Raw genomic sequence first — 144179 nt, 5'->3', positions numbered from 1 at the left:
TGATAATTAAAGAGTACGAAAATTAAAAATGCAATTAAATACAATGAAAATAAATAAAAGTGCAATTAAATACAATAACAATAAATAAAAGTGCAATAATTAAAAGTGCAATTGAATATGAAAATAAAGGAATTATGCTTATTTAAACTTCCGTAATCATGATGTTTGACGTGTTGATTTTAGTTTATTCCCATGGGTTAATTGTCCTTTGTCCTGGATTATTTAATATGTCCGTCTGGTTTTTGTCCATAACAGTCCATCAGTCATAAATATAAAGTGCGAGTGTCCTCGTCGAATTATCCTTATACCCGAAGTCAAATATTCCAACTAATTGGGGACTTAAATTGTAACAAGGTCTTAATACTTTTTTTAATAATTACACCAGGATATCGACTGCGTGTAACCCAAGGTTTTAATACTTTGTTAACAATTACACCAAGTGTCCTTGTATATAATTTCACCCCTGTTTTAATAATTCTAGTGACTATTAATCCATTCCCGTGTCCGGTTAAATGAACGATTATTCGTACATATAAATATCTCACCCATCGTGTCCGATTGAGTGTATATGGTTATTTATAGGGACGTCCAATTGTAAATATTTATATTAAAATTAACAAACTATCATTTAGTTAAACAAATATAAAGCCCATTAATAGCCCATAGTCTAATTTCCACAAGTGTCATTCTTTTGTCCAAACCCCAATTATGGTACAAAGCCCAATTACCCAATTTTAGTAATTAGCCCAACATCATGATTACTTCGGTTTAAATAAGCATAATAATAACTTAGCTACGAGACATTAATGTAAAAAGGTTGAACATAACTTACAATGATTAAAAATAGCGTAGCGTGACACGGACAGAATTTCGACTTACACCCTTACAACATTCGCTAACATACCCTTATTATTGGAAATTAAAATTAAAATTATAATATAAATATATATATATATATATATATATATATATATATATATATATATATATATACACACACACACACACACACACACGTTGATAGAGAGTTGGATGGATGGATATATTTTACGTTCACCAAACTGCGAATTTATAGGCCTGTGAACTGAAAAAGGAGCTCATGCGATCGCATGAGCTTTGCTCTTCAAGGCCATGCGATCGCATGGCCAGCTGGGGAGGCTCACATATTGTTGTTTTCTTCTGCCGACGGTTTTAATTAAATATATATAATATATAAATAATTTTAAGAATTATTTATATATTATATTATATTTATGTGCATAGTTGACTTGTAATTTTTAGTCCGTTGCGTCGAGCGTTGAGAGTTGACTCTGGTCCCAGTTCCGGATTTTTGAACGTCTTTGCGTACAATTTAATATCTTGTACTTTGTGTTTCGCGTCTTGTACTCTTGTAATTTTGAGACGTTTCTTATCAATAATTGGAACCTCTTTGATTGTATTTTGTACTTTTGAACTTTTTGGTCGTTTGCGTCTTCAATTCGTCGAATCTGTCTTTTGTCTTCACCTTTTATTATTTAAACGAATATCACTTGTAAATAGAACAATTGCAACTAAAAGCTTGTCTTTCTTGAGGGATAATGCTATGAAATATATGTTCGTTTTTAGCATTATCATGAAATAAGAAAAATAAAGATTTGCCTTAGCTTTTGATGTAGTCACGTTTTAATTCCGGAATTCAAGGGATTTAAAGAAATCTTAGAAATCTATAAGATCTGATTCTTCGGCGAATAAGGAAAATAGAATCTCTTTAATTAAATGCGATGATCTGCCTTGATCGCTTTGTCTGATAATTCCATTATAAGATGACTTCTTCCGTTCTATTATTTTCACCACTCCTATACTTTCTTCCATAATCTATACTTTCAAGAATTGTGAAAATGCTTAATCCAGTTCTGATCCTTGTTCTTATTCTGACTATCACAATGATCGTCCTTCTTTTCCAACTCCTATCAGAAGAATCTGTTAACTTCTACTATTACTTTGGGGTTATAGTGTTTTTCATTCTCCTGTGTATTTACATTGTTATCCGTATTGATATACATGGTTTGTAATTTCGGTGTTGTTGTTGGGCTTTATATTTTCCTTATATTTCGGAGATCCATGCTCTTGTTTTCTCTTCCCGATTTTAGATCAAGCGAATAATGGTCCAGAATTCGTAGGTATAAAGTTTCGAATGACTATAATATTCTAAGCAGAAAGGAACGTATTAGCACGATTTGATTTTTTTTTTTCAAATTACCAGAATATCCGGGAAAGATAAAACTATCAAGTAATTATGTTCTTGATATGTTTAGAGGTCAAATAGAATGAAAGAGTTATGTAACATGGTACATGATGACGGTACGGTCTGTGAATCATCACACCCATTAGAAATTTAGCATGACTTACTGTAATATAATCACGTTGGCCAAGCGTAATTATATTATACTAACCCATGCTTCAATTTCCTACACTTTTTCAGAATTCATTCATAATTTATACTTAGGTTTTACAGAAGTTTCCAATATAAATTAATACAGATAGCACAAAGAGGTATATAATTTTGGATGTGAATATTTATGAAAATATCTTCAGAAATATTGAAGATATTTATGATGATATTTTAGAATTTCTAAGTTCGAACATTGATGAAGAAAAATTTTCCGCAAGATTTTAACATGACTTCGGAGCAAGATAGTCTCTAAAGATTTCATCAGATTCAGAATTACCTGGATTCTTTGAATATAGGGTTTGGTCCTTGTATTTATCCTTAGTCTCCTTCATGGTTAGTGAAATGTCCCGTTCTTATTGATTAAAAACGTTCCATATTAATTGATTTCGTTGCGAGGTTTTGACTTCTATATGAGACGTTTTTCAAAGACTGCATTCATTTTTAAAACAAACCATAACCTTTATTTCATAAATAAAGGTTTAAAAAGCTTTACGTAGATTATCAATTAATGATAATCTAAAATATCCTGTTTACACACGACCATTACATAATGGTTTACAATACAAATATGTTACATCGAAATCAGTTTCTTGAATGCAGTTTTTACACAATATCATACAAACATGGACTCCAAATCTTGTCCTTATTTTAGTATGCAACAGCGGAAGCTCTTAGTATTCTCCTGAGAATAAACATGCTTTAAACGTCAACAAAAATGTTGGTGAGTTATAGGTTTAACCTATATATATCAAATCGTAACAATAGACCACAAGATTTCATATTTCAATACACATCCCATACATAGAGATAAAAATAATTCATATGGTGAACACCTGGTAACCGAAATTAACAAGATGCATATATAAGAATATCCCCATCATTCCGGGACACCCTTCGGATATGATATAAATTTCGAAGTACTAAAGCATCCGGTACTTTGGATGGGGTTTGTTAGGCCCAATAGATCTATCTTTAGGATTCGCGTCAATTAGGGTGTCTGTTCCCTAATTCTTAGATTACCAGACTTAATAAAAAGGGGCATATTCGATTTCGATAATTCAACCATAGAATGTAGTTTCACGTACTTGTGTCTATTTTGTAAATCATTTATAAAACCTGCATGTATTCTCATCCCAAAAATATTAGATTTTAAAAGTGGGACTATAACTCACTTTCACAGATTTTTACTTCGTCGGGAAGTAAGACTTGGCCACTGGTTGATTCAAGAACCTATAACAATATATACATATATATCAAAGTATGTTCAAAATATATTTACAACACTTTTAATATATTTTGATGTTTTAAGTTTATTAAGTCAGCTGTCCTCATTAGTAACCTACAACTAGTTATCCACAGTTAGATGTACAGAAATAAATCGATAAATATTATCTTGAATCAATCCACGACCCAGTGTATACGTATCTCAGTATTGATCACAACTCAAACTATATATATTTTGGAATCAACCTCAACCCTGTATAGCTAACTCCAACATTCACATATAGAGTGTCTATGGTTGTTCCGAAATATATATAGATGTGTCGACATGATAGGTCGAAACATTGTATACGTGTCTATGGTATCTCAAGATTACATAATATACAATACAAGTTGATTAAGTTATGGTTGGAATAGATTTGTTACCAATTTTCACGTAGCTAAAATGAGAAAAATTATCCAATCTTGTTTTACCCATAACTTCTTCATTTTAAATCCGTTTTGAGTGAATCAAATTGCTATGGTTTCATATTGAACTCTATTTTATGAATCTAAACAGAAAAAGTATATGTTTATAGTCGGAAAAATAAGTTACAAGTCATTTTTGTAAAGGTAGTCATTTCAGTCGAAAGAACGACGTCTAGATGACCATTTTAGAAAACATACTTCCACTTTGAGTTTAACCATAACTTTTGGATATAGTTTCATGTTCATAATAAAAATCATTTTCTCAGAATAACAACTTTTAAATCAAAGTTTATCATAGTTTTTAATTAACTAACCCAAAACAGCCCGCGGTGTTACTACGACGGCGTAAATCCGATTTTACGGTGTTTTTCGTGTTTCCAGGTTTTAAATCATTAAGTTAGCATATCATATAGATATATAACATGTGTTTAGTTGATTTTAAAAGTCAAGTTAGAAGGATTAACTTTTGTTTGCGAACAAGTTTAGAATTAACTAAACTATGTTCTAGTGATTACAAGTTTAAACCTTCGAATAAGATAGCTTTATATGTATGAATCGAATGATGTTATGAACATCATTACTACCTTAAGTTCCTTGGATAAACCTACTGGAAAAGATAAAAATGGATCTAGCTTCAACGGATCCTTGGATGGCTCGAAGTTCTTGAAGCAGAATCATGACACGAAAACAAGTTCAAGTAAGATCATCACTTGAAATAAGATTGTTATAGTTATAGAAATTGAACCAAAGTTTAAATATGATTATTACCTTGTATTAAAATGATAACCTACTGTAAGAAACAAAGATTTCTTGAGGTTAGATGATCACCTTACAAGATTGGAAGTGAGCTAGCAAACTTGAAAGTATTCTTGATTTTATGTAACTAGAACTTGTAGAATTTATGAAGAACACTTACAACTTGAAGATAGAACTTGAGAGAGATCAATTAGATGAATAAAATTGAAGAATGAAAGTGTTTGTAGGTGTTTTTGGTCGTTGGTGTATGGATTAGATATAAAGGATATGTAATTTTGTTTTCATGTAAATAAGTCATGAATGATTACTCATATTTTTGTAATTTTATGAGATATTTCATGCTAGTTGCCAAATGATGGTTCCTACATGTGTTAAGTGACTCACATGGGCTGCTAAGAGCTGATCATTGGAGTGTATATACCAATAGTACATACATCTAAAAGCTGTGTATTGTACGAGTACGAATACGGGTGCATACGAGTAGAATTGTTGATGAAACTGAACGAGGATGTAATTGTAAGCATTTTTGTTAAGTAGAAGTATTTTGATAAGTGTATTGAAGTCTTTCAAAAGTGTATAAATACATATTAAAACACTACATGTATATACATTTTAACTGAGTCGTTAAGTCATCGTTAGTCGTTACATGTAAGTGTTGTTTTGAAACCTTTAGGTTAACGATCTTGTTAAATGTTTTTAACCCAATGTTTATAATATCAAATGAGATTTTAAATTATTATATTATCATGATATTATCATGTATGAATATCTCTTAATATGATATATATACATTAAATGTCTTTACAACGATAATCGTTACATATATGTCTCGTTTAAAAATCATTAAGTTAGTAGTCTTGTTTTTACATATGTAGTTCATTGTTAATATACTTAATGATATGTTTACTTATCATAATATCATGTTAACTATATATATATATATATCCATATATATGTCATTATATAGTTTTTACAAGTTTTAACGTTCGTGAATCACCGGTCAACTTGGGTGGTCAATTGTCTATATGAAACATATTTCAATTAATCAAGTCTTAACAAGTTTGATTGCTTAACATGTTGGAAACATTTAATCATGTAAATATAAATCTCAATTAATATATATAAACATGGAAAAGTTCGGGTCACTACAGTACCTACCCGTTAAATAAATTTCGTCCCGAAATTTTAAGCTGTTGAAGGTGTTGACGAATCTTCTGGAAATAGATGCGGGTATTTCTTCTTCATCTGATCTTCACGCTCCCAGGTGAACTCGGGTCCTCTACGAGCATTCCATCGAACCTTAACAATTGGTATCTTGTTTTGCTTAAGTCTTTTAACCTCACGATCCATTATTTCGACGGGTTCTTCGATGAATTGGAGTTTTTCGTTGATTTGGATTTCATCTAACGGAATAGTGAGATCTTCTTTAGCAAAACATTTCTTCAAATTCGAGACGTGGAAAGTGTTATGTACAGCCGCGAGTTGTTGAGGTAACTCAAGTTGGTAAGCTACTGGTCCGACACGATCAATAATCTTGAATGGTCCAATATACCTTGGATTTAATTTCCCTCGTTTACCAAATCGAACAACGCCTTTCCAAGGTGCAACTTTAAGCATGATCATCTCTCCAATTTCAAATTCTATATCTTTTCTTTTAATGTCAGCGTAGCTCTTTTGTCGACTTTGGGCGGTTTTCAACCGTTGTTGAATTTAGATGATCTTCTCGGTAGTTTCTTGTATAATCTCTGGACCCGTAATCTGTCTATCCCCCACTTCACTCCAACAAATCGGAGATCTGCACTTTCTACCATAAAGTGCTTCAAACGGCGCCATCTCAATGCTTGAATAGTAGCTGTTGTTGTAGGAAAATTCTGCTAACGGTAGATGTCGATCCCAACTGTTTTCGAAATCAATAACACATGCTCGTAGCATGTCTTCAAGCGTTTGTATCGTCCTTTCGCTCTGCCCATCAGTTTGTGGATGATAGGCAGTACTCATGTCTAGACGAGTTCCTAATGCTTGCTGTAATGTCTGCCAGAATCTTGAAATAAATCTGCCATCCCTATCAGAGATAATAGAGATTGGTATTCCATGTCTGGAGACGACTTCCTTCAAATACAGTCGTGCTAACTTCTCCATCTTGTCATCTTCTCTTATTGGCAGGAAGTGTGCTGATTTGGTGAGACGATCAACTATTACCCAAATAGTATCAAAACCACTTGCAGTCCTTGGTAATTTAGTGATGAAATCCATGGTAATGTTTTCCCATTTCCATTCCGGGATTTCGGGTTGTTGAAGTAGACCTGATGGTTTCTGATACTCAGCTTTGACCTTAGAACACGTCAAACATTCTCCTACGTATTTAGCAACATCGGCTTTCATACCCGGCCACCAAAAATGTTTCTTGAGATCCTTGTACATCTTCCCCGTTCCAGGATGTATTGAGTATCTGGTTTTATGAGCTTCTCTAAGTACCATTTCTCTCATATCTCCAAATTTTGGTACCCAAATCCTTTCAGCCCTATACCGGGTTCCGTCTTCCCGAATATTAAGATGCTTCTCCGATCCTTTGGGTATTTCATCCTTTAAATTTTCCTCTTTTAAAACTCCTTGTTGCGCCTCCTTTATTTGAGTAGTAAGGTTATTATGAATCATTATATTCATAGATTTTACTCGAATGAGTTCTCTTTCCTTCCTGCTCAAGGCATCGGCTACCACATTTGCCTTCCCCGGGTGGTAACGAATCTCAAAGTCGTAATCATTCAACAATTCAATCCACCTACGCTGCCTCATATTCAGTTGTTTCTGATTAAATATGTGTTGAAGACTTTTGTGGTCGGTATATATAATACTTTTGACCCCATATAAGTAGTGCCTCCAAGTCTTTAATGCAAAAACAACCGCGCCTAATTCCAAATCATGCGTCGTATAATTTTGTTCGTGAATCTTCAATTGTCTAGACGCATAAGCAATCACCTTCGTTCGTTGCATTAATACACAACCGAGACCTTGCTTTGATGCGTCATAATAAATCACAAAATCATCATTCCCTTCAGGCAATGACAATATAGGTGCCGTAGTTAGCTTTTTCTTCAATAACTGAAACGCTTTCTCTTGTTCATCATTCCATTCAAATTTCTTCCCTTTATGCGTTAATGCAGTCAAGGGTTTTGCTATTCTGGAAAAGTCTTGGATGAACCTTCTGTAGTAACCAGCTAGTCCTAAAAACTGGCGTATGTGTTTCGGAGTTTTTGGGGTTTCCCACTTTTCAACAGTTTCTATCTTTGCCGGATCCACCTTAATACCTTCTTTGTTCACTATGTGACCGAGGAATTGAACTTCTTCCAACCAAAATGCACACTTTGAAAACTAAGCGTACAATTCTTCCTTCCTCAATACTTCTAACACCTTTCTCAAATGTTCACCGTGTTCTTGGTCATTCTTTGAGTAAATAAGTATATCATCAATGAAAACAATGACAAACTTTTCAAGGTATGGTCCACACACTCGGTTCATAAGGTCCATGAACACAGCTGGTGCATTTGCTAAACCAAACGGCATGACCATAAACTCGTAATGACCGTAACGTGTTCTGAAAGCAGTCTTTGGAATATCATCTTCTTTCACCCGCATTTGATGATACCCGGAACGTAAGTCAATCTTTGAATAAACAGACGAGCCTTGTAGTTGATCAAATAAGTCGTCGATTCTCGGTAGTGGGTAGCGGTTCTTGATGGTAAGTTTGTTCAACTCTCGGTAGTCGATACACAACCTGAATGTACCATCTTTCTTCTTGACAAACAAAACAGGAGCTCCCCACGGTGATGTGCTTGGTCGAATGAAACCACGCTCTAAAAGTTCTTGTAATTGGCTTTGCAGTTCTTTCATCTCGCTGGGTGCGAGTCTGTAAGGAGCATGAGCTATTGGTGCAGCTCCTGGTACAAGATCTATTTGAAATTCAACGGATCGATGTGGGGGTAATCCCGGTAATTCTTTCGGAAATACATCGGGAAATTATTTTGCAATGGGAACATCATTGATGCTCTTTTCTTCAGTTTGTACTTTCTCGACGTGTGCTAGAACAGCATAGCAACCTTTTCTTATTAGTTTTTGTGCCTTCAAATTACTAATAAGATGTAGCTTCGTGTTGCCCTTTTCTCCGTACACCATTAAGGGTTTTCCTTTTTCTCGTATAATGCGAATTGCATTTTTATAACAAACGATCTCTGCTTTCACTTCTTTCAACCAGTCCATACCGATTATCACATCAAAACTCCCTAACTCTACTGGTATCAAATCAATCTTAAATGTTTCGCTAACCAGTTTAATTTCTCGATTCCGACATATATTATCTGCTGAAATTAATTTACCATTTGCTAATTCGAGTAAAAATTTACTATCCAAAGGCGTCAATGGACAACTTAATTTAGCACAAAAATCTCTACTCATATAGCTTCTATCCGCACCCGAATCAAATAAAACGCAAGCAGATTTATTGTCAATAAGAAACGTACCCGTAACAAGCTCCGGGTCTTCCTGTGCCTCTGCCGCATTAATATTGAAAACTCTTCCGCGGCCTTGTCCATTCGTGTTCTCCTGGTTCGGGCAATTTCTAATAATGTGGCCCAGTTTTCCACATTTATAACAAACTACATTGGCATAACTTGCTCCGACACTACTTGCTCCGCCATTACTCATTCTGACACCATTTGTTCCTTTCGTTCTGTTAACCCCTGGTCCGTAGACCTCACACTTCACCGCGCTATAACCATTTCTTTTACACTTGTTGCAAAATTTGGTGCAGAACCCCGAGTGATACTTTTCACACCTTTGGCATAGCTGCTTCTGATTGTTGTTGTTGTTGCGGTTGTTATTGTTGTTGGGATGATTGTTGTAGTTGCTGTTGTTGTTGTTGTTGTTGTTGTTGTTGTGGTTGTTGGGCCATTTGTTGTAGTTGCGATTGATGTTGCGATTGTTGGGATAATTGTTGCGATTATTGTTGTAATTGCTGTTGTTGTTGTATTGGTGATTCTTATCACCGTTTTCCTCCCACTTTCTTTTGACTTGCTTCACATTGGCCTCTTCAGCAGTCTGTTCTTTAATTCTTTCTTCAATCTGGTGCACTAGTTTGTGAGCCATTCTACATGCCTGTTGTATGGAGGCGGGCTCGTGTGAACTTATATCTTCTTGGATTCTTTCTGGTAATCCTTTCACAAACGCGTCGATCTTCACTTCCTCATCTTCGAACGCTCCCGGACACAATAGGCATAATTCTGTGAATCGTCTTTCGTACGTGGTAATATCAAATCCTTGGGTTCGTAACCCTCTAAGTTCTGTCTTGAGCTTATTGACCTCGGTTCTGGGACGGTACTTCTCGTTCATCAAGTGCTTGAATGCTGACCACGGTAGTGCGTAAGCATCATCTTGTCCCACTTGCTCTAGATAGGTATTCCACCAAGTTAACGCAGAACCTGTGAAGGTATGCGTAGCGTACTTCACTTTGTCCTCTTCAGTACACTTACTTATGGCAAACACCGATTCGACCTTCTCGGTCCACCGTTCCAATCCGATCGGTCCTTCGGTTCCATCAAATTCTAAAGGTTTGCAGGCAGTGAATTCTTTGTAGGTGCATCCTACACGATTTCCTGTACTGCTAGATCCAAGGTTATTGTTGGTATGTAGCGCAGCCTATACTGCGGCTATGTTTGAAGCTAGAAAAGTATGGAATTCCTCTTCATTCATATTCACGGTGTGTCGAGTAGTCGGTGCCATTTCCTTCAAAATAGTCAAATGGAACAAGTTAATCGTACAGAATATTAAGAGTAGTTAATAGTATTTCGTAGCATAATATGAACTCATTTATAAAAGCTTTTTCTTCATATTAGCGTTTTATAAGTTTAAATTCGGGTAGTACCTACCCGTTAAGTTCATACTTAGTAGCTAATATACAATTCAACTACTACAATTCTATATGAAAAACTGATTATAATAATATTTCGGGTTCAAACTTTTACACAATATTTTACAAACTTACAATACCGCTTATTTTACATATAGCATGAAATATAGCACACAATAAATTTGATACAAGATGGTTGCGAAGATAATTCTAGCTAGTACATAAGTCGTTCAGCAAAGGCAATAAAGACACGTAATTCATACGTCCAGAAACAAGTCATGCATTCTGGTTTTACTAGGATTACTTCCCATCCTTGGTCTTGTGGAAAAAAACCGTTATGGCCGTTGATAAGACAGCGTGTTGTAACGTCGTCAAAGGGACGAGGGTTACCAAATGTCCAACAGTCCCGTAACAATCTAAAAACCTCATTTCTTACCCCAATTACCGACTCCGTCACTTGTGGGAACGTTTTGTTTAATAGTTGTAGCCCGATGTTCTTGTTCTCACTTTGGTGAGAAGCGAACATTACTAATCCGTAAGCATAACATGCTTCTTTATGTTGCATGTTAGCCGCTTTTTCTAAATCACGAAGTCCAATATTCGGATATATTGATTCAAAATAATTTCTTAACCCCTTGCGTAAAATAGCATTTGGGTTCCCCGCAATATATGCGTCAAAGTAAACACATCGTAACTTATGGATTTCCCAATGTGATATCCCCCATCTTTCGAACGAAAGCCTTTTATACACCAAGGCATTCTTGGAACGTTCTTCGAATGTCTTACAAACTGATCTCGCCTTAAATAGTTGTGCTGAAGAATTCTGACCGACTCTAGACAAGATTTCATCAATCATGTCTCCGGGTAGGTCTCTTAAAATATTGGGTTGTCTATCCATTTTGTGTTTTTATACTGTAAAATAGACAAGAGTTAGATTCATAAAAAAAAATACTTATTAATACAAGCAATTTTTACATATATCATAAAGCATAAGCACACTATATTACATATATTACACCACACGAATACAACTATCTTATTCCGACTCGCTTGTTTCTTCTTCTTCGGTTTTGGTTCGTTTTGCCAAGTTTCTAGGGATATATGATGTTCCCCTAATACGAGCCGTCGTTTTCCACATTGGTTTAGAAAAACCTGGTGGTTTAGAGGTTCCCGGGTCATTGTTACAACTTAAGAACTTCGGGGGTTGACGATACATATAAAGTTTATCGGGTTGGAATTAGATTTCTCTATTTTTATGCCCTTTCCCTTATTATTTTCTTTTGTCTTTTTAAATTCAGTTGGGGTAATTTCTATAACATCATCGGAATTCTCATCGGAATCCGATTCATCGGAGAATTGGTAATCCTCCCAATATTTTGCTTCCTTGGCGGAAACACCATTGACCATAATTAACCTTGGTCGGTTGGTTGAGGATTTTCTTTTACTTAACCGTTTTATTATTTCCCCCACCGGTTCTATTTCTTCATCCGGTTCCGATTCTTCTTCCGGTTCCGATTCTTCTTCCGGTTCCGACTCTTCTTCCGGTTCCTCTTCGGGAACTTGTGAATCAGTCCACGAATCATTCCAATTTACATTTGACTCTTCATTATTATTAGGTGAGTCAATGGGACTTGTTCTAGAGGTAGACATCTATCACATAATATCAATCGCGTTAAGAGATTAATATATCACATAATATTCACATGTTAAAAATATATAGTTTCCAACAAAATTTGTTAAGCAATCATTTTTCAAGTAAACACGGTCGAAGTCCAGACTCACTAATGCATCCTAACAAACTCGATAAGACACACTAATGCAAAATTCTGGTTCTCTAAGACCAACGCTCGGATACCAACTGAAATGTCCCGTTCTTATTGATTAAAAACGTTCTATATTAATTGATTTCGTTGCGAGGTTTTGACCTCTATATGAGACGTTTTTCAAAGACTGCATTCATTTTAAAACAAACCATAACCTTTATTTCATAAATAAAGGTTTAAAAAGCTTTATGTAGATTATCAAATAATGATAATTTAAAATATCATGTTTACACACGACCATTACATAATGGTTTACAATACAAATATGTTACATCGAAATCAGTTTCTTGAATGCAGTTTTTACACAATATCATACAAACATGGACTCCAAATCTTGTCCTTATTTTAGTATGCAACAGCGGAAGCTCTTAGTATTCACCTGAGAATAAACATGCTTTAAACGTCAACAAAAATGTTGGTGAGTTATAGGTTTAACCTATATATATCATATCGTAACAATAGACCACAAGATTTCATAATTCAATACACATCCCATACATAGAGATAAAAATCATTCATATGGTGAACACCTGGTAACCGACATTAACAAGATGCATATATAAGAATATCCCCATCATTCCGGGACACCCTTCGGATATGATATAAATTTCGAAGTACTAAAGCATCCGGTACTTTGGATGGGGTTTGTTAGGCCCAATAGATCTATCTTTAGGATTCGCATCAATTAGGGTGTCTGTTCCCTAATTCTTAGATTACCAGACTTAATAAAAAGGGGCATATTCGATTTTGATAATTCAACCATAGAATGTAGTTTCACGTACTTGTGTCTATTTTGTAAATCATTTATAAAACCTGCATGTATTCTCATCCCAAAAATATTAGATTTTAAAAGTGGGACTATAACTCACTTTCACAGATTTTTACTTCTTCGGGAAGTAAGACTTGGCCACTGGTTGATTCACGAACCTATAACAATATATACATATATATCAAAGTATGTTCAAAATATATTTACAACACTTTTAATATATTTTGATGTTTTAAGTTTATTAAGTCAGCTGTCCTCGTTAGTAACCTACAACTAGTTGTCCACAGTTAGATGTACAGAAATAAATCGATAAATATTATCTTGAATCAATCCACGACCCAGTGTATACGTATCTCAGTATTGATCACAACTCAAACTATATATATTTTGGAATCAACCTCAACCCTGTATAGCTAACTCCAACATTCACATATAGAGTGTCTATGGTTGTTCCGAAATATATATAGATGTGTCGACATGATAGGTCGAAACATTGTATACGTGTCTATGGTATCTCAAGATTACATAATATACAATACAAGTTGATTAAGTTATGGTTGGAATAGATTTGTTACCAATTTTCACGTAGCTAAAATGAGAAAAATTATCCAATCTTGTTTTACCCATAACTTCTTCATTTTAAATCCGTTTTGAGTGAATCAAATTGCTATGGTTTCATATTAAACTCTATTTTATGAATCTAAACAGAAAAGTATAAGTTTATAGTCGGAAAAATAAGTTACAAGTCGTTTTTGTAAAGGTAGTCATTTCAGTCGAAAGAACGACGTCTAGATGACCATTTTAGAAAACATACTTCCACTTTGAGTTTAACCATAATTTTTGGATATAGTTTCATGTTCATAATAAAAATCATTTTCTCGGAATAACAACTTTTAAATCAAAGTTTATCATAGTTTTTATTTAACTAACCCAAAACAGCCCGCGGTGTTACTACGACGGCGTAAATCTGGTTTTATGGTGTTTTTCGTGTTTCCAGGTTTTAAATCATTAAGTTAGCATATCATATAGATATAGAACATGTGTTTAGTTGATTTTAAAAGTCAAGTTAGAAGGATTAACTTTTGTTTGCGAACAAGTTTAGAATTAACTAAACTATGTTCTAGTGATTACAAGTTTAAACCTTCAAATAAGATAGCTTTATATGTATGAATCGAATGATGTTATGAACATCATTACTACCTTAAGTTCCTTGGATAAACCTACTGGAAAATAGAAAAATGGATCTAGCTTCAACGGATCCTTGGATGGCTAGAAGTTCTTGAAGCAGAATCATGACACGAAAACAAGTTCAAGTAAGATCATCACTTGAAATAAGATTGTTATAGTTATAGAAATTGAACCAAAGTTTGAATATGATTATTACCTTGTATTAGAATAATAACCTACCGTAAGAAACAAAGATTTCTTGAGGTTGGATGATCACCTTACAAGATTGGAAGTGAGCTAGCAAACTTGAAAGTATTCTTGATTTTATGTAACTAGAACTTGTAGAATTTATGAAGAACACTTAGAACTTGAAGATAGAACTTGAGAGAGATCAATTAGATGAATAAAATTGAAGAACAAAAGTGTTTGTAGGTGTTTTTGGTCGTTGGTGTATGGATTAGATATAAAGGATATGTAATTTTGTTTTCATGTAAATAAGTCATGAATGATTACTCATATTTTTGTAATTTTATGAGATATTTCATGCTAGTTGCCAAATGATGGTTCCCACATGTATTAGGTGACTCACATGGGCTGCTAAGAGCTGATCATTGGAGTGTACATACCAATAGTACATACATCTAAAAGCTGTGTATTGTACGAGTATGAATACGGGTGCATACGAGTAGAATTGTTGATGAAACTGAACGAGGATGTAATTGTAAGCATTTTTGTTAAGTAGAAGTATTTTGATAAGTGTATTGAAGTCTTTCAAAAGTGTATAAATACATATTAAAACACTACATGTATATACATTTTAACTGAGTCGTTAAGTCATCGTTAGTCGTTACATGTAAGTGTTGTTTTGAAACCTTTAGGTTAACGATCTTGTTAAATGTTGTTAACCCAATGTTTATAATATCAAATGAGATTTTAAATTATTATATTATCATGATATTATCATTTATGAATATCTCTTAATATGATATATATACATTAAATGTCTTTACAACGATAATCGTTACATATATGTCTCGTTTAAAAATCATTAAGTTAGTAGTCTTGTTTTTACATATGTAGTTCATTGTTAATATACTTAATGATATGTTTACTTATCATAGTATCATGTTAACTATATATAAATCCATATATATGTCATCATATAGTTTTTACAAGTTTTAACGTTCGTGAATCACCGGTTAACTTGGGTGGTCAATTGTCTATATAAAACATATTTCAATTAATCAAGTCTTAACAAGTTTGATTGCTTAACATGTTGGAAACATTTAATCATGTAAATATCAATATCAATTAATATATATAAACATGGAAAAGTTCGGGTCAGTACATTTAGCTCAATCCATTTTTCAGTACCAAATTTTCTATCGAGCGTTCCCAACATTCCATTCTTTATTATCAACTTTTAGCCATTTAGACCATCTACAATTTTGATGTTTCCTCTGCATTTAATGCTATCATATCTGAATCATCGGTTATCAATCCGAGGTGGTTTCAAGATTTTCGAAGGATTTGAACGCAGATTGTAATCGTCAAGATACAAATGAGGTTTAAGATGAAATCAAGTGGCAAACTTGAAGAATTGTTTAGTTTCATATGTTATAATCAATATTTTAATTCATTTTAATTGTCCAATGTTGGCAGTCCACAGTTAGCAGTCCACAATTAGTAATCCAATAATTCATATATAGTTTAATATATAATATTCGAATTAATTAATACGTATCATGACCCATTGTATACATGTCTCAGACTCGATCACAACTCAAAGTATATATATTATTGTAGAATCAACCTCAACCCTGTATAGCTAACTAGAACATTACTGCATATAGATTGTCTATGGTTATTCTAAATAATATATATAGATGTGTAGATATGATATGTCAAAACCTTGTATATGTGTCCCGATATTTAAAGTGCGTAAAATAAATAATAGAAATTAAATGACAATAAATAAAATTGCGAGAATTTAAAATTGCGAGAATAAATCGCGATAAATAAATGTAATATGGAATCAACACTTAGCTAGGAACAGTTAGCTAGGATTTTGTTAGCGTGTATTCTTAACCAAATTTCTCATAGTTAATTTGTTTGTTTCTAATAAATTTTATTTTGTCCAATGTTTTCTTCATTATGCCACTTGTTGGATTCTGATAAGTCAAAATTCAAATATGAAATTGAATGAAAATGGTTATTCTGTGGTGAACGGATTAGTATATCTGTGAATGTAAATAGGATAGTAAATGACCGTTGAATCAGATTCGAAGAATGTATAATGTAACTTATTAATGCGAAATCTAAATATTCCTCGGGTATTACCTACCTGTTAAGTATTTTCACTATTAACTGTTTGTACAAAAGAAATTTTAATTACAATCTTTATGAAAACATATATACATATATATTTTCTTCAGATGTAATCAGGGATTTAATGAGTCAATATGATACTAAACTCATTTGATTTACCATTAGAACAAGAATATATAATCTCTAAAACATTATAGATTACATAATCGCCATGTCGAACAAAGATAAATGATGTAGAACGTCATGTAGAACGATAATTATGCTCGAGGTACAGATTTTGATGTTGAGGCGTGTGTTGTTGATGGTACGGGTACTGTTTCTGGTGGTTCTACTGGTGTCGGTGATGTTGTTGAAGCTGATAAATTTTTCACCATATTCTCCAAATTGATTACTCGAGCACGAAGTTCGTTGACTTCTATTATTCCGGGATGATTGTCGGTCGCAATGAACGGATGAATAGGATGTAGAATATGAGATAGTATATAATCGTGACGGGATACTCTGGAAATGAGAGAGAATATGGTATTACGAACAGGTTCGCCGGTAAGTGCTTCAGGTTCATTACCAAGTGGGCAATATGGTGGATGGAAGGGATCACCTTCTTCTTGTCTCCAATGATTAAGTAGGCTACGAACCCATCCCCAATTCATCCAGAATTGGTGATGACTGATTGGTTGATCCATTCCAGTTACACTGCTTTCGGAGCTCGAGTGAAAATCCATATCGGAATAGCTATCGAAATCTGAGGGACTCGAACTGGTTGAGGGATTCATCTCGTACGATCAGATGAAGGATTTTCGATAAGAAATAGATTATAGGATGTACTTTAGTACCCTGCAATACATAATTTACATATGCATATATAATACTAAAATCCCATAAGTTACGGAGGAATCTACGGAAGCTGTCAGGCAAAGGTAACAATAACAGATACGCTAAGATATGAATTTTGTCTATACACTATTCATGCAATCAATGCAGTAAGATGTGTCTAGGCTAGGAATGATAAGCAGGTAATTTCCTAAGGATAATAAGCAGATGATTTTCGACAAGATTGATAAGCAAAACTTTTGACATGCAGACATGGTCGAAGTCCAGACTCACTAATGCATCTAAACAACTATCAATTAGACACACTAATGCAAGACCTTGTTCGCTAAGACCACCGCTCTAATACCAACTGAAATAGTTGGGGACACCATACGTCCCACCCAGTGCCTTCCCAGCTAACCGCCTGGTGACTGCTGAGTGTACCTCATACACTGATTTTACGGCCATGCCTCTCGGCAAAGCCAACCATATTCGGACCGCGAGGAGTAAGAGCCAATGCTTCGTCACAGGTAACACTGTGAGAACCCCTTCTACGATTAATTCGACGACACAGCTTAAACCAGCTCTGATACCAACTGAAATGACCCGTCCTAATCAATCTAGACGAATACATTACATTTGGTTACATCGCGAGGTACTTGACCTCTATATGATACATTTTACAAACATTGCATTCGTTTTTAAAAGACAAACTTTCATTACATCGAAAGTTGACGGCATGCATACCATTTCATAATATATCCAACTATAATTGATTTAGTATTAATCTTGATGAACTCGATGACTCGAATGCAACATCTTTTGAAATATGTCATGAATGACTCCAAGTAATATCTCTAATATGAGCAAATGCACAGCGGAAGATTTCTTTCATACCTGAGAATAAACATGATTTCAAGTGTCAACCAAAAGGTTGGTGAGTTCATTGCATTAGTTTATCATAAACATTCATTTTCATCATTTTAATAGACCACAAGATTTCATATAATTAATTGTACACGTAACCCGAGTACAAAATAACACGCGTAACCCGTGAATTAAAAATTCATTCATATGGTGAACACCTGGTAACCGACCTTAACAAGATGCATTTAGAATATCCCCATCATTCCGGGACTCACATCGGATATGATAAATCGAAGCACTAAAGCATCTGTAACCCGGATGGGGCTCGTTGGGCTCGAAAGATCTATCTTTAGGATTCGCGTCAATTGGTGGTAATTATCATAAACACCAATTCTTAGGCTACCAAGCTAAAAAGGGGCATATTCGATTTCGATAATCCAACAACCATAGAACGTAGTTTCGATTACTTGTGTCTATTTCGTAAAACATTTATAAAAGCAGCGCATGTATTCTCAGTCCCAAAAATATATAGTGCAAAAGCATTTAAAAATGGAGCACATGAAACTCACAATACTGTATTTTGTAGTAAAAATACATATGACGACATTGAACAAGTGTAAGGTTGGCCTAAGATTCATGAACCTATATCAAGTATGTATATTAACACATATAATAATATTCAAATAAATACATATTTTGATATTAGTAATATACTTGTGATATTAAATTTAATATTAATAATTACTTAAATATAATTATTCTATATATATACTATTAAATTATCATAATAATCTATTATATACTTTATTAAAATATTTTGGATAAGTACTTAGTATTAATATTTTTAAATACTAGTAATTTTTAATATGATAACATTTTTAATAAATTCGAGTTATATTAAAATGTAAATGAACAAAAAGTATTTTATTAGTAAAGGTGGTATACTTGATAGTGCTCCAAATGAACATATATTTAGGCACAATATCCTTCCAATATGTAAAGCTTTTAGTTGCAATTGTTCTATTTTTATGTAATATTCGTTTAAATAAATAAGTGCGAAGACAAAAGAAGAAAACGACGATTTAAAGACGCAAATGACCAAAAAGCTCAAATGAACAAGATATAATTCAAGTGGTTCCATTTATTGATAAGAAACGTCTAAAAATGACAAGAGTACGAGCCGCGGAACGCAAAGTACACGATATCTACGCGTACAAAAGGACGTTCGAAAATCCAGAACTGAGACATGAACCGAGCATCAACGCGCGAGTCAACGGAGCTAAAATTACAAGTCAACTATGCACAAGAATACAATATAATATATATATATATAATTAATATATTAATATAAATTTTATATATATATATATATATATATATATATATATATATATATATATATATATAAAATGTCGGTAAACTAGAAAACAAAAGCGTATGAGCTGGATCAGAGGGCCATGCGATCGCTTGGCCAGAAGGCACAAAATCCATGCGATCGCATGGAGGTCAGAACCTGGCCAAGTGCTATAAAAGGCGACGTTTTTAGCGAATTATGTACACCTTTTCTTCTTTCTTTCTCTATGTAAACATAATATATATATTTATAATTTATAATTATAATATTAATTTTAATATTAAGTTAATCATAATTGGGTTACTGTAAGAAATGTTTTACGGGTTTTAAAGTCGGAACTCTGTCCGTGTAACGCTACGCGATAAATAATCACTATAAGCTATGTTCTTCCTTTTTAAATTAATGTATCGTAACTAAGTTATTATTATGCTTATTTAAGCCGAAGTAATTGTGATGTTAGACTAAATATTAAAGACGGGGTTATTGGATTTTGTACCATAATTAATGTTTGAACAAAAGACCAACACTTGCGGGCATTTGACTATGGACTATTAATAGATGGGAGGTATTGTCTAATTGAGTGACAACTCATTGGAGTATGTCGAACCTATCTTCAAATTAATTAACTTAATAATTAATAATGATTATGGTTGTCCTATTTAGTGACATTCATACGGAATCTATTATAATCATTTAATTAATTATTCGGGTTGGGTAATTGATTATTCAAACTGATCAAGTGGGTAAATTAATATTCATATCTAATCAAAACAGGGGTGGATTACATACAGTGATAATTGGTGTAATTATTGATAGAAGTGATAACTACGTCACAGTTTAAATCTTTTATTAGTTGGAATATTTAACTTCGGGTATAAAGGTAATTTGACGAGGACACTCGCACTTTATATTTATGACTGATGGACTGTTATGGACAAAAACCAGATGGACATATCAAATAATCCAGGACAAACAACAATTAATCCATGTTAATAAATTAAAATCAACACGTCGAACATCATGATTACGGAAGTTTAAATAAGCATAATTCCTTTATTTTATATCTCATCGCACTTTTATTTATCGTCATTTTAATTATCGCACTTTCAATTATCGCTCTTTTATTTATCGTCATTTACTTTACACTTTAAATTAAGTTGTATTTATATTTAATATTTTACATTAGGTTTTAATTGTGACTTAAGACATAAAATCGACAAACCGGTCACTAAACGGTAAAACCCCCTTTTATAATAATAATAATACTACTTATATATATATGTATATATATATATATGTATATATATATATATGTATATATATATGTATATATATATATGTATATATATGTATATATGTACATATATATATGTATATATATATATATATGTATATATGTATATATATATATATATGTATATATATGTATATATACATATATGTATATATACATATATATATATACATATATATATATACATATATATATATACATATATATATATACATATATATATATATACATATATATATATATATATATATATATATATATATATATATATATATATATATATATATATATATATATATATATATATATATATATATATATATATATATATATAATATAGTTTAAAATATATATAGCTTTAAACTTAGCCAGCTCCAACGAACCGGACTTACTAAAAACTACACTACTCTATAATTAGGTACGCTGCCTATAAGTGTTGTAGCAAGGTTTAAGTATATCTCATCTATATAAATAAAAATAACTTGTGTAAAATTGTATCATATTTGTATCGCATTTCGTAGTAAAATATAATCTATTTCGTACCCCTCCGCTTTAACATCAATACTTATTATATATACTTCTATATATTTAAAGTTTGTATCTAATTTATAATAACTATCTTTTTAGTTTAAGATCATAAAAATATAGTTATATTTTATATACGAAATATATTTAAAACTAAAGTTATAGTTAGTAATATTAATTATAATAATAATAATGATAAAAATAATACTAACTTTAATAAAAAGATAAGTTTAAAAATAGTGATACTTTTAGTAATAATGATTATAATAATAGTAATACTGATTAATAATTATAATAATAATTTTACTACTAATGATGATAATAATAATAATTTTTAAAATAATAATACTACTAATGATAATCATATTAATAATAAGGATAATACTAATAATGATATTGTTAGTAATAATAAATACTGATAATGTTTAATTATAATACTAATATTAATAATAATAATAATAATAATAATAATAATAATAATAATAATAATAATAATAATAATAAAAATAAAAATAATAATAATAGTAGTAATTTGAATAATAAGTATACTACCTTAAAGAATAGCTTCCTAAAAAGATGTCGCAGCCCGGGCTCGAACCCGAGACCTCTCGCTAACCCAAAACGCCCCTAATAATTATGTTGCTCGTTCATTTGGGCTTTATTACACAACTTAATTCTTTTTAACCATTTTATCATTATCTATATCTATATCTAGTCATCATCGATTTACACATACACCTGCTCATCATCATCAATATCGTTTCCATACTTCACCACCATCACGATCATAATATCATTTTAATATCATCATCATATATCATCATCGATAACATCATAATCATTATCATCATGAATCATCATTGCTACCATCATAATAATAATCCTAATCATAATTTAATTATTATCATAATCATAAACATCTCACCATCATCTCATCATCGTGAATCCTCATCATCAATACCGATCAATATCATTATCATCATTCCTATCATTATCATCCCGTCTTTATCAACTTAATCTATTATCATAACACTATCATTATCGACTAGTTTATCATTCTAACATCATCATCAATATTGTATATCACTATACCATATTCATTATCATGATCATTTTAATCATGAATAATAATCGTAATCATGATTATCCTATCACCATTCAATATCCGTTCCTCGTTAATCTTCATCATTTATTTTAAAAAGGTTTCGGCCCACTTGGAAACACCAACACATAACGGTCCAAAAGGAGTAGTCCATTATTGGGAGTTTATTTATAATATAATTGACACAAAAGTGTTATTAAAGCCCGATCCAAGAATAGCTAGTTGTTCCCCACCGAATTATTTAAAGGTATTGGTTATTTTTAAAATAATAGAAGGTGTAGTCTTGTAAGTGATTTAAGTACGCGTAAAGGGGATTATCTAAATTTGATTTTGTCAGCCACAATGAAAACTTCCAAGAAACTTCACTTCATCAACCTTAATAATTATTGAATGGGTATGTTTGGTTGGCGTCTGATTGTGGCTGACGAAGAGCTGTAACACCGCAGCAAAATAGCAGCAACCCGTGGCGGTTTTTCTCGAACAGAAAATAGAAATATGAAACAATTTAAATGGGTTGTTCGAAGGTGGTGATTTAATGGATTGCAAGTAGATTTAAAACAACAAAGGTGGTGAGGGCCTACTAATGATCAAGTAGTAAGGAAATTAGAAACGTTGATGTTCATATGTGGTCTCGTGTGGCAACAGTCACGAAGGAATTAGCAGAGCAGCAAGTACTAACCGTATAAGTATTCATCGTAATGTTGATTTTCATGTGTTAATTTGAACGGAGTATAGAGGTATACAACAACAGTGGCCAATGATGGTTGTTATGGTTCGATGGTGGTGAAGATCCGTTGAAGAGGGTGGTCGTGGATTTGAAGAAACATCCGAAATAAAACAAGAATGGTGATTATAGGATTGTGGCGGTTATTGTGGGTCAGTCGATGGTTATGGCTTCGATTTTTGGTGGTGTTTGAATTTGATACAAGGACGGTTACATGGTTTTAGTTAATGAAGCAATTTGTGAGGTAGTGATAGTTTAAATGGTGGAGATAGGTGATTGATTACATAATTGAATGATGATTTGATATTTACCTTGAATAGAAAACACAAAACTGAGGTGGTTTGTTCTTGTCGACAACAACATCACTTTAAGAGATCAACTAGTAGCAATAGTATTCCACATCCATGGTGAGTTGCAAGATTCGGTTGGGGTGGTGTATTATGGTTTCATGTGGTGTTTGAAAGACAAAAGTAAGAGAAAGAAATAGTAGTAGTGGTGGGTTTAGAGATAGATAGATGGTTGTTTATGGCGTTTAACAATCGTGGTTCTTGAATGTTAAAGGTGATGATCAGGAGGTTGATGATGGTACCGAGTGTTGTGTGGTATTTGGGTTCATGAATAAAGATGAGAGAGGGAGAGTGAGATGTTACAGGTAGATGTAGGATGTATAAGCATAACAATAATCTAACACATAATTAGTAGTAATTATACAATAATAATAATAATAAAGTAATGTTATCAAATGAATTCATAAAATAGTTCAAAAATTCTTGAGACTCAACTATACAGACTTTGCTTATCGTGTCGAAATCAAAGAAAGATCAAGTTTAAATTTAGTCGAAAATTTCTGGGTCGTCACAGTACCTACCCGTTAAAGAAATTTCGTTCCGAAATTTGAGTGGGATGGTCATGGCTAACAATAAATATGTTTTCATGACTCATATGAGTCGGAAAATAGAGTTTTATCCTTATTGATTAATATAGATAAAACGATTCGTTTATGTGAAGAGTACGAGTGAAGCTATCACAAAAGAATGAAATGTGAAAAGTAAAGTTTCATCATATCTCTTAACGTAGATACGGTTGATTTTCGGAATTTAAGGAATTTTGAGAAAATCTCCATAATAAGATTTGGTTCATCGATAAATAAGGAAATTAGAATCCTCTTTGGTTGAATGCGATGATCTGTCTCGATTGCTCTGTCTGATATTTCACTATAAATCCACTCTCTTCATTTCCTTTATATTTTGGAGTTCCATCCTTTTGTTTTCTCTTCCCGACTTTAAGTTAAATGAATAATGGTCCAGAATTCGTAAGTATGAAGTCTCGAATGAACATGACTAATGTTTTAAGAGAAAGATTGTAATCGCACGATCTTGATTGGTTAAATTACCAGAATTCAAGAGAAAAGATAGAACTATCATGATGATATGTTCTTAATATGTTTGAAGAGTGAGTAGAATGTAAGAGTCGTGTAATATGGCACATGATGACGTTATAATCTGTGAATCATCACGTTCCATTAGAAACTCAGCATGACTTACTGTAATATAATCACGTTGATCAAGTGTCATTATACTATACTAACTCATGCATCAATTTCCAACACTACTTCAAAATCATTCTTAATTCTAACTCAGTTTTCAGAGATTTAGAAACTAAAATAGTTTCTTTTATGATGTAATACAGATAATGCGGAGAGATAATTAATATCGGACGAGAATATTTATGAAGATATCTTCAGAATTATTGAGGATATTAATAAAGAAAGATACGATGATATCTTAGAATTTCTAATATTGATGGATGATGAAGAAAATTTGTCCGCAAGAGTTTAGAGTCAGAAGCAAGGTATTTGTTAATGACTTCAGCAGGTACTAAATCATTTGGATTCTTTGAGGGCAGGTTTAGTCTTTGTGATTTATCCACAGCCTCTTTCATGGTTTGCTTAATCCGTTTTCCAGTTCTAACTTTTCTGAGTTTTGCAAACACACTTATTCTTTATCTTTATACCTTCGACTGTTAAGGTCGTGTACAGTTTTTGCTACTGTATTCAGCTTTTTTAGAATTTGAAGTATTGATTTGTAAACTGGGTGCTTTTCAGAATTTCAGAATGGAAGATCATAATTCTAAGAGATAAGGATTATATGTACACTTATAACTGTTGATGTAGATATGCTGCGAGATTTCAAAATACTGATTACTAATTCTCGGTAATTAGTATGGCAATTCTCGTTATAAGATGTGGATGAGTATATGGTAGGGTTTCGATAAATATAATGATTATTCGGAAAGTCAAAGATCAACGAAGTTGCTGGTAAGTTTACTGCTAATGTGGTGGAATATAAACGGTTCCTCGGTAACGATGACGAAAGGCAACTTATATATCAAAGTTATAATAGAGTTTATTCGAATGAAGAGTCGAAATTGATTTGCTGAAGCTGTGACAAAATTGGCTACTTTGGAAAGGGATTGCAGAGTTAGTTTCAGTAATAACAATCGCCAAAGGAGCTAGCACAGATACGTGTTAAACGTTTACTCAGTTTTCGAGAGTTTTTCAGGTGCATAACTATATGTATCAATCTTTTCTTCCATAGATGAAGTGTGGTTGGTTCATCCTCTCGGTTGAGGTGTTTTCAAGAATCATGAAAGGTTTGAACGTAGTTTGTAATCGTCAAGATACAAATGAGGTTTAGGATGAAATTAAGTGGCAAACTTGAAGAATTGTTTAGTTTCATATGTTATAATTAATATTTTAATTCATTTTAATTGTCCAATATTGACAGTCCGCAGTTAGCAATCCACAATTGTGACACCGCTGATTTTTTTTTTAAATACGTGGCGGAAGCATAATATTAATTAAATACGATATCCACATTAACTATTGTTAATACAACCTGTGTCACGTGTCATTACAAAATACTTGTTTATACGGAGAAGACATATTTACAATAAGTTTACAAAAGATTATTGTTTTCATAAAGCAAGACAACATCAGAGTTGACTCCTGTCAAACATAATATCACCATGCCCGTCTTCTCCCCAAAATGCGATAATTACAAAAGCTAACAACCTGCAGGGAGAAGATGGAAGGGAATTAGCACGAAGCTAAGTGAGTATGTCTAACTACAGGCGATAGCATACAGAAGTGTTATACTACTCATGTCACATAGTCTAACACACAATCATCACCCAGAAATGCAGTCTATAGAGACTCCGGCGGTTCGGCCAAACCATTACCCACCAGTTGATCGGGCTGGGGTTTACCGAAAGTTCCTCCTACATACTGTGCTGCATAAATCATCCACACGTGACGAACACGTCATTCAAACATATTCCACATGGATGAAAATAGGCTACCACATGCGGAACCCAACCCGCAGGTTGATCTCTCCTATCGAATTAGGCTGCCACAAGGTAGGGACGCACTTGGTTCCAGCAGACAAGCATCAACCAACATGCAGTCATCACAAGGTACTAACTAATCACAACAATAAGTATATCTAACAAGCATGTCAATCATAATATAACATGCTACTATATATTATATTCTCCAGTTAGTCCCACTCACCGATTACCAGCAAACGAGAAGGTATTCAGCTATCTAATCACTGAACATTCTCTTTCTCCTTTTCTCCTGAGAAAAACATATACACAAGTTAGTTTCTGTCCGTTAACCCCAAATAAACCAAAACAGAAATTTTGTATCAAAAACTGTCCGCTAAATTTTTTTTGGTAGTTTCATTATTCCGTGTCTGATGGGAGATTCAGTAATGTACGATGCATTAGCTGATTTAGGCGCAAGTATCAATCTTATGCCACACTCCTTGTACTTAAAACTAAACCTAGGTGATCTAAAACCAATTAGGATGTGTATACGTCTAGCCGATAGAACTTTTAAATATCCTATTGGTATTGCCGAAAACCTACCTGTTAAAGTTAATCATTTAATCTTTCCTGCCGATTTAGTTATCCTTGAAATGGAAGAAGATAGTAAGGTTCCCCTAATTCTAGGGTGACCTTTTCTAAATACCGCTGATGAAATTGTGCGTGTTAAATATAAAAAACTTAGTCTAGGTGTAGGGGAAGATCGAGTTACCTTAAACATAGATAAAGCTATGAAACAACCTATCTCCTCCGATGACGAATGTTATAAGGTAGACATTGTTGATTGTTGTGTTGAAAAAGAATTGCAAGAATTACTAAATGTAGACACATCGAACTTCACCTCAATGAGTGAAAGTGATGAATTTGATGTAGAACTTGAACTTGACGAATTATTGAAAGTAGTCATCGATAAAGATTACTGTGAGGAAGAAATTCCCAAGGAAGATGAACCCTTTGAAGAAATTACCGATGGTAACAGGTTCTAAATAAAATCTTCCTTGGAAGAACCACCAACCTTGGAACTTAAAGAACTCCCGGAACATTTGGAGTATGCTTATCTCCAAGGTACGTCACAATTACCAGTTATAATCTCATCAAAACTCTCCGATAACGAAAAGAGTAGGTTAATGTCCGTTCTAAAAACTCACAAGAAAGCAATTGCTTGGAAAACAACCGATATTCCAGGGATTAACCCCGCTTATTGTACTCATAAAATTCTAATGGAAGAAGATTTTAAACCCGTAGTACAAAGACAACGAAGGTTAAAGCCTAACATGAAAGAAGTTGTCAAAAAGGAGGTTATCAAGTTACTTGATGCCGGGTTAATATACCCTATATTCGATAGCCCATGGGTTAGTCCTGTTCAAGTAGTACCCAAGAAAGGGGGTACAACTGTCGACCTTAATGATAAGAATGAACTCGTTCCTACAAGAACAATCACTGGCTGGAGAGTCTGTATAGACTACCGTCGTTTAAACGACGCCACAAGGAAAGATCATTTCCCACTTCCTTATATTGACCACATGCTAGAACGTTTAGCGGGAAAAAAGTACTATTGTTTCCTTGATGGATTCTCCGGTTATTTTCAAATTCTCATTGATCCAAAAGACCAAGACAAGACAACTTTTACTTGTCCATTTGGTACCTTCGCATACCGACGAATGCCGTTCGGATTATGCAACGCGCCAGGCACCTTTCAAAGGTGTATGATGGCAATATTTCACGACATGATAGAAGGAAGTATGGAAGTCTTTATGGACGATTTCTCTATTTTTGGAGACTCCTTCGATTCACATATTTTCCCGGAGAACCCGTAAATACTTCTGCTATGAAAAAAGGTTGTGATAAGAAACGCTCAATTTTTCGAGCTCTTGCTACAACCTCGAGCGAATGTTAATTCATTGTGAGGAATCAAATCTTGTTTTAAATTGGGAAAAATGCCACTTCATGGTGAAGGAAGGCATTGTTTTAGGACACGAGATTTCTCGAGATGGAATGGAAGTAGACAAAGCTAAGATCGATGTAATCTCAAAGCTTCCTCCTCCAACTAACGTTAAAGGAATTCGTAGTTTCTTAGGTCATGCGGGATTCTATCGATGATTCATAAAGGACTTTTCTAAAATCACTCGACCCATGACTAAACTTCTTGAGAAAGACAGTACATTCGACTTCAATGATGAATGCTTACAAGCTTTCTCCATTCTAAAAGATAAACTTACGAATGCACCTATCATAGTATCTCCCGATTGGTCCAAACCATTTGAACTAATGTGTGATGCTAGTGATTTCGCACTAGGAGCCGTTTTAGGACAACGCCAAGATAACAAATTTCAACCAATATATTATGCAAGTAAAACACTAACAGGAGCACAATTCAACTATACGACTACAGAAAAAGAACTCCTTGCAATTGTATTTACTTTTGATAAATTTAGATCATATCTTGTGTTATCTAAATCGATTGTTTTTACCGATCATTCAGCCCTAAGGTACTTGTTCAAGAAACAAGATGCAAAACCTAGATTGATACGTTGGATTCTTCTCTTACAAGAATTTGATATAGAAATCAAGGATAAAAAGGGTGCTGAAAATCTCGCTGCTGATCACTTGTCTCGTCTTGAGAATCCCTACCTAGAAAAACTAGATGAGTCAGTTATTCATGACACTTTTCCCGATGAGTTTCTAATGAGAATAGAAACCGAATTTGAAGTTCCATGGTTTGCAGATTTTGCAAACTACCTCGCTGCAGGAGTATTAATTAAAAACCAAACGTACCGGCAAAAGAAGAAATTCTTTACTGATTTAAAATTTTACTTCTGGGAAGACCCTAATCTTTTTCGAATAGGAGCGGATCAAGTTATCCGCCGATGCGTATATGGTAAAGAAGCTCAACAAATATTGGAGCACTGTCATCAAGGCCCAACAGGTGGTCATTTCGGACCTAGCTATACAGCTAAGAAGGTCTTTGACTCGTGTTTTTATTGGCCAACCATCTTCAAAGATGCACACCACATGGTTAAAACATGTGATGCATGTCAAAGATCCGGTAACATCTGCAAAAGGGACGAAATGCCACAAAAAGGCATTCTTGTGTGTGAAGTATTTGACATTTGGGGTATTGACTTTATGGGTCCATTTCCTGCATCGAATAAATGCAAATTGTGGCAGTTGACTACGTTTCTAAATGGGCCGAAGCAAAAGCTTTACCCACAAATGATGCCCGTGTTGTTGTCAGCTTTCTTAAAAATCTATTTTCACGTTTTGGGATTCCAAAGGCATTAATCAGTGATCGTGGAACCCATTTTACAAATCCATTACTCGAGAAAGTACTTAAAAAGTACGGAGTTAATTATCGTTTCTCAACTTCTTACCACCCTCAAACGAGTGGCCAAGTTGAAAACACAAATCGAGGTCTTAAACGAATTTTAGAAAGAACGGTTAAAAATAATCCAAAAATCTGGCATCGAAAGTTAGATGATGCGCTTTGGGTATTTAGAACTGCATTCAAAATGCCCATTGGTACTACACCTTTCCGATTAATTTATGGTAAGGCGTGTCATCTACCTGTTGAAGTTGAACACAAGGCATATTGGGATCTTAGAGAATGCAACACTGACCTTGTGGAAGCCGGAGAAAACCGATTCTTACAACTTAATGAATTAGATGAATTAAGACTACAAGCCTATGAAAACTCTAAAACATACAAAGAGAAAATTAAGAGATGGCACGATGCACGATTAAAAGAAAGAAAAGAATTCGAACAAGGGGATAAAGTATTAGTTTTCCAATCATGTTTTAAGTTTTCACCTGGAAAACTTTGATCCCGGTGGACTGGGCCATATATAATAAAACAGGTTTTTTCATCTGGATATGCAGAGTTATATAGCAACGAAGGTGGAACTTTCAAGGTGAACGGTCATCGACTCAAGTTATACTTTGACAGAATCAACACTACGGAAAGAGACGAAATCACCTTCTACCCTAAGGACAAGTAAATTCGGGGTAACTTTAAGGTTTTCAACTCCATTCTCGATCTTTAGTTTTATCTTTAAGAGTGGGGTTTGTTCGGTCTTTCTCAAGCAGACACTAAAGAACTAGTCTTCTCCCTCCATTCTACCTTTTTATTTTCTTTTCGTTTTTATTTATTGTTTATTTTCAAGATGCGCAATCAATATGTCTACAACCACTTCTTTTTGATGTGCGATAACATTTTACCGAGAGATGTGGTATTAGATATAAAGAGATGATGCGATCAGGCGAGTAAAGAAATAAGGCAAGAACTTAACGAGAAAAATTATGCCAAAGGTAAATCAAAATTAGCTAAGAAGCGTCGAGCGCGTCATTTGGGCAAGTGTGTAAAATGTGAAAAATCAGCTCATTACGGAAATTGCCCAAAGAACCAGACGGACTCTAATTACGAGTACGTAACCTTGTGCCGAGAAGGGCCTTTTAAATGTTCAAGGGAAAACCTCTTAAACCAACGAGGTTACGCCTACGAAGCCATGGGGGTGAAATGGTATGGCTTTACTATGAGGCGAGTCAACGCGGTTTCACAATCTAATTCTTTTTCTCACCAATTGTGTGTTTGTGCAGTTTTGTGTGTTTGTGCAATTGTGTTTTTGTGCATTTTTGTGTGTTATGAATTTTTTGTGTGTTTATGTTTTGGTGTGTTTTAGTTTGTATTTGTTTGTTTGTTTTTATTAAAAAGGTCTACCATTTAAAATTGATAAACCTTGAGTTTAACCTATTTTCATTGAAAACGATAATGTTAAGTGTAACAACTGAATTGTCGTTCTTCAAATTGCACGAAATTTATTGTTGGATTCATAATATATCTTTTAAATAGTAAACCACAAAAACAAAAGAAAAATTAAAACTACTAAAAATATACTTTTTTATCAATAACCGTAAAAATATATAATTTGTAAACTTTGTCGTGGGTAATGATAGGTGTAACAACCGAGATTATCTCTACCTAGTTGATAGGAAACAAAGTTTTAAGTTTGAAAATTAGTTGGTTTGAAAGTATATATATATAAAAAATAGAGTGTATTTTAAATTCATTTAATTTTTATTTTTTATGTACTTGTTTTAAAATTTTAAAATATTAGTTTTCTCTTAATTTAAAAAATTAAAAAGAAAAAAAAATAGAGTGTTTTGTTTTTAAGTTGTTTTTGAAAAAAAAAATTTGAAAACTTTAACTTTTAATGAATTAAATTTTATAAATTGACTTTAAAAATTTATAAACGGATAAAGACTAGGTATAACAACCGAAATTTCCGTTACAACAAATATAAATTTATAAAAAGATATTTTAAAAATTTAATTACTTATAAAGTTGGAAAAAAAGAAAAAAAGAGAATAACACTTACGCGGAACGTGTGGACATCCACGCGAAATGCGTAGAATCAAACGTTACGCGGACCGCGTAATTCTACGCGAAACGCGTAATTATTAAATACTGGATACATATCAGTCGACCAGCAACTTGTTCTTCACACATATTTTTATTTTTTTTTTCTCTGCGGTGAACGAAGGGTAACCCCAAAAACCCACAAAAATCACACCCAAAATTTAAATAAACACTCTCAATCTCCTCCAATTCTTCCACCTTTCAATATGCCGAGATTGGTAAGGGTCCTAAACCCGTTTTTACCACTTGTTTTTCAACTTTTTCATTTATTATTTTTATAGCTTTAATCCGAATTAATGCATGATATTGTTGAATTTTGCTTGATTAATGCTATATCTATGTTGTTAGTATGATGTTAAACCCGATTAGCGTAAGATTTTGATGTTTAATTGATTATTTCAAAGTTAGGGTTTATACAAATTGGGGAAAATTGAGGAATTGCTATTGAAGTGTGTTATTTTGGTTATAATTAGCTATTTTTAACTGTTGTGATAGTGGTTAGAACCTTTGAACCTGAGTTTGATTGTTTGATTTTGTGATTTTAATTTTTGCCTAAATTTGATAATTTTTGTTATTTACATGAATCAAGTATGATTTGTAATGATGTTAAGGATTATTTGGGAGTTGGAATGCACGCAATGTGATTAAATTGAATTATATATGCTTCGTTCATCGAATGTTTTCCACTTGGTTTATGAAACTTGATTGATTATATTGGATTTTTTTTTTGGTTTATTTTTGTTTGTTTTGATTTTTTGAAGTAAACCTTTAACTATTGTTGATAAATATTAGTTCCTATGGTGTTGAAAACAAGCTTGTATGATGATTATGAATTCCTTGCTAATATTAACATGCCCAATTAGGACGATTTCCTTGTTTTAAATTATTATGCAGGGATTATTTCAAATGAGGGCTGTAAACCAACAGCAAGATGAGGAACAAGTAACACCACAAATGGAACAACTCCTCCAAACCTTACACCCGAACCTGAGATTCCCTAATGATTTACCTCAACGGGTGCAAAAGGTTAAAGACTTACTTTCTCTGATCCATAGAAACACCTCTCCAATATATGTTTTGGACTAGGCTCCTTTAGGACACCCAGTCAACTTAGATACACAATTAAGGGAAATTTTAAACCAAAGTTTCACAAAATGAATTTGGGATGAATTTGGTTTTTAATGATTTTGAGAGGTTGTTTAGTTTAAATAGTCCTGTATATAGAGAATGGTGCTTGGAATTCTATTCTACTGTTAGAATGAGCATACACCCAGAAATTATCGATGATGATAATTTTCTACAATTTAGACTGGGTGGGGTAGATAGAAGGATGTCCCTAAGCAACGTGACTAACGCGTTGGGGATTTACACCGTCGAGGAGATGTTGACTCCCGATTTTAGGGAGTATATTTTTACTGGGGCTAGGTATACAGGTAATTATGATTCTGGGAGAGTTTGGCAATCTTTTACTAATAGAAATAGATATGAGGCCGGCCAAGAATCATACCTAAAGATCACTGATGTTCGGTTTAGAATAATTCATAAATTTATAGCGAACATAATAAACCAAAGGTCATTTGGTAATACAGATAAAATTAATTATATTGACCTTTGGTATTTAGATGTGATCAGAGATGGGGATACCTTTGTTAGTATACCCTATGGAGTTGCCTACTTCTTGGCTCATGTAGGTAAGGGTGCTAGAGGATCAAGTGACATGTCGGGGGGTCACTATATCACTTGTTTAGGAAACTGGTGAAATGTCCCGTTCATATTGATTATAAACGTTCCATATTAATTGATTTCGTTGCGAGGTTTTGAACTCTATATGAGACGTTTTTCAAAGACTGCATCCATTTTTAAAACAACCATAACCTTTATTTTATCAATAAAGGTTTCAAAAGCATTACGTAGATTATCAAATAATGATAATCTAAAATATAATGTTTACACACGACCATTACATAATGGTTTACAATAGAAATATATTACATCGACATATGTTTCTTGAATGCTATTTTTTAACATAATATCATACAAACATGGACTCCAAATCTTGTCCTTATTTTAGTATGCAACAGCGGAAGCTCTTAATATTCACCTGAGAATAAACATGCTTTAAACGTCAACAAAAATGTTGGTGAGTTATAGGTTTAACCTATATATATCAAATCGTAACAATAGATCACAAGATTTCATATTTCAATATGCATCCCATACATAGAGAAAAAAATCATTCATATGGTAAACACCTGGTAACCGACATTAACAAGATGCATATATAAGAATATCCCCATCATTCCTGGACACCCTTCGGATATGATATAAATTTCGAAGTACTAAAGCATCCGGTACTTTGGATGGGGTTTGTTAGGCCCAATAGATCTATCTTTAGGATTCGCGTCAATTAGGGTGTCTGTTCCCTAATTCTTAGATTACCAGACTTAATAAAAAGGGGCATATTCGATTTCGATAATTCAACCATAGAATGTAGTTTCACATACTTGTGTCTATTTTGTAAATCATTTATAAAACCTGCATGTATTCTCATCCCAAAAATATTAGACTTTAAAAGTGGGACTATAACTCACTTTCACAGATTTTTACTTCGTCGGGAAGTAAGACTTGGCCACAGGTCGATTCACGAACCTATAATAAATATGTACATATATATCAAAGTATATTCAAAATATATTTACAACGCTTTTAATACATTTTGATGTTTTAAGTTTATTAAGTCAGCTGTCCTCGTTAATAACCTACAACTAGTTGTCCAACGTTAGATGTACAGAAAAAAATTGATATATATTATCTTGAATCAATTCACGACCTAGTATATACACATCTCAGGCTAGATCACAACTCAAAGTATATATATTTTTGGAATCAACCTCAACCCTGTATAGCTAACTCCCACATTACTGCATATAGAGTGTCTATGATTGTTCCAAATAATATATACACATGGGTCGATATGATATGTCAAAACATTTGCATACGTGTCTATGGTATCCCAAGATTACATAATATATTAGAATACATGTATAATACAATATAAGTTAGCTCGGATATGATTAATATAGATTTGTTACCAATTTTCACGTTGCTACAACAAGAAAAATTATCCAATCTTGTTTTACCCATAACTTCTTCATTTTAAATCCGTTTTGAGTGAATCAAATTACTATGGTTTCATATTGAACTCTATTTTATGAATCTAAAAAGAAAAAGTATAGGTTTATAGTCGGAAATATAAGTTACAAGTCATTTTTGTAAAGGTAGTCATTGTAGTCGAAAGAACGACGTCAAGATGACCATTTTAGAAAATATACTTCCACTTTGAGTTTAACCATGATTTTTGGATATAGTTTCATGTTCATAAGAAAAATCATTTTCCCAGAAGAACAACTTTTAAATCAAAGTTTATCATAGTTTTTAATTAACTAACCCAAAACAGCCCGCGGTGTTACTACGACGGCGTATGTCCGGTTTTACAGTGTTCTTCGTGTTTCCAGGTTTTAAATCATTAAGTTAGCATATCATATAGATATAGAACATGTGTTTAGTTGATTTTAAAAGTCAAGTTAGAAGGATTAACTTTTGTTTGCGAACAAGTTTAGAATTAACTAAACTATGTTCTAGTGATTACAAGTTTAAACCTTCGAATAATATAGCTTTATATGTATGAATCGAATGATGTTATGAACATCATTACTACCTCAAGTTTTCTGGATAAAGCTACTGGAAATGAAAAAAATGGATCTAGCTTCAAAGGATCCTTGGATGGCTTGAAACTTCTTGAAGCAGAATCATGACACGAAAACAAGTTCAAGTAAGATTTCCACTCGAAATAAGATTGTTATAGTTATAGAAATTGAATCAAAGTTTGAATATGAGTATTACCTTTTATTAGAAAGATATCTTACTGTAAATAATAAAGATTTCTTGAGGTTGGATGATCACTCTACAAGATTGGAAGTAAGCTAGCAAACTTGGAAGTATTCTTGATTTTATGAAACTAGAACTTGTAGAATTTATGAAGAACACTTAGAACTTGAAGATAGAACTTGAGAGAGATTAATTAGATGAATAAAATTAAAGAATAAAAGTGTTTGTAGGTGTTTTTGGTCATTGGTATATGGATTAGATATAAAGGATGTGTAATTTTGTTTACATGTAAATAAGTCATGAATGATTACTCATATTTTTGTAATTTTATGAGATATTTCATGCTAGTTTCCAAATGATGGTTCCCACATGTGTTAGGTGACTCACATGGGCTGCTAAGAGCTGATCATTGGAGTGTATATCCCAATAGTACATACATCTAAAAGTTGTGTATTGTACGAGTACGAATACGGGTGCATACGAGTAGAATTATTGATGAAACTGAACGAGGATGTAATTGTAAGCATTTTTATTAAGTAGAAGTATTTTGATAAGTGTCTTGAAGTCTTTTAAAAGTGTATGAATACATATTAAAACACTACATGTATATACATTTTAACTGAGTCGTTAAGTCATCGTTAGCCGTTACATGTAAGTGTTGTTTTAAAACCTTTAGGTTAACGATCTTGTTAAATGTTGTTAACCCATTGTTTATTAAATCAAATGAGATGTTAAATTATTATATTATCATGATATCATGATGTATTAATATATCTTAATATGATATATATACATTAAATGTCGTTACAACGATAATCGTTACATATATGTCTCGTTTCAAAATCATTAAGTTAGTAGTCTTGTTTTTACATATGTAGTTCATTGTTAATATACTTAATGATATGTTTACTTATCATAATATCATGTTAACTATATATATATATATATATATATCCATATATATGTCATCATATAGTTTTTATAAGTTTTAACGTTCGTGAATCGCCGGTCAACTTGGGTTGTCAATTGTCTATATGAAACCTATTTCAATTAATCAAGTCTTAACAAGTTTGATTGCTTAACATGTTGGAAACATTTAATCATGTAAATATCAATTTCATTTAATATATAAAAACATAGAAAAGTTCGGGTCACTAAAGTACCTACCCGTTAAATAAATTTCGTCTCAAAATTTTAAGCTGTTGAAAGTGTTGACGAACCTTCTAGAAATAGATGCGGGTATTTCTTCTTCATCTGATCTTCACGCTCCCAGGTGAACTCGGGTCCTCTATGAGCATTCCATCGAACCTTAACAATCAGTATCTTGTTTTGTTTAAGTCTCTTAACCTCACGATCCATTATTTCGACGGGTTCTTCAATGAATTGAAGTTTTTCATTGATTTGGATTTCGTCCAACGGAATAGTGAGATCTTCTTTAGCAAAACATTTCTTCAAATTCGAGACGTGGAAAGTGTTATGTACATTCGCAAGTTGTTGAGGTAACTCAAGTCGGTAAGCTACTGGTCCGACACGATCAATAATCTTGAATGGTCCAATATACCTTGGATTTAATTTCCCCCGTTTACCAAATCGAACAACACCTTTCCAAGGTGCAACCTTAAGCATGACCATTTCTCCAATTTCAAATCTATGTCTTTTCTTTTAATGTCGGCGTTGCTCTTTTGTCGACTTTGGGCGGTTTTCAACCGTTGTTGAATTTGGATGATATTCTCGGTAGTTTCTTGTATTATCTCCGGACTTGTAATCTGTCTATCCCCCACTTCACTCCAACAAATCGGAGACCTGCACTTTCTACCATAAAGTGCTTCAAACGGCGCCATCTCAATGCTTGAATGATAGCTGTTGTTGTAGGAAAATTCTGCTAACAGTAGATGTCGATCCCAACTGTTTACGAAATCAATAACGCTTGCTCGTAGCATGTCTTCAAGCGTTTGTATCGTCCTTTCGCTCTGCCCATCAGTTTGTGGATGATAGGCAGTACTCATGTCTAGACGAGTTCCTAATGCTTGCTGTAATGTCTGCCAGAATCTTGAAATAAATCTGTCATCCCTATCAGAGATAATAGAGATTGGTATTCCATGTCTGGAGATGACTTCCTTCAAATACAGTCATGCTAACTTCTCCATCTCGTCATCTTCTCTTATTGACAGAAAGTGTGCTGACTTGGTGAGACGATCAACTATTACCCAAATAGTATCATAACCACTTGCAGTCCTTGGCAATTTAGTAATGAAATCCATGGTAATGTTTTCCCATTTCCATTCCGGGATTTCAGGTTGTTGTAGTAGACCTGATGGTTTCTGATGTTCAGCTTTGACCTTAGAACACGTCAAACATTCTCCTACATATTTAGCAATATCGGCTTTCATACCTGGCCACCAAAAATGTTTCTTAAGATCCTTGTACATCTTCCCCGTTCCAGGATGTATTGAGTATTTGGTTTTATGACCTTCTCTAAGTACCATTTCTCTCATATCTCCAAATGTTGGTACCCAAATTCTTTCAGCCCTATACCAGGTTCCGTCTTCCCGATTAAGATGCTTCTCCGATCCTTTGGGTATTTCATCCTTTAAATTTCCCTTTTTTAAAACTCCTTATTGCGCCTCCTTTATTTGAGTAGTAAGGTTAGTGTGAATCATTATATTCATAGATTTTACTAGAATGGGTTCTCTGTCCCTTCTGCTCAAGGCGTCGGCTACCACATTTGCCTTCCCCGGGTGGTAACGAATCTCAAAGTTGTAATCATTCAACAATTCAATCCACCTACGCTGCCTCATATTCAGTTGTTTCTGATTAAATATGTGTTGAAGACTTTTGTGGTCGGTATATATAATACTTTTAACCCCATATAAGTAGTGCCTCCAAGTCTTTAATGCAAAAACAACCGTGCCTAATTCCAAATCATGCGTCGTATAATTTTGCTCATGAATCTTCAATTGTCTAGACGCATAAGCAATCACCTGCATCCGTTGCATTAATACACAACCGAGACCTTGCTTTGATGCGTCACAATAAATCACAAAATCGTCATTCCCTTCAGGCAATGACAATATAGGTGCCGTAGTTAGCTTTTTCTTCAATAATTGAAACGCCTTATCTTGTTCATCCTTCCATTCAAATTTCTTCCCTTTATGCGTTAATGCAGTCAAGGGTTTTGCTATTTTGGAGAAATCTTGGATGAATCTTCTGTAGTAACCAGCCAATCCTAAAAATTGACGTATATGCTTCGGAGTTTTTGGGGTTTCCCACTTTTCAACGGTTTCGATCTTTGCCGGGTCCACCTGGATACCTTCTTTCTTCCAACCAAAATGCACACTTTGAAAACTTAGTGTACAGTTTTTCTTTCCTCAATCTCTCTAGCACTTTTCTCAAATGTTCTTCATGCTCTTGATCATTTTTTGAGTAAATAAGTATGTCATCGATGAAAACAATGACAAACTTATCAAGATATGGCCCACACACTCGGTTCATAAGGTCCATGAACACAACTGGTGCGTTAGTCAATCCAAACGGCATAACCATAAACTCGTAATGACCATAACGCGTCATAAAAGCAGTTTTTGGAATATCGTCCTCCTTTACTCGCATTTGATGATATCCAGAACGTAAATCGATCTTCGAATAAACCGATGAGCCTTGTAGTTGATCAAATAAGTCATCAATTCTCGACAGTGGATAACGTTTTTTGATGGTAAGTTTGTTCAACTCTCTGTAGTCAATACACAACCTAAATGTACCATCCTTCTTCTTGACAAACAAAACAGGAGCTCCCCATGGTGATGTGCTTAGTTGAATAAAACCACGTTCTAATAGTTCTTGCAGTTGGCTTTGCAGTTCTTTCATCTCGCTGGGTGCGAGTCTATAAGGAGCACGAGCTGTTGGTGCAGCTCCTGGTACAAGGTCTATTTGAAATTCAACAGATCGATGTGGAGGTAGTCCCGGTAATTCTTTAGAAAATACATTGGGAAATTTTTTTGCGACGGGAACATCATTGATGCTCTTTTCTTCAGTTTGTACTTTCTCGACGTGTGCTAGAACAGCATAGCAACCTTTTCTTATTAGTTTTTGTGCCTTCAAATTACTAATAAGATGTAGCTTCGTGTTGCCCTTTTCTCCGTACACTATTAAGGGTTCTCCTTCTTCTAGTACAATGCGAATTGCATTTTTATAACATACGATCTCTGCTTTCACCTTCTTCAGCCAGTCCATGCCAACTATTACATCAAAACTCCCTAACACTACAGGTATAAAGGATGTGTAATTTTGGTTACATGTAAATAAGTCATGAATGATTACTCATATTTTTGTAATTTTATAAGATATTTCATGCTAGTTGCCAAATGATGGTTCCCACATGTGTTAGGTGACTCACATGGGCTGCTAAGAGCTGATCATTGGAGTGTATATCCCAATAGTACATACATCTAAAAGCTGTGTATTGTACGAGTACGAATACGGGTGCATACGAGTAGAATTATTGATGAAACTGAACGAGGATGTAATTGTAAGCATTTTTGTTAAGTAGAAGTATTTTGATAAGTGTCTTGAAGTCTTTCAAAAGTGTATGAATACATATTAAAACACTACATGTATATACATTTTAACTGAGTCGTTAAGTCATCGTTAGTCGTTACATGTAAGTGTTGTTTTAAAACCTTTAGGTTAACGATCTTGTTAAATGTTGTTAACCCATTGTTTATTAAATCAAATGAGGTGTTAAATTATTATATTATCATGATATCATGATGTATTAATATATCTTAATATGATATATATACACATTAAATTTTGTTACAACGATAATCGTTACATATATGTCTCGTTTCAAAATCATTAAGTTAGTAGTCTTGTTTTTACATATGTAGTTCATTGTTAATATACTTAATGATATGTTTACTTATCATAATATCATGTTAACTATATATATATCCATATATATGTCATCATATAGTTTTTACAAGTTTTAACGTTCGTGAATCGCCGGTCAACTTGGGTGGTCAATTGTCTATATGAAACCTATTTCAATTAATCAAGTCTTAACAAGTTTGATTGCTTAACATGTTGGAAACATTTAATCATGTAAATATCAATTTCATTTAATATATAAAAACATGGAAAAGTTCGGGTCACTACAGTACCTACCCGTTAAATAAATTTCGTCTCGAAATTTTAAGCTGTTGAAAGTGTTGACGAATCTTCTGGAAATAGATGCGGGTATTTCTTCTTCATCTAATCTTCACGTTCCCAGGTGAACTCGGGTCCTCTACGAGCATTCCATCGAACCTTAACTATCGGTATCTTGTTTTGTTTAAGTCTCTTAACCTCACGATCCATTATTTCGACGGGTTCTTCAATGAATTGAAGTTTTTCATTGATTTGGATTTTTTCCAACGGAATAGTGAGATCTTCTTTAGCAAAACATTTCTTCAAATTCGAGACGTGGAAAGTGTTATGTACATTCACAAGTTGTTGAGGTAACTCAAGTCGGTAAGCTACTGGTCCGACACGATCAATAATCTTGAATGGTCCAATATACCTTGGATTTAATTTTCCCCGTTTACCAAGGTGCAACCTTAATCATGAGCATTTCTCTAATTTCAAATTCTATGTCTTTTCTTTTAATGTCGGCGTAGCTCTTTTATCGACTTTGGGCGGTTTTCAACCGTTGTTGAATTTGGATGATCTTCTCGGTAGTTTCTTGTATTATCTCCGGACCCGTAATCTGTCTATCCCCCACTTCACTCCAACAAATCGGAGACCTACACTTTCTACCATAAAGTGCTTTAAACGGCACCATCTCAATGCTTGAATAATAGCTGTTGTTGAAGGAATATTCTGCTAACGGTAGATGTCGATCCCAACTGTTTCCAAAATCAATAACACATGCTCGTAGCATGTCTTCAAGCATTTGTATCATCCTTTCGCTCTGCCCATCAGTTTGTGGATGATAGGCAGTACTCATGTCTAGACGAGTTCCTAATGCTTGCTGTAATGTCTGCCAGAATCTTGAAATAAATCTGCCATCCCTATCAGAGATAATAGAGATTGGTATTCCATGTCTGGAGACGACTTCCTTCAAATACAGTCGTGCTAACTTCTCCATCTTGTCATCTTCTCTTATTGGCAGAAAGTGTGCTGACTTGGTGAGACGATCAACTATTACCCAAATAGTATCATAACCACTTGCAGTCCTTGGCAATTTAGTAAATGAAATCCATGGTAATGTTTTTCCATTTCCATTCCGGGATTTCAGGTTGTTGTAGTAGACCTGATGGTTTCTGATGTTCAGCTTTGACCTTAGAACACGTCAAACATTCTCCTACATATTTAGCAATATCGGCTTTCATACCTGGCCACCAAAAATGTTTCTTAAGATCCTTGTACATCTTCCCCATTCCAGGATGTATTGAGTATCTGGTTTTATGACCTTCTCTAAGTACCATTTCTCTCATATCTCCAAATTTTGGTACCCAAATTCTTTCAGCCCTAAACCAGGTTCCGTCTTCCTGAATATTAAGATGCTTCTCCGATCCTTTGGGTATTTCATCCTTTAAATTTCCCTTTTTTAAAACTCCTTATTGCGCCTCCTTTATTTGAGTAGTAAGGTTAGTGTGAATCATTTTATTCATAGATTTTACTCGAATGGGTTCTCTGTCCTTTCTGCTCAAGGCATCGGCTATCACATTTGCCTTCCCCGGGTGGTAACGAATCTCAAAGTCATAATCATTCAACAATTCAATCCACCTACGCTGCCTCATATTCAGTTGTTTCTGATTAAATATGTGTTGAAGACTTTTGTGGTCGGTATATATAATACTTTTGACCCCATATAAGTAGTGCCTCCAAGTCTTTAATGCAAAAACAACTGCGCCTAATTCTAAATCATGCGTCGTATAATTTTGCTCGCGAATCTTCAATTGTCTAGACGCATAAGCAATCACCTGCGTCCGTTACATTAATACACAACCAAGACCTTGCTTTGATGCGTCACAATAAATCACAAAATCATCATTCCCTTCAGGCAATGACAATATAGGTGCCGTAGTTAGCTTTTTCTTCAATAATTGAAACGCCTTCTGTTGTTCATCCTTCCATTCAAATTTCTTCCCTTTATACGTTAATACAGTCAAGGGTTTTGCTATTTTGGAGAAATCTTGGATGAATCTTCTGTAGTAACCAGCCAATCCTAAAAATTGACGTATATGCTTCGGAGTTTTTGGGGTTTCCCACTTTTCAACGGTTTCGATCTTTGCCGGGTCCACCTGGATACCTTCTTTGTTCACTATGTGACCGAGGAATTGAACTTCTTCCAACCAAAATATTTGAAAACTTAGTGTACAGTTTTTCATTCCTCAATACTTCTAGCACTTTTCTCATATGTTCTTCGTGCTCTTGATCATTCTGTGAGTAAATAAGTATGTCATCAATGAAAACAATGACAAACTTGTCAAGATATGGCCCACACACTCGGTTCATAAGGTCCATGAACACAGCTGGTGCCTTAGTCAATCCAAACGGCATAACCATAAACTCGTAATGACCATAACGTGTCCTAAAAGCAGTTTTTGGAATATCATCCTCCTTTACTCGCATTTGATGATATCAAGAACGTAAATCGATCTTCGAATAAACCGACGAGCCTTGTAGTTAATCAAATAAGTCGTCAATTCTCGGCAGTGGATAACGGTTTTTGATGGTAAGTTTGTTCAACTCTCTGTAGTCAATACACAACCTAAATGTACCATCCTTCTTCTTGACAAACAAAACAGGAGCTCTCCATGGTGATGTGCTTAGTCGAATGAAACCACGTTCTAATAGTTCTTACAGTTGGCTTTGCAGTTCTTTCATCTCGCTGGGTGCGAGTCTATAAGGAGCATGAGCTATTGGTGCTGCTCCTGGTACAAGATCTATTTGAAATTCAATAGATCGATATGGAGGTAGTCCCGGTAATTCTTTCAAAAATACATTGGGAAATTTTTTTGCGACGGGAACATCATTGATGCTCTTTTCTTCAGTTTGTACTTTCTCGACGTGTGCTAGAACAACATAGCAACCTTTTCTTATTAGTTTTTGTGCCTTCAAATTACTAATAAGATGTAGCTTCGTGTTGCCCTTTTCTCCGTACACTATTAAGGGTTCTCCTTCTTCTCGAACAATGCGAATTGCATTTTTATAACATACGATCTCTGCTTTCACCTTCTTCAGCCAGTCCATGCCAACTATTACATCAAAACTCCCTAATACTTCGGGTATCAAATCAATCTTAAATATTTCGCTACCCAGTTTAATTTCTCGATTCCGACATATATAATCTACTGAAATTAATTTACCGTTTGCTAATTCGAGTAAAAATTTACTATCCAACGGCGTCAATGGACAACTTAATTTAGCACAAAAATATCTACTCATATAGCTTCTATCCGCACCCGAATCAAATAAAACGTAAGCAGATTTATTGTCAATAAGAAACGTACCCGTAACAAGCTCCGGGTCTTCCTGTGCCTCTGCCGCATTAATATTGAAAACTCTTCCACGGCCTTGTCCATTCGTGTTCTCCTGGTTCGGGCAATTTCTAATAATGTGGCCCGGTTTTCCACATTTATAACAAACTACATTGGCATAACTTGCTCTGACACTACTTGTTCTGCCATTACTCGTTCCGACACCATTTGTTCCTTTCGTTCTGTTAACCCCTCGTCCGTAGACCTCACACTTCACTGCGCTATGACCATTTCTTTTACACTTGTTGCAAAATTTGGTGCAGAACCCCGAGTGATACTTTTCACACCTTTGGCATAGCTGCTTCTGATTGTTGTTGTTGTTGCGGTTGTTATTGTTGTTGGGATGATTGTTGTAGTTGTTGTTGTTGTTGTTGTTGTTGTTGTTGTTGTTGTTGTTGCTGTTGATGTTGTTGTTGTTGTTGTTGTTGTTGTTGTTGTTGTTGTTGTTGTTGTTGTTATTGTTGTTGGGCCGTTTGTTGTAGTTGCGATTGATGTTGCCATTGTTGGGATAGTTGTTGCGATTATTGTTGTAATTGCTGTTGTTGTTGTATTGGTGATTCTTATCACCGTTTTCCTCCCACTTTCTTTTGACTTGCTTCACATTGGCCTCTTCAGCCGCCTGTTCTTTAATTCTTTCCTCAATCTGGTTCACTAGTTTGTGAGCCATTCTACATGCCTGTTGTATGGAGGCGGGCTCGTGTGAACTTATATCTTCTTGAATTCTTTCCGGTAATCCTTTCACAAACGCGTCGATCTTCTCTTCCTCATCTTCGAACGCTCTCGGATACAATAGGCACAATTCTGTGAATCGTCTTTCGTACGTGGTAATGCAACGGACGAAGGTGATTGCTTATGCGTCTAGACAATTGAAGATTCACGAGCAAAATTATACGACGCATGATTTGGAATTAGGCGCGGTTGTTTTTGCATTAAAGACTTGGAGGCACTACTTATATGGGGTCAAAAGTATTATATATACCGACCACAAAAGTCTTCAACACATATTTAATCAGAAACAACTGAATATGAGGCAGCGTAGGTGGATTGAATTGTTGAATGATTACGACTTTGAGATTCGTTACCATACGGGAAAGGCAAATGTGGTAGCCGACGCCTTGAGCAGAAAGGACAGAGAACCCATTCAAGTAAAATCTATGAATATAATGATTCACACTAACCTTACTACTCAAATAAAGGAGGCGCAACAAGGAGTTTTAAAAGAGGGAAATTTAAAGGATGAAATACCCAAAGGATCGGAGAAGCATCTTAATATTCTGGAAGATGGAACCCGGTAAAGGGCTGAAAGAATTTGGGTACCAAAATTTGGAGATATTAGAGAAATGGCACTTAGAGAAGCTCATAAAACCAGATACTCAATACATCCTGGAACGGGGAAGATGTACAAGGATCTTAAGAAACATTTTTGGTGGCCAGGTATGAAAGCCGATATTGCTAAATATGTAGGAGAATGTTTGACGTGTTCTAAGGTCAAAGCTGAACATCAGAAACCATCAGGTCTACTACAACAACCTGAAATCCCGGAATGGAAATGGGAAAACATTACCATGGATTTCATTACTAAATTGGCAAGGACTGCAAGTGGTTATGATACTATTTGGGTAATAGTTGATCGTCTCACCAAGTCAGCACACTTCCTGCCAATAAGAGAAGATGACAAGATGGAGAAGTTAGCATGACTGTATTTGAAGGAAGTCGTCTCCAGACATGGAATACCAATCTCTATTATCTCTGATAGGAATGGCAGATTTATTTCAAGATTCTGGCAGACATTACAGCAAGCATTGGGAACTCGTCTAGACATGAGTACTGCCTATCATCCACAAACTGATGGGCAGAGCGAAAGGACGATACAAACGCTTGAAGACATGCTACGAGCTTGTGTTATTGATTTCGGAAACAGTTGGGATCGACATCTACCGTTAGCAGAAATTTCCTACAACAACAGCTACCATTCAAGCATTGAGATGGCGCCGTTTGAAGCACTTTATGGTAGAAAGTGCAGGTCTCCAATTTGTTGGAGTGAAGTGGGGGATAGACAGATTACGGGTCCAGAGATAATACAAGAAACTACCGAGAAAATCATCCAAATTCAATAAAGATTGAAAACCGCCCAGAGTCGACAAAAGAGCTACGCGGACAGTAAAAGAAAAGATATAGAGTTTGAAATTGGAGAAATGGTCATGCTTAAGGTTTCACCTTGGAAAGGCGTTGTTCGATTTGGTAAACGGGGGAAACTAAGTCCAAGGTACATTGGACCATTCAAGATTATAGATCGTGTCGGACCAGTAGCTTACCAACTGGAGCTACCTCAACAACTCGCGGCTGTACATAACACTTTTCACGTCTCAAATTTGAAGAAATGTTTTGCTAAAGAAGATCTCACTATTCCGTTGAACGAAATCCAAATCAATGAAAAACTTCAATTCATTGAAGAACCCGTCGAAATAATGGATCGTGAGGTTAAGAGACTTAAACAAAACAAGATACCGATTGTTAAGGTTCGATGGAATGCTCGTAGAGGACCCGAGTTCACCTGGGAGTGTGAAGATCAGATAAAGAAGAAATACCCGCATTTATTTCCAGAAGATACGTCAACACCTCCAACTGCTTAAAATTTCGGGACGAAATTTATTTAACGGGTAGGTACTGTGGTGACCCGAACTTTTCCATGTTTATATATATATTAAATGAAATTGTTATTTACATGATTAAGTGTTTTCAACATGTTAAGCAATCAAACTTGTTAAGACTTGATTAATTGAAATAGGTTTCATATAAACCACCCAAGTTGACCGGTGATTCACGAAAGTTAAAACTTGTAAAAACTATACGATGACATATATATGGTTATATATATATATAGGTAACATGATTTTATTATAAGTATGTATCTCATTAGGTATTTTAACAATGAGTTATATACATAAAAAAATGAGACTATTAATTTAAGAAACTCGAAAACGATATATATAACGATTATCGTTATAACAACGTCTTCCTAGGTACATATGAATCATATTAAGATATTGATACACTTGGTTAATTATGTTAAATGATAAGTAAATATATTATTAAGTGTATTAACAATGAAATACATATGTAAAAATAAGACTACTAACTTAATAATTTCGAAACGAGACATATATGTAACGATTATCGTTGTAACGACATTTAACTTTATATATATCATACTAAGATATATTATATATCATAATATCATGATAATATAACAATTTAACATCTCATTTGTTATTATAAACAATGGGTTAACAACATTCAACAAGATCGTTAACCTAAAGGTTTCAAAACAACATTTACATGTAACGACTAACGATGACTTAACGACTCAGTTAAAATGTATATACATGTAGTGTTTGAATATGTATTTGTACACTTTTGAAAGACTTCAAGACACTTATCATAATACTTCTACTTAACAAAAATGCTTACAATTACATCCTCGTTCAGTTTCATCAACAATTCTACTTGTATGCACCCGTATTCGTACTCGTACAATACACAGCTTTTAGATATATGTACTATTGGTATATACACTCCAATGATCAGCTCTTAGCAGCCCATATGAGTCACCTAACACATGTGGGAACCATCATTTGGCAACTAGCATGAAATATCTCATAAAATTACAAAAATATGAGTAATCATTCATGACTTATTTACATGAAAACAAAATTACATATCCTTTATATCTAATCCATACACCAACGACCAAAAACACCTACAAACACTTTAATTCTTCAATTTTCTTCATCTAATTGATCTCTCTCAAGTTCTATCTTCAAGTTCTAAGTGTTCTTCATAAATTCCAAAAGTTCTAGTTTCATAAAATCAAGAATACTTCCAAGATTGCAAGTTTACTTCCAAGTTTTCTAAATCCATTCCAAGTAATCATCCAAGATCAAGAAACCTTTGTTACTTACAGTAGGTTATCTTTCTAATACAAGGTAATAATCATATTCAAACTTTAATTCAATTTCTATAACTATAACAATCTTATTTCGAGTGGAAATCTTACTTGAAATTGTTTTCGTGTCATGATTCTGCTTCAAGAACTTTCAAGCCATGCAAGGATCCTTTAAAGCTAGATCTATTTTTCTCATTTATAGTAGGTTTATCCAAGGAACTTGAGGTAGTAATGATGTTCATAACATCATTCGATTCATACATATAAAGCTATCTTATTCGAAGGTTTAAACTTGTAATCACTAGAACATAGTTTAGTTAATTCTAAACTTGTTCGCAAATAAAAGTTAATCCTTCTAACTTGACTTTTAAAATCAACTAAACACATGTTCTATATCTATATGATATGCTAACTTAATGATTTAAAACCTGGAAACACGAAAAACACCATAAAACCGGATTTACGCCGTCGTAGTAACACCGCGGGCTGTTTTGGGTTAGTTAATTAAAAACTATGATAAAATTTGATTTAAAAGTTGTTATTCTGAGAAAATGATTTTTATTATGAACATGAAACTATATCCAAAAATTATGGTTAAACTCAAAGTGGAAGTATGTTTTCTAAAATGGTCATCTAGACGTCGTTCTTTCGACTGAAATGACTACCTTTACAAAAACGACTTGTAACTTATTTTTCCGACTATAAACCTATAATTTTTCTATTTAGATTCATAAAATAGAGTTCAATATGAAACCATAGCAATATTATTCACTCAAAAAGGATTTAAAATGAAGAACTTATGGGTAAAACAAGATTGGATAATTTTTCTCATTTTAGCTACGTGAAAATTGGTAACAAATCTATTCCAACCATAACTTAATCAACTTGTATTGTATATTATGTAATCTTGAGATACCATAGACACGTATACAATGTTTCGACCTATCATGTCGACACATCTATATATATTTCGGAACAACCATAGACACTCTATATGTGAATGTTGGAGTTAGCTATACAGGGTTGAGGTTGATTCCAAAATATATATAGTTTGAGTTGTGATCAATACTGAGATACGTATACACTGGGTCATGGATTGATTCAAGATAATATTTATCGATTTATTTCTGTACATCTAACTGTGGACAACTAGTTGTAGGTTACTAACGAGGACAGCTGACTTAATAAACTTAAAACATCAAAATATATTAAAAGTGTTGTAAATATATTTTGAACATACTTTGATATATATGTATATATTGTTATAGGTTCGTGAATCAACCAGTGGCCAAGTCTTACTTCCCGACGAAGTAAAAATCTGTGAAAGTGAGTTATAGTCCCACTTTTAAAATCTAATATTTTTGGGATGAGAATACATGCAGGTTTTATAAATGATTTACAAAATAGACACATGTACGTGAAACTACATTCTATGGTTGAATTATCGAAATCGAATATGCCCCTTTTTTATTAAGTCTGGTAATCTAAGAATTAGGGAACAGACACCCTAATTGACACGAATCCTAAAGATAGATCTATTGGGCCTAACAAACCCCATCCAAAGTATCGGATGCTTTAGTACTTCGAAATTTATATCATATCCGAAGGGTGTCCCAGAATGATGGGGATATTCTTATATATGCATCTTGTTAATGTCGGTTACCAGGTGTTCACCATATGAATTATTTTTATCTCTATGTATGCGATGTGTATTGAAATATGAAATCTTGTGGTCTATTGTTACGATTTGATATATATAGGTTAAACCAATAACTCACCAACATTTTTGTTGACGTTTAAAGCATGTTTATTCTTAGGTGAATACTAAGAGCTTCCGCTGTTGCATACTAAAATAAGGACAAGATTTGGAGTCCATGTTTGTATGATATTGTGTAAAAACTGCATTCAAGAAACTGATTTCAATGTAACATATTTGTATTGTAAACCATTATGTAATGGTCATGTGTAAACAGGATATTTTAGATTATCATTATTTGATAATCTATGTAAAGCTTTTTAAACCTTTATTTATGAAATAAAGGTTATGGTTTGTTTTAAAAATGAATGCAGTCTTTGAAAAACGTCTCATATCGAGGTCAAAACCTCACAACGAAATCAATTAATATGGAACATTTTTAATCAATAAGAACGGGACATTTCAGTTGGTATTCGAGCGTTGGTCTTAGAGAACCAGAAAATTTGCATTAGTGTGTCTTATCGAGTTTGTTAGGATGCATTAGTTAGTCTGGACTTCGACCGTGTTTTCTTTAAAAATGATTGCTTAACATTTTTGTTGGAAACTATATATTATTAACATGTATATATTATGTGATATATTAATCTCTTAACATGTTTGATATTGTGTGATAGATATCTACCTCTAGCACAAATCCCATTGACTCACCTAATAATAACGAAGAGTCGAATATATATTGGACTGATTCACAAGTTCCCGAAGAAAAACCGGAAGAAGAATCAGAACCGGAAGAAGAATCAGAACCGGAAGAGGAGGAACCGGAGGAGGAAATAGAACCAGTGGGGGGAAATAATAAAACGATTAAGTAAAAGAAAATCCTCAACCAACCGACCAAGGTTAATTATGGTCAATGGTGTTTCCGCCAAGGAAGCAAAATATTGGGAGGATTACCAATTCTCCGATGAATCGGATTCCGACGAGAATTCCGATGATGTTATAGAAATTACCCCAACTGAATTTAAAACGGCAAAAGAAAATAATAAGGGAAAGGGCATAAAAATAGAGAAATCTAATTTCAACCCCGATGAACTTTATATGTATCGTCAACCCCCGAAGCCCTTAAGTTGTAACTGATGTTTTAGCAGAGTAGTATATAAAATAGCTTATATTTTTACAGGAAATACTATTAAATACGATACAATTTTACACAAGATATTTATTTATTTAGAGAATGGATATACTTAAACCTTGCTACAACACTTATAGGCAGTGTACCTAATCGTACAGTAGTGTAGTTTTTAGTAAGTCCGGTTCGTTCCACAGGAAATCTTTTTAAACAAACCTTAACGCTATATTAGTTTACTTTTATAAAAATACAAATATATATATAAGTAATATTATTATTATAAAGGGGGGTTTTTACCGTTTAATGACCGGTTTGTCGATTTTAAAACTTTAGTCGCAGTTAAAACCAAATGTAAAATAATAAATATAAATACAAGACTTAAATTAAAGCGTAAAGTAAATAACGATAATGAAATTGCGAATAATAAAAGTGCGATAAAATAAACTTGCGATAATTAAAAAGTACGATAATTAAAAGTGCAATTAAATAAAATAACAATAAAAATTCGATAATTAGAAGTGCAATTAAATATAAAATAAAGGAAATTAAATATGAAATAAAAGAATTATGCTTATTTAAACTTCCATAATCATGATGTTTGACGTGTTGATTTTAGTTTTATGCCCATGGGTTAATTGCACTTTTGTCCTGGATTATTTAATATGTCCATACGGATTTGTCCATAATAGTCCATCAGTCATAAATATAAAGAGCGAAAGCCTTCGTCAAATTATTCTTATTCCCGAAGTCAAATATTCCAACTAATTGGGGATTCGAATTGTAACAAGGTTTTAATACTTTGTTTAATGAATACACCAGGTTATCGACTGCGTGTAAACCAAGGTTTTACTACTTTGTTAACAATTACACCAATTACCCTTGAATGTAATTCACCCCTGTTTCAACAAGTCTATTAACTATTAATCCAGTTCCGTATCCGGTAAAATGAATAATTATTGGTATTTATAGATATCCCGCCCACCGTACCCAGTCAAGCGTATGTGGTTATATATAAATACGTCGAATTATAAGTTTGTATATTAAATTAACAAGGTATTGTTTAATTAATATAAAACCCATTAATAACCCATAGTCTAATTTCCACAAGTGTCGTTCTTTTATCCAAACCCCAATTATGGTACAAAGCCCAATTACCCAATTTTAGTAATTAGCCCAACATCATGATTACTTCGGATTAAATAAGCATAATAATAACTTAGCTACGAGACATTAATGTAAAAATGTTGAACATAACTTACAATGATTAAAAATAGCGTAGCGTTACACGGACAGAATTTCGACTTACACCCTTACAACATTTGCTAACATACCCTTATTATTAGGATTAAAATTAAAATTAAAATTAAAATATAAATTATAAATATAAATATTACGATATAGATAGAGAGATGGATGATATATGTTCTCAAAAATGATCAGAATTCGGTTGGCTTTATAGGGACTTTCAAAACTTGGGGCTCCGCGACTCGCGGCATTTTTTGCCTTCAAACTCCGCGAGTCGCGGAGTTTGTAAATACAGCTCACCAGCTTTTGACTCTTTGTTTGCCGACGATTTATTTTATAAATATAATATATATATATATAATTAATATAATTAATTATATATTATATTATATTTATATATATAATTAACTTGTAATTTTTAGTCCGTTGCGTCGAGCGTTGAGAGTTGACTCTGGTCCCGGTTCCGGATTTTCGAACGTCCTTGCGTACAATTTAGTATCTTGTACTTTGCGTTTTGAATCTTGTACTCTTGTAATTTCGAGACGTTTCTTATCAATAATTGGAACCTCTTTGATTGTCTTTTGTACTTTTGAGCTTTTTGGTCGTTTGCGTCTTCAATTCGTCGAATCTGTCTTTTGTCTTCACCTTTTATTATTTAAACGAATATCAGTAACAATGACCCGGGAACCTCTAAACCACCAGGTTTTTCTAAACCATTGTGGAAAACGACAGCTCGTATTAGGGGAACATCATATATCCCTAGAAACTTGGCAAAACGAACCAAAACAAAAGAAGAAGAAACGAGCGAGTCGGAATAAGATAGTTGTATTCGTGTGGTGTAATATATGTAAAATAGTTTGCTTATGCTTTATGATATATGTAAAAATTGCTTGTATTAATAAGTATTTTTTTTTTTATGAATCTAACTCTTGTCTATTTTACAGTATAAAAACACAAAATGGATAGACAACCCGATATTTTAAGAGACCTACCCGGAGACATGATTGATGAAATCTTGTCTAGAGTCGGTCAGAATTCTTCGGCACAACTATTTAAGGCGAGGTCAGTTTGTAAGACATTCGAAGAACGTTCCAAGAATGTCTTGGTTTATAAAAGGCTTTCGTTCGAAACATGGGGGATATCACATTGGGAAATCCATAAATTACGATGTGTTTACTTTGACGCATATATTGCGGGGAACCCAAATGCTATTTTATGCAATGGGTTAAGAAATTATTTTGACTCAATATATCCGAATATTGGACTTCGTGATTTAGAAAAAGCGGCTAACATGCAACATAAAGAAGCATGTTATGCTTACAGATTAGTAATGTTCGCTTCTCACCAAAGTGAGAACAAGAACATCGGGCTACAACTATTAAACAAAACGTTTCCACAAGTGACGAAGTCGGTAATTGGGGTAAGAAATGATGTTTTTAGATTGTTACGGGACTGTTGGACATTACGTAACCCTCGTCCCTTTGACGACGTTACAACACGCTGTCTTATCAACGGCCATAACGGTTATGTTCCACAAGACCAAGGATGGGAAGTAATCCTAGTAAAACCAGAATGCATGACTTGTTTCTGGACATATGAATTACGTGTCTTTATTGCCTTTGCTGAACGACTTGTGTACTAGCTAGAATTATCTTCACAACCATCTTGTATCAAATTTATTGTGTGCTATATTTCATGCTATATGTAAAATAAGCGGTATTGTAAGTTTGTAAAATATTGTGTAAAAGTTTGAACGCGAAATATTATTATAATCAGTTTTTCATATAGAATTGTAGTAGTTGAATTGTATATTAGCTACTAAGTATGAACTTAACGGGTAGGTACTACCCGAATTTAAACTTATAAAACGCTAATATGAAGAAAAAGCTTTTATAAATGAGTTCATATTATGCTACGAAATACTATTAACTACTCTTAATATTCTGTATGATTAACTTGTTCCATTTGACTATTTTGAAGGAAATGGCACCGACTACTCGACACACCGTGAATATGAATGAAGAGGAATTCCGTACTTTTCTAGCTTCAAACATAGCCGCAGTACAGGCTGCGCTACATACCAACAATAACCTTGGATCTAGCAGTACAGGAAATCGTGTAGGATGCACCTACAAAGAATTCACTGCCTGCAAACCTTTGGAATTTGATGGAACCGAAGGACCGATCGGATTGAAACGGTGGACCGAGAAGGTCGAATCGGTGTTTGCCATAAGTAAGTGTACTGAAGAGGATAAAGTGAAGTACGCTACGCATACCTTCACAGGTTCTGCGTTAACATGGTGGAATACCTATCTAGAGCAAGTGGGACAAGACGATGCGTACGCACTACCGTGGTCAGCATTCAAGCACTTGATGAACGAGAAGTACCGTCCCAGAACCGAGGTCAATAAGCTTAAGACCTAACTTAGAGGGTTACGAACCCAAGGATTTGATATTACCACGTACGAAAGACGATTCACAGAATTGTGCCTATTGTGTCCGGGAGCGTTCGAAGATGAGGAAGAGAAGATCGACGCATTTGTGAAAGGATTACCGGAAAGAATCCAAGAAGATATAAGTTCACACGAGCCCACCTCCATACAACATGCATGTAGAATGGCTCACAAACTACTGAACCAGATTGAGGAAAGAATTAAAGAACAGGCGGCTGAAGAGGCCAATGTGAAGCAAGTCAAAAGAAAGTGGGAGGAAAACGGTGATAAGAATCACCAATACAACAACAGCAGCAATTACAATAATAATCGCAACAATTATCCCAACAATCGCAACATCAATCGCAACTACAACAAACGGCCCAACAACAACAACAACAACAACAACAACAACAACAACAACAACAACAGCAACTACAACAATCATCCCAACAACAATAACAACCGCAACAACAACAAAAATCAGAAGCAGCTATGCCAAAGGTGTGAAAAGTATCACTCGGGGTTCTGCACCAAATTTTGCAACAAGTGTAAAAGAAATGGTCATAGCGCGGTGAAGTGTGAGGTCTACGGACCAGGGGTTAATAGAACGAAAGGAACAAATGGTGTCGGAACGAGTAATGGCGGAGCAAGTAGTGTCGGAGCAAGTTATGCCAATGTAGTTTGTTATAAATGTGGAAAACCGGGCCACATTATTAGAAATTGCCCGAACCAGGAGAACACGAATGGACAAGGCCGCGGAAGAGTTTTCAATATTAATGCGGCAGAGGCACAGGAAGACCCGGAGCTTGTTACGGGTACGTTTCTTATTGACAATAAATCTGCTTACGTTTTATTTGATTTGGGTGCGGATAGAAGCTATATGAGTAGAGATTTTTGTGCTAAATTAAGTTGTCCATTGACGCCGTTGGATAGTAAATTTTTACTCGAATTAGCAAACGGTAAATTAATTTCAGCAGATAATATATGCCGGAATCGAGAAATTAAACAGGGTAGCGAAATATTTAAGATTGATTTGATACCAGTAGAGTTAGGGAGTTTTGATGTGATAATCGGTATGGACTGGTTGAAAGAAGTGAAAGAAGAGATCGTTTGTAACAAAAATGCAATTCGCATTATACGAGAAAAAGAAAAACCCTTAATGGTGTACGGAGAAAAGGGCAACACGAAGCTACATCTTATTAGTAATTTGAAGGTACAAAAACTAATAAGAAAAGGTTGCTATGCTGTTCTAGCACACTTCGAGAAAGTACAAACTGAAGAAAAGAGCATCAATGATGTTCCCATTGCAAAAGAATTTCTCGATGTATTTCCGAAAGAATTACCGGGATTACCCCCACATCGATCCGTTGAATTTCAAATAGATCTTGTACCAGGATCTGCACCAATAGCTCGTGCTCCTTACAGACTCGCACCCAGCGAGATGAAAGAACTACAAAGCCAATTACAAGAACTTTTAGAGCGTGGTTTCATTCGACCAAACACATCACTGTGGGGAGCTCCTGTTTTGTTTGTCAAGAAGAAAGATGGTACATTCAGGTTGTGTATAGACTATCGAGAGTTGAACAAACTTACCATCAAGAACCGCTACCCACTACCGAGAATCGATGACTTATTTGATCAACTACAAGGCTAGACTGTTTATTCAAAGATTGACTTACGTTCCGGGTGTCATCAAATGCTGGTGAAAGAAGATGATATTCCAAAGACTGCTTTCAGAACACGTTACGGTCATTACGAGTTTATGGTCATGCCGTTTGGTTTAACTAATGCACCAGCTGTGTTCATGGACCTTATGAACCGAATGTGTGGACCATACCTTGACAAGTTTGTCATTGTTTTCATCGATGACATACTTATTTACTCAAAGAATGATCAAGAGCACGAAGAACATTTGAGAAAAGTGCTAGAAGTATTGAGGAAAGAAAAACTGTACGCTAAGTTTTCAAAGTGTACATTTTGGTTGGAAGAAGTTCAATTCCTCGGTCACATAGTGAACAAAGAAGGTATCCAGGTGGACCCGACAAAGATCAAAACCGTTGAAAAGTGGGAAACCCCAAAAACTCCGAAGCATATACGTCAATATTTAGGATTGGCTGGTTACTACAGAAGATTCATCCAAGATTTCTCCAAAATAGCAAAACCCTTGACTGCATTAACGCATAAAGGGAAGAAATTTGAATGGAAGGATGAACAAGAGAAGGCGTTTCAATTATTGAAGAAAAAGCTAACTACGGCACCTATATTGTCATTGCCTGAAGGGAATGATGATTTTGTGATTTATTGTGACGCATAAAAGCAAGGTCTCGGTTGTGTATTAATGCAACGGACGAAGGTGATTGCTTATGCGTCTAGACAATTGAAGATTCACGAGCAAAATTATACGACGCATGATTTGGAATTAGGCGCGGTTGTTTTTGCATTAAAGACTTGGAGGCACTACTTATATGGGGTCAAAAGTATTATATATACCGACCACAAAAGTCTTCAACACATATTTAATCAGAAACAACTGAATATGAGGCAGCGTAGGTGGATTGAATTGTTGAATGATTACGACTTTGAGATTCGTTACCACACGGGAAAGGCAAATGTGGTAGCTGACGCCTTGAGCAGAAAGGACAGAGAACCCATTCGAGTAAAATCTATGAATATAATGATTCACACTAACCTTACTACTCAAATAAAGGAGGCGCAACAAGGAGTTTTAAAAGAGGGAAATTTAAAGGATGAAATACCCAAAGGATCGGAGAAGCATCTTAATATTCTGGAAGACGGAACCCGGTATAGGGCTGAAAGAATTTGGGTACCAAAATTTGGAGATATGAGAGAAATGGTACTTAGAGAAGCTCATAAAACTAGATACTCAATACATCCTGGAACGGGGAAGATGTACAAGGATCTTAAGAAACATTTTTGGTGGCTAGGTATGAAAGCCGATATTGTTAAATATGTAGGAGAATGTTTGACGTGTTCTAAGGTCAAAGCTGAACATCAGAAACCATCAGGTCTACTACAACAACCTGAAATCCCGGAATGGAAATGGGAAAACATTACCATGGATTTCATTACTAAATTGCCAAGGACTGCAAGTGGTTATGATACTATTTGAGTAATAGTTGATCGTCTCACCAAGTCAGCACACTTCCTGCCAATAAGAGAAGATGACAAGATGGAGAAGTTAGCACGACTGTATTTGAAGGAAGTCGTCTCCAGACATGGAATACCAATCTCTATTATCTCTGATAGGAATGGCAGATTTATTTCAAGATTCTGGCAGACATTACAGCAAGCATTGGGAACTCGTCTAGACATGAGTACTGCCTATCATCCACAAACTGATGGGCAGAGTGAAAGGACGATACAAACGCTTGAAGACATGCTACGAGCTTGTGTTATTGATTTCGGAAACAGTTGGGATCGACATCTACCGTTAGCAGAATTTTCCTACAACAACATATACCATTCAAGTATTGAGATGGCGCCGTTTGAAGCACTTTATGGTAGAAAGTGCAGGTCTCCGATTTTTTGGAGTGAAGTGGGGGATAGACAGATTACGGGTCCGGAGATAATACAAGAAACTACCGAGAAAATCATCCAAATTCAACAAAGATTGAAAACCGCCCAGAGTTGACAAAAGAGCTACGCGGACAGTAAAAGAAAAGATATAGAGTTTGAAATTGGAGAAATGGTCATGCTTAAGGTTTCACCTTGGAAAGGCATTGTTCGATTTGGTAAACGGGGGAAACTAAATCCAAGGTACATTGGACCATTCAAGATTATAGATCGTGTCGGACCAGTAGCTTACCAACTGGAGCTACCTCAACAACTCGCGGCTGTACATAACACTTTTCACGTCTCAAATTTGAAGAAATGTTTTGCTAAAGAAGATCTCACTATTCCGTTGAACGAAATCCAAATCAATGAAAAACTTCAATTCATTGAAGAACCCTTCGAAATAATGGATCGTGAGGTTAAGAGATTAAAACAAAACAAGATACCGATTGTTAAGGTTCGATGGAATGCTCGTAGAGGACCCGAGTTCACCTGGGAGTGTGAAGATCAGATAAAGAAGAAATACCCGCATTTATTTCTAGAAGATACGTCAACACCTCCAACTGCTTAAAATTTCGGGACGAAATTTATTTAACGGGTAGGTACTGTAGTGACCCGAACTTTTCCATGTTTATATATATATTAAATGAAATTGTTATTTACATGATTAAGTGTTTCCAACATGTTAAGCAATCAAACTTGTTAAGACTTGATTAATTGAAATAGGTTTCATATAGACCACCCAAGTTGACCGGTGATTCACGAATGTTAAAACTTGTAAAAACTATACGATGACATATATATGGTTATATATATATAGTTAACATGATTTTATTATAAGTATGTATCTCATTAGGTATTTTAACAATGAGTTATATACATAAAAAAATGAGACTATTAATTTAAGAAACTCGAAAACGATATATATAACGATTATCGTTATAACAACGTCATACTAGGTACATATGAATCATATTAAGATATTGATACACTTGGTTAATTATGTTAAATAATAAGTAAATATATTATTAAGTGTATTAACAATGAAATACATATGTAAAAATAAGACTACTAACTTAATAATTTCGAAACGAGACATATATGTATCGATTATCGTTGTAACGACATTTAACTTTATATATATCATACTAAGATATATTATATATTATAAATCATAATATCATGATAATATAACAATTTAACATCTCATTTCTTATAATAAACAATGGGTTAACAACATTCAACAAGATCGTTAACCTAAAGGTTTCAAAACAACATTTACATGTAACGACTAACGATGACTTAACGACTCAGTTAAAATGTATATACATGTAGTGTTTTAATATGTATTCATACACTTTTGAAAGACCTCAAGACACTTATCATAATAATTCTACTTAACAAATGCTTACAATTACATCCTCGTTCAGTTTCATCAACAATTCTACTTGTATGCACCCGTAATCGTACTCGTACAATACACAGCTTTTAGATATATGTACTATTGGTATATACACTCCAATGATCAGCTCTTAGCAGCCCATGTGAGTCACCTAACACATGTGGGAACTATCATTTGGAAACTAGCATGAAATATCACATAAAATTACAAAAATATGAGTAATCATTCATGACTTATTTACATGAAAACAAAATTACATATCCTTTATATCTAATCCATACACCAACGACCAAAAACACCTACAAACACTTTCATTCTTCAATTTTCTTCATCTAATTGATCTCTCTCAAGTTCTATCTTCAAGTTCTAAGTGTTCTTCATAAATTCCAAAAGTTCTAGTTTCATAAAATCAAGAATACTTCCAAGATTGCAAGTTTACTTCCAAGTTTTCTAAATCCATTCCAAGTAATCATCTAAGATCAAGAAACCTTTATTACTTACAGTAGGTTATCTTTCTAATACAAGGTAATAATCATATTCAAACTTTAATTCAATTTCTATAACTATAACAATCTTATTTCGAGTGGAAATCTTACTTAAAATTGTTTTCGTGTCATGATTCTGCTTCAAGAACTTTCAAGCCATCCAAGGATCCTTTGAAGCTAGATCTATTTTTCTCATTTCTAGTAGGTTTATCCAAGGAACTTGAGGTAGTAATGATGTTCATAACATCATTCGATTCATACATATAAAGCTATCTTATTCGAAGGTTTAAACTTGTAATCACTAGAACATAGTTTAGTTAATTCTAAACTTGTTCGCAAATAAAAGTTAATCCTTCTAACTTGACTTTTAAAATCAACTAAACACATGTTCTATATCTATATGATATGCTAACTTAATGATTTAAAACCTGGAAACACGAAAAACACCGTAAAACCGGATTTACGCCGTCGTAGTAACACCGCGGGCTGTTTTAGGTTAGTTAATTAAAAACTATAATAAACTTTGATTTAAAAGTTGTTATTCTGAGAAAATGATTTTTATTATGAACATGAAACTATATCCAAAAATTATGGTTGAACTCAAAGTGGAAGTATGTTTTCTAAAATGGTCATCTAGACGTCGTTCTTTCGACTGAAATGACTACCTTTACAAAAACGACTTGTAACTTATTTTTCCGACTATAAACCTATACTTTTTCTATTTATATTCATAAAATAGAGTTCAATATGAAACCACAGCAATTTGATTCACTCAAAACGGATTTAAAATGAAGAAGTTATGGGTAAAACAAGATTGGATAATTTTTCTCATTTTAGCTACGTGAAAATTGTTAACAAATCTATTCCAACCATAACTTAATCAACTTGTATTGTATATTATGTAATCTTGAGATACCATAGACACGTATACAATGTTTCGACCTATCATGTCGACACATCTATATATATTTCGGAACAACCATAGACACTCTATATGTGAATGTTGGAGTTAGCTATACAGGGTTGAGGTTGATTCCAAAATATATATAGTTTGAGTTGTGATCAATACTGAGATACGTATACACTGGGTTGTGGATTGATTCAAGATAATATTTTTCGATTTATTTCTGTACATCTAACTGTGGACAACTAGTTGTAGGTTACTAATGAGGACAGCTGACTTAATAAACTTAAAACATCAAAATATATTAAAAGTGTTGTAAATATATTTTGAACATACTTTGATATATATGTATATATTGTTATAGGTTCGTGAATCAACCAGTGGCCAAGTCTTACTTCCCGACGAAGTAAAAATCTGTGAAAGTGAGTTATAGTCCCACTTTTAAAATCTAATATTTTTGGGATGAGAATACATGCAGGTTTTATAAATGATTTACAAAATAGACACAAGTACGTGAAACTACATTCTATGGTTGAATTATCGAAATCAAATATGCCCCTTTTTTATTAAGTCTGGTAATCTAAGAATTAGGAAACAGACACCCTAATTGACACGAATCCTAAAGATAGATCTATTGGGCCTAACAAACCCCATCCAAAGTACCGGATGCTTTAGTACTTCGAAATTTATATCATATCCGAAGGGTGTCCCGGAATGATGGGGATATTTTTATAAATGCATCTTGTTAATGTCGGTTACCAGGTGTTCACCATATGAATGATTTTTATCTCTATGTATGGGATGTGTATTGAAATATGAAATCTTGTGGTCTATTGTTACGATTTGATATATATAGGTTAAACCTATAACTCACCAACATTTTTGTTGACGTTTAAAGCATGTTTATTCTCAGGTGAATACTAAGAGCTTCCGCTGTTGCATACTAAAATAAGGATAAGATTTGGAGTCCATGTTTGTATGATATTGTGTAAAAACTGCATTCAAGAAACTGATTTCAATGTAACATATTTGTATTGTAAACCATTATGTAATGGTCGTGTGTAAACAGGATATTTTAGATTATCATTATTTGATAATCTACGTAAAGCTTTTTAAACCTTTATTTTTGAAATAAAGGTTATGGTTTGTTTTAAAAATGAATGCAGTCTTTGAAAAACGTCTCATATCGAGGTCAAAACCTCGCAACAAAATCAATTAATATGGAACGTTTTTAATCAATAAGAACGGGACATTTCACGTAGCGTTCTTCACTTTGTCCTCTTTAGTACACTTACTTATGGCAAACACCGATTCGACCTTCTCGGTCCACCATTTCAATCCGATCGGTCCTTCGGTTCCATCAAATTCCAAAGGTTTGGAGGCAGTGAATTCTTTGTAGGTGCATCCTACACGATTTCTTGCGCCGTTAGCTGCATTGCTAGATTCGGAGTTATTGTTGGTATGTAGCGCAGCCTGTACTGTGGCTATGTTTGAAACAAGAAAGGCACGAAATTCCTCTTCGCTCATATTCAAGGTGTGTCAAGTAGTCGGTGTCATTTCCTTTAAAATAGTGAAATGAAACGAGTTAATCATATAGAATATCAAGAGTAGTCAATAGTATTTCGTAGAGTAATATGAAATTATTTATAAAAGCTCTTTCTTCATATTAGCGTTTTATACTCTTTAATTCAGGTAGTACCTACCCGTTAAGTTCATACTTAGTAGCTAACATACCATTTCAACTACTACAATTCTATATGAAAAACTAATCACAAAAAAAAAAAAAAAAAAAAATCATATTCAAACCTTTATACAATAACTTGCAAACTTACAATACCGCATTTTTTACATATAGCATAAAATATAGCACATAAAACTTTGATACAAAGTAGTTGCGAAGATAATTCTAGTTAATAAATAAGGCGTTCTGCAAAGGCAATAAAGACACGTAATTCATACGTCCAGAAACAAGTCATGCACTCTGGTTTTACTAATACCACTTCCCATCCTTGGTTTTGTGGAACATAACCGTTGTGACCGATAGTAAGACAATGTGTTGTAACATCGTCAAAAGGATGAAGGTTACGTAATGACCAACAGTCTCGTAATAACCTAAAAACCTCATTTCTTACCTCAATTACCGACTGCGTCACTTGTGGGAACGTTTTGTTTAATAGTTGTAGCCCAATGTTCTTGTTCTCACTTTGGTGAGAAGCGAACATTACTAACCTGTAAGCATAACATGCTTCTTTATGTTGCATGTTAGCCGCTTTTTCTAAATCACGAAGTCCTATATTCGGATATATTGAGTCAAAATAATTTCTTAACCCGTTGCGTAAAATAGCATTTGGGTTCCCCGCAATATATGCGTCAAAGTAAACACATCGTAACTTATGGATTTCCCAATGTGATATCCCCCATCTTTCGAACGAAAGCCTTTTATAAATCAAGGCATTCTTGGAACGTTCTTCGAATGTCTTACAAACTGATCTCGCCTTAAATAGTTATGCCAAGGAATTCTGACCGACTCTAGACAAGATTTCATCAATCATGTCTCCGGGTAGGTCTCTTAAAATATTGGGTTGTCTATCCATTTTGTGTTTTTATACTGTAAAATAGACAAGAGTTAGATTCATAAAAAAATACTTATTAATACAAGCAATTTTTACATATATCATAAAGCATAAGCACACTATATTACATATATTACACCACACGAATACAACTATCTTATTCCAACTCGCTCATTTCTTCTTCTTCGGTTTTGGTTCGTTTTGCCAAGTTTCTAGGGATATATGATGTTCCCCTAATACAAGTCATCGTTTTCCACATTGGTTTAGAAAAACCTGGTGGTTTAGAGGTTCCCGGGTTATTGTCACAACTTAAGAAATACGGGTGTTGATGATACATATAAAGTTGATCGTGTTTGGAATCAAATTTCTCTATTTTTATGCCCTTTCCCTTATTGTTCTCTTTTACCTTATTAAATTGTGTTGGGGTAATTTCTATAACATCATCGGAATCCTTGTCGGGATCCGATTCATCGAAGAATTGGTAATCCTCCCAATACTTTGCTTCTTTGGCGGAAACACCATTGACCATAATTAACTTTGGTCGGTTGTTTGAGGATTTTATTCTACTTAACCGTTTTATTATTTCCCCCACTGGTTCTATTTCTTCTTCCGGTTCCGATTCTTCTTCCGGTTCCGACTCTTCTTCCGGTTCCTCTTCGGGAACTTGTGAATCTATCCACGAATCATTCCAATTTACATTTGACTCTTCATTATTATTAGGTGAGTCAATGGGACTTGTTCTAGAGGTAGACATCTATCACATAATATCAAACACGTTAAGAGATTAATATATCACATAATATTCACATGTTAAAAATATATAGTTTCCAACAAAAATGTTAAGCAATCATTTTTACAGAAAACACGGTCGAAGTCCAGACTCACTAATGCATCCTAACAAACTCGATAAGACACATTAATGCAAATTTTCTGGTTATCTAAGACCAACGCTCGGATACCAACTGAAATGTCCCATTCATATGGATTATAAACGTTCCATATTAATTGATTTCGTTGCGAGGTTTTTACCTCTATATGAGACGTTTTTCAAAGACTACATCCATTTTTAAAACAACCATAACCTTTATTTTATCAATAAAGGTTTTAAAAGCATTACGTAGATTATCAAATAATGATAATCTAAAATATACTGTTTACACACGACCATTACATAATGGTTTACAATAGAAATATATTACATCGACATATGTTTCTTGAATGCAGTTTTTTACATAATATCATACAAACATGGACTCCAAATCTTGTCCTTATTTTAGTATGCAACAGCGGATGCTCTTAATATTCACTTGAGAATAAACATGCTTTAAACGTCAACAAAAATGTTGGTGAGTTATAGGTTTAACCTATATATATCAAATCATAACAATAGACCACAAGATTTCATATTTCAATATACATCCCATACATAGAGATAAAAATCATTCATATGGTGAACACCTGGTAACTGACATTAACAAGATGCATATATAAGAATATCCCCATCATTCCGGGACACCCTTCGGATATGATATAAATTTCGAAGTACTAAAGCATCCGGTACTTTAGATGGGGTTTGTTAGGCCCAATATGTGACAACCCGGAAATTTCCAATCAAATTTAAACTTTATCTTTATATTATTCCGACACGATAAGCAAAGTTTGTTAAGTTAAATCTCAAGAATTTTAAATTGTGTTCATACATTCATTATAACCTCGACCAAATTCAGACGATTCACGAACCGTTATATATAAATAAATATGTATATATATGTATATATATATATATATATTATAACTTTAGAATATTAATAAAGTATTAAACGTATAATACTTTACATGATCGTATTTGTTTCAATATGTTTATCGATGGAATTAGAAGATAATATCAAATTGTTGATTTATCAGATACATTATGATATGATTACGGGTCTATGTTATGAGGTCCACTGTGATTTAAGAAATCTATTCTTTTTGACAACATTCGGAAAATGGTAAAGTGATTTATAAGTAAGAACGTGAAGTGTAAATAACTTAGATGTTGGATATCGACAAGTTAAGTAACTCGACATTTTTCATTAAGATGATTTCATACGTTTATTTGACCTTTGAACTTTATCCCATGCTTCACCAACAAACTGTAATTTAAAAACTTGAAACCTATTATGAATATATATGATTCTACTTTTTTAAAACATTTTATGATATAACGATTTCCATTATTTTAACCTTTAAACAAAATGATTCTTAAAAATATATTTGGTTTTGGAAAACAAAATTATTATATTTATTTGATTTAGTTTCAAACGTACAAAAACGTTTTCAGTTTAAAAAGAACTTTATTATTAAAACGTATATAACTTTTATAAATATCTAGAACCACTTTTGACAACTCATTACTTAACCAGTATGATAAAGATAACGATATTTATATTTTATTTTATTAAATATATATAACGATTTAAATTAATATTATATATATTTATACGCGTATTATACGTACATAGTTTTATACTTTTACTATACTTAAACTTTACCTTTACTTTATTTTTACTTTACTTTAACTTTAATAATTCACTTTAATAATTCATACTTTAATAATTCACTTTAATAATTCATACTTTAATAATTCACTTTAATAATTCATACTTTAATAATTCACTTTAATAATTCATACTTTAATAATTCACTTTAATAATTCATACTTTAATAATTCACTTTAATAATTCAAAAATCTATTATAAATAGAATTCAATAGGTTTCATTATTTCATAGAAACTTAAAAATATTTTTCTCTAAACTCTCTCAATCGATTTACATATATATATTTACTCCGTATTATTTTAAGATATTATTAGTATACATAAAATATTACGTCAGAGTGCTGTTCGAGTGATTTCAAAATTGTTTTTCGAGTGGGATTGGATTAAGGAAATTATGGGTTATAGCTATGGAGATGATTGGTATGGTTCATGGGTATGCTCGTGAGGTCAATATAGTGTTTATCATCTCCGTTGCGTTTACGTACCTTTCCTGCAATATTGAATCTCAATATTGATACGTGAGTACTCATAATTTAACTTTTACATACTAATAGTGTATCCCTGACTAGTGCTCGAGTATATAGGATTATGCATGTTTGTACTTTTGATATTGCCTTTAGTTAGGTTATGTTGAATCCTGAATTAGTTATATATGCGACTGAGATAAGGTATAAGATATGCATGTCGTTGGAAAGCTAGCGAAAAATTAAGAACTTTTCATTTAAATATCGAATGATTTCGATGAACGAATTTGAAGTTATAGTCCATCGAATTTTTGTATTATTATTAAAAATGATTATTATTATCGTCGTTATTATCGTCGTTCTAGTTTTTTTCTTATTATTATTATTATTATTATCTTTATTAATAAAAGGATTTATCATTAAAAATTGTTATTTTTTTATTATTACTATCGTTATTATCGTTAAAGTTATAATTAGTATTATTATTATTATCCAATTATTATTATTATTATTATTATTATTATTATTATTATTATTATTATTATTATTATTATTATTATTATTATTATTATTATTATTATTATTGGTATTATTATTATTATTATCATTATTAATATATATATCATTATTTAAAAATGGTTATTGTTATTGTTATTATTATTATTACTATATTATCATTAAGATAATTATTAGTATTATCGTTAATAATGTTATAGTAACTATCATTATTAATATTAGTGTAATTAAAACAAATATTTGTAACACCTAATTATTTTGATTACTATTATTATCATTATTACGAACACGATATAAAAGACGATTAAAAGCTATTAAACGAAACGATTAGGAAATAATGGGTAAGAGTATCATGATGAAATTAAAATATTATAAGATATTGATTTAGATAAAATTATCGTTCTTATTATTTTTATCATTACTATTATTATTAAAATTATCGTTAGTATTAAAACTATCATTTTAACAAAAATTATCATTTTAATAGAAATGTCATTGTTACTATAAAATATCATTATTATTATTATTTTAAATAGAATTATTATTTTAAAGATAATATTAAAAATTATCGTAAATATTAAAGTTATCATAATTAGAATTATCGTTTTATCATAATGTCATCTTAGTAATTATAAATATTGATATTTTTATAATAATTATTATTATTACAAAATAATACAACTTTTACTTACTATCATTACAGATATTATTTTATCAAATAAATATTTGATACAAACATATTTTACTACGTGTAATAACTTACTTTAATAATACGTATCATATTATCTTTATAATATTAAATGAACCCTATAAATTTTATTACTTAATATATATAAAAGTATATTTTATTATATAAATATAATATAAAATTTTATTTATTAATAAATAAATTATATTATTTACTCCAATAAATCTTTTAAAAATATTTAAAAATATAAAACGACGATATTTAAACTATATATTAATCATGTATAAATTTTTGGAAATTATTTTGAGTCAAATTTACTTTTGTTGACTTTTGCATATTAGTCTCGAGCATTAGGATTGTGGTACACTATGACTTGACCTAATTTGTTAGACAAATATTGACCAACACATAAATATATATAATTAATTTAGGTTCGTGAATCCGAGGCCAACCTTGCACTTGTTCAATGACGTTATATGTATTTTTACTACGAAATACAGTATGGTGAGTTTCATTTGCCTTTTTACCCTTTATATTTTTGGGCTGAGAATACATGCGCAATTTTTATAAATGTTTTTCGAAATAGACACAAGTAATCGAAACTACATTATATGGTTGAATTATCGAAATCGAATATGCCCCTTTTTATTAAGTCTGGTAATCTAAGAATTAGGGAACAGACACCCTAATTGACGCGAATCCTAAAGATAGATCTATTGGGCCTAACAAACCCCATCCAAAGTACCGGATGCTTTAGTACTTCGAAATTATATCATGTCCGAAGGAGGATCCCGGAATGATAGGGGATATTCTTATATGTATCTAGTTAATGTCGGTTACCAGGTGTTCACCATATGAATGATTATTTTTTTGTCTCTATGCATGAGACGTATATTTATGAGAACTGGAAATGAAATTCTTGTGGTCTATTAAAATGATGGAAATAAATGATTATGATAAACTAATGAACTCACCAACCTTTTGGTTGACACTTTAAAGCATGTTTATTCTCAGGTGTTAAAGAAATCTTCCGCTGTGCATTTGCTCATTTTAAAGATATTACTTGGAGTCTTTCATAGCATATTTCGAAGAACGTTGCATTCGAGTCATTGAGTTCATCAAAGATTATTATTAAATCAATTTATAGTTGGATAGTGGATATTATGAAATGGTATGCATGCCTATCAATTTTTGATGTAAAGAAAGATTGTCTTTTAAAAATGAATGCAATGTTTGTAAAATATATCATATATAGGTCAAATACCTCGCAATGTAATCAACTATTGTGAATCGTTTATAATGTATATGAACGGGTCCTTTCAGTTGGTATCGGAGCGGTGGTCTTAGCGAACCAGGTCTGCATTAGTGTGTCTAACTGATAAGTCGTTAGGATGCATTAGTGAGTCTGGACTTCGACCGTGTCTGCATGTCAAAAGTTTTGCTTATCATTTCTAGTCGGAAATCATCTGCTTATCATCCATAGGAAATTACCTGCTTATCATTATTAGTCTAGACATGTCTTGCTACATTAATTGCATGAGTAATGTATAGACAAACTTCATATCTTAGCGTATCTGCTAAATCATATCTTATCGTATCTGTTACTTTAAACTTTACCTGACATACCCCGCAAATTCCTCCGTAATCTATGAAATCTTTTGATCTCTATATATAGATATCCTATGTAAATAAAATACCACCCGATAGCCGAAAAATCATTTTTATATCGAAAATCCTTTATCCAATCGTACGAAATGGAATTTGTCATCAGTTCAAGTCACTCGGATTCCGAAATGGAATCTCACTCAAGCTCCGAAAGCAGTGTGACCGGAATGGATCAACCAATCAGTCATCACCTATTCTGGATGAATTGGGGATGGGTTCGTAGCCTCCTCAATCATTGGAAACAAGAAGAAGGCGATCCTTTCCATCCACCACATTGCCCTCTTGGCGAAGAACCTGAAGCACTTACCGCGAACCTGTTCGAGACACCATTTTCTCTCTCATTTCCAGGGTATCTCGTCACGATTATATACTACATCAAATTCTAGATTTTATTTATCCGCTCGTTCCGACCGACAATCATCCTGGAATAATAGAAGAAGTCAACGAACTTCGCGCTCGGGTAGTGGCTTTAGAGAATTTGGTGCAGAGATTACAAACACCAGCAGCAGCACCAGCAGCATAACCAGTACCACCATCATCAACGCCAACAGTACCATTACCACCTCCAACCACAACCGCGTTGTAAACCTCAACTTCACAATCTGTCCCACGAGCATCAACGTCATACGCACCATAGATACCAAGGAGTACCAACAACAATAACTGACGAAGTATTAATTCATAACTTCATTGGAGAAACATTCCGCGGTGATTATATAATCTCTAAAGTCTTAGAGATTATCTAATCTAGCCCTAACCATAAATCAGTTAAGCGAACCAAAATGATAGAAAGAAGAGTAGAAACCCTGAAAAAAATGGGGTGTGATTAACAAGTTAAACTTGTTTTACCAACAGCATCAACAGTACCGTCAACGTCACCAGCATCGTCAGTACAGTCAACATCAGAATCAACAACACCTATAACATCACAAACTCCGTCAGTTCAAGAATCACTGTGGACATCATTACGAATCAATAATGTGTATATTGTATCAACAAGTTATGAAGAATTAACTCATTCCCTCTGAAGAAATTATATATATATGTATTATATATATATATATATATATATATATATATATATATATATATATATATATATATATATATATATATATATATATTTTGAAATAAAAAACAAATCTTTCCGTGCTAAGCTATTGTGTGTGAATCTTAACTACTCAGTTAATTCATATTACAAATATGCAATAATGTACGTCCCTCACCCGCGACTTAACCATCGTTAACTACAATCTCTGTCTCAATTCAACAAATTCCAATTCCTAATAAATCAAGTATATATTTGATTTTACACTTCATCATTGATGTAACCGAAACTTTTCAGATAACATCATTCGTACTTTGCGAAGTTCACAAGAATTTAACGAAAACCAACATCACTTCTCAACAAATAACGAAGTATTGATTCATAATTTCAATATTATTGAAGAAATACTTATGTAACCTCTAAACCTTCAAGGAATTATTCAATTCTAGTTCCAACCGTAAATCGAATGAGTTTAATTTAGTATTAACTCATTAAAATCTATGTTACATCTGAGGAGAATATATACATATATATTTTCATAAAGACTGTAATAAAATTCTTATGTACAAAATATTAATTGTGAAAATTTTTTAACGGGTAGGTAATACCCGAGAGATATATATAAATTCACAATTAATATGTTACATTCTTCGAATCAGATTAAGCAAATTATCAATTATACTTCCTACTTTCACAATAATATACATTCTTTCATAGAAATCAAAACAACCATACTCATTCAAACCCAATTACGTATTCTGATTTTAAAATCTCAGAATTCAATTCGAGATATAACCGGTACCATTACTTTTAGATTCCTACATCTTTCAAAGCTATACTTTGACTTCAAAAGTGTGTTATAACATCAAATGTATACAAACGATTACAATCTATGTTCAAACCCTTCGAAAATCTCTGAAGACACTTCAAATAATGAGCAATCGAGATGATGATCCAACCACATATTACCCACAGTTATGTACTTAAAAAGCTCTCGAAACCAAAGTCATAATTCAACACATATCTGTGTCAGATCTTTTGGCATTTATTAGCAAAAATAACCTTGCAATTCCTTTGCAAAGTTACAAATTATATCACAGCTCCAGCAAGACAACTTGGATTTTTTCATTCGGAGTAGCCTTATCATAATTTTGATATATGTGATTACCCTTTTGTTACTGGAGAACCTTTCATATTCCACCACATTAGCAATAAACTTACCAACAACTTCACTGATCTTGGGCATTCCGAAGAATCTTTATATTTATCGAAACCTCATCATTTACTCATCTGCCTCTTGTAACGAGAATTGTCATACGAATCATTGGTAGTTAGCAATCAGTATTTTGAATCTCACAGCATGTTGACGCCAACAGTTATACATAACGTCTATTTCCAAGGCTTACATACTTCGAATGTGAAGTTTCTGAAAAACACTCTGAACCGCGAACTAGTTCTCGAAATGCTGATGAAGCAACAAAAACTGTAAACGACCTTAGCAGTAAAAAGTTTGATGATAAAGATTAGTGTATTAACAAAGCTCAGAAATAGAGAAGTTTTGGAACTGGAAAACGGATTGAGCAAAGTATGAAGGAGGCTGTGGACAAATCACAAAGACTGAACCTGCCTTCAAAGAATTCAAATGATTCAGTGTCTGCTGAAGTCATTAACGAATACCTTACTCCTGACACTAAACCCTTACAGACAATATTCTTCATCATCCTCTGATATTAGAAATTCTAAGATATCATCGTATCTTTCATTATAAATATCCTCCATATTTCTGAAGATATTTCCATAACTATTCTTATCTGGAATCATTTATCTCTTTGCGCTATCTGTATTACATCAAAAAGGAAACTTTTTAGTTCCTATACTCTGTAAACCTTTGAGTTTAAAATATGAATGTTTTTGAAGTAGTGTTGGAAACTGAAGCATGAGTTAGTATAATATAATGACACTTGATCAACGTGATTATATTACAGTAATTCATGCTGAGTTTCTAAATGGAACGTGATGATTCACAGATCATAACATCATCATGTGCCATGTTATACGACTCTTGTATTCTATTTAACCTCTAAAATATCAAGAAAATATTTCTTGATGATTCGGCCTTTTCCAAGGTATTCTAGTAATTTGACAAGTCAAGATCGTGCCATCACAATTTCCTTCCTAGAACATTAACAATGTTCACTCCGAAAATCATATTTGTGAATTCTGGACCATTACAAGCGGTGCTTAATCGCAAGAAGAAGAAACGAAAGGACAAAACTCCGAAATAGAAATTGGGGTATAAATTGCAGCAAATAAAAGAGAGCATTAACTGTGGATGACAATGATTATAGAAGATAGAAACAGAGACTTTAAAATCTAAGAGAAGATATAAAGCCCAACGACAAACCAAAAATTATAAACCATATATATCGATGCATATAGCAATATAAAGACACGGGAGAACTAGAAACACTATAAACCCAAGAGTATAGTAGAAGTAAATAGATTCTTCCGGCGGTAGATGAAAAAGAAGAATGACCGATATGAAAGTTATAAGTATATCGAGAATCAGAACTGGATGGAGCATATTGATGAATACTTTAAAATATGAGTTGAAGGGGAAAGAATAGATGGTGATGAAACATGACTATGAACTTAGAAATCAACAGATTTAACTCACACAATGACGGAATAAGTGAATCAAACCCTCTAGTGAATAGGTTAAGCTTTTTGTGATTAATTTAGTCATACCACAACTAAATCAAGTGTGATTAGATCAACACCTAGAGCTATTATTCACCACCTGGGTGATTTGGGTTGAGAGAGAATCGGAGGAGCTCACCAGATCTGAGTATGTGTAACAAATGAGAGGCTTAACCTAAAAATGAAGAACATAAGACTTTATATACCCCTGCTGTTGGCTCACCCGTACGATTCATCCATCACACATACGAGTTGGCTTCATCAGCCGTACGGGTGATCACTCACTCGTGTCTTCTCATTTAGATTGTAATTGTGACTTAGCTCAGCATCAACCGTGCGTATGAGCCTGTCAGCCGTACGAGTGAGGCTTCACTCGGACGTCTGACTAAGTCTAACATAGTTAAACATCCACATCTCGTTCCTGCAGTTGCTGTAACCACATACAAACACAAATAGGATAATAACGAACGATCATGGTGGCCTGTAAACTGTTGTACCTGCAATGGACGTGGGTAGATGTCTAGGGACTTGCATAAAATGCATCAACAGAAGGTGTGAGTTGTAAGAAAAGGAAGGAGGTGAATTTATAAGAAAATCTCCGACAGAACAATTAAAATGGACGATTGCATTTAAAGCGGATCCTAATTCCTTTTGTTACCGGAGAATCAAATCTTATTACAAAGATTTTCTTCAAATCCCTTGAAATCTGGAAATCAATCATATCTACGTCAAATGATAAGATGAATCTACACTTACTTATTTCACTCTTCTATGTTAGCTTCATTCGTACTCTTCATATAAATGGATTGTTTATCCAAATTATTCGCTGATGATAAAACTCTAATTTTCAGCCTGTATGCATCATGAAAACATACTTATTATCATTCACGACCTTTCCACTCAAATTTCGGGACGAAATTTCTTTAACGGGTAGGTACTGTGACAACCCGGAAATTTCCAATCAAATTTAAACTTTATCTTTATATTATTCCGACACGATAAGCAAAGTTTGTTAAGTTAAATCTCAAGAATTTTAAATTGTGTTCATACATTCATTATAACCTCGACCAAATTCAGACGATTCACGAACCGTTATATATAAATAAATATGTATATATATGTATATATATATATATATATTATAACTTTAGAATATTAATAAAGTATTAAACGTATAATACTTTACATGATCGTATTTGTTTCAATATGTTTATTGATGGAATTAGAAGATAATATCAAATTGTTGATTTATCAGATACATTATGATATGATTACGGGTCTATGTTATGAGGTCCACTGTGATTTAAGAAATCTATTCTTTTTGACAACATTCGGAAAATGGTAAAGTGATTTATAAGTAAGAACGTGAAGTGTAAATAACTTAGATGTTGGATATCGACAAGTTAAGTAACTCGACATTTTTCATTAAGATGATTTCATACGTTTATTTGACCTTTGAACTTTATCCCATGCTTCACCAACAAACTGTAATTTAAAAACTTGAAACCTATTATGAATATATATGATTCTACTTTTTTAAAACATTTTATGATATAACGATTTCCATTATTTTAACCTTTAAACAAAATGATTCTTAAAAATATATTTGGTTTTGGAAAATAAAATTATTATATTTATTTGATTTAGTTTCAAACGTACAAAAACGTTTTCCGTTTAAAAAGAACTTTATTATTAAAACGTATATAACTTTTATAAATATCTAGAACCACTTTTGACAACTCATTACTTAACCAGTATGATAAAGATAACGATATTTATATTTTATTTTATTAAATATATATAACGATTTAAATTAATATTATATATATTTATACGCGTATTATACGTACATAGTTTTATACTTTTACTATACTTAAACTTTACCTTTACTTTATTTTTACTTTACTTTAACTTTAATAATTCACTTTAATAATTCATACTTTAATAATTCACTTTAATAATTCATACTTTAATAATTCACTTTAATAATTCATACTTTAATAATTCACTTTAATAATTCATACTTTAATAATTCACTTTAATAATTCATACTTTAATAATTCACTTTAATAATTCAAAAATCTATTATAAATAGAATTCAATAGGTTTCATTATTTCATAGAAACTTGAAAATATTTTTCTCTAAACTCTCTCAATCGATTTACATATATATATTTACTCCGTATTATTTTAAGATATTATTAGTATACATAAAATATTACGTCAGAGTGCTGTCCGAGTGATTTCGAAATTGTTTTTCGAGTGGGATTGGATTAAGGAAATTATGGGTTATAGCTATGGAGGTGATTGGTATGGTTCATGGGTATGCTCGTGAGGTCAATATAGTGTTTATCATCTCCGCTGCGTCTACGTACCTTTCCTGCAATATTGAATCTCAATATTGATACGTGAGTACTCATAATTTAACTTTTACATACTAATAGTGTATCCCTGACTAGTGCTCGAGTATATAGGATTATGCATGTTTGTACTTTTGATATTGCCTTTAGTTAGGTTATGTTGAATCCTGAATTAGTTATATATGCGACTGAGATAAGGTATAAGATATGCATGTCGTTGGAAAGCTAGCGAAAAATTAAGAACTTTTCATTTAAATATCGAATGATTTCGATGAACGAATTTGAAGTTATAGTCCATCGAATTTTTGTATTATTATTAAAAATGATTATTATTATCGTCGTTATTATCGTCGTTCTAGTTTTTTTCTTATTATTATTATTATTATTATCTTTATTAATAAAAGGATTTATCATTAAAAATTGTTATTTTTTTATTATTACTATCGTTATTATCGTTAAAGTTATAATTAGTATTATTATTATTATCCAATTATTATTATTATTATTATTATTATTATTATTATTATTATTATTATTATTATTATTATTATTATTATTATTATTATTATTGGTATTATTATTATTATTATCATTATTAATATATATATCATTATTTAAAAATGGTTATTGTTATTGTTATTATTATTATTACTATATTATCATTAAGATAATTATTAGTATTATCGTTAATAATGTTATAGTAACTATCATTATTAATATTAGTGTAATTAAAACAAATATTTGTAACACCTAATTATTTTGATTACTATTATTATCATTATTACGAACACGATATAAAAGACGATTAAAAGCTATTAAACGAAACGATTAGGAAATAATGGGTAAGAGTATCATGATGAAATTAAAATATTATAAGATATTGATTTAGATAAAATTATCGTTCTTATTATTTTTATCATTACTATTATTATTAAAATTATCGTTAGTATTAAAACTATCATTTTAACAAAAATTATCATTTTAATAGAAATGTCATTGTTACTATAAAATATCATTATTATTATTATTTTAAATAGAATTATTATTTTAAAGATAATATTAAAAATTATCGTAAATATTAAAGTTATCATAATTAGAATTATCGTTTTATCATAATGTCATCTTAGTAATTATAAATATTGATATTTTTATAATAATTATTATTATTACAAAATAATACAACTTTTACTTACTATCATTATAGATATTATTTTATCAAATAAATATTTGATACAAACATATTTTACTACGTGTAATAACTTACTTTAATAATACGTATCATATTATCTTTATAATATTAAATGAACCCTATAAATTTTATTACTTAATATATATAAAAGTATATTTTATTATATAAATATAATATAAAATTTTATTTATTAATAAATAAATTATATTATTTACTCCAATAAATCTTTTAAAAATATTTAAAAATATAAAACGACGATATTTAAACTATATATTAATCATGTATAAATTTTTGGAAATTATTTTGAGTCAAATTTACTTTTGTTGACTTTTGCATATTAGTCTCGAGCATTAGGATTGTGGTACACTATGACTTGACCTAATTTGTTAGACAAATATTGACCAACACATAAATATATATAATTAATTTAGGTTCGTGAATCCGAGGCCAACCTTGCACTTGTTCAATGACGTTATATGTATTTTTACTACGAAATACAGTATGGTGAGTTTCATTTGCCTTTTTACCCTTTATATTTTTGGGCTGAGAATACATGCGCAATTTTTATAAATGTTTTTCGAAATAGACACAAGTAATCGAAACTACATTATATGGTTGAATTATCGAAATCGAATATGCCCCTTTTTATTAAGTCTGGTAATCTAAGAATTAGGGAACAGACACCCTAATTGACGCGAATCCTAAAGATAGATCTATTGGGCCTAACAAACCCCATCCAAAGTACCGGATGCTTTAGTACTTCGAAATTATATCATGTCCGAAGGAGGATCCCGGAATGATAGGGGATATTCTTATATGTATCTAGTTAATGTCGGTTACCGGGTGTTCACCATATGAATGATTATTTTTTTGTCTCTATGCATGAGACGTATATTTATGAGAACTGGAAATGAAATTCTTGTGGTCTATTAAAATGATGGAAATAAATGATTATGATAAACTAATGAACTCACCAACCTTTTGGTTGACACTTTAAAGCATGTTTATTCTCAGGTGTTAAAGAAATCTTCCGCTGTGCATTTGCTCATTTTAAAGATATTACTTGGAGTCTTTCATAGCATATTTCGAAGAACGTTGCATTCGAGTCATTGAGTTCATCAAAGATTATTATTAAATCAATTTATAGTTGGATAGTGGATATTATGAAATGGTATGCATGCCTGTCAATTTTTGATGTAAAGAAAGATTGTCTTTTAAAAATGAATGCAATGTTTGTAAAATATATCATATATAGGTCAAATACCTCGCAATGTAATCAACTATTGTGAATCGTTTATAATGTATATGAACGGGTCCTTTCACAATAGATCTATCTTTAGGATTCGCGTCAATTAGGGTGTCTGTTCCCTAATTTTTAGATTACCAGACTTAATAAAAAGGGGCATATTCGATTTCGATAATTCAACCATAGAATGTAGTTTCACGTACTTGTATCTATTTTGTAAATCATTTATAAAACCTGCATGTATTCTCATCCCAAAAATATTAGATTTTAAAAGTGAGACTATAACTCACTTTCACAGATTTTTACTTCTTCGGGAAATAAGACTTGGCCACTGGTCGATTCACGAACCTATAACAAATATGTACATATATATCAAAGTATATTCAAAATATATTTACAACAATTTTAACACATTTTGATGTTTTAAGTTTATTAAGTCAGCTGTTCTCGTTAGTAACCTACAACTAGTTGTCCAACGTTAGATGTACAGAAAAAAATTGATATATATTATCTTGAATCAATCCATGACCCAGTTTATACACGTCTCAGGCTAGATCACAACTCAAAGTATATATATTTTTGGAATCAACCTCAACCCTGTATAGCTAACTCCCACATTACTGCATATAGAGTGTCTATGGTTGTTCCAAATAATATATACACATGGGTCGATATGATATGTCAAAACATTTGCATACGTGTCTATGGTATCCCAAGATTACATAATATATTAGAATACATGTATAATACAATATAAGTTAGCTAGGATATGATTAATATAGATTTGTTACCAATTTTCACGTTGCTACAACAAGAAAAATTATCCAATCTTGTTTTGCCCATAACTTCTTCATTTTAAATTCGTTTTGAGTGAATCAAATCGCTATGGTTTCATATTGAACTCTATTTTATGAATCTAAATATAAAAAGTATAGGTTTATAGTCGAAAATATAAGTTACAAGTCATTTTTATAAAGGTAGTCATTTCAGTCGAAAGAACGACGTCTAGATGACCATTTTAGAAAACATACTTCCACTTTGAGTTTAATCATGATTTTTGGATATAGTTTATGTTCATAAGAAAAATCATTTTTCCAGAAGAACAACTTTTAAATCAAAGTTTATCATTGTTTTTAATTAACTAACCCAAAACAGCCCGCGGTGTTACTATGACGGCGTATGTTCGGCTTTACGGTGTTCTTCGTGTTTTCAGGTTTTAAATCATTAAGTTAGCATATCATATAGATATAGAACATGTGTTTAGTTGATTTTAAAAGTAAAGTTAGAAGGATTAACTTTTGTTTGCGAACAAGTTTAGAATTAACTAAACTATGTTCTAGTGATTACAAGTTTAAACCTTCGAATAAGATAGCTTTATATGTATGAATCGAATGATCTTATGAACATCATTACTACCTCAATTTTTCTGGATAAAGCTACTGGAAATAAGAAAAATGGATCTAGCTTCAAAGGATCATTGGATGGCTTGAAAGTTCTTGAAGCAGAATCATGACACGAAAACAAGTTCAAGTAAGATTTCCACTCGAAATAAGATTGTTATAGTTATAGAAATTGAATAAAAGTTTGAATATGAGTATTACCTTGTATTAGAAAGCTATCTTACTGTAAATAATAAAGATTTCTTGAGGTTGGATGATCAATCTACAAGATTGGAAGTAAGCTAGCAAACTTGGAAGTATTCTTGATTTTATGAAACTAGAACTTGTAGAATTTATGAAGAACACTTAGAACTTGAAGATAGAGCTTGAGAGAGATTAATTAGATGAAGAAAATTGAAGAATGAAAGTGTTTGTAGGTGTTTTTGGTCGTTGGTATATGGATTAGATATAAAGGATGTGTAATTTTGTTTACATGTAAATAAGTCATGAATGATTACTCATATTTTTGTAATTTTATGAGATATTTCATGCTAGTTGCTAAATAATGGTTCCCACATGTGTTAGGTGACTCACATGGGCTGCTAAGAGCTAATCATTGGAGTGTATATCCCAATAGTACATACATCTAAAAGCTGTGTATTGTATGAGTACGAATACGGGTGCATACGAGTAGAATTGTTGATGAAACTGAACGAGGATGTAATTGTAAGCATTTTTGTTAAGTAGAAGTATTTTGATAAGTGTCTTGAAGTCTTTCAAAAGTGTATGAATACATATTAAAACACTACATGTATATACATTTTAACTGAGTCGTTAAGTCATCGTTAGTCGTTACATGTAAGTGTTGTTTTAAAACCTTTAGGTTAATGATCTTGTTAAATGTTGTTAACCCATTGTTTATTAAATCAAATGAGATGTTAAATTATTATATTATCATGATATCATGATGTATTAATATATCTTAATATGATATATATACATTAAATGTCGTTACAACGATAATCGTTACATATATGTCTCGTTTCAAAATCATTAAGTTAGTAGTCTTGTTTTTACATATGAAGTTCATTGTTAATATACTTAATGATATGTTTACTTATCATAATATCATGTTAACTATATATATATCCATATATATGTCATCATATAGTTTTTACAAGTTTTAACGTTCGTGAATCGCCGGTCAACTTGGGTGGTCAATTGTCTATATGAAACCTATTTCAATTAATCAAGTCTTAACAAATTTGATTGCTTAACATGTTGAAAACATTTAATCATGTAAATATCAATTTCATTTAATATATAAAAACATGGAAAAGTTCGGGTCACTACAACTGGTTCGGACACGACCCGAGTGAATCAGAACCTCCAATCATACCGGTAGATCAAGCCGTTAAAACTTTAGGATTGGATGTATATAAAACTGCAAAAGCTATACAAGTGAGGGGTGGGGTAATTAGTTTAAGACGACAAGAAGTTGTTGCTCCCGCTCCTATGGAGGAAGATGATGAACCTGAGTGAGATACTAGGAGAAGACGGAGACAGTCAGATCAGGCTAGTTCATCTAATGTCGGTACTTCTGATTTCGGTATGTTACAAAATTCATTTAATTCATTGAGTTTAGATGTAAGGAACTCATATGAAACTTGGGGACAGAGATCAGAAAACCAGTACACTAGTTTGTCTCGGCAATTAGGGGACATTAGGGGTACCCACCTAGATCAAGGTAATATTTTTGAAAACATCCGATATGATCAAAGGGGCTAGGGAGCACAACTTGAGTGGGCACATCATCAAGCATATTTATACGCAGCTAACCCACAACATTACGCACCCTTAGTCTTTCCTTCATACGCCCCATGGCAAGCACCCGGTGATTCTCTACCTCTACCTTATGATCCCAACGCTGCTCTAGCTGCAAGTCAGGATGCCTATCGGCATTTTTACGAGGAACAACGCCAAAATGAACAGCGGCAGCAACAGCAACGGGAACAGGAAGATCAAGGAGGCCCTGTATGGCCATTTTTCTAGTTTTTAGTTGTTATTTTTTTTATTTTTTTTATATTGTTTGTAAAAAAATGATTTTTATGATGTGTTTTAAGTATTTACTTTTACTTTTATATGTTTTATATATACAAAAACTTTTAGTATGGGGTAAAAATTTTGTACTACTAAAGTACAACCCCATATCGTGTGTGATTAACATATTTGTTGATAGGTACTTACGATGATGAGACTCGACATAACGAAACATGAAAGTATTATTGTGATATGAAGATTGGATATGTTCATACAATAAGCATTTTACAATGTCCAATTACTTAACAAAGGAAGTTCCATATACTTTACACTTTTTGTCCTCTCAAATTTATACATTTAATCTGATTTTATGTAATGAGGGCATTACATAATCTTAAGTGTGGGGTGGGAATATATAAATTCTCGAGAACTTATAACTTGGGGGTTTTTACGAAAAATTTTGAAAATTTTTAAACAAATATATCTAGTCAATTTTTAAGGTAATTACGAGCAATTAAAAATTAGGTGTCAAAAACCGAAATTATTGTCTCCATACATTAAAAATACATAAGTTTATTTGATTAAAACCTATAAAAGAAAACCAAGTATAACAGAATTTATAAACCCATATTTTATTAACCATTTATCACATGTTTCTATGAAGTTTATTGCATATATCATTGCTTTAGAATGTATAAACCTGAATATCCCATTAAGGAAGTAAAGTCTTCCAAAATGACACGCTTGCTAACTTATGTTAAAAGATGTAGTCCAGAACAGCTGTAGGTTGACGAAAAATCTTGAAAAGTCATCTCTATCATCGGCTGAAAATCCACCTCACCTCAGCATCAAACAGGGTTTTTGGTGGTCAGACTTATCCTAACCATGAGATGGATCTGTCTCGTACAATGGGGGGGCACAGTGCAAATTAGCTTTTAAGACTAATGAATCTAATCCCCAGATGGATGATCTCCGTAAAGATCAACCGCATCCATGTTTGACCGCGGTCAACATACATATGCCATAACAAATTGAGGTGTGCAAACTCATGGTTCACCGATGATATTTAGACACGATATAATTTTATTCTAAAACTTATGCTATTTTATGAATTATATTACGTAAAACCATTTTTAGGACATTCGGTTTCAAGTTCCATGATACTTCAATCATGGGGGCGGATAGCTTGCTAATCGCCGACTGAGACTACAGTTTTCAGTTACCCTCGACCGGAATTTGAGGTTAAAACCGGAAAACGTGTCTAGTGTAAAAACTAGCATGCCATTTTATAAAATTATAAAACGTTTTCACAAGGTCCAATTTTCCCTAAGGATCCAAATTTTTAAAACCTTGATCACGAGTTTCAACTTTGTTTCTGTTATCAGAATTTCATTTCGTGTGGTGTGCGTGTGATCCAATAAATATTGAGTAGTGTTTCCAACTTATTCCATATAGCGTGTATTTTCATTTTGTGTGGAGTGTGTTGTGTGATTTAATGTTCAATATGAAAAATAGGTAATGTTCCGATTCTATTTAGAAGATGTAATTGCTTGAGGACAAGCAACATTCAAGTGTGAGGTATTTTGATATTGCTTTAAACATACATATATTTCGATGCAATATCATTTATATTTCATCGACTTTTACCGAAAGGAAGACATTCAAATGCATAATTCATGAGAAAAACGGCAAAAGTAAACGCGAACTTGAAGTTTGAAGAAATGATAATAAACAATGGGTTTTAACCAAATATATATCGAGATAACGTTTATCCGAATGAAAGTCCAAAATGATCGAAGAAAAAGAGTTCAAATGAAAGTTCCAAGTCAATATACGTTAACACGGGATCAACAAAGAACAAATAAAAAAAATAAAAATAAGAAAAGTTCTGTTTTAATTTACGCGGATATAGCCATGCGAAACGCGTAAGGTTTTTGCTCCTACGCGGACCGTGTACCACCTTACGCGAAATGCGTAATGTCAAGACCAGATTCAGATCCAATTTCACATGGGATGGTTGCTTTTTGGATATAATATTACAACTTTTACACTTTACAGAATGAAAAGAGAATATTACAGTTCAACTTTTGATCCACTCTTCAACTCTCAATCTTATACATACGGAGTACTGGAGATGCACAAAAAATATACACAAGAGTCAGTACACAAAATAGAGAGCAGAGAGAGATATCCAATTAATTTTACTAGTATCTTTATACACTGTATAAATTAGTTCAGTTCCAATTAATTTTCAAGGTTCAATTTTAGAATAGTTTCAATATCAAGGGTGTATTGTTCGTGATTAAGGGTATTATTGTGTGAGTACAAGGGTGTTGTTATTGTAATTTTTCTACCGTTTGAAGTAAATGAAAGTGGAGATTTTCGTAAGTTTATCCTATTAAAATTATCGTTATCAATTTTTATCGTTATTATTATGTTTGTATATTTACATTTTTATGTTTACCCTAGTATAATGAATAGCTAAATTTCCCTATTGTTTGCTTAGATGTAGAGCCCCTAGTGAAATGGATTGTTATCTTTTGTAAAAACTAAAATGTAACTTAAGTATTTTTAATATTGAGCCTAATTAAAAGAACCATTATTATGAACTTGGACATTTAACCCTTATCACTTAATTTATTAGATTCAAATAACGAAAGTTATTTTAATTTATATAAATTAAGCTTCAACATTAAAAGTGATTTAGACGAACTTATGAATAATTTATTAACACCAAATTAGATATAAAGTTCGGTGGTTTGGGTAATATCATTAGGTATATAATAGTGAAATTGTAAAAAGGGAAACCGTTATGATTTGGGTTTTGGCGAAAGTCAAAATTGGGTTGGGTCTCAATTTAAATACTTGGTTACTAATAACTATCTAAATAAGATCAAATGAAAATTAGACTTAATTTAGCTAGTTGAAACTTTATTTATTCGAAAGAAAAATATAAAGTTTTATATTAAACATTTTAATAGAGCTTAAATTTAAAACAATCCATGGATCTAGAGGTGACACATTTAAGTAAACACTCCTATTTATATATTGCAAATACTTATTATTATTATTTATTTACGTATTATTATACAGTTAAAAAAAAATATACAATCAATATGCATCAGTTTAACAGTACTGTTTTGTCACATCGAATTTAACATACGCGAACCGTGTAGATATATACATGAAACGCGTAGCTTCTAAAATATACGTGTAACGCATATAAATACACGCGAAACGCGTAAGTATAATACTAGTACTGTACGAATACTGTTTAAAATTTAAGTATTAATTAAATCTTTTATTATTATTTTAATTAATTTATAATTAGTTTAATTATTATAATTTCCTATAATTCATTTTTAATTTAAATAAAACTTATTATTTAGTTAATTTAAATAAATTTATATTACTCAAAACAAAATTCTAATCATTTAGTTTTATTACAATTTATTGTTTTATTAATTACCATTTAGTAATAAAATTGTTGTATCACCATTAGTATAGTTTCATTTAAGTTCATTTCTTTAATAATTATAAATCAAATAATCTTTTAATTTTAATTAATAAGTAGTTCAATTAAATTAAAGATAAGTTATATTTTGTTATGTTATGCTAAATATAAATTCCTAATCCAAAACCCCCTTTAAATAAGTTTAACTTCAAAGATTATTAAAAACCATTAAACACTGTCTCCCTGTGGAACGAACCGGATTTACCAATAAACTAAACTACACGGATAGAACTAGTTTCCTATATATGTGTGAAATCAACCTGAATTCATTAAAACACCACATATAGAATAAAATAATTCATGTAACAAAATAACTCAAATCCGTTCATAAACTAAAGGTTACGTTTCCACGCATCAATGACACAATCACTAAGTAGACAAGGAACAATAAATTCACCTGGATCACCCAACCTTGGTGAAAGTTTTGGTGGAACTGTCTTCACCGGGTTTATCTTTACGGTTTTTGTTTCTTGTACTTTCTTATTCTTCTTCTTCTTTCCAGAGGTATCACAAACTTTATTACATATCACTTACTCATACTCAACTCCTTTTCTTAGAAATGGGATGGGTGGTCTGTGCCACCACTGGCTTTACATGCTCGGGTGGTGGTGGTGGTGTTGTAACTTCTTCATTGTTACTCACATTGAAAACCTTCCCATCTTCTGGAGCTGGTTTTTCAGAATTTGTTGACACAATATTAACATTCTCATTCTGAGGATTTACTTCATTATTACTCGGTAGCTTTCCTTGTTCCCTCTCACTCATCATGCTAGCAAGAGTACCTACGTGTTTTTCTAGATTCAAAATGGAAGACTTGTTGAGTTCTTAATGACCGATCAAACCTCTCATTGGTTTGGGTTTGAGATGTAATAAATTGTGTTTGAGATTCCATTAGCTTTGCCATCATTTCTTCCAGATTTGGCTTTTTCTCTTCGGTTTGTTGTGGTGGTTTATACAAGCTAGGTTTTTGTTGATTGAAAGTGTTGTTTTAAGTTGGTTGGTTATTCGGACCTTGTTGGTTGTACGAGTTATTGTTGGGTCCATTTGGATTGTAAAGAATGTTTTGGTTTCGACTGAAGTTTGGCCTTGGAGGTTGATAATTATTTTGATAATTATTTCCCGGCCTTTGGTTCATGTAGGAAACATTCTCACGTTGTTCCATCGTTTGCTCGATGTGACACTCTTTCGTTAAGTGTGGTCCACCACATTGCTCACAACCGATTCGTATTGCGTGAATATCTTTAGTCATTTTTTCCATTCGTCTCTCGAAAGCATCTATCTTTGCGGAAACGGAATCAAAGTCATGGCTAGAATCGGCTCTAGCCGCTTTAGATGATCGAAAAATATCTTTTTCTTGATGCCACTCATGTGAGTGGGATGCTGTGTTATCAATAATTTTGTAAGCTTCAGTTGCGGTTTTCTTCATAATGGAACCACCAGCTATTATGTCGATGTCTTTTCGTGTAGCAACGTCGCATCCTTGGTAGAATATTTGTACTATTTGATAAGTATCTAAACCATGTTGCGGACATCCTCTTAAAAAACTTTCCAAATCTTGTCCACGCCTCATATAGAGTTTCATTTGGCTTCTGTGTGAATGTAACAATTTCTCCTGAAGTCTCACGGATTTAGATGCCGGAAAGAATTGTTTAAGAAATTTTTCAACTAAAACATCCCATGTGTCAATTGCCCCTTCAGGTAATGATTCTAACCAATCTTTGGCTTCTCTCTTTAAAGTCCAGGGAAATAACATGAGATAGATCTATTCATTCTTAACTTCTCTGATTTTGAATAGAGTACAGATCCTATTAAAGGTTCGAAGATGTTCGTTTGGATCTTCTTTTGGCGTACCACTATATTGGCATTGATTAGTTACCATGTGTAGGATTTGTCCTTTGATTTCATAATCTGGCGCATTAATATCTGGCTTAATAATGGCGTGACCTTGGCCCGTGCGTGAGGCTCTCATTCGGTCTTCCATACTTAGAGGTTCCGTTACTTCCATAATTGAATTTGTTGAATATGAATCACTAGAGGATTCTGATTTAATGGTTTCTTCCTTGACAATCTCTGGATGAGTAATTTGTGGTTCCAGAGGAAATATTAGTGGTTCAGGATCTCTGAATTGTCCTTGAATATCCTCCGGATTCTCAATTGTGAGGTCGGGTTCAAAAAATGGATTATCGGAAATTTGAATTGGAGTACTTGGTCGACTAGATGACGATTCTAAAGAAAAATCAACGGTGACAATATTGGCTAGATGTCTTGATGGAGTTACAGGTGGTGAACGTATGAAAGGTGGTGAACGTTTTGCTCGGTGCATTCACTGAATATCCTATTAGTTATAAAAGATAAAAATTATATAAGTTATCAAATTAATAGACTTTTCTGATTTGCCCACGTTTCGAATAGCCAATAGATGCAGCAGGTAGCCATGACCCTTTAAAAACGGAAGCCCACAACTCGCCACTAACAAATCCAACTATTACTACGAACCATAAAATTTTGGATGTCTATCAATTTAACCGCTTCAAATAATTTTTCGTCGAAATTTTGAAGATAAAATCTATGTCCTAAAAACTAGAGCGTCGAGAAGTAAGAAAGAAAAAGAATGCGTCGAAAAACGTCGAAAAATAAAAAGTCAAAAATAATAAAAATAAAGTAGAGCGTCGAGACTTAAAAGTCTAAAAACTAAATATTAAAAATTGCGTCTAAAGGTATTAAAACTTAAAAGGAATTCTATATCCAAAACGGTAATAACTTAAATAGGCACTAAAATTATTAAATATTTAAGCGATAAGAGACGTCGTAAAATTCTAAAGCACTAAAATCTTAGTCTAAAGAAAAAGTACTTAAGGGATTTTACGGCAAAGCCTAAAAATCTAGAAGTATAAAATAACTACGGCAAAAACTAGACTTAAAATTAATTGCGAACGATAAAATATACAAATTATGATTTAACTAATAAAAAGATTTAAAATATAAAAATAAAACTAAAGTTATAAAAATACAATTTTTTATACAAATATTATTTTATATTATTATTTTATAAAAGTATTAATTTTATATATTAATAAACTTAATATAAATAATATTAAACTAGAACTTAGTTAATTAATACTAAATAATTAAACCCTAATTAATAAATAATAATAAAAATTTAAAAACCCTACTGCGTATTTAATGAGTTTAAGGATCAGACCTGTCAGATTAACTCATGCGGTCGCATGAGATTCTGGCTTTTGGATCATGCGATCGCATGGGAAGGAAGTCCAGATCAGTTTTGGGCTTCAATTTCGGCTCGGCCCAGTTTCTATTATTATTTTTTTAGTTTAATTTTTACAAAAATAATAAAAACAAACTTATATTTAAAAAAAAAACTAAAAATAAAATAAAAATACTTTTTAATTTTATATTTTTTAAACGAAATCTTAAAAATATTTATATTTTTATATTTTTTTTCTTTTTATTATTTTTAACACTTATTATAAATACAAAATATTTTTATGAAATAGGAAATAATATATTTTTACAAAAATATAGTTTTACTAAAATATAGCGTAAAAATATAGTGTTTCGCCGGGTCCCCGGCAGCGGGGCCAAAAACTTGATGTGTGCGAGGTGTAGTACGAAATAGTATTATTTTTATTACGAAATACGATACAATTTACACAAGTTATTTATTTATTTATAGAATGGATATACCTAAACCTTGCTACAACACTATAGGCAGTGTACCTAATCGTAGAGTAGTGTAGTTTTTAGTAAGTCCGGTTCGTTCAACAGGGAGCTAGCTGAGTTTAACGTTATATTTTTAACAACTATATTTATATAAAATATATATAATTATATATAGTAATATTATTATAAAAGAGGGTTTTTACCGTTTAATGACCGGTTTGTCGATTTTATATTTTAAGCGTAAAGATAAATGACGATAATATAAATGACAGAATTTAAATTACGATAAAGTAAATTGCAGTAATTAAAATGACAGTAAATAAAGGTATAATGAAATATGAAGTAAAAGTATTATGCTTATTTAAACTTTCGTAATCATGATGTTTAACGTTTTGATTAATTGTTACCCGGGTTAATTGTCCTTTGTCCTGGATTATTTGATACCTATTTGGTTTTTGTCCATAATAATCCATCGGTCATAATTATAAAATGCTCGTCAAATTAATCTTTTTCCCGAAGTCAAATATTCCAACTAATTAGGGACTCAAACTGTAACAAGGTCTTAATACTTTGTTAATAATTACACACAGGTTATCGACTGCGTGTAATTCAAGTTTTTAATACTTTGTTAACAATTACACCAATTACCCTTGTATGTAATCCACCCCTGTTTTAATGAGATATGAATATTAATTTACCCACTTGATCAGAATGAATAATCAATTACCCTACCCGAATAATTAATTAAATGATCGTAAAAGATGTCGTATAAACGTCACTAAATAGAACATACATAATCATTTTAATAATTATTAGATTAACTAAATTGAAGATAGGTTCGACAGATTCTAATGATTTGTCATTCGATTAGACAATACCCCCCTATCTATTAATAGTCAATAGTCCAATGTCCACAAGTGTCGGTCTTTTGTCCAAACCTTAATTATGGTACAAAATCTAATAACCCAATCTTATTTTTTAATCCAACATCACGATTATTTTGGCTTAAATAAGCATAATAATAACTTAGTTACGAGACATTAATTTAAAAAGGAAGAACATAGCTTACAGTGGTGATTAATTGCGTAGCGTTGCACGGACAGAATTTCGACTTACAAAACCTTAAAACATTTCTTACAATAACCCAATTATTATTAAACTTAAATTAAACTTTAAATTATAATATATATATATATATATATATATATATATATATATATATATATATATATATATATATATATATATATATATATATATATATATATATATATATATATATATATGTTTCTTACAGATAAGGAAAAGAAAAAGATGTGTGTTTTATTTCAGCCAGAAAATGTGAGTTTTATAGAATGTGGCCTGCTACAGTAACTCATGCGGTCGCATGAGTTTTGTGCCTTCTGGCCATGCGATCGCATGGCCGTCATTTCCTGGTCACATACTTTTTGGCTCATAGCTTGTCGACATATTTATTTAATATATATAATTTTATATAATTTTATATATATTATATTATATTCATGTGCATAGTTGATTTGTAATTTTAGCTCCGTTGCGTCGCGCGTTGATAGTTGGCTCAGGTCCCGATTCCGGATTTTCGAACGTCCTTTCGTACGATTTAATATCTTGTACTTTGCGTTTTGCGTCTTGTACTCTTGTAACTTTTGAGACGTTTCTTATCAATAATTTGAACCACTTGGATTGTACTTTGTACTTTTGAGTTTTTTGGACATTTGCATTTTTAAATCGTCGTTTTCTTCTTTTGTCTTCTCACTTATTTATTTAAACGATTATTACATAAAAATAGAACAATAGTAACTAAAAGCTTTACATATTGGAAGGATATTGTGCCTAAATACATGTTCATTTGGAGCACTATCACCCTCAAATCTCCAAGCATAGGCACCCAAATTCGGTCATTATAGGTCTTTAATCCTCTAGAATGATTGCACAGGTCAAATTTTCTTTTGGTCATTTGTTCATTCTTTAGATTTTCGTCATTCAAAGCTACTAACTGAACGGTTTTCAATCGATCGATTAAGTCTGAAACTATCTCAATTCTTATAAATCTGACATTTTCGACGGTTTTCTTGTGACTCAGAGCATCTGCGACTACATTTGCTTTACCCGGATGGTACTTAATCTCACAATCGTAGTCTTTAATCAATTCTAAACATCGACGTTGATGCATATTTAATTCTTTCTGCAAAAAGATATATTGAAGACTCTGATGATCTGTATAGATTTCACAATGCTTACCATACAAATAGTGTCTCCAAAGTTTCAAGGCAAACACAACTGCAGTTAACTCTAAATCATGAGTAGGGTAATTTCGTTCAAGATTTTTCAACTATCGTGAAGCATACGCTATAACTTTATTTCTCTGGATCAAAACACAACCCAGACCCACACGTGACGCATCGCAGTAAACCACAAAATCTTCTGTGCCCTTTGGTAAAGCTAAAACTGGCGCTTGACATAACAACTGCTTAAGAGTCTGAAAAGCCTTATCTTGTTCATCAGTCCATCGAAAGGCTACATCTTTTCTGGTTAACTTATTCAACGGACCTGCTATTTTAGAAAAGTCTTTGATAAACCGGCGGTAATAACCTGCTAAACCCAGAAAACTCTTGATTTTTGTCGGCATTTTTGGTGAATTCCAATTCATTATGGCCTCTATCTTAGACAGTTCCACTTTAATACCCTGTTCACAAATTACATGACCCAGAAATTGTACTTCCCTTAACCAAAACTCACACTTAGAAAACTTAGCGTACAACTGTTCCTGTTTCAGAAGTTCTAACACCAATCTCAGATGCGTAGCATGATCTTTCTCGGTTTTTGAATATATCAAGATTTCATCTATGAAGACAATCACAAACTTGTCGAGATACTGACGACACACCCTGTTCATTAAATCCATAAATACTGCTGGCGCATTTGTTAACCCGAAAGGCATAACTAAAAATTCATAATGACCATATCTAGTTCTGAATGCTGTTTTTGGTATATCGCTCTCTGCAACACGTACCTGATGATACCCTGAACGTAAATCAATCTTCGAAAAGTAGGAAGCACCCTGTAACTGATCGAATAAATCATCTATTCTCGGTATCGGATACTTATTCTTTATTGTTCTCTTATTCAAGTCGCGATAATCTATACACATTCTAAGCGACCCATCTTTCTTTTTCACAAACAACACAGGAGCACCCCACGGTGAAGAATTTGGTCGAATAAACCCCTTATCTAACAATTCCTAAATCTGAGATATCATTTCTCGGATTTCTGACGGAGCTAATCTGTAAGGAGCTTTTGCAACTGGTGTAGCACCTGGAACCAAATCAATTTTATACTCTACTTCACGTACTGGAGGTAACTGAAAGGACCCGTCGTAATCCACCTGGACGAAGTCATCAATATTTGGTCGCATTGCGATGATCGGCTCCAAGTAATGTCCTTATATTGAGCAAATGCACAGCGGAAGACTTAATTCGTACCTGAGAATAAACATGCTTTAAAGTGTCAACAAAAAGGTTGGTGAGTTCATAGGTTTATCTTAACAATCATTTCAATATGTTAATAGACCACAAGATTTCATAATCATAAACATAATACACTCGCAAGTGTATGTAAAGCATTCTAAGTGGTTGAGCACTTGGTAACCATACTTAACATTTAATCAACGTAGCATATTCCCTTTATTATAAAATCTCACTACACCGTACCAAGTGTAGTCACCAAAACGAAGTACTGTGCAACCGTTGAATACTGGTCGTCCAGTCCGGTTGGGGTTGTCAGGCTCGATAGATCTATCAACAGGATTCGCGTTTACAATACCCATGTAAATAGTAGTTACCAAGCTACAGGGAAATATTCCAGTGGTACAACTCAACGTAGAATATATTTTTAAGTACTTGTGTCTATTTTGTAAACATTTATAAAAGCAGCGCATGTATTCTCAGCCCAAAAATATATATTGCAAAAGCAATTAAAAGGGGAGCAAATGAAACTCACTTTTGCCTTGAAGGTATTTAATTCGACTTGGTCTCCGATAGATATCATGAACCTAACCATATATATAATATATCAACATATTTTCTTTTTAAGTAATCGTTACATATATATATATATATATATATATATATATATATATATATATATATATATATATATATATATATATATATATATATATATATATATATATATATATATACTTTTAATACTTTTAATATTTTCTTAGTCCGTAGTTAGCAGTTCGATGTTAGTGGTCCACAATTAGTTGCTTAAATAAAATAAATAAAGACCCCATCGTATTCGTATTGATCAGAATTAATCTCGACCCATGGTACCATGTTGTCAAATGACGTGTTGCGTACATAAAGTACCGTGTTGTCAAATGACGTGTTGCGTACAATCATGAGGTCTTATGATTAATCTTCTCGTGTTGTTTACAGGTGGTCCTGAAATACATAAAATCAAATCATAAATAATTATATATAAAATATCATATTAATTAGAAAAGATATGATTAATTTACTTTTTCTCCAAATATTTTCGTAGCTAAACTAGCTTCGGATACCCAATCTTGTTTTAGTCGTAGTTTCTTCATTACAACTCCGTTTTTGTTGGTTCAACTTGTCACTTCCTTGGATCGAGTCAAAATTTAAGAATATGAACTGAAAATACCTTAATTTGTATTCGAAATCATAGGTTATTGGTCAAACTTTGGTGAAACTTATGAAAGTCATCATTTTCCATCATAAAAACAACATTTAATGATCATTTTTCTAAAAATACTTACACTTTGAGTTAAACCATGAAATTTTTATGTGTTAACATATTCATAAGAAATATCATTTTTCCAGAACATGAACTTCCAATTCAAAGTTCAAGATGGTTTTTAATTATCCAACCCAAAACAGCCCCCGGTTGCACTCCGACGACGTAGATTCGGTTTTTAATATGTTCTTTGTAAAACCAAGTTATATCTTGTTAGGTTAGCATATCATTATGATATATTACAGGTCTTGAAGTATTTTAAAAGTCAAGTTAGAAGGATCTATTTAGTTTGCGAACAAGTTTGAAATCATTCAAACTATGTTCTTGTTGTTAAAATATTATACCACAAAATAAGATAGCTATATGAATATGAATTGAATAAGATTATGAACAAGGTTACTACCTCAAGTTACTTGGACAAAGTTACTGCAAAAGATAAGAAATAATCTTGGAATCAAAGAGTGGTGGAGTTAGATCAAAAGGTTAGAAGTAAACTTCTTCAAATGGGTGGTTATTTTGATATGTTCTTGAAAGAGTTTTCTTATGGTGTTTAAGGCTTGTAATTGAAGCTAAATGATGGGGAAAATGCTTGGAGATGATCAAGTATGAAGTTAGGAGTATTTTGAGAGAGAAATGGGGGTGTAGGTATGAGAAAATGGAGTGAAGAAATGGTATTCATTTATAAAAACGTTTTTAGTTTATAAAGAAAAAAAAGGATTCCTAATTTTGTTTTCTTACTAATAATTCATACTACTTGACAAATTCTAGTTACCTCATATCTAGGGCAATAATAATGTTGATTAGGATGTTGATTTGATGTGTATATACCAATAGTAAATACGTATAGAAGCTGGGTATGATACGGGTACATATACCCTAGATATACGTATAGAAATCTTAAGGAAACGGAACGAGAATTCAAATATAGCTATCTTTTGTGAATATACTTATATTGTTTTATGTATTTAAGTCCTTAAAAAGTGATTAAATATATTATATATACGATACATGTATAAGCATTATAGATTATAAGTATATATATCAAAGAATGTTACGTATAATTATCGTTTTGAAAATTTAAGTTAGTAGTTTCAAAATATACTTATAACTCATTGTCATTAGTACACAATGAGATGTTAAACCATCCTTAGATCATGTTAAATATATATAAATACATATATATATATACACAAACGTATAATTATCGTATGTTATATAGTTCGTGATATCATCGGTCATATTGGACGGTCAAACGTTGTGTAAAACTTTTTTCAAAAACACAAGTCTCAACAATTTGGATTGCTTATCATGTTGGTATGGTTTAATTTATGTAAATATTAATCTCATAAGTATAATTTGGTCGGAAAATTCCGGGTCATTACAGTAACCCTGGTAAATCATCTGGAAATACTTCGGAAAATTCTAACACAATGGAAATATCGGTCACCTGCTTCATTTCTTTCTTAACATCAATCACATAAGCTAAGAACGAATCACACCCTTTCAATATCGCCTTTTGAGCTTTCATTAGGGAAACCATAGGGAAGTTAAATCCACTGCGCTCTCCCCTAGCTATCACTCGGGATCCGTCGGCCAAACGAAAAGAAATCATCTTCTTATCACACTTAATATTAGCCCTATTAGCTCTTAACCAATTCATGCCTATGACTACATCAAAGCTAGGTATAGGCATCAACAAACAGGTTAAAGGAAAAGAATGGCCGTCGATTTCGATGGTAATTCCAGACACAGATGATGTGCATGAAACCATTTTACCATCAGCTACTTCTATTCCCAAGGGCGCATTGATGTTAAAGCGAAGGGGTACAAAATAGTAGTACTTTTACTACAAAATACTTATTAAATACGATACAATTTTACACAAGTTATTTATTTATTTATAGAGTGGATATATCTAAACCTTGCTACAATACTTATAGGCAGTGTACCTAATCGTACAGTAGTGTAGTTTTTTAGTAAGTCCGGTTCGTCCACAGGGAACTCGCCAAGTTTAACGCTATATTTTTAAAACTATATTTATAAATAAATATATATATAAATATAAGCAGTATTATTATTATAAAAGGAGGTTTTTACCGTTAATGACCGGTTTGTCGATTTTAAAACTTTAGTCACAGTTAAAACCTAATGTAAAATATTAAAAATAAATATAACTTAATTTTAAGCGTAAAGTAAATAACGATAATGAAATTGCGATAAATAAAAGTGCGATAAATAAAATGACGATAATAAAATTGCGATAATTAAAAAGTACGATAAATAAAATGACAATAAATTAAAGTGCGATAATTAAAAGTGCAATTAAATATGAAATAAAGGAATTATGCTTATTTAAACTTCCGTAATCATGATGTTTGACGTGTTGATTTTAGTTTTATTACCATGGGTTAATTGTCCTTTGTCCTGGATTATTCAATATATCCATCTGGTTTTTGTCCATAACAGTCCATCAGTCATAAATATAAAGTGCGAGTGTCCTCGTCAAATTATTCTTATATCCGAAGTCAAATATTCCAACTAATTGGGGACTTAAACTATAATTACACCAATTTTCCTTGTATGTAATTCACCCCCGTTTTAGTAAGTCCATAGACTATTAATCCATTCCCGTGTCCGGTTAAATGAACGATTATTAGTACTTATAAATATCCCGCCCATCGTGTCCGATCGAGTGTATGTGATTATTTATAGGTACGTCCAATTGTAAATCTTTATATTAAATTAACAAACTATCATTTAATTAAACAAATATAAAGCCCATTAATAGCCCATAATCTAATTTCCACAAGTGTCGTTCTTTTGTCCAAACCCCAATTATGGTACAAAGCCTAATTATCCCGTCTTAATATTTTAGCCCAACATCACGATTACTTCGGCTTAAATAAGTATAATAATAAATTAGCTACGAGACATTAATTTAAAAAGGTTGAACATAACTTACAATGATTAATAATAGCGTAGCGTTACACGGACAGAATTTCGACTTACACACTTACAACATTCGCTAACATACCCTTATTATTAAAATTAAAATTAAAATTAAAATTATATATATAAATAATTTTAAGAATTATTTATATATTATATTATATTTATGTACATAGTTGACTTGTAATTTTCGCTCCGTTGCGTCGCGCATTGAAAGTTGACTCTGGTCCCGGTTCCGGATTTTCGAACGTCCTTGCGTACAATTTAATATCTTGTATTTTGCGTTTTGCACCTCGTACTCTTGTAATTTTTAGACGTTTCTCATCAATAATTTGAACCACTTTGATTGTACTTTGTACTTTTTAGCTTTTTGGGCGTTTGCGTCTTCAAATCGTCGAATCTGTCTTTTGTCTTCACCTTTTATTATTTAAACGAATATCACTTGTAAATAGAACAATTGCAACGAAAAGCTTGTCTTTCTTGAGGGATAATGCTATGAAATATATGTTCATTTTTAGCATTATCAAATATTCCTACACTTGAGCGTTGCTTGTCCTCAAGCAATATAGTCTTGAAATAAAAATACTAGAATCACTTCTTTATTCTTCACACTTTGTACATCAGTGATTTCTATACGGCGGTATGAACAATGGTAATAACGATGTGGTTTACAGTCCCACATGACTATGAAAATTTAGATCCTTAAGGAAATTGGATCTTTATGAAAATATTTGATCTTTTGAAAATTAAATCTAGCTTTTACCCTAGATAAGTTTTTCGGAATAACCCTTCACCGGTGTTTGCAAATTGTTTTTTGGGTTTGGTGGGTTTCAGATTTGAAAATTTTAGCTCAAAACTTGCGGTTTTGTGTCACCCACTTGCTAACCTTGTATTAGGAAAGCAACACGTCCAGTATACTTGCCCTGTATATTACCTTTCGGTAAACTACCGTTTGGTTGTAAAGGAAAGCGTTGAACAAGCAACTGTTAAGGCAATGTCCCGTGACATGCTTTTGATTATGGTCTATAACGTGTCGGATGCAATTACTATCCTTGGTAGGAGCAATAGTAAAGATCACCCTATAGTTTTTCGGTCTGGCACAAGGTCCTGTCTTTGACCATGCTATGCAACCACCGTTATTGCGGTTGACACCCAATTTGGTTCAGGTGACCTAATGAATTCCAGGTGAATTCCTAGAATTTTACGTTCAATGTTAATGAATGCATTAAAAATGGGTTTTTCAGAAAACAAATCGGTTTGTAATTTTGATCAAATATTTTCTCGTTCAAGCTCGAGTTTAGATATCATCGAATTCCTTGAGTTTGTAGTTCTCAATCTTTAAGGTCAATCTCAAGGATTGAGTAATATCAGTCTTAAAAGCTGATTTTTGTTCTTTAAGGAGATTATCCTTTCTGGGGGATCTGATTCATTAGTCTTATCAAGCTAATTTGCACGGCGCCCTCCTCATTTTACGAGACAGATCCTCTCATGGTTATAATAAGTCTGACCACTTGGCGACCCTGTTTGATGCTGAGGTCCATGGATTTCCAGCTGATTTTATAGAAAACTTTTCAAGGTTTTTCGTAGACTCTACAACTGGTCTGGACTACAACTTCCTGACCTAAATCAAGAAGCGCGTTTCTTTTTCGGAAGACTTTACTTCCTTTTAATGATGGAATTGATTCATCGTGTAGATCCATCTTTTCTTTCAAATATATTATAAGAAATTGGGTAAAACTGATAAAATTGTCCAAAACAAAAGTATCTTCAGTTATTTGTACAAAAATATGTGATATATGTTTTAAATAACTTGGTAAATTTTTCCCACACTTGGCTTTTATTTTCCTTTCTTTGCCTTTTTATTGTCCTCTATTCCATTTTAAATGAATTTTAACATTTTGGGTTGTTTCTCAATTTATGTCTTTTCCGAGGTAACAATAATTTCGGTCAATAATTTCGGTGTTAACACCTAGTTTTATCGTTCATAAATATGTATAAACATGATTTTGAATTCATTTATTTGAAAATTTTGAAAAATTTTACTAGAATTGGGTAGTCAGTATATAAGACTAGGGTTGTTCTTTATTATCAGAGAGCACTAGATTCTAATACAACTACTGCGTTACTAGTATTTTTAATGGTAACCAAGTATATAAGTCAAAAAAATTTTAAAAATCCGAAAGAATTTAACCCCTTCCCACACTTAAGATCTTGCAATGCCCTCATTTGCAAGAAATCAGTAACAATTTAAATTATTGAGGGTGATTAGCGTAGAAAAATGATTAAATTTTACCAAAGTTTCCAAACATATTGGCGTTTGTTTGCTGAATGATAAATGGTACACATCATTTGTTCATTCCGTCTTGTTGTTACATCACATTTGTTTTTCGTTTTGTCGTCAAAATTAGTAGCTTTTGCTGAACTTAATGCCAGTCTTTGAAAATGCGCTGTTTTACCCTGTTGTGTACAATTGATAATATACATACATACAAATAATAAAATGCATGGTAATTTGAAATGGGACTTAAAATCCCACTTTCAAATCAAATATGAAATATTAGTACAACATAATAAAAAATGTTATAACTTACATAAAAGTATCACAATATAATATGTTTAAACATAAATAAATAAAAATAATAAACAGATAAAAATCATAGAAATAACCAACAGAACTATATCAATCTGGATAGGGGTTCCAGTTCATGTCGTCGGGCGGGTTCCATGGTTGGTTATAGGTGTACTGATAGGCTTGGTTAGGGTCGTAGAGAGTAAATGGTGGTCGCATATCGGGCTGGTGTGGAGGATAGTAAGCAGGTCGAGTCGGTACGTAGTGATCCTGAGATGATAGCTGGATCATGATCTGATGCTGATGATAGTGCCATCTATCATGCTGTCATTGCCTGAAATGCTCGTACTCATTCCGGGCTTGCCACTGCTCGTAACGACTATGTCTATCCAGGTTTGTCATTTCTACCTCATCTATATGCTGGTAGACGTCAGTCATAGCCTCCCTAATGACATCCCTAATGTCATCCGCTTCCTCCATTTCTTCATCTGAACCTCTCTCTACCTGTGGATGACGACCAACATATGGTACTGCCTGATTGCGTCTGCTCTTTAATACCTTAGCACCCTGATAGACCTTCAATCCTAAAGTATCATCCTGTTCCCTATATACCATAAGTGGACCCCCTTGATCCCTATCTACACCAAAATACTCTCCAATGAGAGTAACAAAAATACATCCTCCTATTATTCCCCCTTCCTGTATTCTGGCTACCACTTTGGACAGATAAAAACCAACACAGTAGGGGATATTAACAAAGCTTCTATTGTTTTGAATACACTTAAGGTAAAATAAGTCATGTAAGGTCATCTTCTCCTTGTTTTTACCTCTTTGTGTAATTGAATTAGCTAAAAATCTATGTATAATACGTAGCTCCGCTTTGTTAATAATTAAGTAGGAGTGTCTTCCTCCCAGTAAAAAACATTATAATTTGACATACGCCTCCAGACGGCGTTTGCGTCAAAATTCCTATCAACCCTTTCACCATGATAAATCAAATTTGTACAATCGGGTAGTAGTAATTCACCAGGAGTGTAAATCTGTAAAGCCCTGGCCATGTCCAGCATGGACATCCTATACATCCTACGGCCAAGTATAAATCTAAGAAAACTTCTATCATATAACCTACCTACATCCGCATTTAATGTTATAGTACTCATAAGCTCAACGCACCATTGCTTATATACAGGCCTACGAATGGTGAATAAACGTTCCCAATTAGGAAAAGAAGAGCTGTCATACCTTTGGATCAGATGCAGTCTAACTGAGTTAGCTAGTTGGACCCTTTCCAAATGCTCCCAATCGATTACCCTTGGCACTTCTACATTTTTCGTTACCATTTTGAATTTGTTACTTTGATATGTCGGGTAATCTCTCCAACTTCGATCAAATCTCAAATTGGGATGCAACTGTTCTTCATGAATTGTTGGGTGTTGTACTATCGGATGCATCGGAAATACTACGTAGGCATCAACATATTCTTGTTGCGGATCATAATAATGTACGTGTTGATCAGGTTGTTGTTGTTGTTGTTCCTGTTGTTACTCCTGTTCAGGTTCATATTGCATTTCTGGTTCAGGTTCTGGAGCAGGTTGTCTAAATGATGATGATGCACCATCAGTATCAGTATTTCTCTGCAAAACACATTAAACACAAAATTTGTGCATCCAAATATGCATTAGTATTAGCAAAATAACAACTTGAAACAATTATAATAACATGTTTAATCAAAATTAAACTTATACACATTTTCACAATTTTAACAATTCTACACTTTTTCAAATAAGCATATATGAAAATGTTTACAAAGTTCATAAGCATTCAACTCAAATAACATGTTAAAATAACCATTACTAGTAATTAAACAAGTTTCAAATGGCATTTACATCAATTTAATCAAGTTCATGAATTTTAGACCTAAAAAGTCCACTTTAATTCTCAAAAATCATGTTTAGGATCAAAGTTTGGATCACTTAGCTACCTAAAAATGTTACACTACTTAATTTAGTAATAATTCATGGAAAAAATCGGCCATAACCTATTTATATCAAAAAGCCCCAAATTGCTCAAGAACACAAACCCTAGATTCCTAAAATTTTTGAAGTTTTTGGCTTCAAATCATGTTAAATAGCATCAATCTAGGTTATACATGCATAATATACTAACAATTTAACTCTAATTACACTAGAAATTAACAAAATTAAATTAGGAAAATTATAGCTCAAGAACACGAAAAATCAAATTTAAAGAGGTTTAGGGGTGTAATTGTTACCTTTCTTGATAAACTTCTTAACAAATTCATGATTAGAGCGGATTATAGCAAGAAATTTGGTGAATTTTGGTGAAAAAATGGCGAATTTAGAAGTGTTTTTGGGAGATGGTTCGTGCATGTATGTGTGTTTGTGAGGATACAGAGAGCAGACACGCTGGAACTTTTATTTCTGGCCAAAATTCGGTCCCCATGCGACCGCATGGAAATGAAGGCCAAACCCCATGCGATCGCATGGGGTATATTATTATTATTATTATTATTATTATTATTATTATTATTATTATTATTATTATTATTATTATTATTATTATTATTATTATTATTATTATTATTATTATTATTATTATTATTATTATTATTATTTTATAAAACCTTTTACTTTTAACACAAAATAATTAAATTAAATTTTAAAATTTTTCTTTCCTTTTTTATTTAGGACGAGGTCATTTCGGATCATTGTCCTAGTCCATCCCTCGACAAAATTTTAAAAATTTGTCACGTTTTAAGTGCCGTTTTAAAAGAAAAGATTTTTGGATTTTTTAAATGTTTTTGGCATTCTTTAATTCAATAAGATTAAAAATAATGATAATAAAAATTCTCGTCCCTCCCTTGGGTAAAGCAATTTCGGTTCAACGACCTAGTTTTCAACTCACGACGAATTTTAAAAATCATATTTTTAACTTAGTGAAATAAAGTAAATTTTTGTTTTTAAATTCACACCAAACTTTAATTTAAAATGCATAAAATTAAAAATTCATATTATTAATATTTTAAAAATTCACACCAAACTTATATTATATTTTTGTTTTTATACATACAAACTTATATTAAAAATATTAATTTTTCAAATAGGTACAAACTTAAATATATTGATTTTAAAAAGTTTACAATAATAATTTAATATTTATATATTAATTTTAAAAACAAGGTAAAAATTAAAAATAAAAAATCTTTTTGGTCTTTTATCCCACTTTAATCAATCAAATATTATCAAAAATATACGCCCCTCTTTTCGGTAAAGTAATTTCGGTTCCATAACCTAGTTTTACTCCTGACGAATTTCTGAAATATTTTGGGTTGATTGATTAAAGATATTTATACCTTAAGAATAAACGGTAAATTTCGCAGTGATGTAATAAATTTTTGTATGATATCAATAATTTCGGTTACGCATACCTAATTTTATTGAATACCAATTTAATACTTTATAGCGAATGATTCAGCGTTTATTATCAAAAGGTTAAAAGCAATAAAAATAAAAATAAAAACTGTACATACTTACCTGTGAGATAGAATTCTCAGAGACCTGCTTTAGCTGACTCATAGGAGAGTCATGTGATTTGGTTCTCCATAGCTACGTAAGCGTATCCTCGATTCTTCAATATCTTTTCTTCTAAACATATAAACGGTCCTTCTCTGCATAGAGTAACAAATTCGGTATTTGAATATGTTTGATTGTTTGAACATTTACCTTCGTGTGACCATTTTCAAAATTTATAACATCTTTCAAGGTGTCGTGCTCTTCTTTTTGTTGCGGATTTTGATTTTCCTTTACCAAAATGTATCTTATGATGATCTTTTCTGAGTTCTTTTCTTATTCCGTCCATTTTGCCTCTTATGAATGATACCAGTTCACTCGGAAGGGTGTCATTATTACGTTTAGTAATCATAGCGTGTAGCATTAGACCATGGTTCAGATCAAAGGAATTCTTCATCTCGTAAAACCTAAAAAAAATAAAAATTCAGAATGGGGGGAGAAGACTAGTTCTTAAGGGTCTGCTAGGGAAAGACTATTCGGATTCCATTCTCGAAAACTACACGAAAATAGAATATCTAACTCTAACAGAAATATATATTACCCTAAAAAGATTCAAACCTTCCCACACTTAGTTAGCTGTGGTGTCGAAATTGTGATTAACTTCATCTTCAACTTCCATTAGATTATCTATGTAATGTTTAACTCTGTGACCATTAACTTTAAATTCAATCCCATTTGAATTTATTAATTCTACTGTTCCGTATGGGAAAACTCTTTTGACTATGAATGGTCCAGACCATCTTGATTTCAATTTTCCTGGAAATAGCTTGAATCGTGAATTGAAAAGAAGAACTCTGTCTCCTTCTTTGAATTCTTTTGAACTTCTGATTCTTTTATCATGCCATTTCTTCGTTCTTTCCTTATAGATTAACGAATTTTCATATGCTTCATGTCTTAATTCTTCTAATTCAATTAATTGACTTAACCGTAGACGTCCAGCTTCATGTAAATCAAGATTACATGTCTTCAAAGTCCAAAATGCTTTGTGTTCAATTTCTACTGGAAGATGACATGCTTTTCCGTAAACGAGTCTAAAAGGTGTGGTTCCAATTGGAGTTTTGTAGGCTGTTCTAAAAGCCCAGAGTGCATCCTCCAATTTCATGGACCATTCCTTCGGATTTTGTTCCTACGATTTTTTCTAGAATACGTTTTAATGCTCGATTGGTATTTTCAACTTGTCCACTTGTTTGTGGATGATAAGCAGTAGAGATTTTATGAGTTACTCCATATCTTTTGAGAAGTTTCTCAAGTTGATTATTACAAAAATGAGTACTCCGATCACTTATTAAAGCTTTCGGTGTTCCGAACCTAGCAAAAAGACATTTTAAGAAGTTGACTACAACTCGTGCATCGTTAGTTGGGAGAGCTTGTGCTTCCGCCCATTTAGATACATAATCAATGGCAACGAGAATGTAGAGATTATTATGAGATTTTGGAAATGGACCCAAAAAGTCAATACCCCAAATGTCAAATACTTCACATACTTGAATGACATTTTGTGGTATTTCATCACGTTGACTTATTTTTTTGGCTATTTAACAAGCATCACAGGATTTGCAAAGAAGGTGTGCATCTTTGAAAATTGTAGGCCAATAGAATCCAGCATCGTAAACTTTTCTTGCTGTAAGTTGAGGCCCATAATGCCCTCCTGTTGGTCCTGTGTGACAATGATTTCAGATTTGACTAGCTTCATCCCCGAATACGCATCGGCGTATTATTCCATCGGGATAACTTTTAAACAAATGTGGATCTTCCCAGAAATAGTGTTTTATATCACTAAAGAATTTCTTTCGTTTTTGGAACGACAACCCTTTTTCGAGGAATCCACATACTAAGTAGTTTGCATAGTCTGCAAACCATGGAATTTCACTATAATCTATCTTCAATAGATATTCATCAGGAAAGTTATCTTGTATGGTTGATTCATTTAGAACTTATAATTCGAGATTTTCAAGACGAGAAAGATGATCAGCGGCGAGATTTTTTGCTCCCTTTTTGTCTCGGATTTCAATATCAAACTCTTGTAAGAGTAATATCCAACGGATTAATCTTGGTTTAGCATCTTTTTTCGAAAATAGGTATCTAAGAGCAGAATGGTCGGTATAGACCACCGTTTTAGCTAGAACGAGATATGAACGAAATTTGTCAAAAGCAAAGACAATAGCAAGGAGTTCTTTTTCAGTAGTTGTGTAATTTGTTTGTGCTCCTTGTAACGTCTTACTAGCATAATAAATAGGTTGAAATCGTTTTTCAATCCTTTGTCCTAAAACGGCTCCCATTGCAAAATCACTTGCATCGCACATAAGTTCAAACGGTAGATTCCAATTTGGAGTTATCATAATCGGCGCATTACTGAGTTTTTCTTTAAGAATATTAAAAGATTTGATGCATTCATATAAAAAGATGAATGGAGCATCCTTTTCTAGGAGATTATTCATAGGAGTGGCAATTTTAGAAAAAATCATTTATAAAACGTCGGTAAAAACCAGCATGCCCTAGAAAACTCCAAACTCCTCTAACATTGGTGGGATGTGGAAGTTTAGCAATTACATCTACTTTAGCTCTATCCACTTCAATTCCTTCCTTTGAAATTTTATGACCAAGAACGATATATTCTTTAACCATGAAATGTCATTTCTCCCAATTAAATACTAGATTTGATTGTTCGCATCTAATAAGCATTCGTTCAAGATTAACTAGACATGATTCAAAAGTATCACCGAAGACTGAAAATTTATCCATGAAAACTTCCTTGCATTCTTCTATCATGTCGTGAAAAAATCGCCATCATGCACCTTTAAAAGGTTGCAGGGGCGTTGCAAAGTCCAAATGGCATGCATTTATAAGCTAAAGTACCATAAGGGCACGTGAATGTGGTTTTCTCTTGATCTTCGGGTGCTATTGGAATTTGAAAATATCCGAAAAAACCATCAAGAAAACAATAGTAACTATTTCCGGCTAATCTTTCCAACATTTGATCAATAAAAGGTTAAGTGATCTTTTCTGGTGGCGTCATTTAATTTTCTATAATCAATACAAACACGTCATCCTGTTACAGTCCTAGTAGGAATAAGCCCTTTTTTCATTTGTGATGACAGTCATGCCACCCTTCTTAGGTACACATTGAACTGGGCTTACCCATGGACTATCAGAAATTGGATAAATTAAACCTGCATCAAGCAGTTTAATAATTTCTTTCTTAACAACATCTTGCATATTTGGATTTAGTCTTCGTTGGCGTTGCACATACGTTTTGATGACCTTCTTCCATAACGATTTTATGTGTGCAATACGAAGGACTTATACCTTTAATATCATGAATATTCCATGCAATAGCTGATTTATGAGCTTTTAGCACAGCAATGAGTTAAGATTTTTCATTTTCCGTAAGAGAAGACGATATTATTACAGGTAATTCAGATTTACCATGTAAATAAGCGTATTCCAAATGGTTTGGAAGTGGCTTTAATTCTAATGTCGGTGGTTCTTCTATCGATGATTTATATTGATATCTGTCTTCTTCTTTTAGCATTTGAATTTCTTCTGTTGTTGGTTCATATCCATTAGCCATAAGTGTAGCTAACATTTTAGTTTTATCAATTGGTTCAGTTCCTTCTCCTAAAGAACATTCTCCTGTTCCTTGTAATTCTGGAAATTCTTCTAACAATTCTGCATGTGAATCTATAGTTTGAATATAATAACATGTATCATTTGCAGATTGCGGTTGTTGCATGGCTCTATCAACAGAAAAGGTAACACTCTCGTCCTCTATACTTAGGGTCAGTTTCTTACCAAACACGTCTATTATTGCTTTAGCCGTGTTTAAGAATGGTCTTCCTAATATTAGGGGAACTCAAGAATCTTCTTCCATGTCCAGAATAACAAAATCTACTGGAAATACTAAAGTACCAACTTTAACTAGCATGTTTTCCATTATTCCTCTAGGATATTTTACTGATCGATCGGCTAGTTGTATGCTTATTCGTGTTGGTTTCAATTCTCCGAGGTCTAGTTTAGCGTATGGTGAATATGGCATTAAATTTATACTAGCACCTAAGTCTGCCAATGCTTCTATTGAACTAAGACTACCCAGAAAATATGGAATTGTGAAACTTCCTGGATCTGAAAGTTTTTCTGGTATCTTATTCAATAGTACTGCAGAACAATTAGCATTCATTGTAACAGCCGAGAGTTCTTCCATTTTCTTTCTATTTGTAATTAGATCTTTCAAGAATTTAGCATATCTAGGCATTCCTGAAATCACATCAATGAAAGGAAGATTGACATTTATTTGTTTAAACATATCCAAAAATTTGGATTGCTCGACTTCAAGTCTTTCTTTTCTCATTTTACTTGGGTAAGGAAGTGGTGGTTGGTATAGTTTAACATAAGGTTTAGCCTTAACTGTGTTATCTTCATTAACCTTTTCAACTATTGGTTATGTTTCCTTATCTTGCTCAGGTTGTGGTTCTTGTGGAGTAGGAATAGAGTCCTCAGAAGTTACAGGTATTTCAGGTGGTTTAAGTGTAATACCACTTCTTGTGGTAATGGCTTTTGTTGTTTCACCTATAAATCTTGCTAGGTTATTACAGGTATTTGTATCGCTAGGTAAACTTCCCGATTTTCTTTCACCTATAAATCTTGCTAGGTTACTTACTTCTTGTTCCAAATTTTGAATAGAAGCTTGTTGATTTCTAAATGCTTGAGCATTTTGTTCATTCGTTTGTTTCTGAGATGTGAAAAACTGCATTTAAGATTCAACTAGCTTCAACATCATGTCTTCAAAATTTGACTTTTTATCATCGGTTTGTGGTGGTTTATTTTGAACAATAGGTCTTTGCAGATTGTAAGTATTATTAGATACTTGTTGATTGCTAGGACCTTGTTGGTTGTTGTATGGAACATTTCGGTTATAATTCTGGTTTTGATTGTAAATTGGTCTTGGCGGTTGATAATTATTCTGATAATTATTTCCAGGCCTTTGGTTCATGTATGAAACATTCTCTCTTTGTTCCATTGTTTGTTCAATACTGAGACAATCTTTTGTCAATTGTGGTCCTCCATACTGCTCACAACTAATTCTTATTGAGTGAATATCCTTATTCATCTTTTTCATTCGTCTCTCGACAGCATCAATCTTTGCAGAAATGGAATCAAAGTCATGGCTAGAATCGGCTCTAGCCGCTTTAGATGATCTAACAATATCTTTTTCTTGGTGCCACTCATGTGAGTTGGAAGCAGTGTTATCAATAATTTTGTAAGCTTCAGTTGCGGGTTTCTTCATAATTGAACCACCAGCTGCTATATCGATGTCTTTTCTTGTAGTGATGTCACATTCTTGGTAGAATATTTGTACTATTTGATAAGTGTCTAAACCATGTTGCGGATATCCTCTTAATAACTTTCCAAATCTTGTCCACGCCTCATATAGAGTTTCATTTGGCTTTTGTGTGAACGTAACAATTTATCCTTGAAGTCTCACGGCTTTAGATGCCGGAAAGAATTGTTTAAGAAAATTTTCAACTAAGACATCCCATGTATCAATCGCCCTTCAGGTAACGATTCTAACCAATCTTTGGCTTCTCCCTTTAAAGTCCAGGGAAATAACATGAGATATATCTGTTCATCCTCCACTTCTCTTATTTTGAATAAAGTACAAATCATGTTAAAGGTACGAAGATGTTCATTTGGATCTTCCTTCGGCGCATCACTAAATTGGCATTGATTAGTTACCATGTGTAGAATTTGTCCTTTGATTTCATAATCTGGCGCATTAATGTCAGGTTGAGTAATTTCGTGACCTTGGCCAGTGCGTTTAGCTCTCATTCGGTCTTCCATACTTAGAGGTTCCAGATTTTTCATGATTGAATTTGTTGAATCTGAATCACTAGAGGATTCTGATTTAATGGATTGTTCCTCGACAATCTCTGTTTGAATGATTGGTAGTTTCAGAGGAAAGATTAGTGGTTCAGGATCTCTGAATTGTCCTAAAATATCCTTCGGATTCTCAATTGTGACGTAGGGTTCAAAAAATGGATTATCGGAAATTTGAATTTGAGTACTTGGTCTACTTGATGACGATTCTAAAAAAAAATCAACGGTGACAATATTATCTAGATGTCTTGATCGAGTTACAGGTGGTGAACGTATAAAAGGTGGTGAACATTTTGCTCGGTGCATTCACTGAATATCCTATTAGTTATAAAAGATAAAAATTATATAAGTTATCAAATTAATAGACTTTTCTGATTTTGCCCACATTTTGAATAGCCAATAGATGCAGCAGGTAGCTAGGACCCTTTAAATCGAAAGCCCACAACTCGCCATTAACAAATCCAACTATTACTACGAACCAGAAAATTTTGGATGTCTATCAATTTAACCGCTTAAAATAATTTTTCATTGAAATTTAAAGAAATTTTAGAGAAGAAATAGAAAATTCTAAGTCCTAAAAACTAGAGCGTCGAGAAATAAGAAAGAAAAAGAGCGCGTCGAAAAATGTCGAAAAATAAAAGTTCGAAAAATAGTAAAAAGAACGTAGCGCGTCGAAACTTAAAAGTCTAAAAACTAAGAATTAAAAGTTGCGTCTAAAAATATTAAAGCTTAAAAGAAATTCTATATCCAAAACGGTAATAACTTAAAGATTAATAAAATTTATAAAACGGCGTCGCAAAATTCTAAAGCACTTAAATCTTAGTCTAAAGAAAAAGTACTTAAGGGATTTTACGGCAAAGCCTAAAAATCTAGAGATAAAAATAACTACGGCAAATACTAAGTTTTAAAAACTAAATACGAACGAAAAATACAAATATTACGCTAAAACAAATAAAAAGATACAAAATATACAAATAAACTTAAAGTTGTAAAAAGTACAATTTTTATAAAAATATTATGTTTATATTATTTATTTATAAAAGTATTAATTTTATATATTAATAAAACTTATTAAAACTAAAAAAAACAAACTAAATAATAAAACTAAACTAAATAATTAAATAATTATAACCTAATTAGGGTTTTAATATTAAGGTACCAGGCCAGTCAAATCACTCCATGCGATCGCATGGAGTGTATGTTATATATTCATGCGATCGCATGACCTACGGATCTGGGCCAAATGCTGGGCTGCTACAGTACCAGGCCCGAATAGTTTTACTTTTACTTTTTTTTTTCTGTTTTTCTGTTTTTTACTTTTGTTTTTAATTTTATGTTTTTATAAAATATTTATATAAATAAATAAAAACTTATATTTTAAAACTAAAATAAAAATAAAGAAACTTTATAATTTTATATATATATTTAACAAACTCTAAAAAAAATATATTTTGTTTTTCTTTTTGTATTTTTTAATATTTAAAACGTATTTTTACAAAAGCGTATTTTTACAAAAGTAAACTAAGAATTAAAAAATCTTTTTTTTAAATATATATAGCGTTTCGCTTCCGGCGTTTAAGCAGTCCCCGGCAGCGGCGCCAAAAATACTTGATGTTAAAGCGAAGGGGTACAAAATGGTAGTATGTTTACTACAAAATACTTATTGAATACGATACAATTTTACACAAGTTATTTATTTATTTATTTATAGAGTGAATATACCTAAACCTTGCTACAACACTTATAGGCAGTGTACCTAATCGTACAGTAGTGTAGTTTTTAGTAAGTCCGGTTCGTCCACAGGGAACTCGCCAAGTTTAACGCTATATTTTTAAAACTATATTTGTAAATAAATATATATATAAATATAAGTAGTATTATTATTATAAAAGGGGGTTTTTACCGTTTAATGACCGGTTTGTCGATTTTAAAACTTTAGTCACAGTTAAAACCTAATGTAAAATATTAAAAATAAATATAACTTAATTTTAAGCGTAAAGTAAATAACGATAATGAAATTGCGATAAATAAAAGTGCGATAAATAAAATGACGATAATAAAATTGCGATAATTAAAAAGTACGATAAATAAAATGATAATAAATTAAAGTGCGATAATTATAAGTGCAATTAAATATGAAATAAAGGAATTATGCTTATTTAAACTTCCGTAATCATGATGTTTGACGTGTTGATTTTAGTTTTATTACCATGGGTTAATTGTCCTTTGTCCTGGATTATTCAATATGTCCGTCTGGTTTTTGTCCATAACAGTCCATCAGTCATAAATATAAAGTACGAGTGTCCTCGTCAAACTATTCTTATATTCGAAGTCAAATATTCCAACTATTTGGGGACTTAAACTATAATTACACCAATTTTCCTTGTATGTAATTCACCCGTGTTTTAATAAGTCCATAGACTATTAATCCATTCCCGTGTCCGGTTAAATGAACGATTATTAGTACTTATAAATATCCCGCTCATCGTGTCCGATCGAGTGTATGTGGTTATTTATAGGTACGTCCAATTGTAAATCTTTATATTAAATTAACAAACTATCATTTAATTAAAAAAATATAAAGCCCATTAATAGCCCATAATCTAATTTCCACAAGTGTCTTTCTTTTATCCAAACCCCAATTATGGTACAAAGCCCAATTATCCCGTCTTAATATTTTAGCCCAACATCACGATTACTTCGGCTTAAATAAGCATAATAATAACTTAGCTGCGAGACATTAATTTAAAAAGGTTGAACATAACTTACAATGATTAATAATAGCGTAGCGTTACACGGACAGAATTTCGACTTACACACTTACAACATTCGCTAACATACCCTTATTATTAAAATTAAAATTAAAATTAAAATTAAAATTAAAATTAAAATTATAATATATATATATATATATATATATATATATATATATATATATATATATATATATATATATATATATATATATATATATATATATATATATAATACATTGATAGATAGAGAAGAGAAAACGATGTGTTAAGTTCCACCAAAAACTGCGAAATTTATAGATGTGGCCAGCATATTGGGGTCATGCGATCGCATGAAGTTTCTTCTTCCTGGCCATGCAATCGCATGGCCAGCTGGGACAGTTCATATGTTGTTGTTTGCTTCTTGCCGACGGTTTTAAATAAATATATATAATATATATAAATAATTTTAATAATTATTTATATATTATATTATATTTATGTACATAGTTGACTTGTAATTTTCGCTCCGTTACGTCGCGCGTTGAAAGTTGACTCTGGTCCCGGTTCCGGATTTTCGAACGTCCATGCGTACAATTTAATATCTTGTATTTTGCGTTTTGCGGCTAGTACTCTTGTAATTTTTAGACGTTTCTCATCAATAATTTGAACCACTTTGATTGTACTTTGTACTTTTTAGCTTTTTGGTCGTTTGCGTCTTCAAATCGTCGAATTTGTCTTTTGTGTTCACCTTTTATTATTTAAACGAATATCACTTGTAAATAGAACAATTGCAACTAAAAGCTTGTCTTTCTTGAGGGATAATGCTATGAAATATATGTTCGTTTTTAGCATTATCACGCATCTAACATTCTAACAGGCAACTTCAACTTATCACAGAAGCCTAAGGACATAAAAGATCGATTCGCTCCAGAATCAAATAACACACGAGCTGACATGGAATTAACCAAGAACATACCGGTAATGACATCATCGGTAGCGGTTGCAGCGTCTACCGTCATCTGAAATGCCCTTGCCTCAGCTGTTGGAGGATTCTTTCTCTTCTGCCCGATAGTAGAAGCAGAAGATCCCCCAGAAGTAACTGACCTCGCCCCTGACCCTGCCCCAGAACCAGCTCTTGACGCAGATGGACAATCCGTCGATCTATGACCTTCCTTATGGCAACTCCAACAAACATTTGACTTAAAAGAACAAGATGTTGCTTCATGACCATTCACTCCACATTTCAAACATCTTCGAGTCATTGGAGAACATGGACCAGCATGAGTTGACTTAGAAACATTACACCAATCAGGCTGACTTGAACCCGATCCGCTTATACCAGACTTACTCTTCTGTTTAAAAGCACTTGACTTCTTACCACGAAAACCTGATTGCTTACTTGACTGTTGAGTAGACAGACCACCAGTTTGACTTTCTGATTTTCCCCCAACAGATCCACCTTTTGAACTTTCTCTTTTCGCTGTCATCACATCACCTTCAGTAACCTTGGCCATATCATGAGCCTGCGCTAAAGTCGTTGCAAATCTTGCCACTGTTCTATATTCCGGCTTAATCACTCGCATAAAATGCTGGATCTTATCCTTCTCAGTTGGTACCCATTGCTGAACAAACCTTAACTTAGATGTAAAATCTCTAAAAACCTCATCAATTGTCATACTTTCTGTCATCCTCATATTCAAAAACTCAGTTTTCAACTTTTCCATTTCATATTCAGAACAGTACTGCTCACAAACTTTAGCAGCAAATTGTTCCCAGGTTATTTGGCTAATTTGTTCCTTGGGCAAATATGCTGTAATAGAATCCCACCATTCCATTGCCTCTCCTTTCAAAAGTCTACTAGCAAACAACACTTTAGACTCAGGTTCACAGAAACATGCTTCTAATGCTCGCTTCACTTCTCTTAACCAGTTGAGGGTTATCGTAGGGTTTGTGTGACCATGATATTCTGGAGGTTTACAGTCCAAAAACTGTTTATACGTACACTTCTTTTTCATCTCGAGAACTTAAAATGGGTTTATCATTTGATTTGGAAATGCATGGTTAAACGGGAATGGCATTTGGAGGTTTTGATAGGTGATTTTAGGAAACTGTGATTGGGAACTACCACCGGCTTGAGTATAAAAGTTAGGAGGAAAGGTTGTGTTCAACGCAGTGGTATTAGGGTTCCATTGCGCCCGTTCTTGTTCTAATTCTTTGATTTTCTCTTGAGCTTCTAATAATCGGCTTTGAAGGTTTATAACTTCTTATGAAGTTTCCTCTTCTGATGACACGTGCCCATCTTCATCAGGGGCTCGAAAGGTACCAGTTCCAGGGGCGGTTGGGCCAGTAGCATTTGCCTCATTATCTGCCATTACTGGACTACCACAACACTCACACCAAAGCTTAGTATAAACTCTGTTAGTATTAACAAATAGCACATAACCTGTCCTAATACTCACTTAACCCATCCCAGCATGTCATGTTTGACATGACTTTACTAAGTTTGGGAACATGACATTTAGATCACAATGCACATGCTGCCAAACTATGCTATGATACCAACTTGTGACACCGCTGATTTTTTTTTAAATACATGGCGGAAGCATAATATTAATTAAATACGATATCCACATTAACTATTGTTAATACAACATGTGTCACGTGTCATTACAAAATACTTGTTTATACGGAGAAGACATATTTACAATAAGTTTACAAAAGATTATTGTTTTCATAAAGCAAGACAACATCAGAGTTGACTCCTGTCAAACATAACACCACCATGCTCGTCTTCTCCCCAAAATGCGATAATTACAAAAGCTAACAACCTGTAAGGAGAAGATGGAGGGGAATTAGCACGAAGCTAAGTGAGTACGTCTAACTACAGGCGATAGCATACAGAAGTGTTATACTACTCATGTCACATAGTCTAACAGACAATCATTACCCAGAAATGCAGTCTACAGAAACTCTGGCGGTTCGGCCAAACCATTAACCACCAGTTGATCGGGCTGGGGTTTACCGGAAGTTCCTCCTATATACCGTGCTGCATAAATCATCCACACGTGACGAACACGTCATTCAAACATATACCACACGGATGCAAATAGGCTACCACATGAGGAACCCAACCCGCAGGTTGTTCTCTCCTATCGAATTAGGCTACAACAAGATAGGGACGCACTGGGTTCCAGCAGACAAGCATCAACCAACATGCAGTCATCACAAGGTACTAACTAATCACAACAATAAGTATATCTAACAAGCATGGCAATCATATATAACATGCTACTATATACTATATTCTCGAGTTAGTCCCACTCACCGATTACCAGCAAATGAGAAGGTATTCAGCTATCTAATCACTGAACCTTCTCTTTCTCCTTTTCTCCTGAGAAAAACATATACACAAGTTAGTTTCTGTCCGTTAACCCCAAATAAACCAAAACAGAAATTTTGTATCAAAAACTGTCCGCTAAATTTTTTTTGCTTAACACTTGTGCACTTTCAAAATTTACATCCTGAACATCAAAATACAAACGGGCAGCATAACGGCTAAAAATCAACACTTGGTAAAATATTCACTGCCCAAGACACTCGGTCGACTGTCAGAGACATTCGGTCGACTGTCTACACTCACTCGTCCGAGTGTCTAGTCACTCGGTCGATGGTCTCTTACAGACACACTCGGTCGTAGGTCTTACCCACTCGGTCGATGGTCGAGTCGGTCGGTCGAGTGTCAGGAGACACTCGGCCGACTGTGTTCATCTGCAGAAGCTAAAGCCAAAGTGACGGGTTTCACCCAAAATCGACCAATTCTTGCTCTAGAGCTCGATTATGACCTCAAAACTGACCAAATCGAAAACACTAGACATGTAGAAACATAAATCCACAAGATTTGGACTCAAACAACATCAAATCTAACCATTTTGACCCAAATTACACACTTTGTAAAAACTAACACAAGAACTTAAATTTCTCAAAGATTAGAGCATGAAATGCTACAAATCTTACCTTGATAGAATCAGTAAAACACAAGGAACAAGATAGTAAGAAAGATTCGAGCTCAAGAACAAGGATTCAAGATTAGGGTTTTGGTGTAGGTGAGAGTGAAGGTACAGTGTTTTGAGAAGAAGGGTCTAGAAATGGAAAGAAAGAACACAGACTAGTCATTTAATGGTGGTTAATTTTCACATTGTGCAACACACGGGTATTTATCAGTTATCTGATATCTTTCGTACATCATTTGGCAACCCAAACGAAGTCCAAATTAAATAAACAAATCTGTTCTGTGACCCTTGTCACGAACTGGTCCTAACCACATCATTAAATAATAATAAACATTAAATAAAAATAAAAGCATATAATAACACCATACTAACTTAAGGGCAATTTAGTATTCTTACAGCTAGGCCCGATTTAGGATGTTAAAACAATTAGTAATTCAATAATTCATATATAGTTTAATATATAATATTCGAATTAATTAATTAGTATCGTGACCCGTGTACATGTCTCAGACTCGATCACAACTCAAAGTATATATATTATTGTAGAATCAATCTCAACCCTGTATAGCTAACTCGAGCATTACCGCATATAGAGTGTCTATGGTGATTCCAAATAATATATATATATATATATATATATATATATATATATATATATATATATATATATATATATATATATATATATATATATATATATATATATATATATATGCGTCGATATGATATGTCAAAACCTTGTATACGTGTCCCGATATTTAAACTGCGTAAAATAAATAACAGAAATTAAATAACGATAAATAAATTGCGAGAATATAAATTGCGATAATTAAATTGCGATAAATAAAATGTAATTAGTTAGCTAGGAACAGTTAGTGTGGATTCTTAACAAAATTTCTCATATTTAATTTGTTTGTTTCTAACAAATTTTATTTTGTCCAATGTTTTCTTCATTATGCCACTTGTTGGATTCTGATAGTTCAAAATCCAAATATGAAATTGAATAAAACTGGTTATTCTGTAGTGAACGGATTCCTGTATCTGTGGATGTATGTAGGATAATAAATGACTGTTGAATCATATTCAAAGAATGTACAGTGTGACTTATTAATGTGTAATCTAAATATTCCTCGGGTATTACCTACCCGTTAAAATATTTTCACCATTAACAGTTTGTATAAAAGAATTTTTAATTACAATCTTTATGAAAATATACTTGCATATATATTTTCTTCGGATGTAATCATGGATGTAATGAGTTAATATGATATTAATCTCATTTGCTTTTCGGTTTGAGCTAGAATAAGTAATCTCTAAAACAATTAGGAACCACATATTCTTCGCAGAATATTAATGAAGTTATGGATCAATACTTCATCGTTAACTATTAGGAACCACATATTCTTCGCAAAATATTTCTTCGATGAAGTTATGGATCAATACTTCATCGTTCATTGTTGTTGGTACTCCTTGGTATCTATGGTGCGTATGTTGTTGATGTTTGTGGGACAGATTGTGATATTGAGGTGTGGGATGCAGATGTTGCTGTTGGTGGTACTGGTTATGCTGCTGGTGCTGCTGATGGTGGTACTGTTGCTGCCGGTGTTGCCGCTGGTGCTTGTAATCTTTGCACCATATTCTCCAAAGCCGCAACCCGAGCGCGAAGCTCGTTGACTTCTTCTCTTACACCAGGGTGATTGTCGGTTCGGACAAGCGGATAAATAAGATCTAGAATTTGGTTTAGCATATAATCATGACGAGATACTCTGGAAATGAGAGAGAAAATGGTGTTTCGGACAGGTTCGTCGGTAAGTGCTTCAGGTTCTTCGCCAAGAGGGCAATGTGGTGGATGGAAGGGATCACCTTCTTCTTGCCTCCAATGATTAAGTAGACTACGAACCCATCAGATGAATTGAGGATGGCTGATTGGTTGAATCATTCTGGTGAATCATTAGGTGAACATCCACGTCGGAATAGCTGTCGGAATTCGAGGGACTTGAACTAGTTGTGAGTTCCATCAGGTACGGTTAGATAAAGGGTTTTCGATATGAAATGATTTTTGGATATCGGATGATATTCTAATTACATAGAATATCTATATATATAGAGCAAAAGATTTTGTAGATTACGGAGGAATTTACAGAATATGCCAGGTAAAGTTTACAGTAACAGATACGCTAAGATATGAATTAGCAGATACGCTAAGATATGAATTTTTGTCTATACACTATTCATGCAATCAATGTAGTAAGATGTGTCTAGACTAAGAATGATAAGCAGGTAATTTCCTAAGGATGATAAGCAAAACTTTTTGATATGCAGACCAGGTTCAAGTCCAGACTTATTAATATAACCTAACAACTACTAGGCCGAAGTCCAGACTCATTAATGCATCCTAACAACTACTAGTTAGACACACTAATGCAAGACCTGGTTCGCTACGACCACCGCTCTGATACCAACTTTCATATAGTTGGGGACACCACACATCCCACCCAGTGCCTTCCCAGCTAACCGCCTGTGGACCACTGAGTGTACCTCAGATACTGATTTTAGGGCCTACCTCTCGGCAATTGACAACCCTCGTAAGGGATCGCAAGGAGTAAGAGCCAATGCTTCGTCACAGGTAACACTGTGAGAACCTCCTTTACGACTAACCAGCACCAACGGCGTTAAACCAGCTCTAATGCCAACTTTAACGACCCGTCCTAATCCATCTGGACAAATAAATTAGAATTGGTTACATCACGAGGTACTTGACCTCTAAATGATACATTTTACAAACATTGCATTCGTTTTTAAAAGACAAACTTTCATCACATCGAAAGTTGATGGCATGCATACCATTTCATAATATATCCAACTATAAATGACTTGATAATAATCTTGATGAACTCAATGACTCGAATGCAACATCTTTTGAAATATGTCATGAATGACTCCAAATAATATCCTTAAAATGAGCTAATGCACAGCGGAAGATTTCTTTAATACCTGAGAATAAACATGCTTTAAACTGTCAACCAAAAGGTTGGTGAGTTCATAGGTTTATCGTAAACAATAAAATTCATCATTTTGATAGACCACAAGATTCAAATACATTACACCTATCTCGTGCACGAAACCATTTTTCATAATGCTTAGCAGAGTAGGTTCGTATCCTTTTCTCCCCCATAGGTTGCCTCGCGATTTTTAAATAATCGTGCACATATCTCGTGCACAAAACTAATACACATAACCTGTGTATAAAAATCATTCTCTCGATACATAACATTCATTTCGATTTCATTGCTCAACATGGTAACCGAACTTAACATATAATGTGCATCAATAATATCCCAAAAAACAGAACCTCTTGTCTGTATAATATATAAACTTCGAAGTACTAAACACCACGCCCACTAGCTCTTCCGTCTAGTGAACATTCTGGGTAGGGGTGTTAAACCCGGTAGCTACCTTTAGGATTCGCGTGAATTAGGGCCATACCCGATTCTAATTCTTAGGTTACCAAGCAATGATAATCAGGAGAAAAATATTCACATCAATTGGTGGCAATTATCATGTCCACATAATTCAATAATAATCTGCAGAACTTCTGTCTACATAATAATTCATTCGAGGAATGTTTTGCTTGTGTCTATCTCATCAAATATTTATAAAAGCATTTCATGTATTCGCAGTTTCAAAATGTATTTCAAAAGTATTTAATAAAGCAGTTGTAAAAAAGCGCATGTATTCTTAGTCCCAAAAATGTAAAGAGTAAAAGGGAGCAAATGAACTCACCATACGATATTTTGTAGTAAAAATATACATACGACGGAATTGAACAATACAGGGTTGGCCTTGGATTCACGAACCTCAAAAAGCTTTTCTAAATTTTTTTTCCATGAACCGGACTCGAACCCGAGACCTCTCAGTTACCTACATAAACTCCTAACCATCCGTCTGTTTGAGATTTTCTGTCTTAATAGCCCGCTTAATCTAAATATCTTATAACTAGCTGTCTTTCTACTTCTTCTTCTTCATCACCCAAACTCAGACTGCCGATTTATAATCAATCAACACATCCATTTATGAATTAGGATTTTTTTAGGATTCTTACAGACACAGGAGGCGAATAGTAATTGATTACATGATTTAAAACAGAATTAAAATTAAAAAAAATAACTGAAACAGTCCCTTTTAAACGTTTACAAACTTGAAATCAATCTCGAGTTTTTAGCATGTTTTAGATAACGACTTCTACATGAAAAAGGTGCTAAATCCTAATTAAAAACTTTATGTAACCTCAATTTAACTGGAAACCTCAAAACAAGTTTGAATTATAATGAAGAACAAAGTTTGACTTTTTGAACTTGAAGGTTTGACTCAAAAATTCGAATGTGATAAGAAAAAGTGGACCTTGAAACTTTCCAGCTAGTTTATTTGGAAGATTACTAACAACATTGCACTTCTAATTTTTTAAATTCGTTAATAAATCGAACGGTTTGAAAATCACAACAAGAACGGGGCAGTCGACCCTTGTTCTTCGTTTTCCTACTAAATTCAATTAAATTAAATATGTAAAAGGTAACTGTAAGTTATACTTGGATAATGTAAGTCAACTGGTATCTCTAAATGACTGGAATTGATTGTATTATATAATAATTGATACAAGAATAATCCATCAGAATCAGATAAATAATAAAAAAAATAAAGGTTGAATGTGACTCTCAACAGAACTTGTTTGTATATGGAATCGTTCAATCAATCTAGCAGATAAGATACAAAATTAACTACAGCACAAAATGTAGTGACCCGAACTTTTCTATGTTTATATATATTAATTGAGATTGATATTTACATGACTAAATGTTTCCAACATGTTAAGCAATCAAACTTGTTAAGACTTGATTAAATGAAATAAATTTCATATAGACAATTGATCACCTAAGTTGACCGGCGATTCACGAACGTTACAAAATTGTAAAAACTATATGTTGTGGTATATATAGACATATATATATGGTTGACATAAGATTATGATGAGTAAGTATCTCACTAAATATATTAACAATGTGTGATATACATAAGAAATGAGATTACTAAGTTAAGAAACTCGAAATGATATATATAACGATTATCGTTATGATAACGTCTACTAAATACATATGTATCATATTAAGATATTGATAAACTATATTTAACATGATAAAATGATATTTAAATATATCATTAGGTGTGTTAACAATGAACTACATATGTAAAAACAAGACTACTAACTCAAGAATTACGAAACGAGACTTATATGTAACGATTATCGTTGTAACGATATTTTAATATATATATCATATTAAAAGATATTCATACATCATAATATCATGATAATATAATAATTTAACATCTTATTTGATATAATAAACATTGGGTTAACAACATTAATTGAGATCGTTAACTTAAAGGTTTCAAAACAACACTTACATGTAACGACTAACGAAGACTTAACGACTCCATTAGAATGTATATACATGTTGTGTTTTGATATATATTCTTACACTATTGAAAGACTTCAAGACACATATCAAAGTACTTCTACTTAACAAAAATGCTTACAATTACATCCTCGTTCAGTTTCATCAACAATTCTACTCGTATGCACCCGTATTCGTACTCGTACAATACACAGCTTTTAGATGTATGTACTATTGGTATATACACTCCAATGATCAGCTCTTAGCAGCCCATGTGAGTCACCTAACACATGTGGGAACCATCATTTGGCAACTAGCATGAAATATCTCATAAAATTACAAAAATATTAGTAATCATTCATGACTTATTTACATGAAAACAAAATTACATATCCTTTATATCTAATCCATATACCAACGATCAAAAACACCTAAAAACACTTTCATTCTTCAATTTTATTCATCTAATTGATCTCTCTCAAGTTCCATCTTCAAGTTCTAAGTGTTTTTCATAAATTCCATAAGTATAGTTTCATAAAAATCAATAATACTTCCAAGTTTACAAGTCTACTTCCAAGCTTTCTAATCCATTCCAAGTAATCATCTAAGATCAAGAAAACTTTGTTATTTACAGTAGGTTATCTTTCTAATTCAAGGTAATATTCATATTCAAACTTTGATTCAATTTCTACAACTATAACAATCTTATTTCGAGTGAAAATCTTACTTGAACTGTTTTCGTGTCATGATTCTGCTTCAAGAACTTTCAAGCCATCCAAGGATCATTTGAAGCTAGATCCTTTTTTCTTATTTCCAGTAGTTTTTTCCAGAAAACTTGAGGTAGTAATGATGTTCATAAAATCATTCGGTTCATACATATAAAGCTATCTTATTCGAAGGTTTAAACATGTAATCACTAGAACATAGTTTAGTTAATTCTAAACTTGTTCGCAAACAAAAGTTAATCCTTTTAACTTGACTTTTAAAATCAACTAAACACATGTTCTATATCTATATGATATGCTAACTTAATGATTTAAAAACTGGAAACACGATGAACACCATAAAATCGGATATACGCCGTCGTAGTGAAACCGGGGGCTGTTTTGGTTTGGATAATTAAAAACTATGATAAACTTTGATTTAAAAGTTGTTCTTCTGGGAAAATGATTTTTCATATGAACATGAAACTATATCCAAAAATCATGGTTAAACTCATGGTGGAAGTATGTTTTCCAAAATGGTCATCTAGACGTCGTTCTTTCGACTGAAATGACTACCTTTACAAAAATGACTTGTAACTTATTTTTCCGACTATAAACCTATACTTTTTATATTTATATTCATAAAATAGAGTTCAATATGAAACCATAGCAATTTGATTCACTCAAAACGGATTTAAAATGAAGAAGTTATGGGTAAAACAAGATTGGATATTTTTGATCTTTTTAGCTACGGGAAATGTTTAAAAAATCTATACAAATCATATCCTAGCTAACTTATATTGTATTATACATGTATTCTAATATATTATGTAATCTTGGGATACCATAGACACGTATGCAAATGTTTTGACATATCATATCGACCCATGTATATATATTATTTGAAACAACCATAGACACTCTATATGCAGTAATGTTGGAGTTAGCTATACAGGGTTGAGGTTCATTCCAAAAATATATATACTTTAAGTTGTGATTTAGCCTGAGATGTGTATACACTAGGTCGTGGATTGATTCAAGATAATATATATTGATTTATTTCTTTACATCTAACTGTGGACAACTAGTTGTAGGTTACTAACGAGGACAGCTGACTTAATACACTCAAATCTTTAAAACATAATAAAAATGGTTGTAATTATATTTTGATCATACTTTGATATATATGTACATATTTGTATAGGTTCGTGAATCGATCCGTGACTAAGTCTTATTTCCGAGGAAGGAAATATCTGTGAAAGTGAGTTATAGTCCCACTTTTAAAATCTAATATTTTTGGGATGAGAATACATGAAGGTTTTATAAATGATTTACAAAATAGACACAAGTACGTGAAACTACATTCTATGGTTGAATTATCGAAATCGAATATGCCCCTTTTTATTAAGTCTGGTAATCTAAGAATTAGGGAACAGACACCCTAATTGACGCGAATCCTAAAGATAGATCTATTGGGCCTAATAAACCCCATCCAAAGTACCGGATGCTTTAGTACTTCAAAATTTATATCATATCCGAAGGGTGTCCCGGAATGATGGGGATATTCTTATATATGCGTCTTGTTAATGTCGGTTACCAGGTGTTCACCATATGAATGATTTTTATCTCTATGTATGGGATGTGTATTGAAATATGAAATATTGTGGTCTATTGTTACGATTTGATATATATAGGTTAAACCTATAACTCACCAACATTTTTGTTGACGTTTAAAGCATATTTATTCTCAGGTGAATACTAAGAGCTTCCACTGTTGCATACTAAAATAAGGACAAGATTTGGAGTCCATGTTTGTATGATATTGTGTAAAAACTGCATTCAAGAAACATATGTCGATGTAATATATTTCTATTGTAAACCATTATGTAATGGTCGTGTGTAAACAGTATATTTTAGATTATCATTATTTGATAATCTACGTAATTTTTTTAAATCCTTTATTGATAAAATAAAGGTTATGGTTGTTTTAAAAATGAATGTAGTCTTTGAAAAACGTCTCATATAGAGGTCAAAACCTCACAACGAAATCAATTAATATGGAACGTTTATAATCAATATGAACGGTACATTTCATTTGGTATCCGAGCGTTGGTCTTAGAGAACCAGAAAAATTTGCATTGTCTTATCGAGTTTGTTAGGATGCATTAGTGAGTCTGGACTTCGACCGTGTTTTCTTTAAAAATGATTGCTTAACATTTTTGTTGGAAACTATATATTATTAACATGTAAATATTATGTGATATATTAATCTCTTAACATGTTTGATATTGTGTGATAGATGTCTACCTCTAGCACAAATCCCATTGACTCACCTAATAATAACGAAGAGTTGAATATATATTGGCAAGATTCACAAGTTCCCGAAGAACCAGAAGAAGAGGAAACGGAACCGGAAGAAGAGGAACCAGAAGAAGAGGAACCTGAAGAAGTAGAGGTTCCGGAGGGGGGAATAGTAGGAACCACAGAAAACCGGTCAAATAAAAGAAAATCCTCAACCAATGGACCAAAGTTAATAATGGTCAATGGTGTTTCCGCTAAGGAAGCAAAATATTGGGAAAATTACCAATTTTCTGATTAATCGGATCCTGATGAGGATTCCGATGATGTTATAGAAATTACCCCGACCCAATTTAATGAGGCAAAAGAAAATAATAAGGGAAAAGGCATCAAAATAGAGAAATCTGATTCCGACCCCGATAAACTTTATATGTACCGTCAACACCCGTATTTTCAATATCGTGACAATAACCCGGGAACCTCTAAACCACCAGGTTTTTCTAAACCAATGTGGAAAATGACGACTCGTATTAGAGGAACATCATATATCCCTAGAATATTAGGAAAAAGAACCAAGTCCGAAGAAGAAGAAACCAGTGATTCAGATTAGTGGGGTGTGAGCATGTTATGTAATAAATGTACTGTAGTGTGCTTGTACTTTTATGTTCTATGTAAAAATTGCTTGTATTGTTTGTTATTACGAATCTAATCCTTGTCTATTTTACAGTATAAAAACAAAATGGACGTTAAGAGTAGACAACCGAATATTTTAGAAGACCTACCAGATGATATGATTGAGGAAATCTTGTCTAGAGTCGGTCAGAATTCATCAGCACATTTAGTTATGGCGAAATTAACTTGTCAAACATTTGAAAGACTTTTCAGAAATGCCTTAGTTTATAAAAGGCTTTCCTTTGATAGGTGGGGTATATCACATTGGGGAGACTTTAAGTTACGCCGTGTTTTCTTTAAAGCGTTAAATGCGGGGAACCCAAATGCAATTTTACGCTACGGGTTAAGAACCTATTTTGACTCAACATATCCCAACATAGGATTTCGTGAATTAGAAAGAGCTTCTAACATGCAACATAAAGAAGCATGTTATGCTTACGGGTTAGTGATGTTCGCTTCTTACCAAAGTGAGAAAAAGAACATCGGATTACAGCTTTTAAATAAAACTTTCCCACAAGTGACGGATTCAGTAGTTGGGGTGAGAAACAAGGTTTTTAGATTATTATGGGGCTGTTGGAAATTACGAATCCCTCGTCCATTTGACGACATTACAACATGCTGCCTAGCTAATGGTCATAACGGTTATTTTCCACAAGACCAAGGATGGTAAGTCGTCTTAGTAAAACCAGAATGCATGACTTGTTTCTGGACTTATGAATTACGTGTCTTTATTTCCTTTGCTGAACAACTTGCGTATTAACTAGATTTATCTTCAAAACTGTCCTGTATCATAGTGTATTATATTTCATGTTATATGTAATATAGCGAAGTTGTAAGTTTGAAGAATATTTGTATGTGATATATTATTATAATCAGTTTTTCATATGGAATTGTAGTAGTTGAATTGTATATTAGCTACTAAGTATGAACTTAACGGGTAGGTAGTACCCGAATTTAAACTTATAAAACGCTAATATGAAGATAAAGCTTTTATAAATGAGTTCATATTATGCTACGAGATACTATTGACTACTTTTAATATTCTGTATGATTAAATTGTTTCATTTGACTATTTTGAAGGAAATGGCACCGACTACTCGACACACCTTGAATATGAGCGAAGAGGAATTTCGTGCCTTTCTTGCTTCAAACATAGCCGCAGTACAGGCCGCGCTACATACCAACAATAACTCTGAATCTAGCAATACAGCTAACAGCACAAGAAATCGTGTAGGATGCTCCTACAAAGAATTCACTGCCTGCAAACCTTCAGAATTTGATGGGACCGAAGGACCAATCGGATTGAAACGATGGACCGAGAAAGTCGAATCGGTGTTTGCCATAAGTAAGTGTGCTGAAGGAGACAAAGTGAAGTATGCTACGCATACCTTCATAGGTATTGCGTTAACATGGTGGAATACCTATCTAGAGCAAGTGGGACAAGATGCTGCTTACGCGCTACCATGGTCAGCATTCAAGCACTTGATGAACGAGAAGTACCGTCCCAGAACCGAGGTCAATAAGCTCAAGTCAGAACTTAGAGGGTTACGAACACAGGGATTCGATATTACTTCGTATGAAAGACGATTCACAGAATTGTGCCTATTGTGTCCGAGAGCGTTCGAAGATCAGGAAGAGAAGATCGACGCGTTTGTGAAAGGGTTACCGGAGAGAATCCAAGAAGATATAAGTTCACACCAGCCTGCCTCCATACAAAAGGCATGTAGAATGGCTCACAAACTAGTGAACCAGATTGAGGGAAGAATTAAAGAACAGGCGGCCGAAGAGGCCAACGTGAAGTTAGTTAAAAGAAAGTGGGAGGAAAACGGTGATAAGAGCCACCAAAACAACAACAACTATCCCAACAATCGCAACATCAATCGCAACAACAACAAATGGCACAACAACAACAACAACAACTACAACAATCATCCTAACAACAATAACAACCGCAACAACAACAACAACAACAATCAGAAGCAGCTATACCAAAGGTGTGAAAAGTATCACTCGGGGTTCTGCACCAAATTTTGCAACAAGTGTAAAAGAAATGGTCATAGCGCAGCGAAGTGTGAGGTCTACGGACCAGGGGTTAATAGAACGAAAGGAACAAATGGTTTTGGAACGAGTAATGGTGGAGCAAGTAGTGTCGGAGCAAGTTATGCCAATGTAGTTTGTTATAAATGTGGAAAACCGGGCCACATTATTAGAAATTTCCCGAACCAGGAGAACACGAATGGACAAGGCCGCGAAAGAGTTTTCAATATTAATGCGGCAGAGGCACAGGAAGACCCAGAGCTTGTTATGGGTACGTTTCTTATTGACAATAAATCTGCTTACGTTTTATTTGATTCGGGTGCCGATAGAAGCTATATGAGTAGAGATTTTTGTGCTAAATTAAGTTGTCCATTGACGCCATTGGATAGTAAATTTTTACTCGAATTAGCAAACGGTAAATTAATTTCAGCAGATTATATATGCCGGAATCAAGAAATTAAACTGGGTAGCGAAATATTTAAGATTGATTTGATACCAGTAGAGTTAGGGAGTTTTGATGTAATAGTTGGCATGGACTGGCTGAAGGAGATGAAAGCAGAGATCGTAAGTTACAAAAATGCAATTCGTATTGTACGAGAAGAAGGAGAACCCTTAATGGTGTACGGAGAAAAGGGCAACACGAAGCTACATCTTATTAGTAATTTGAAGGCACAAAAACTAATAAGAAAAGGTTGCTATGCTGTTCTAGCACACGTTGAGAAAGTACAAACTGAAGAAAAGAGCATCAATGATGTTCCCGTCGCAAAAGAATTTCCCGATGTATTTTCGAAAAAATTACCGGGACTACCTCCACATCGATCTGTTGAATTTCAAATAGATCTTGTACCAGGAGCTGCACCAATAGCTCGTGCTCCTTACAGACTCGCACCCAGCGAGATGAAAGAACTGCAAAGCCAACTGCAAGAACTATTAGAACGTGGTTTCATTCGACCAAGCACATCACCATGGGGAGCTCCTGTTTTGTTTGTAAAGAAGAAGGATGGTACATTTAGGTTGTGTATTGACTACAGAGAGTTGAATAAACTTACCATCAAAAACCGTTATCCACTGCCGAGAATTGATGACTTATTTGATCAACTACAAGGCTCGTCAGTTTATTCGAAAATCGATTTACGTTCTGGATATCATCAAATGCGAGTAAAGGAGGATGATATTCCAAAAGTTGCTTTTAGGATGCGTTATGGTCATTACGAGTTTATGGTTATGCCGTTTGGATTGACTAACTCACCAGCTGTGTTCATGGACCTTATGAACCGAGTGTGTGGGCCATATCTTGACAAGTTTGTCATTGTTTTCATCGATGACATGCTTATTTACTCAAAGAATGATCAAGAGCACGAAGAACATTTGAGAAAAGTGCTAGAAGTATTGAGGAAAGAAAAACTGTACGCTAAGTTTTCAAAGTGTGCATTTTGGTTGGAAGAAGTTCAATTCCTCGGTCACATAGTGAACAAAGAAGGTATCCAGGTGGACCTGGCAAAGATCGAAACCGTTGAAAAGTGAGAAACCCCAAAAACTCCGAAGCATATACGTCAATTTTTAGAATTGGCTAGTTACTACAGAAGATTCATCCAAGATTTCTCCAAAATAGCAAAACCCTTGACTGCATTAACGCATAAAGGGAAGAAATTTGAATGGAAGGATGAACAAGAGAAGGCGTTTCAGTTATTGAAGAAAAAGCTAACTACGGCACCTATATTGTCATTGCCTGAAGGGAATGATGATTTTGTGATTTATTGTGACGCATCAAAGCAAGGTCTCGGTTGTATATTAATGCGATGAACGAAGGTGATTGCTTATGCGTCTAGATAATTGAAGATTCACGAGCAAAATTATACAACTCACGATTTGGAATTGGGTGTTGTTGTTTTTGCATTAAAGACTTGGATGCATTATTTATATGGGGTCAAAAGTATTATATATGCCGACCACAAAAGTCTCCAACATATATTTAATCAGAAGCAACTGAATATGAGACAACGCAGGTGGATTGAACTGTTGAATGACTATGATTTTGAGATTCGATACCACCCGGGGAAGGCGAATGTGGTTGTCGACGATTTGAGTAGAAAGGATAGAGAACCTATAAGGGTAAAAGCTATGAATATAATTATTCGTACTAACCTTACTACTCAAATAAAGGAGGCGCAACAGGGGGTTGTTGAAATGTCCCGTTCATATTGATTATAAATGTTCCATATTAATTGATTTCGTTGCGAGGTTTTGACCTCTATATGAGACGTTTTTCAAAGACTGCATTCATTTTTAAAACAACCATAACCTTTATTTTATCAATAAAGGTTTTAAAAACATTACGTAGATTATCAAATAATGATAATCTAAAATATACTGTTTACACACGACCATTACATAATGGTTTACAATAGAAATATATTACATCGACATATGTTTCTTGAATGCAGTTTTTACACAATATCATACAAACATGGACTCCAAATCTTGTCCTTATTTTATTATGCAACAGCGAAAGCTCTTAATATTCACCTGAGAATAAACATGCTTTAAACGTCAACAAAAATGTTGGTGAGTTATAGGTTTAACCTATATAAATCAAATTGTAACAATAGACCACAAGATTTCATATTTCAATACACATCCCATACATAGAGATATAAATCATTCATATGGTGAACACCTGGCAACCGACATTAACAAGATGCATATATAAGAATATCCCCATCATTCCGGGACACCCTTCAAATATGATATAAGTTTCGAAGTACTAAAGCATCCGGTACTTTGGATGGGGTTTGTTAGGCCCAATAGATCTATCTTTAGGATTCGCGTCAATTAGGGTGTCTGTTCCCTAATTCTTAGATTACCAGACTTAATAAAAAGGGGCATATTCGATTTCGATAATTCAACCATAGAATGTAGTTTCACGTACTTGTGTTTATTTTGTAAATCATTTATAAAACCTGCATGTATTCTCATCCCAAAAATATTAGATTTTAAAAGTGGGACTATAACTCACTTTCACAGATTTACTTCGTCGGTAAGTAAGACTTGGCCACTGGTCGATTCACGAACCTATAATAAATATGTACATATATATCAAAGTATGTTCAAAATATATTTACAACATTTTTTAATACGTTTTACTGTTTTAAGTTTATTAAGTCAGCTGTCCTCGTTAGTAACCTACAACTAGTTGTCCACAGTTAGATGTACAGAAATAAATTGATATATATTATCTTGAATCAATCCACGACCCAGTGTATACACGTCTCAGGCTAGATCACAACTCAAAGTATATATATTTTTGGAATCAACCTCAACCCTGTATAGCTAAGTCCAACATTACTGCATATAGAGTGTCTATGGTTGTTCCAAATAATATATATACATGGGTCGATATGATATGTCAAAACATTTACATAATATATTAGAATACATGTATAATACAATATAAGTTAGCTAGGATATGATTTTTATAGATTTGTTAAACATTTCCCGTAGCTAAAAAGATCAAAAATATCCAATCTTGTTTTACCCATAACTTCTTCATTTTAAATCCGTTTTGAGTGAATCAAATTTCTATGGTTTCATATTGAACTATAATTTAAGAATCCAAACAGAAAAAGTATAGGTTTATAGTCAGAAATTTAAGTTACATGTCAATTACTAAAGAGGTACTCATTTCCGTCAAAAGAACGACATCTTGATGACCATTTTGAAAAACATACTTTCACTTTGAGTTTAACCAAGATTTTTGGATATAGTTTCATGTTCATATGAAAAATCATTTTCCCAGAATAACAACTTTTAAATCAAAGTTTATCATAGTTTTTAATTATCCAAACCAAAACAGCCCCCGGTTTCACAACGACGGCGTATATCCGATTTTATGGTGTTCATCGTGTTTCCAGGTTTTAAATCATTAAGTTAGCATATCATGTAGATATAGAACATGTGTTTAGTTGATTTTAAAAGTCAATTTAGATGGATTAACTTTTGTTTGTGAACAAGTTTAGAATTAACTAAACTATGTTCTAGTGATTACAAGTTTAAACCTTCGAATAAGATAGCTTTATGTGTATGAATCGAATGATGTTATGAACATCATTACTACCTCAAGTTTTCTGGATAAAACTACTGGAAATGAGAAAAATGGATCTAGCTTCAAAGGATCCTTGGATGGCTTGAAATTTCTTGAAGCAGAATCATGACACGAAAACAGTTCAAGTAAGATTTTCACTCGAAATAAGATTGTTATAGTTGTAGAAATTGAATCAAAGTTTGAATATGAATATTACCTTGAATTAGAAAGATAACCTACTGTAAATAACAAAGGTTCCTTGATCTTAGATGATTACTTAGAATGGATTAGAAAGCTTGGAAGTAAACTTGCAAACTTGGTAGTATTCTTGATTTTTATGAAACTATACTTATAGAATTTATGAAGAACATTTAGAACTTGAAGATAGAACTTGAGAGAGATCACTTAGATGAATAAAATTAAAGAATTAAAGTATTTGTAGGTGTTTTTGGTCGTTGGTATATGGATTAGATATAAAGGATGTGTAATTTAGTTTTCATGTAAATAAGTCATGAATGATTACTCATATTTTTGTAATTTTATGAGATATTTCATGCTAGTTGCCAAATGATGGTTTCCACATGTGTTAGTTGACTCACATGGGCTGCTAAGAGCTGATCATTGGAGTGTATATACCAATAGTACATACGTCTAAAAGCTGTGTATTGTACGAGTACGAATACGGGTGCATACGAGTAGAATTGTTGATGAAACTGAACGAGGATGTAATTGTAAGCATTTTTGTTAAGTAGAAGTATTTTGATAAGTATCTTGAAGTCTTTCAAAAGTGTATGAATACATAATAAAACACTACATGTATATACATTTTAACTGAGTCGTTAAGTCATCGTTAGTCGTTAGATGTAAATGTTATTTTGAAACCTTTAGGTTAACGATCTTGTTAAATGTTGTTAACCCATTGTTTATTATATCTAAAGAGATGTTAAATTATTACATTATCATGATATTATGATATATCAATATATCTTAGTATGATATATGTAATGACCCGAACTTTTCCATGTTTATATATATATTAAATGAAATTGTTATTTACATGATTAAGTGTTTCCAACATGTTAAGCAATCAAACTTGTTAAGACTTGATTAATTGAAATAGATTTCATATAGACAATTGACCACCCAAGTTGATCGGTGATTCACGAACGTTAAAACTTGTAAAAACTATACGATGACATATATATGGTTATATATATAGTTAACATGATTTTATTATAAGTATGTATCTCATTAGGTATTTTAACAATGAGTTATATACATAAAAATGAGACTATTAATTTAAGAAACTCAAAAACGATATATATAACGATTATCGTTATAACAACGTCTTACTAGGTACATATGAATCATATTAAGATATTGATACACTTGGTTAATTATGTTAAATGATAAGTAAATATATTATTAAGTGTATTAACAATGAAATACATATGTAAAAATAAGACTACTAACTTAACGATTTCGAAACGAGACATATATGTAACGATTATCGTTGTAACGACATTTAACTGTATATATATCATACTAAGATATATTATATATCATAATATCATGATAATATAACAATTTAACATCTCATTTGTTATAATAAACAATGGGTTAACAACATTCAACAAGATCGTTAACCTAAAGGTTTCAAAACAACATTTACATGTAACGACTAACGATGACTTAACGACTCAGTTAAAATGTATATACATGTAGTGTTTTAATATGTATTCATAAACTTTTGAAAGACTTCAATACACTTATCAAAATACTTCTACTTAACAAAAATGCTTACAATTACATCCTCGTTCAGTTTCATCAACAATTCTACTCGTATGCACCCGTATTCGTACTCGTACAATACACAGCTTTTAGATGTATGTACTATTGGTATATACACTCCAATGATCAGCTTTTAGCAGCCCATGTGAGTCACCTAACACTTGTGGGAACCATCATTTGGCAACTAGCATGAAATATCTCATAAAATTACAAAAATATGAGTAATCATTCATGACTTATTTACATGAAAACAAAATTACATATCCTTTATATCTAATCCACGACCAAAAACACCTACAAACACTTTCATTCTTCAATTTTCTTCATCTAATTGATCTCTCTCAAGTTCTATCTTCAAGTTCTAAGTGTTCTTCATAAATTCCAAAAGTTCTAGTTTCATCAAATCAAGAATACTTCCAAGATTGTAAGTTTACTTCCAGGTTTTCTAAATCCATTCCAAGTAATCATCCAAGATCAAGAAACCTTTGTTTCTTACAGTAGGTTATCTTTCTAATACAAGGTAATAATCATATTCACACTTTAATTCAATTTCTACAACTATAACAATCTTATTTCGAGTGAAAATCTTACTTGAAATTGTTTTCGTGTCATGATTCTGCTTCCAGAACTTTCAAGCCATCCAAGGATCCTTTGAAGCTAGATATATTTTTCTCATTTCCAGTAGGTTTATCCAAGGAACTTGAGGTAGTAATGATGTTCATAACATCATTCAATTCATACATATAAAGCTATCTTATTCGAAGGTTTAAACTTGTAATCACTAGAACATAGTTTAGTTAATTCTAAACTTGTTCGCAAATAAAAGTTAATCCTTCTAACTTGACTTTTAAAATCAACTAAACACATTTTCTATATCTATATGATATGCTAACTTAATGATTTAAAACCTGGAAACACGAAAAACACCGTAAAGCCGGATTTACGCCGTCGTAGTAACACCGCGGGCTGTTTTGGGTTAGTTAATTAAAAACTATGATAAACTTTGATTTAAAAGTTGTTATTCTGAGAAAATGATTTTTATTATGAACATGAAACTATATCCAAAAATTATGGTTAAACTCAAAGTGGAAGTATGTTTTCTAAAATGGTCATCTAGACGTCGTTCTTTCGACTGAAATGACTACCTTTACAAAAACGACTTGTAACTTATTTTTTCAATATAAACCTATACTTTTTCTGTTTATATTCATAAAATAGAGTTCAATATGAAACCATAGCAATTTGATTCACTCAAAACGGATTTAAAATGAAGAAGTTATGGGTAAAACAAGATTGGATAATTTTTCTCATTTTAGCTACGTGAAAATTGGTAACAAATCTATTCAAATCATATCCTAGCTAAATTATATTGTATTATATATGTATTCTAATATATTATGTAATCTTGGGATACCATAGACACGTATACAAATGTTTTGACATATCATATCGACCCATGTATATATATTATTTGGAACAACCATAGACACTCTATATGCAGTAATGTTGGAGTTAGCTATACAGGGTTGAGGTTGATTCCAAAAATATATATACTTTGAGTTGTGATTTATCCTGAGACATGTATACACTGGGTCGTGGATTGATTCAAGATAATATATATCGATTTATTTCTGTACATCTAACTGTGAACAACTAGTTGTAGGTTTATAACGAGGACAGCTGACTTAATACACTCAAATCTTTAAAACATAATAAAAATGGTTGTAATTATATTTTGATCATACTTTGATATATATGTACATATTTGTATAGGTTCGTGAATTGATTCGTGGCCAAGTCTTATTTTCGAGGAAGGAAATATCTGTAAATGTGAGTTATAGTCCCACTTTAAAATCTAATATTTTTGGGATGAGAATACATGCAGGTTTTATAAATGATTTACAAAATAGACACAAGTACATGAAACTACATTCTATGGTTGAATTATCGAAATCGAATATGCCCCTTTTTATTAAGTCGGTAATCTAAGAATTAGGGAACAGACACCCTAATTGACGCGAATCCTAAAGATAGATCTATTGGGCCTAACAAACCCAATCCAAAGTACCGGATGCTTTAGTACTTCGAAATTTATATCATATCCGAAGGGTGTCTTGGAATGATGGGGATATTCTTATATATGCATCTTGTTAATGTCGGTTACCAGGTGTTCACCATATGAATGATTTTTATCTCTATGTATGGGATGTGTATTGAAATATGAAATCTTGTGGTCTATTGTTACGATTTGATATATATAGGTTAAACCTATAACTCACCAAAATTTTTGTTGACGTTTAAAGCATATTTATTCTCAGGTGAATACTAAGAGCTTCTGCTGTTGCATACTAAAATAAGGACAAGATTTGGAGTCCATGTTTGTATGATATTGTGTAAAAACTACATTCAAGAAACATATGTTGATGTAATATATTTCTATTGTAAACCATTATGTAATGGTCGTGTGTAAACAGTATATTTTAGATTATCATTATTTGATAATCTACGTAATGTTTTTAAAACCTTTATTGATATAATAAAGATTATGGTTGTTTTAAAAATGAATGCAGTCTTTGAAAAACTTCTCATATAGAGGTCAAAACATCGCAACGAAATCAATTAATATGGAACGTTTATAATCAATATGAACGGGACATTTCACAAAAGCTATGTGCAACAAATTTAGATTCCAGTTCGTACTCCTATAATTTTATATATATAAATAATATTGATATTTATTAATTATAATTATATTTATGATAATTAAAATACTAACATTAATAATAATAATAATAATAATAATAATAATAATAATAATAATAATAATAATAATAATAATAATAATAATAATAATAATAATAATAATAATATTAATAATAATAATAATAATAATAATAAGTGTAATAATAATAATATTATGATGATATTAATACTTACATTAATAATGATCCTAATAAGTTTAGTAATGATATTAATGATAAAACAAAATAATAATAATATTGATAAAGATAATATGATAACATTGTTAATAACAAATAATAATAACAATGATTATGATAATACTAGTAATAATATAACAAATTACATAAAAAAATGTTTATGATACATATATTACTAATAACAACAATAGTTATAACAATAATAATCTTAATACAATGATAATAATAAAAAATTATATTACTAATGATAATAATAATAAATTGTGTTATTCTTATAATAATCTTTATATTATAAATAATGATTTTTATTTTTATAGTAATGGTAATTATAAAACTAACAATTATAATTAAAATCATAAATTTTTACTACCGTATATAATAATACAGATATTATTAATGATAATCATAATATTATTAATTAACTGAATCAAATTTTATGTGTATATATATATATATATATATATATATATATATATATATATAATAATATTGCTAATACTGATATTACTATTAATAATAATAATGAAAGTAATAACATTAATATAGCAACTATAGTTTAACTTGTAATTACATATAACAAATTTCATATTATTATTTTTAATGCTACTAATACTAATAGTAATAATAATATAATAACTATAATTAAACTTGTAATTTATTAATATTACAATTTATTAATTATGTAATTTTATCTTATATAATAAAATTTATTTAATATTTATATATTTTATATATACAAATAATTATAAATCATATATATATATATATATATATATATATATATATATATATATATATATATATATATATTATGGTATCTTAACTATTTTATTTATTATTTTACCTTTTTAATTCCAATTGATTAATGTGTATTTTATTAATATATATATGTGTGTATATATATATATATATATATATATATATATATATATATATATATATATATATATATATATATATATATATATATATATATCTTTATATATTTATTTACACACAATTGTTCGTGAATCATCAGGCATAATCAAAGGTCAAATGAATTCATAAAATAGTTCAAAAATTCTTGAGACTCTACTTTACAGACTTTGCTTATCGTGTCGAAATCAAAGAATGATCAAGTTTAAATTTAGTCGAAAATTTCCGGGTCGTCACATTGAAGACATTCTCGAAGCCATCCGAAAATCAACCATTGATTTTTCGCTACGCTTAACAGAACGAATCATGGCTATCCGAGAAGAACACCACCTCTATCTCCGAAGAGAAGACAATGATGTTGAAATCCTAGAAGAATGCATTCAAGACTTTATCAATTCTCTTCACGATCATATCTATCACGAAGAAAGGCAACGAGAGCATAATTCAGTAGTTCGCACTATCCTTGAGAAAAGATTCTGTCGAGACCAGAAGATCATTTACTCTTGGGTTTATAACGCCTTAGTCGGATCTGCACTTCCGTTCTCACGAAACCAACGAGCACTACTGACTCTCATCCGGAAGCATATGGATCTTTCCACCGGACGCCCGACTTATCACTCTGATTTGCAAATGATCGAGGATATTCACAGCTTTTTCGCTCTTTTGGAAAGAGATAATTTCGAAAGCACACCAGATAGACTAGTGATTTACGTAACAATTGATCACCATGCTGATCTAATTATCAAAGAGTTACGAGACGCTGTTATGGAGGAAGCAAGGCGAAACAATCCGTTCTCTCATCTTGAACCAGATCAAGTCAATATTGCCAGCTATGTTACGAAGCAGCTATCACGTATCTTCCACGAATCCACAGATCCTAGTTTCACGTTTAAGGCGGGATGTCGGGAAATATATTCAAAGACGGTGAAATTAATACTCGGATCAGGATTGCTGTTCACTTCTTTCCAGCTTCATCTTTTAACTGATCTGTGCAAAGCAACAGACTCTTACTGTGGAGATCACCGTTCCGAAGACTTCGAAATTCTAAAGATACAGTCTCTGACATTATTTGAAGACCTCCGAAATGAGCATCCTGTCATAGAAATAATCACCACCAGCACTGATTTTATGATTGACATTCATGGGTCAACTAGCAGAGCCATGGATCATATTCTTATCGGACTTCAAGACTTATCAAGAGCCAAAACTGCTCACTACTTATCTTTCAGAATATCTTCAAGAGAAGTACCGGATCTACTATCACTATTGGTCCGACACTTTCTCAGAATTTATCCACCAAGACTCACATTTCCTCGAGAAGATCAAGATCACAACCATCAACGAGGAATGTTTGCTTTTTAAAGCATCACTACGGTCGAGCCAACGACCTTAAACAAAAGCGCTTCTCGGGAGGCAACCCGTGCAATAAAGTAGAGTAGAAGAATAAAGGATGACAAATGAGCCGATAAAGACGCAAGGATTGGAAGCCAGCCGCATCTGCTAGGATATTTCTTTCTTTTCGGTACTAGCTCAAGATTCAAACTATGCCACATTCTAGCTTATCACTAAGTGTGGGATAACACCCAATAAAAGCACTAGACAAATACTCCCAAATTTTCAACTAAAACTCCTAAGTGTGGGATACACTAGGAACATTGAGGACAATGTTCGTCTAAGTGTGGGATGTTGGTATCTTTTTATGCTGTATTATAATAACCCATTACGAAGATTCCAAGTCCTTAAACCAAATTTCAAAATTTTTGCAAAAGAAACCCTTTTCAAAAAATTATTTTTGAAAACCTAAAACGCTTATCAATAAAAATAAGGCTTAAGTAAGGTGGAAATCTTGTTAGATTGAAATCTCTAATAGAGCATTACATGACTAAGGCATTATCGACCTAAATTGATTGTGGTGAGGCACCCCAAATAAGACCAGCATTCATCTTTAATGCTTCACTATTTTCTGTTGAGAGTGCCGATGTCTGTGCTCAGAATCAGAACTTGCTTTAGATCTACATCTCCAAGCAGCGAAGCGTGATTCGGTTGTAATCAAAATAGCTAGCCATCTATCAAACATATGCCTTCTGCACCTCCACTACTTCTACTCCACCACATCCACATCACCTTTACTATTACTCGAAAAATTCAAAAAACGAGATTCCTTCCGAAAACCCGATGTTATAAACTTCTCAAGTATCATGGCAAATGTAGCGACCCAGCAAAATTGCCATTGATGCATCGTTAACTTAGGTCCCGTTACGTGGTCATAGTCCCTAAATGAGACGCTTTGTCCAAAATTATGTCGCATTCATTTGAAACGTGTATGACTTGCAAAGTTTTAAGTAATCCAAACGGTTCGACAACAAGTAAGTTTACAAAAGTTGTAAAGTATAAATGAAATAACTTGCGACATAATTAGTTTAAAATCACGGTTAGTATAAAATCACTACGGGTCCCGAACTATTTTTCTGAGATTAGAAGTCATATATAAGCATGTTGGACAAGTTTCATGTCAATCGGAGGTGCGTGGCATAGTTGGAATTAAACGAAAAATGACCATTTTAGGCAGCCTGCATCAGATGCGCCACATCTACAAGGGATGCGCCGCATCCATGCCTGATTAGTGGAAAATGCTAAAAATTTTACAAGTCTCGAACTAAACTTCAAACGAACGTAACTTATAAACCGTAAACATTCAAAACACGTATCTTTTATGAAAGGACCCGTTCATATACATTATAAACGATTCACAATAGTTGATTACATCACGAGGTACTTGACCTCTATATAATTCATTTTACAAACATTGCATTCATTTTTAAAAGACAAACTTTCATTTACATCGAAAGTTGACGGCATGCATACAATTTCATAATATATCCAACTATAATTGACTTAATAATAATCTTGATGAACTCAATGACTCGAATGCAACGTCTTTTGAAATATGTCATGAATGACTCCAAGTAATGTCTCTAAAATGAGCAAATGCACAGCGGAAGATTTCTTTCATACCTGAGAATAAACATGCTTTAAAGTGTCAACCAAAAGGTTGGTGAGTTCATTAGTTTAACATAAATAATCATTTCCATCATTTTAATAGACCACAAGAATTTCATTTCCAGTTCTCATAAATATACGTCCCATGCATAGAGACAAAAATCATTCATATGGATTGAACATCTGGTAACCGACATTAACAAGATGCATATAAGAATATCCCTTATCATTCCGAGAAATCCTTCGGACATGATAAAACAACATCGAAGTACTAAAGCATCCGCTCCAACGGATGGGGTTCGTTAGGCCCAATAGATCTATCTTTAGGATTCGCGTCAATTAGGCGTGCACTAATTCTCAAAATTAGTGATGTTCCCTAATTCTTAGGCTACCAAGTAAAAAGAGGCATATTCGGCTTCGATCATTCAACCATATAATGTAGTTTCGATTACTTGTGTCTATTTCGTAAAACATTTATAAAAATTGCGCATGTATTCTCAGCCCAAAAATATAGAGGGTAAAAGGGCAAATGAAACTCACCTAATGTATTTTGTAGTAAAAATACATGTGACTATATTGAACAATGCAGGGTTGGCCTTGGATTCACGAACCTATATCATTTGTATATTCATTAATATATATAACAGTAATCGAATAGATATTTTTATTATATTTTAATTTATATATTATGTATAGTTGATTTGTGTATATATTCAAATTGATTTATTATTTGTATAGTTATATTAATATGTCCATATGTATATATGTAATTATTTAGTGTTATATTTAAAATCGATAGTTTTCATTTGTAAGTATTTATATAAATAATCTTCATGAATTTGATATATATAGTTATATGAAGTTTTATTATAATTATAATATATGTAAAGAGTATATTTATGTATAAAATATTTATCTCTCTGAAAAGATAGTTTTTGATAAAATTAATGATTTACTAATAATAATAATAACTTTATTAATAATAATGATAATAACTGTAGTTTTTAAATGAAACAAAAAGTTTGATAATAATAGTAACGAAAATAATACTTTTGATAAAAAAATACATAATAGTTAATGTTCATAATAATAATAACAACAATCTTTTTATTATTAATGTTAGTATTTATAATGATACTACATAATGATATTACTAGTAAGGATAATAATGTTAGTAATAACAATATTAAATAATAATAATCCTAATTGTAATTGGAACTATAATACTTATATTAATAATTACAATACTAATAACTCTTAATGTGATTAATAATAATAATACCTCTAACATTTTAGGAGTAACAACAATTATCATAATAATAATAACAACAACTAATAATAATAATAATAATAATAATAATAATAATAATAATAATAATAATAATAATAATAATAATAATAATAATAATAATAATAATAATAATAATAATAATAATAATAATAATAATAAATATAAAAAAATCACTACCTCTCAAAATGGGCTGAAAAATAAAAAGATGTCACCAGCGGGACTCGAACCCGAGACCACTCGCCCACCCGAATCACCTCTTAACCATTCCTCCAATACTGTCTACCTGATTTAAACCAAGATCTAAAGTATATATCCCGTTTTATTTTCTGTCTCAATTCCCTTCTTCTTCAACAAATAAACTTAATCGATCAGAGAACAACAACTGGTTGTGGGATATAGAACTAGTTTGGATCAGAACTAGTAATCGAAAATAGAAACAAATGGTTGTGGGATATATTGATTGAAAACAAGAAAAAAAATAAAATAAAAACAGCAGCAACAGTCATCGATATGAACTTCAAGAACACAAACTTGATTTTTAAGATTCGTAACATTTTAGATCATACTTTCTACATGAAGTAGGTTTTAAAACCCTCCTGGAATCTATCTCACTCCTTAATTTCACTTGAACCCTAACAGAAACATCGAATTTGATTGATGAATAATCGTTGACTTTTTCAATTCTATACTTTGACTGGAAAATTTGAAATCAATCGAATAATTTAAAGTCTGGAAACTTACAGATAGTACAAATGGGTGATTCTTAACACAATGGCAATTATAGAATTTGATAAATGTCTCGAAACTGAGCTAATGATTTAAACGTGCCACAACAGAGTGTTGAAGCTTGTTCTTCAGTTTTTGTTTGAATTCCATAATTTAGGGCATCTGAAAGTGATTGTGACTGAATATGGTAATGTATAATTGAGTGCTTCGTTATTAATTAGCTGTCAAATTTATGATATAGAGATGTGTGGTCGACATAGAGTCACAGACTAACAGAAAAACACAAAAAAAGATATCAGGTATTGACTTTAATCCAAAATGTGTAATAATCTGTATTTATATATTTATATAAACAGTTTTTATATATTTACATATTTATATATATCTGTATTCTATTTTTTGTATATATATATATATATGTATAATCTGCATATTTTTCGTATTTTATATCTATATACCTGTTTATATATCTGTATTAATATATCTGTATTTACATTATGTAATTACTCTTATTAATTAGTAATTATAATAATAATACACTTAATATTATATAAAAAAAAAATATAATAATATAATTGTATTAACAATTATGATATTATTAATGGTAATGAATATAATATCTATAAAATTAATAATAATAATATTACTTATCATAATATAATACTAGTTATATTAATAATACTAATATTATTAATGTTAATAATAATATTAGTAATAATAATAATATTATAACAAGTTATATATTAAATTCGTATCTATATATTATATATATTTAAAATAATGTTAATTTCACTAGTATTGACATTAGTATTAGAAGTAATAACAATATTATTTTAACAACTAAAGTTATACTTGTATTACATATATGTATTATTACTTATGTAAAATTTATTATTCATATAATATATCATATATAACTTTTATTGATTAATTATTATTTCTAAGAGATTTATATATATTACAATATATTAGAAATCATATATATTTATATATAAATTCACTTCTCATAATTACTTAATGATTATATTTTATTATTTTACATTTTTAACTCAAGTGATTAGATTATATTTTATTAATTCAAATAAATATATTTATACTTATATTATATATATATATATATATATATATATATATATATATATATATATATATATATATATATATATATATATATATATACATATTTATTTACAATGGTTCGTGAATCGTCGGGAATAGTCAAAGGTCAAATAATTTCATGGGATAGTTCAAAATTGAGATTCAATCTAACAGACTTTGCTTATCGTATCAAAATTATATAAAGTTTAAGTTTAAATTTGGTCAGAAATTTCTGGGTCGTCACAGTACCTACCCGTTAAAGAAATTTCGTCCCGAAATTTGAGTGAGGTCGTCATGACTAACAATAAAAATGTTTTCATGACGAATATGAGCTGATAAATAGAGTTTTATCACCGTTGAGTAGTATGAATAAAACAATTTGATTACTCGAAGAGTATGGGTGAAGCTATCACAAAAGAGTGAAAAGTTTCGTCTTAACTTTTGACGTAGTCATGGTTGAATTCCAGAATTCAAGGGATTTAAAGAAAATCTTTGAAATCCAAAAGATTTGATTCTTCGGCGAGTAAGGAAATTAATATCTCTATAATTAGATACGGTGATCTGCCTCGATTACTCTGTCTGATATTTCCATTATAAATTAAACTCTTTCGTTCCATTATTCTCACCATTCCTATACTTTCTTTCTTAGTTCATACATCCAAAAGATTGTGAAAATGCTTAATCTCATTCTAATCCTTGATGTTTTTCCTAATTATCATTTCTGTCATCCTTCTTTTCAATCTTCCACCAGAAAAATCTGTTTACTTCTACTATTACCTTGAGGTGATACTATTCTTAATTCTACCGTGTCTTTATATTGCTATTCGTATTAATATCCATGATTTGTAATCTCCGTGTTGTTATTGGGCTCTATATTTTCTCTTATATTTCGGAGCTCTTTGCCTTTTTATTCTCCTCCCGACCTCTAGTAAAGTGAGTAATGGTTCAGAATTTGTAAGTATGGAGTTTTGAATGAACTTAGTTAATGTTCTAAGAAAGAAACAGTAATAGCACAATCTGACTTGTCAAATTATCAAAATTCAAGAGAAAGATAGGACTATCAAAAAAAAAATACGTTCTTGATATGTTTGGAGATGATGTAGAATGTAAGAGTCGTGTCACATGGCACATGATGACGTTATGATCTGTGAATCATCACGTCCCATTAGAAACTCAGCATGACTTACTGTAATATAATCACGTTGATCAAGTGTCATTATATTATACAAACACATGCTTCAATTCCCAACACTACTTTAAAATCATTCATATCTTAAACTCGAAGGTTTCAGAATTTAGAAACTAAATTAGTTTCCTTTTATGATATATCACAGATAGCGCGGAGAGATAATTAATATCGGACGAGAATACTTATGAAGATATCTTCGGAAATATTGAGGATATTTATAATGAAAGATACGATAATATCTTAGGATTTTAGAATAAAATTGTGATGAAGAAATTCATTCACAATGATTTAGAGCGATTAAGGAGCAAGA

Source organism: Rutidosis leptorrhynchoides, chromosome 5 (genome assembly GCF_046630445.1).
Source record: "Rutidosis leptorrhynchoides isolate AG116_Rl617_1_P2 chromosome 5, CSIRO_AGI_Rlap_v1, whole genome shotgun sequence".
Classification (NCBI taxonomy): Eukaryota; Viridiplantae; Streptophyta; class Magnoliopsida; order Asterales; family Asteraceae; genus Rutidosis; species Rutidosis leptorrhynchoides.
This window is presented reverse-complemented; position numbering follows the sequence as displayed.